Source organism: Peromyscus leucopus, chromosome 2 (genome assembly GCF_004664715.2).
Source record: "Peromyscus leucopus breed LL Stock chromosome 2, UCI_PerLeu_2.1, whole genome shotgun sequence".
In the NCBI taxonomy this organism is placed as follows: Eukaryota; Metazoa; Chordata; class Mammalia; order Rodentia; family Cricetidae; genus Peromyscus; species Peromyscus leucopus.
Window position 1 is genome coordinate 51,913,953 of NC_051064.1, and position 144,179 is coordinate 52,058,131.

The 144,179-nt window shown below is 42.8% G+C and overlaps 4 protein-coding genes and 1 pseudogene across 5 annotated transcripts; 2 read left to right on the plus strand and 3 right to left on the minus strand.

The window, feature by feature from the left end:
* Window positions 1–2,108: 2,108 nt before the first annotated feature.
* Window positions 2,109–50,208, minus strand: Ddx58 (DExD/H-box helicase 58). Of its 2 annotated transcripts, none has more exons than XM_028884064.2 (18): window positions 49,821–50,208; window positions 39,399–39,533; window positions 33,681–33,862; window positions 32,647–32,794; window positions 31,450–31,572; window positions 29,725–29,832; window positions 29,194–29,347; window positions 28,094–28,352; window positions 26,028–26,190; window positions 24,563–24,667; window positions 21,240–21,397; window positions 20,170–20,305; window positions 17,697–17,845; window positions 14,516–14,606; window positions 12,526–12,696; window positions 11,243–11,394; window positions 5,376–5,519; window positions 2,109–3,182 (listed from the first exon to the last, which is right to left on the minus strand). In XM_028884064.2, the coding sequence occupies exons 1-18, from the start codon at window positions 49,924–49,926 to the stop codon at window positions 2,886–2,888; spliced, it is 2,781 nt and encodes a 926-aa protein (XP_028739897.1). In that variant the 5' UTR covers window positions 49,927–50,208; the 3' UTR covers window positions 2,109–2,885. The 2 variants fall into 2 exon arrangements, with proteins under 2 accessions (XP_028739897.1, XP_037058393.1); XM_037202498.1 differs by lacking the exon at window positions 49,821–50,208 and adding an exon at window positions 39,606–40,404.
* An 18,652-nt stretch (window positions 50,209–68,860) lies between these two features.
* Topors (TOP1 binding arginine/serine rich protein, E3 ubiquitin ligase) lies at window positions 68,861–82,763 on the minus strand. The gene is made up of 3 exons (XM_028884063.2): window positions 82,601–82,763; window positions 81,215–81,412; window positions 68,861–72,391 (listed from the first exon to the last, which is right to left on the minus strand). The coding sequence occupies exons 1-3, from the start codon at window positions 82,601–82,603 to the stop codon at window positions 69,440–69,442; spliced, it is 3,153 nt and encodes a 1,050-aa protein (XP_028739896.1). The 5' UTR covers window positions 82,604–82,763; the 3' UTR covers window positions 68,861–69,439.
* Window positions 82,270–83,161, plus strand: Smim27 (small integral membrane protein 27). Its single transcript, XM_028884067.2, has 2 exons — window positions 82,270–82,646; window positions 82,949–83,161. Exons 1-2 carry the CDS (start codon window positions 82,602–82,604, stop codon window positions 83,069–83,071), a joined length of 168 nt encoding a protein of 55 aa, XP_028739900.1. The 5' UTR covers window positions 82,270–82,601; the 3' UTR covers window positions 83,072–83,161.
* Window positions 83,162–83,401: 240 nt separating this feature from the next.
* Window positions 83,402–94,118, minus strand: Ndufb6 (NADH:ubiquinone oxidoreductase subunit B6). The gene is made up of 4 exons (XM_028884066.2): window positions 93,816–94,118; window positions 91,618–91,710; window positions 86,084–86,128; window positions 83,402–83,580 (listed from the first exon to the last, which is right to left on the minus strand). Exons 1-4 carry the CDS (start codon window positions 93,993–93,995, stop codon window positions 83,512–83,514), a joined length of 387 nt encoding a protein of 128 aa, XP_028739899.1. The 5' UTR covers window positions 93,996–94,118; the 3' UTR covers window positions 83,402–83,511.
* A 2,094-nt stretch (window positions 94,119–96,212) lies between these two features.
* Window positions 96,213–98,121, plus strand: LOC114703288 (annotated as a pseudogene).
* The last annotated feature ends 46,058 nt before the right edge of the window (window positions 98,122–144,179 follow it).

Here is a 144,179-nt window from a genome sequence, read left to right on the forward strand (position 1 = left end):
CCCACCTACATATCTATTCCTGTGTTTTTACAGGATGCTGATTAACAATATCCAGTGAAGTGTTTCAGGAACCGCTGGTTTAGATGGGTGTGAATGTGACAGAGGCAATACTATGACCCCTGTGTGCTGTCAACACCAAGAAAAGCATAAAAGCCTCCCTGGCCATGCAGGGCATCCCTCAGGACCTCAACACCATTCCACAAGACTTGGTTACAGAACTGCCATCTGTTTGGCTTGTTGTTTGAACTTTAGTTACCACTGAGTCTGTTCTAAGTACAGGAGTCTGGACTTTAGCAACCTTATTGCATAATGAGGTCTTTGCAGACTCCATTTCAGGATGGAAAGGCTGCAACAGCAGTATTGACCACAAAACAGCAAGGTCTGTGATTGTAGAACAAGTTGTAGCTGAACTTCAGAAAAGACACATGCTGGCAACCTGCCAGGACTCTGTCGGGGTCTGGTCATGTGCTCATGGGATAGTCCAGATGCAGCCTTCCATTAGGAAGTCCAAAGACCAGCATTCTGGCGTTTCTCAAAACCTACCTGTTCTATTCATTCAGTACGTATTAACCCAGGGTTTGTTCCATTCCAGGGGATGCCTGGCAGTGGCTTAACTCCATGTACCACTCAAATTCTCCTGTTTCAGCTCTAGTCTGCTTTTCCCCATGGGCAGAGAAAGGGCGATTCCACTTCAACTAAATTATCATTGTCAGGGGCTGGAGAGGTAGCTCGGGAGTTAGGAGCCCTGGCTGCTCTTCCAGAGGTCCTAAGTTCAATTCTTAGCACCCACATGGAGCACACAACCATCTATAACTATAGTCCAAGGGATCCAGTGCCCTCTTCTAGTGTGCATATGTACGTGCACACAAAATACCCATATACATAAAATATAGAAGTGATTTTTAATTAAATCATTGTAATGTTTAAAGGGGTCTTATCTGAATAATTTCCAGTAGATATCTTATACATGCTATCGTTTTTTTTAAACTGTAGCAGCAAAGAAAGTTATCACATATTAAAAGTGATGAATGAAAGTCAGCTCTCAGAAAATTCACTTAATCTTTTTTATTTTATTGCATCTTATTAAGAATTTTACTAATAACTATTATCAATAACTACTACATATTATCTTTTTTCATATATTCAATTAAAAGCGTAATCCCTACAGTTTGCTTTCTTCCAAAAAGAAGTTCTGTTGCTGGTTAATTCTCTGGACATAAGAACAAGTGGGAAGTAGGGTGTTATCCCATAGCATTGTTGACCTCCAGGGTTGATTTGGGTGGCCCACTGTGCACTGGGTAGTCTTGGGATAGTCTTCAGATAGAAATGTCATGTGAAAAGAGTTATGTGGTCATGTGACCTCTGCAGTTTTGTTTGGGCCATTGATGGCACTAATAAATTACAAATAACTTCTGGGAGATGTTTAAATCACTGTACTGACTCCAAAGCAGTACAGATCCTACTCTGAACTGAACACAGAGTGCTTTGGTATGTTGGTGGTAACATCACTCGGGCACTTGTCTCTTAAGCTGAAGAACCCCATGAAAGTTCTCTGAAGTATTTGGGTTTTGTTTTGTTTTTGTTTTTGTTTTTGTTTTTGTTTTTGTTTTGTGTGTGTGTGTGTGTGTGTGTGTGTGTGTGTGTGTGTGTTTTCGAGACAGGGTTTCTCTGTGTAGCTTTGTGCCTTTCCTGGATCTCGCTCTGTAGACCAGGCTGGCCTGGAACTCACAAAGATCCACCTGCCTCTGCCTCCTGAGTGCTGGGATTAAAGGCATGCGCCACCACTGCCCGGCCTCTGAAGTATTTGTAACCCTCAGCAAGAAAGACAGGAATGCCATTTGAAGATATAATATTTAAGAAGAAAGGGCAAGCCTTTCCTCACAGCACTTGAGGGGCAGAGTCAGGCAGATCCTGAGGTCAAGGCCAGCCTGGTCTACAGAGAGAGTTCTAGGAACCTTATCTTTAAAAGCAAAAAAAAAAAAAAAAAAAAAAAAAAAAAAAAAAAAGCCATATTAACTGGAAATGTTAAACATTAGCCTTTATTGAAAATAGCTAGAACCGGGTATGGTTGCATAAGCCTTTAATCCCAGCACTAGGGAGATAAGGGGAATCTGTGAATTCAAGGCTACATATCTAGTTCCTGGTCTACAGAGAGACCCTGTCTGGAGGGGGAGAGGGAGGGGGCAACCATGGCTTGAGATGTCTAGTCAAGGAGGGGAAATGGTCCAAGTGAAAAGAACATAGTGCAGAGTAAGATGTATAGTAAATGAGCAGAAAGAAATGCCTTCTCAGCCAGCATAGCTGTCTGCCACAGCGTTTGACATTTTAAGGGTATAGGTCACTCTAATCACCTGCGCTTGTGTCAGCAAAGACCAACAGAAAAAGACTAGAAGATTCAGAAACCAAGAGAACCCAAAGGGGAGTGTGACCGCCAAAAGCAGGAAAGGAGTCCAATGTAAGAACCAGAAATGCCCGTTGGATTTGGCAGTCAGCCCGGTGACCTTAAAAAGAACAAATTCAGTAGCTTGTTAAGGGCAAAGCATCTTGTGGCAGGTTGAGAAAAGGGGAGTAAGGAAAACCTTCCAGCACTTTATCCATCCTGATGCACTGAGTGGCTGTGTGTTCTCTTGGCCGGCAGTTCTGAAAAGTATAAAAGGGAAACTTTTCAACCCTCCCCCTCGCCAAGTGCTGAGTTATTGCTAAACAAATGCTACTCAGTGCTGCAGTTCATGCACATGCGCGTTGTGTGGATGAGAACTGCTCGGAACAAGACAGGTCAGGTGATCCGGTCTTCGACACAAGCTTGTGTAAGAAAGAGATGGTTCATTGCTTCTGCACTCGGGGAGCCGTGGCTCCCTGGACTGAACGACTCGGGAGCCGTGAGGTCATATGGACATTTCTGCAGGATCAAACTGTTTTCTGTCAAAATGGAAGTCCTTCCACTTGGAGTGCCGGTTCTGGGCCCCACTTGCAATATCTTCCACCACAAAACTTTCAATTTTTATGACTGGAATCTCAAACGTCTTGTATCTCACGTGGATCCCCCAGTCATGGCGGCAGTTCTGAATGGCACAGAATATTTTTGCTTTCTTCTCGAAACTATCGTAGGCCTTTGGTTTCGGGTGTGGCTTAGACACAAAGCGTTCCTTAAAAGCTTCTCCAAGCACGGTGTAATGGGATTGCTGAGAGGAAGAGATGGAACGTAAAAGAATGTTAGAAGCGGTCCGAAGCGACTTAAAAACTACTCAGCAGTCAAGGAGGAAGAGGGAGTGGTATCACCTTTATTTTACAGGTGGCAAAAGAAGGGACTAGAGACAGGCTCCTGCAGGCCAGAGGAGGATCCATTTACTGGGCTTTAAGCACGGTGGGAGGAGGTGTAAGTGAGGTGGTAATGAGCACCCCAGAAGAGGGAGAAACCCAGCTCTCTAACTCAGAAACAAAGGGGTAGTTGTTGAACACATGCAAAATGCACGTTACCAGAGGCCAGAAAGGCACAGACCCAAGCACGGGGATGACCACCCACGGTTCAGTGTGGGTGAAGAGGCTCAGGAGCTGGACTGTCCCCAGGCCTACCTATAGTTGACGAAGAGTGTACCTACAGAAACAAGTGTGGGCCCAGCATCCAGTTCTCCAGGGAAATTGTCTAAAGGGGCCACTGTGAACAAGAAGCCTTTGAAATCAGAACTGAAAGTACCTTTTACATCTAAAGAATCAGATTCAGAAAATGGATGTCACTGGTAGTATGCTTCTTGTTCAAATGGTCCCATATAACCCATCCCTAGCTAGTCCAGCCATTCACCACCCTCCATTGGTAGCAAGAATTACAACAGCATTCGTCTCTGGAGGTTTTACCGACCTTTAATTAAAAGCTTTAAGGGGGCCAGACATGGTGGCACACACCTTTAAGTCCCAGCACTTGGGAGGCAGAGACAAATGGATCGCTGTGAGTTCAAGGCCAGTCTGGTCTACAGAGTGAGTTCCAGAAAGGCCAGGGCAACACAGGAAAAACCCTGTCTTGAAAAACAGGCAAAAAGGAGGGAAAGAAAAAAAAAAAGGTTCTCTGTCCAAAAAAGAATTTTAGAAAACACAATAGGAAGAAAGAATGTCTTCATCAGAATATGACATTTTTAGATACTTAACCTTTGGTCTCTGTCTTTCTTGACAAAGATGGACCACCCTCCATTGGTGGTCATGACAAAGGTGTTGCTGTGTATGTTGTTTGCAGCCATAAGGAAAGCATCTTTATAATTGTGTGTTCAGATTACTTCCCACTGTACCATTAGTTTGCTGGCGGGTTTCACTGTACCATGTGTGCTTCAAAACTACAACCTCAACGTTTCCTTGGTATAGTTGTTGACACACAGTAAAGGTGCAAAAATGGCTGGGGAGATTCTTGACTGCCTTAAACCAAGTCCCAAGGCCCACATTTATATTCATCCACACATTTGATAAAACTAAGAAATCAACACCAGTATGCTTCTTTCAATTACAGATTTTTATGACTAATCCTTTATTTGTCCCAGGAGCTAATCAAAGATACAACACTGCATCTAGCATAACCTTCATTTCCTTTCTTTTTTTTTTGGAGGGGTGGGGGTGATGGGGCTCGGTTGGTTTTTTGAGACAGGGTTTCTCTGTGTTGCTCTGGCTGTCCTGGAACTCACTTTGTAGATCAGGCTGGCCTCGAACTCACAAAGATCCACTTGCCTCTGCCTCCCGAGTACTGGGATTAAAGGCGTGCACCACCAAGGCCCGGCATAGCATTCATTTTCTACAGCTGCATAAAAGAACTTTTGGAAAAAGTGGTGGTGTGTGCCTGTAGTCCCAGCACTGGGGAGGCCGAGACACAGAAGCTTCACAAGTTAAAGCCAGCCTGTCTACGTAGTGAGACTATCTTTCAAAAGAACTTTATTTTTTATCTAATTGACACACAATTGTTTGTATTTGTGGTGTGCTGTGTGATAATCTAAGCAAAGAACGATGATCTCATCAGAGTAATTAGCATTCCCTTCTGCCTGAACAGTTTCCATCTCTTCATGCTAGGAAGCTTTGAATTTCCCTCGTCTAATTTGTTATAAGAGTTGTAGTGAATTGGAAACAAAGCAGTACTTGTGGAACCCTAACCCTTATTCATCCTGACTATTTGGGGCCGCTGTAATCAGACCTCCCTGTACTCCCCGGCCTCTACCTCCACTGTTCTAGTTTGTGCTTCTGTAACATCAGCTTTCCTGGCTCCCACACAGAAGCAAGACTTTATTTCTCACTACAAGGACCATGGCCAACAGTGACAACAGAAGCACTAGCGTCCTTCTACAAACATTGCTCCAGGAGATGATAAGCTTGGACTGGCACTAAAGACGGCCAGGGCTGCTCACCTCCACCACTCGGATGTCAGCTGTGTAGCATGCAAAGGTCTTGCACTTCCCACACAGCAGTTTCTTATTTTCTTTATCGGGGACAGGTGGTGGCTTGTGTTGACTATCTCTGATGAATTTTTCATCCAACTGTATATGGCGAACCTACATTCCAAAAGAAAAGTCTCTTGAGTGACCACAACTAGCACACGAAGATAAATGCACATGGTTGACCACAACACACACACCCACATACACACACTCACTCGAATATAATTTCCAATGCGCATACAGTGCCTAGTTGTATTGTTTTGTTTGTGAAAGTCAGTCTCATAATTCCTTTGCTTCTCTTAACTCTTTAGTAGTCAGTGTTTAACTACATCTTCCATTAATCTTTCAGTTACTTTCACAGACAAGCCTGTCAAACAGTCACATGAACCATGCTTTCTACTCTAGTGGTTTGCAAAACTTTAGAAAACCTTCACAAATAGACCTATCGTGTGGATGCTTCAGGCATAAGCCAAAGGAATGGATCAAGAGGAGAAATAGCCCTCTACCTGAAACCTATCCTCGAGCCCAAAAACATACTGCTGAATTCCAGTACGGTGTAATGCCTGCATGGTGCAGCTGTATTCTAACTCAGAATACAGACTCTGGCGTACAGAAAGAACTGGGCATAATAAGAAAGCAAGTGAAAGATTATCAAGAGTGAGGAAAGGGCAGAGCAGCCAGAAACACTGGGGTCCCGGAATAATGTGGTAGGTCCCCTGGATTTTCTGTTCATCTGATATGCGCAGACTTGAGGTTGAAGCAGCTGAGATCAGACATGCCAGAGGTAGAAACAAAGTCCCAAGAAAAGCCTGTCATCCCTCAGCAAAGGACCGGAAAAGAGCAGCCTTGCAGACAAAATCTTCAGAGCCTACTGTTGAGACAATATAACTGCTTTGCTCCCTGGGTAGAGAGGGCACTGTGGCCCAACCCCTCCCCACTGTGCCAGCACCAATGGGGAACTAAGATTTCTACTTTACAAAGATACAATTAAGCCCCAGTTATCAGGATGGAGCCAGGGTCTTCAGCCTGTTGACAGGACTCATAAACCCCACTCTCCCACCCCACTTACCCACAGTCGAGTAAGACCCTGAGGAGACAATTCCCCGCCTCCTCCCCTTGCTCCTCTCAGAGGCTGGACATCTGCTTCCACAGATGGTGACAAAGCAGTGGCCCTACCTCCAAACCAGAGCTGAGCCAGAAGCCAGCTAACACAGAAGACTACAAAGGTTCAGAGTGAAAATGTCTTAAGTTTCAAACGCCCCTTTTTATATCATAGTAAGATTTGTGTGGTAAGGAATGTCACAGCCAGGATGAAATGCTTCAGTGAACAATCACAGACATTTGATTATGGAAAAATATACAGGTTCGTTACAACCCAAACTTAAAGGTCAACAGAAGGGCTGGACTAGAGGGGACCAAGGAGCAATTTTGAACTAAAAACTGAAATAAATGTTGGAGAGATGGCTCAGCAGTTAAAAACAAGCACTGGCTGCTCTTCCAGAGGCCCTGGGTCAGTTCCCAGCATCCACCTAGCAACTGACAACTCTATAACTTCAGTTCCAGGAGATCTGACACCCTTTTCTGGCTTCCTTAAGCACCAGGGAATGAGTACTTGGTGCACAGGCTTAAATGCTGTAAACACATGCATACACACACACACACACACACACACACACTATATATATATATATATATATATATATATATATATATATATGTATATATATATATGTATATAATGTATTTCTAAAACTAGAACAAACAAAATTACCCCAATCAAACAACACAAAGAAAATAAACTAAACAACAACAACAACAAAAAAAACAGACTCTTTGGGACATACAACTACTAAAGAAATTTTTTACATTTAACACTTAATGCCATTAGAGTCCAGAAATGAAGTAGCAGGATTTGGAAAGCCAGATATCATGGCTGAACAATTCTGAAATGTGACGAGCAATAAGATCATAGATGCACAAAGCCAAATGAGCCCCAAACAGGATAAAGTAAAGACATTCACTCCAAGGTGCATATAATAAACTTCTGGAAACACAAAATCTCAGAATAAAATAAAAACAAAAACAAACAAACAAAAAAACCAAACAAACAAAAAACCACCACTCTCTCTCCAAAGGAAAGTCTGCCAGCAGGCAGTCCTTAGAAGCCACACAAGCCAGAAGGAAGTGGCATAGTTATTTCTCAAATGCTAAAAGAATTATCACTCTTGTCCATCAAACCTGCCTCCCACAAATGAAGGGCTTTCTCAGAAGAAGGAAAACCAAGACTTTACCACCATCACACTTACAATGAATATAGATTAAAAAATAACCAGCGCATGACATTCCCAGCCTCCAGTCTTCATGCTGTCACACCTGAGATTTTCTTATTTCCTCACTGTGTAGCCCTGGCTGGTCTGGATCTTGCTATGTAGACCAGGCTGGCCTCAAACTCAGAGATCTTCCTGCCTCTGAAGTTCTGGGATTTAAGGTATTTCCTACCATACCCAACCTCTTAGGTTTTTTTTTTTTTTTTGTTTTGGTTTTTTTTTGTTTTTTAAGTTTTGTAAATAAAATGGAGAGAGAAGTGTGACTGGGTGTGGTGTCACAAAGCATCTGGATCTGGAAGTGGGAAGATCAAAAGTTCAAAGTCATCCTTGGCTACATAGTGAGTTTAAAGCTACCTGGGCTAAGTGGTGCCTCTATGGGGGGGCGGGGGGAGAATGGAATGTCTTGGGGTTTCTGTTGCTGTGAAGAGACACTGTGCCCACAGCAACTCTTCTAAAGGACAACATAGAAGTGGGATGGCTCACTTACAGTTTCAGAGGTTCAGTCCATCATCATCATCATGTGGGGAGCATGGTGACATGCAGGCAGACATGGTGCTGGAGAGGGAGCTTAGAGTCCTACATCTTGCAGGCAACAGGAAGTTGACTAAGACACTGGGTGGTATCCTGGGCATAGGAAACCTCAAAACCTGCCTTCATAGTAACACACTTCCTTCAACAAGGCTATACCTACTTCAACTAGGCTACACCTCCTAATAGTGCCACTCCCTATGAGCTTATGGGGGCCAGTTACATTCAAACTACCACATTGGGGTTATGTTCCTGTCTTCAAAAAAAGTTTTCACTATTGTGAAAGAGTTATATGACATGTACTTATTCTTTGCTATAAATTAACTTTGGATAAATTTCTAGAAAAAAATTTAGGGTTACATGATTTACACTTCCTTTATAGGCAATTTTTTGTTTTGTTTTTTGAAATACGGTTTCTCTGTGTAACAGCCCTAGCTGTCCTGGAACTCCCTTTGTAGACCAGGCTGGCCTCGAACACACAGAAATCTGCCTGCCTCTACCTTCCAAGTGCTGGGATTAAGGGCATGCGCCACCACACCTGGCTCACTTTATGAGCAATTTTAATATTAACTTCCTTTTTGTTGTTTTATTTTCTTGAGACCAGGTCTCTGTAGATAGCCCTGGCTGGCCTGGAACTCACTATGTAGACCAGGCTGGCTTTGAACTCAGAGATCTCTCTGCCTCCCAAATGCTGAGATTTAAAAGTGTGCACCACCATGCCCAGATTTTTAACTTCATTTTTTTAAGATACAGATGAAGGTGAATGGAGAGATGGTTCCGTGGTTAAGAGCACTAACTGTTCTTCCCAGGTTTGATTCCCGGCACTTATATCGAAGCTCATAACTCTATACCAGGCGATCTGACACACTATTCTGACCTCTGAGAGCACCAGGCATGACCAGAGTTCACAGACATGCACGTAGGCAAAACACCCATGCATATGAAAAATAAAATGAAAGATTAAAAGGTTCAGATCTACTCACTTTCTCAGTTAGGCTAGAGCTTGGGGGAACATGACAGGAAAGATAAACATGAACCTTCCCTTAGACATCCCATGTCTCTCACTCACTTATATGTAATGGCTTTTTTCATGTACTGCTGGTAATTGCTCCAAATTCTAATGAGTTAAATGTGTTACTACTAGAGTTAAGACTTTAAGGCAGACAGCAGCAACTAGTAGAGATGTCGCCAACCCAATCCCACACCTGTGGTTGAAAAGAAACGGCTGCACACACAGGAGGAATCGGTTTCTTCCTTCTGTATTTTGGGTTCCAAGGATCAAACTCAGGCCACCAAGCTTGGTGGCAAGCACCCTTATCCACTGAGTGTGATGGCTAAAGTTGTATTTTAAGTTTAAATGACTGTGCTTAAGAGAACAGTAAAACAGAAACGCCTCTCACCTGTGAGCCCCACCTGCCTAAGGACAGATAATGTCCTGGAATGCTGGGGGCTGTTGTTCATGTTAGATAACAAGGCACATGTTTTCACTTCCATAAACAAGCTTGGTTGCCCCAAATGCACAGGATGTGCTTGATCACACATAGTATGTAGGCAGGAAGTATATCAGGATGTATGCTTGCCCCTGACTGGACAAAGACAAGAAGTACGAAGCCTTATGGGTTTTGCCTGTATAAATTAGTGACTAATTTGCAGCCATTGTCTGGAAATCCTGGGTATGGACCTGGCCACTGTCCATCGTCCTGGCCAGTATTTAATAAAGCTTGCATCAAATGTGGCTCCAAATTGTGGTAGTGGTCTGCTGTGGATATCATTCTATATAAATAAAACACTGATGGCCAGTGACCAGACAGAAAGTATAGGTGGGACAAGGAGAGAGGAGAATTGGGGAAACAGAAAGAAGGGGAGAGAGACACTGCAGCCACTGCCAGGACAAGCAGCATGTAAAGACACTGGTAAGCCACCAGCCACGTGGCAAGGTATAGATTTATAAAAATGGGTTAATTTAAGATATAAGAACAGTTAGCAAAAAGCCTGCCATGGCCATACAGTTTATAAGTAATATAAGTGTCTGAGTGATTATTTTATATGTGGATTGTGAAGTCTGGAGAAAAACCCTCCAACAACAGTGGTCTTATTCTCACCTGGTGGGATTAACAGGAACCATCCTCTACCCCTCCTCCCACCCTCACAGGTAAGAAAGCAAACCCTGGCAGCAGCTGTGGGTGTCCACATCATCCTGGAAGTCCTTCATTCAAAAGTAACATTCATGACCTATCTTGTCCCCAAGAGGAAGGGAACACAGGCTTCTTCATTTAAATTTCAGATTACACTAATATGGCCATTAAAACTAGAATGGCCCAATAATCTTCACCATCATGAGTTACCTGAACTACCACCATGTCCTGATGCTTCCTTCCATCATGGACATGAGTTCTGGGCTTCCCCTGGACTGTACATGTTAAGCTGCTACACGGTAACCAGAGAATTCCCCAGGGTACAACGCGCTAATGATGGTAGACCACACAACACACACCCTCCTAGTGAACTGTGCTTAAGCCAGTTTTCAAGTTCAAACCCAGCTCCAGAACCCTCACTAAATATCACAAAGGGTTCCCACCCCAAGAACCGTAATCTTTTTTCTTCTTTTATGGCATTTTCACACAGATGTCTCATGCCCCCTCCCCACACTGCGTTCCCCCTCCCCTCTGGCTGGTCCCGCCCCCATGTGTCCTCCCTTTCAAGTCACATGAATCCCATCACTTGAGAAGTAGAGACAGGAGGATGTGAAGTTCAAGGTCACCCTCAGCTCCACAGCAAGTTCAAGTTCAAAGCCAGCCTAAACTACTTGGAATCCTCTTAAAAAAAAAAAAAAACCCAGACCCAGACCCAGACCCAGACCCAGATACACACACACACACACACACACACACACACACACACACACACACACTCAGCACAACCATGCTCATTTGTTATTTCTGGTCAGATTCCAAAAGAATAGCACAGAAAAAAAAGACTTACCATCTTTTCAAATTTCGTTTCATCCCATGTCTGAAGTCTTGAGATGGACTCGTTCATTATTCTCTCCTTGAACATGTTCACCTTTTCTTTTTCTATCACGTCAGCATTGCTGGTCAGGAGGAAGCACTTGCTGTCTCTTGCCCTCCCTCTGCCTGTCAGAAAACGTTTTATTTGTACTTTGAATGTAAAACACTGATGTTATGTGAAAATAGATACAAAAAAAATGTGAGAAGTATTCCTAGAGTTTGACTTTGATTCACGGCATCCTGCTTTCTGGAGAAGCTGGCCTGAAGAGTGGGCTCCAATGCAGGTTCCAGCCTGCATGGTAAACATACAGAGAAACCAGGATCCACCTGCAGCTCGTTTCCTTGGGCTCTCCAGTGATGCGATGTGATTCCACAGCCATCGTGTCAGAAACACTGACTTACAGATGAGCTAGCCTGAGCCCTCGGTCATGGCTCCATGAGCCCTCGGTCATGGCACCATGAGCCCTCGGTCATGGCTCCATGAGCCCTCGGTCATGGCTCCATGAGCCCTCCCTCAGTCATGGCTCCATGAGCCCTCAGTCATGGCTCCATGAGCACTCCCACCTGAACCCTCATGCAATGGGGAGAGAGGGTTTCTCTCCCACACTCTCACCCTGGAGGGTGGGTGAGAACTTGTCAGTGCCATTACAGAGACAGGTATAACGAGGGTCATGGGCATTTGAACTAGAGATTATTCTGGGAGAACTAGGTTACGTGCAATGGAGACAGAAAAGGACATAAAATACAAAGGGGCAGTATGTGAGACATTCAACAGGCTGTAAGCAGAGTCTGGTTGGCTGGACTGGCTAGTAAGCAGAGGAGGAGAATGAAAAGCAAATGGGAATAATGAGCGGCACACACAGCCATGATTCAGGATGGGGAAAATGGGGTTGGGGGGGCTGTTCCTGGGGAAACAAGGGAAGGGAGGGAGGACTCTGGAACACAGGAGCTACTCACCACAACCATGAAAGGTCTACTCGCTGACGGGCAAAGCCTTGGCTTAGTGGATATTATATTTTCGTAAATATGCCAGTGAACGCTGGGCATTAAGCGGCGCCATTGTGAAGAGACACAACGGAGTATTACGGGTAAAACTATACCCACCCAATTCTGACCAGGTAAGTCAGCTTTTAGACTAACAGCACCAGAGTCGAGTGTGCCATCAGTCACATATCACAGCTCAGTAAAGAAGGAAGGCCAAACGCCACAAGCCAGACAAAACGGGAGCCAGGTGGGAATGGCATCAGCGGCCCTCACCTCTGGTTTGGATCATTTTGATGACATTGCCCACATACTCATACAGGATGACCAGATTGCACTGAGCAATGTCAATGCCTTCATCAGCGACCGAGGTAGCAATCAGAATGTTGTTGTCTCCGCTGGCTCTGAATGCTTCCAGCGCACACTTCTGGGCTGGGAGTGTCATCCCTGTGTGGGATAAAGAGGTAGTACAACTCACTCGTGAAAGAATTATGCTCTTGGAAAACCAACTACTAATTAGGAACGATTTAAAAGTGAAAAGTCATTTTTACCTTGAAAAACAAACAAACAAAAAAAAGCACACAGTATATCAGAGTTCACCTAATTACTATTTTTCCATTTGGCAGATGAAGAAAGTAAGGCATAGAAGTTATAACGTGTTTCACAGCCTAGGAACTAAAAATGCTACTGATAAGGGAATCTGAAAATGTTCAGACAGCAAACAACCTGAAGCTTTTCTTTTTTTTTTTTTTAATTCACATTTTTTTCTGGGTTAGCTATGAAACAAGAAGGAACTATTCAGGAAACAAAAATTGTCACCATCATCTTGGCCTATTTATTCATTCACCTAACGCTCAGTCAGCAATTATGGACTATAGTTGGTCAGGTAAGAATATGATGGCTAAAGATGACATTTTTATCTACAAGAATGATAAGTAGGAAGCCATGGCAGAGGAAGTGGGGTGAGAACCACAAAATGGAAATGTTGGGGGAGGTCAGCGCAGGTGTGAGGACAAGGATAGCTACTGGGTACAAGTGGGGTGCTGAGAAAGGTCTCGATACATGATGGAAAGATGGATGGAAGCATCGATGGATGGACAGATGAATGTATCAATAGAAGGAAGGGAGGGAGGGAGAAAGGAAGACTGGCAGGATCCACACATGCATGGATGAACAGATAAGAAAACAGTGTCTATTTGTACGTCAGTTACAAAGTTTGAAAATCAAGTTGGATTTCATGTTGGAGAGATGGCGAAGAACTTTGAGATCCAGTCCAATTAAGATAGTATTAGACTTGAAACCATACTTTCAAAACTCGAGTCCACTCTACGTTTATGAGATCTGGAAATTCCATGTGGGAAAAGTAGCAGAACAATGAGTGAGGACCCGGAGGACAGGGGTGGAGGCAGGAAGAACAGGGTAATGACATGTCATACAGCGGAGATATTCTGGGAGCTGGGCCAAAGCTGTGATGAGGACGAGCAACACAGGATTCTTCCAGGTAATGATGACCTCCCACCCTGTGACCACACTAGCTAGAGTTCAGGGTTGCCTGGACCGTTTTTAAACTATAAACTATGCAGTAGACAGAACAAAATCTACCCTGCAAAGAATAACAATATAATAGGTGCAGAATATTTTCATTTCCAGAATTTGAAGAGAGGCATGAGCTAAGAGTGCTGAAAAGCAACTCTGGTTTTGTCTGTAGGACACAAAAGGAGGCAATTTCCCTTAGGGAACCAAACTAGTGTGGCTTCTGGCATTTGGGACGTGTGCTGGCCTTCTGAGGCACTGACTGGGTCAGGCAGAGAGACAGCTGCGGCCATTTGTGTGAAGGGAGCCTGCAGACATGGTTAAGATCCCTAATCAGTTGAGTTACATGAGAAGTGAGTTCATCTAAGGGGGCCTGACCTAGTCTCATGACCTTTTTAAGAGGGTGTGGGCCTTCCCTGAGCTCAGAGACTTAAACAATTCATGTGTCGGGGCTTCCAAGCTGTTCTTGGCTCCTCCTCCTCCAGACTAACTGCCCTGCCTGCAGGTTTCAGGTTTGCATTGCCAGCCTCACTGTGTGTTCATTTTCAGGAAATCGATGAGTGCTGCGCTGAGTACAGATATAAATACACATCCATACCATATACATATGTGTAATCTCCTAGCCACTTCATCTCTCTGACTAAACTCTGACTGATACAAGCACAAAATAATGGAACATGGTATATGTTTTATATACATAGTATGCTACATCTAATTCACTGTACACAAATACCTGTGGCCTGGTTGGTTTTGCCTCGTCCAGTCAATATGCCAGGCTTTAGAAAGCCGAGTCCAGGATTTTCTTCAATCCACTTCTTTAAAGCCTTGAAGGGAGAAGCAATGACCAGTTGGACACTACTTGTAAGCATTAAACCTTGCATTAATTCAGCATAGAATATATTTACAAAAAGAACATAAAACCGAAGATACAGATAGATTTCAGACTGACAAACCCCAGATTCCAAACAACAACGAATTCCAGTGGTCTAGAACTCTGTGGTTCATTGTGGCTTAATTTGTGAGATGTTTTAAGCCACAGAAAGGCGAAGTTTAGCACAACGGGTACACGGAATAAGCGGATTTAGCAAGACTTTGAGATGCAAGGTCAGTATGTGTAATCAGTCGCATGGTTACATATCAGCAACAGACAACTGCAGTTTGAAACTCTGTGTGTTTTGTGTGGGTGCACATGGCTGACCATGTTGGGGTGGGCTGAGCATGTGTGTGTGTACATGCATGTGGAGGCCTGGGGTCCTCAGGTGTCATTACTTAGGAGCCCCCCTATCCCTCCCCACCCCCACTTAGTTTTTTGAGACCGAGTAACTCCTTGGGGATTGCCCAGCAGGCTGATGTAGCTGGTCAGCAAGCCCCAGGGTTCTGCTTCTCTCTGCCTCCACAGTGCTGGGCTTACAAGTGTACACTGCCATGCTCAGGTTTTTGTATAGGTGTTGGGGACTGAAAATCCAGGTCCGGACGCCTGCACTTCAAATACTTTACTGAATATCTCCCCCGCCCACAATGTGAAATATTTTAAAGTAAATATTTAAAAATGGCATCACTAAAACTAACACCTAAGTACGAATCTAGCAAAATATACGCACGACCTCTATACTAAAAATGACAAAACACTAATCAAACACAGCAAAGGGGCTGGAGAGATGGCTCAGCGGTTAAGAGCACTGGCTGCTCTTCCAGAGAACCTGGGTTCAGTTCCAAGCACCTACATGGCCTCTCACAACTGTCTGTGACTCCAGTTCCAGAGAATCTCATGCCCCTTTCTGACCTCTGTGGGCACTGCATGCAAAATACAGATACACATGCAGGAAAAACACCCACATACATAAAAAAACAGCAAAGAACACAAGACAGGTAACCTTCAGTGACTTCTACCTCCTATGAAAAGACTCTGCAGCTTCTTTCTGAAATGCACAATAAGGCAGATATAGCGGGACTTGTAAAAGTGACAGTGTCCACTGGGCCCTCTTCCTTTCAGTCTCCTGTACGTCACTCACCTTAGGCAGAGCCAGCTGCCATGTTGAGGCACATCTTTGCAAGCCTGCCAACAAACCTGCAACAGGAGCTGAGAGGTTGACCCTGAGTCCTGAGCTAACTGCGGCCTCCTGAGACCTGGAGCCATAAGCACCCAGTCGTTCCCAGATCCTGGCCCACGGATGTCATATGATAATACATGTTGGTAATTTTCTGGCTCTAGCTTTGTAAGTAATGGACTCTTCAGCAAAAATAATACAGAAACTCTATATAAATGGAGATATACTATGGCTCTTGGCTTGAAGACTCAATATTAATGTCTTTCTTCCTTTATCTATCCACAGATTCAATGCAACTTCAAAAAAGACCTGGGGGATATTTTTCATAGATGTGGAAAATCTGATTCCAAAATATACACAGTAGACAATGGAATGCAGATTTAAAAACTTAGGGGAAAAAAAAAGCTAAAGTATTCACATTGCCCCTTTTCAAGCTTATTAGAAAGCTACAGCACTCAAAACTATGGGACAGATTCAAGAATTGATGTTTAAATCATGGCAACAGATGTATAAATCAATAACAAATAGAAATTAGGGGTTGGGGATTTAGCTCAGTGGTACAGCACTTGCCTAGCAAGCTCAAGGCCCTAGGTTCAGTCCTCAGCTCTCGGGGGGGGGGGGGGGGGAAGGAAATAGAAATTAATCCATCCAAATATAGTCAAGAGATTGTTTTAAGTTACAAAAGTAATTCAGGTGGGGCGGTGGTGGCGCACGCCTTTAATCCCAGCACTCGGGAGGCAGAGCCAGGCGGATCTCTGTGAGTTCGAGGCCAGCCTGGGCTACCAAGTGAGTTCCAGGAAAGGCGCAAAGCTACACAGAGAAACCCTGTCTTGAAAAACCAAAAAAAAAAAAAAAAAAAAAAGTAATTCAGTAAAGGATTGTCTTGTCAACAGACAATAAGATATAAATCCCAAGGAGGAGGAGGAATGGGACATTCAACCCTACCTCATACTATATATAAAAATACAAAAATTCTAGACGGAAACAGAGAAAATTTTTGTGACCTTAAACATCAGCCAAAGCCAGAAAAAAAAAAAAACTTGAAATATTCAGTGTGCAGAGACACTGTTAAGATAGCTAAGCTGGGCAGTGGCACACCTTTAATCCCAGTACTCTGGAGGCAGAGGCAGGCAAATATCTGAGTTCAAGGCCAATCTGGTCTACAGAGCAAGTTCCAGCACAGCCAGAGCTACACAGAGAAACCCTGTCTCAAACCATGCCCCACTACCACCATAAAAAAAAAAAAAAAGGTAACTAAAAAGCAGGCTGTAGGCCAGCAGAAAACACTTCAAATCCCTTGTCTCAACAGAGGACTTTTTTGGTCATCCTACAAAAGACTCTTGAAAACTTAACAATAAGATGGTAACCTATTTTTTTTCCAGAACTGGGGATTAAACTCACAGATGCTAGGGGAGTGCTCAACCACTGAGCTATAGCTCCAGCCCAAAAGCTCAACTTTGGCATTGGTTTTAAAATCTGAATACATAAACTTTTTAAAGATGATCGCAAAACAAACGACTAAGCATATGAGGTGTCCAAGCATATTAGTTACTAATCAATGTAAATCAAAACCTACAGGATGGCTAGAAATGACAATTTTAACAGGAAACTCTTAAAAAGGATGAAGTGCTAAGACTTAGAACATGAGGAAATAAAACAGTGAGGTATTAGTGTAAGGATAAACAATCAGGACAGGCCCACACATGCCTGGATACTTGATTACAGGGCAGCGAAGAATGGGCAACCTTTTCAGTAAAGTAGAGCCAATCTGTTGTGTGTGTGCATGGACGGACGGACGGACGGACGAACACGGACACACACACACACACACACACACACACACACACACACACACACACGGCTTACATCCACAAGTGCTCTGGTTTTCACGAAGAGAATGGTTTTGGTCTCGGGCTTTAAGTGGTACTCTTCTTGTAAGATCAAGTAGAGGTCTCTGAGTTTAGGGTTCTCGTTGCTGGGATCTGTGGAAACCTTTTCTAGGTCCTCCAGCTTTTCTGCAAATGGAGAACAGTTTGCAAAAGGGTAATGAATGTTAAAGCTTTAGAACTGTGGCCTTCTATTTCAAACAGTTAACCTCTCCATTGTTTGCCAAAAATCTGAGAAGTAAACACTAATTTCAAATGGTGTACCCCTTTAGAAAGCAGTTTAGCATTATAAAGCTCACACATTCTTTGGCACAGTAATCTACAGCTAGGAATTTGACTCAAAAGTTCTATTTAGAAAACTATGCAGAAGATTCCGAGGACAGTCACTGAGATTGTTGAGACTATGAAAGAAATACAGAAAACAACCCAAACACTAAGTAACTGAGAAGCTGCTCCACAGATCTTAGGCTACCCGGCTGGTGGAAATACAATGGAAATACAACATTGCTGTTAAAATTAAAGAGGTATGTACCTGCTGATATGGAAAGCTCTAAAAGATACATATTTTCTGTTTATTTGTTTTGTTTTGTTTGTTTAATTTTTCGACACAGGGTTTCTCGGTGTATCACTGGCTGTCCTGGAACTTGCTCTGTAGACCAGGCTGGCCTCGAACTCATCCCTGCCTCTGCCTCCTGAGTGCTGGGATTAAAGGTGGGCTTTCAAAAAGATACTTTAAGTTAAAAACTGAAACACAGGATATCTTATCTTTAAAAAAACAGTGTGGTGTGCTAGAGCCAGATCAAACCAGATTACGGTGGTCAACTGTGAAGTTCTTGAGAATTGTGGTGTCTGGTTTGAAATATCACCTTAAAGATTCAATTCTCTATCCTTGCAGCTCGGTGACTTATATAAAAACAAATATAACAAATAGCCATGCTCTCATTAACTTCCTAATTCATTTCCTCACACTTTACTATGAGTTATGCTCTTGAGTTGTTGTGCATGCATGTATGTACACATCTAGAGTATATGTATGGTAGAAATGTTAGCATGTGTTCAACTGTACACAAGTTCAATGAAATATTGGTGGTTGGAAATTGATCATCGTAGAAGTACTTATACATGGAAATAAAGATAACACTGGCTTCATCCTTTGTTGGCAGTCTAAGCTTTGTAAAATGCTAAGTAAATAATGCAGATTAAATTTAGCTATTATTTATGAATCGTGTACAAATGCAGAAATGCCCTCCCTGTGTTTGAAAACTAATATCTAGTTCAGATAAAAGTTGCTCACTTTGCTGAGAAATCAGCGAGGTGCCAACATGTCTCTGTTGTTTCATTTGGTTCTCACGCCTGGCATTAACAGAAAATAGATCTGACAGCCATATCAGAACTACATTTACTTTGGTAATTGCAATCTCCAGTTGGCTGTGAATACAATAATCCTGCAGAGAACACCAAAAGCATTCTGCAGGCAACAAATGGCTAAAAGTAATATATATTAAACAGTTCCATGTTTATTATTTGTGAGTTGCTTACTACGTTATCCCCCATATCAGTAAAATTGATAATAAACATATGCAATTTGTCTATACATTTTCTCCCAGATAACTAACTGTATGTTTATCAACACAGCACATCACTGGCTACACATATGTATAGTAAATAATTTAGTATAGACAAAAAAGTTATTAGTAGTGATTGCTTCTAGGAAAAGTAATTTGAAAGGAGAAAAAAAACATGTTCCATTTACTATTTCCAATGTTTGGAGTCTAATGTAAAGGCAGTAGGGGTATAGTTCTCATTATTAGAAGTACATATAAGCCAGGCAGTAGTGGCACATGTCTTTAATCCCAGCATTTTGGAGGCAGAGGCAGGCAGATCTCTGTGAGTTTGAGGCCAGCCTGGTCTACAGAGAGAGTTCCTGGACAGCCTGGGCTACACATCATTTGAAACCCTGTCTCAAAAAACAAACCAACAAAAAAAGAAGCATATATAAAACATAGTCTTCTTAACATCATTAGAACACATGTTGGTGTTATTAAACCTTTTTAAATTGCCAAGTTGAACAGAATGCTACTACTTATTAACTGTGGGAAGCAGCTTTTCCAAATCCCACTGTTTTCCCTTTTCCCAAATAAAAAGTGGAAAAACCACGGATGTGTCTGTAAGAATTAGATTTTTCTGAAGCCAAACCCTCCTGTGTTTTTTTTTTTGTTTGTTTGGATGGTTGGTTGGTTGGTTGGTTGGCTGGCTTTAAGGCTTTTGCTTTTTGTTTGTAGTGTTAGGGGTTCCAGCCATGCTAAATCACAGCCCCCATAATGTGTCACCTTAAACCCAGCACAACAGCACCAGCAAATGAAGAGACACTAAGTGTGATGTGCACGCTGCTGATTGAGCCACCAGACTCCAGAGACTCCCGACCTTGGAAGTCATCCTGGAGTCACCCTCACCTTCAAACCTCCGAGTAAGATCTTGCTCAGTCTCATCAAATGCTGCTTCTCGGACATCGTGGAAGAAGGCTTTGAGGTAATTAAGGGCATCCTTCATCTGTGCATCCTCACTGATGATGAGAGCATCGTTGTATTTCTGTTTGAAATGAAAGGTGAGTCTCAGTACCTTTCCAAGTCCCCCTGCTCCCCACACTGACGTTCAACCGGTTGTACTTAGTACATAACTGGTTTCAGGAAAATCTTTCTCATATTGCACTGCTGAGGTTTTAGAGGTAAATGGCCCTTGGTGGGTCTATGATAAAAACCTCTGAACCAAAATCCAGTTTCCTTTTTTGTTTTAGTTAACTAGAAATATTAATCAAGTAGATTCACTTTGTATTGTAAAATTATGCCTTGGGAGAGAAGGAGAAGCAGTGTATCATAAGAAACAACAACAAAAGCAAGTCAGCAAGTTTGACATCACCTTGCGTCATAGTGCTGACATTCTTCTTAAATTCCAGAGTCATAATAAAATGTACATGGCCCTTTCAGAATGATGGCCCTTACCACCTATGCTGAGAGTCCGGTAAGCATTAAGATTCCATGAACACATGCTATGGAACAAGTCTTTAAATATGTTCCATAGCATGGCAACAGAGGTGGCGGCTGTTCCTACGATTCCTTTCTTCTGTGTTAACCAGAGCGCCCAGGGTTCTAAGTCTGTGGCTCTAACAAAGTAAGGCCACACACGCGCGTCAGGATGTGGCGACAGGAGCCACTTCTTGAACTCAGAGATGGGGTTACCAATCACAGATCTAGAGCAGTGGTGTTTCGTCATCACCCAGCTTTCTCCACCCACATCCATAAGGCAGAGCTGGAGGCTTGACATGGACCTCGAGCCTCTCTCTGTTCCAGTCTTGTAGCCTGGCTGTTAATTTCAGAGAACAAATGAGGTTGGTGATGACTTTCTGGAAAGTTCCTAATTAAGCTCTTGGCTAGGGTCAGAAGCTAATGGTCTCTCAGCTGCCACAGTGCAGACCCCAGGAGCTGCAGTGACCAAAGCATGCCATTCAAAGCAGCGATCGATCTACCCGCAGATGTGATGTGTACAGAAAGAGCGCTCTGCAGATCCTGCTCTCCTCCTCTTTGTCCGGCATCTGGAAGACCATGCACGCTTTGTGCACTGCAACAATCCACTGTTCGTACTTCTGGGTGCCAAATTCTCTGTTTTGAATTTGAAAAAACTTCCCTAGAGGGCAAAACAAATCAATAAACAAACAAACAAATGAACAAGTGGTCTGCAAGCATTGGTTCTAACATGACTCGTCTTCTAATTTTCTTTCTTATTCATTATAAGTGATATTTATCCTGAAGTGGCCTGAGTTTTCAGCTGTGTGTATGCACACGCACGCACACATGTGTGTGTAAGTAAAGTGATTACTTACTAAATGACCCAAAATCAAAGTGCTTTTCATTCATAATTGCATTTATTTTTTTTTCTAATTTCGTGAGGTCAATATTTCATTTTACAAAGAGGAAACAGATTCGGAAAGAGCTGAGTAAGGAGGGCTGGAGAGATGACTCAGCAGTTAGACTCTGGTTAAGGACCCACGTTCAGCTCCCAGCACTCATGTTGGGTGGCTTCCAACCACCTGTAAATCCAGTTCCAGGGGGATTCGATGCCCTTTTCTAACCCCTAGGAGCAACAGCATTCATCCGCCACAGTCACATGATTTTTTTTAAATAAATCTTTTATGGGCTGGAGAGATGGCTCAGAGGTTAAGAGCACTGGCTACTCTTCCACAGGTCCTGAGTTCAATTCCCAGCAACAACATGGTGGCTCACAACCATCTATAATGAGATCTGGTGCCCTCTTCTGGCCTGCAGGGATACATTCAGGCAGAACACCATACACATAATAATAAATAAATCTAAAAAAAAAAAAAAAAAGCCTGGCGGTGGTGGCACATGCCTTTAATCCCAGCACTCGGAGGCAGAGGCAGGCAGATCTCTGTGAGTTCGAGGCCAGCCTGGTCTCCAAAGTGAGTTCCAGGAAAGGCTCAAAGCTACACAGGGAAACTCTGTCTCGAAAAACAAAACGACAAAAAAAAAAAAAAAAAAAAATCCTTTATAAAAGGAATACTAAATAATTTACTCGTATTCTGTGGGTGTGGCAAGAACTCAAACCCGGTAGCTATGTGATGTCTAAGCCCTACAGGTCTAAGGGGCTGACAGCCAAGGTAATTCAGAAATTAAACAAACAAAAAACACAATGTTGCCCTTAAAAACAAAGACACCATTGGAATAGTAAGTCTCAAAAGCTTCAGAGACAGGTATATAAAACTGGGAGCACCAGTGTCCAACACAGCCTGTTCTGCTTTGCTATGAGGTTGGGACACCTGATCTCAGGGCAGCACTCACAGCACCAACCACATCTGGGTGCACACCTGGAGCTAAGCCCATCTGCTTGGTTCAGACTCATAGGGTCCATAGTGATCCAGACTGGGGGTGGGGGGCAGCATGGGGAGAGGTGAAAAGACGAAGTGGAAACAGCCACAGTGGCTTGGTCTGTTAGTTTAGTTTCCTGGGCTTCTTGAGACAAGCACAGGACAGTGAAATTCAAAGACAAGAAATGCACTTATGCATTAAATGTCTCCCCTCACCCATTCATTTTCAATAATAGAGCAGAGGACTGATACCCAACAAGTAACAGTGGCAGGCTTCTTCCCTGCTTCCACCCCACAGACAGGGTCTCAGTATGTAGCCCAGGCTGGCCCTCAGACTCACAACCTTGTAGACTCAGTCTCCAAGCTGCAGGGGTTACAGGTGCCACCACACCCAGCTCAAAATGAGATGTTTTCCCAGTTCCAGAAGAAATGAGGTGGCTGTCGATAGTTACTCAATGTGAGGACTGGGAAAATATTCCATGCTATTAGGAAATGAGTTATTGACAGGATTTAGACTGGAGGAAGTGTAGATGTTAGCTACAGTGAGAGGAATAATTCAGTAAAAGTCTGTTCATTCATTCATCATCACTTTAGTCAGATCATGTCATTCTGTTTCTGGGTGACCCATGTACCTCTAACTGGTCTCTTTACCGCCTGTCTTTTTTTTTTTTTTTTTCTCCATCAAGTTCCTACCAAGTAGCTACAGAGAGTTTCTAAAACAGTAGAAGAAATAGCATGCTACCCCATGCTACTACTTCAGGGTCTTCAGTGGATTCGTTACCTAAATTACTCCTCCCCCAATGCTGTCCTTAGATACTGTTTGTCTCCCGGATGCTCATATGGCAAAAGGCTGGTCCCCAGCATGATGAGGTGGTGACACTTTCAAGAGCTGAGGACAGTGAGAGGGTGTTAGGTAACTGAGGGCATTGCTCCTGGAAGGGATTAATGCAGATCTAATGGAGGCCCAGTGTTGATGCACATCTTGGGAGGAGGAGACAGCAAGTTCCCAGTTCAAGGCAGCTGGGCGGTGGTGGCACACGCCTTTAATCCCAGCACTCGGGAGGCAGAGCCAGGCGGATCTCTGTGAGTTTGAGGCCAGCCTGGGCTACCAAGTGAGCTCCAGGAAAGGCGCAAAGCTACCAGAGAAACCCTGTCTTGAAAAACCAAAAAAAAAAAAAAAAAAAAAAAAAAAAAAAAAAAAAAAAAAAACAACCAGTTCAAGGCTAGCCTGCACTGTATACAAAGATTCTGTCTCAAAAGAAAAAAGAAGGAGGTAATTTAGAAGATGATTTAAAGACAGTATTTTTCAGGTATTTATGTCCAGATGGATCTGCTTTCAATTTAAAAAGAAAATAAAGCAAAAGAGAATTTAAAAATTCTTATAAGGTGCCTAAATAACCAAGAATGGAGAAATTCAACATATGAGGCAGGTATGATGGTTCATGTTAGCAACTCCAAGACTCAGAAGGCTGAAGCAAGAGGACTCTGCAAGTTCAAAGCCAGCCCAGTCATATAGCAAGTTTCAGACCAACCAGGGATACAGAAAAAGACCTTGTCTCACAAACAACTAGAGAAATGGGAGCCAAAGAGACAGCTTGGGTTCAGTTCCCAACAGACGTGGCAGCCACACGGTCTGTAACTCCAGTTCTGGGGCATCTGACGCACTCTTCACACATGTGGTACACATACATACGTGCAGACAAAAACACCTATACACAGAAAATAAAAATAAATCTTTTTGAAAGGACTAGAGAAAAGAAAGGAGGTGAAAAAAGGGATGAGGAGATAAAGAAGATATAGAGAAAGGAGGAGAAATGCGTGTGAATAAATGAGAACAAGTCAGTCCACATCTGGATATAATCTCACCATTGAACTGAAAAGACACTAATGGGCAATAAATGACTCTTGCCAAGTGGAAGGGACACAGAAAATGGGATTTAGCTCGTCATGAGTTAGCACAGACTTACCAAGTTCCTCGGAGACATTCTTTGCCAGTTTCTCTGTCTCCTTCATCAGCTGAGATATGATGGACTTGAAGGTGTTGACAGTCCGTGATTCCACTTTCCTGAAAACTAGGATCGAATGAACATGAGTAGTTTGAAGGATGCACAGGTCAAACGCTGCCATTTCCAAATCCTCCTCTGCCCTCGTCACATCCTCTGGAAAGCCACAGGCTCCAAGCTCACTAGTAAGCGGCCCAAATCACAGCACATACTCAAAAGCATTGAAACAGCTTCACGTTGCTTCCTGTGCCGAGTCTAATGTCCCTCCTGGCCTAGGTGTAATCCAGCCTCTCAGTCTAGGTTTCCTGGTGCCTCTGCGCTGACAAGTCTGGTAGCGCTCTGGTTTCTGCAAACACCAACTCCAGGCCTGTTTCTCTGCTTTCCTATATTCCTTCTCCGCACCATCTAGCCCCTGAAGAGTGTTCCCACTGATCTTACTATTCACGTGCTATGTTCTGGCAATAGAGAGTTGACAAGAACTACCAGATGCTACACAGAAGGCTGATTCTTGGAGGAAAGAAAGGTGTGTTCCTAAACTCGCCCGTCGGAGTCCTGCTATGCTGGTGCATGCAAGACATCACGGAGCAAGGGAAGGAAAGTCAGTCTCTCTGGGGAGGCTGCTGTAAAATAAGCATGAGAAGGAGAAAGGCAGGAACAGGAGCGGCCAAGCACAAAGCCCAGCTGGGATGCAGGCACAGAATAGCACAGGGAGGGTTTGCAGAGTCAGGGAATGCCACGCAGTCTTTACAAGACTTGGAAGTAGAAGAAGCTCAAAGGGCTCAAATTGCAGAGAAGTCCACAGGTGTTGCTAAAGGGGTGTGTTGGGCCCATCTTCACACTCTCCATGAGGGACTCTCAGAAATGAACAGGGCCGGGCCCTCCCATTCCACTCAATGCATTCTGCCACTGACTCAAAATCAGTGCTCAGGCCAAGACGAAGCCAAGTGTAACTTCTCTACCTCCGGGCTTGCATGGCTAGTTAATCATTAATAACCATCTGCTAGTGAACCTCATTTTTAAAACCTGTTCCGGTCATTTGATGAGAGCTATTATGATTCAGATCATTCCAACCAGATCCATTACAATCATCAGATTCTTACAGAAACAAGATGACCCCATAGTACCTGCCTAGGGCATGGAGCCCAGAGGTCTGACCCAGCCACTGGCTATCAGCTCTCTTGCTGGTGCTTGCCAAGGGCTTTAGAGATAAAGAGCAAGGATGTTTGTCCCTTTTAGGTTACTTTTGAGGCTCATGCATCACTCGGGAGAAGAGGTCGATTAGGGAGAAAGATAGGATGCACATGTGACTATTTCTGAAGTTTGGAGTTAAAATGCTTTTACCAAACAAAGGCCTCAGAGTTCATCCATCTGAAGGAGGAGGAGCAGAGAGTCACAAGTTCACAAGGGGTGTGTTGCTGAGCCCACTTACTTTTCTGGGGCTTATAAACAACCTGCTCGAGTTCTTCCACGTTGTCCCTGACCGTGGCGATCACGGACACATCCAGGGCGGCGCAGAGTTTGCAGATGTGCAGAATGGCTTCCTCTACGGTTTTGGCGTCTCCAACACCAACTGAGGCAGTCAGCCCGATGACCTGTAAGGAGCATCCCCGACACTGGTTCTCGGACGTTCTCCAGGATGTTGTGAGCAGAAGGGCCCCCCCAAATAAATCTCATCATCCAGACACTAGCCAGAGTAAGAACGGAGAGGAAACCTTTTCCAGGCAGGGCTAGTCTTTCTTTACCTGTGTCTCCTACTAAGGAGGAAAACATCAGATGGGAACGAAAAGGAATAACGTGTCCATTCCAGTCACATCCATGTCCCGTTCATTTCTGCGTGCTTTGACAAGCACCTCAACAGTCAGTGGAGGGGAAATGGCCATTTAAAAACGAGAGCTGTGTAGATTCAGTGAGATAACTTCCTTCAGTAATAACCCGACAACTATGGAATGATTAACTCACCAGTGAGAAATCTGTTTACCATCAACATTACTTGAGAAGATCAAGCTGTGGGTACCACACTAAATGTCCTTTAACCTGTACTTCTGAAATGGGTAATTATTGGAGCTAGAGAATTGCATACAATTCATGGTTTACAGCCTCATTTGGGGCCCTGGTATAATCCCATCATTCTTCATTGTATCCATCTCTGTTCTCATCTACTGTTTCAAATCGTCTTCATCCTCTCCAACTCCCTCTCCCATTTCTATATTGATGGTTTTCAGCACAGCGCCTGCCTCTCCTCAGATTGAGAGAAAGAGGGATTTCTACCCATGATTCCCTTCCTTCCTGTCCCATCTAAGAATGACCCTCTGAAGTGATTCTTCTCATATGATATTGGACGGGTTGCTGCTCATTTCCTGTGCTAAGCCATAGACTTGCCCACTGACGCTCTACCCTCCAGATGTCTCCAGGAGCATCTGTCATAACTAACAGCTTTACTGGTTGTCCCCCATTCTCATCCTGCCAAATCTGCTGCTGCTGCTCCTTACCTCACTCTACACTCAAGTGATACCGTAGATTTCAGGATTCTGGAGCATGCCAGAATCTTTCATAGCTCTGTGCCTCTGGACACACCGCATCCTCTTAATGAAAATCATAAAGTCATCTGCCTGGAAAACCCCTGTTAGTTCCTCTCTTCTCGGTTACGTCTTGCCTTACTTTTACTTACATTTCAACTACACCATTTACCTATCTCTAAAGCAAACCTAATGATAAGCTGTGACATAACTATTATGTACCCGCTCCCTGTGCAAACTTAACTGTATGAGAGCCAATGTTATATCTTCTATATCAGTGTCCCCATGGCCTAAAACAGTGCCCAAGGTACATGGAAGCCCATGACTCATACAGTTGGCCCTCAACATCCAGATGTTATAGACATCTGTGAATTCACACAACCATGGATCAAAAATATTTTGTTGCCGGGCGGTGGTGGCACACGCCTTTAATCCCAGCACTCAGGAGGCAGAGCCAGGCGGATCTCTGTGAGTTCGAGGCCAGCCTGGTCTCCAAAGCGAGTTCCAGGAAAGGCACAAAGCTACACAGAGAAACCCTGTCTCGAAAAACAAAAAAAACAAAAACAAAAAAAAAAAAATTTGTTAACCTCATAAGTGCTAAAATGTATAAATTTCCCACCTTCATTCCCTAAGCAATATAGTATAAGAACTACTTATATAAAATTTACATTATACTGTACAATATTAGTAATCTAGAGCTGATACAAAGAATGTAAGAGGAAAGTGTGTAGATTGTATATAAATGCAATGTCATCTCATACAAGAGACTTAAGCAGCCTAGATTTTGGTTCCTGTGAAGGGTATCTACCCTGGATACCAAGGACAACTGTCTGTCAAATGAATGAACCAAAACTAACCAATGAGTTGTAACTGATGAACCTAGAAGCAGAGGAAGGTAATCTCAAATGTGGCTACAAGAGTAACTAGATGGAATTCTGGATGATTGTGGCTCCTCTGAGACATCATCTGACTGAAATACCTGAGGCAGCGGGTCTGGCGACTCTCCAAGTTTGTGATCTAGGTATCTGAACATGATCTGATTGTACGGGTGGTGTTTGCTGGTGTTGTGGCATTCATCAAATATCATCAAGGTGAAGACGGACAGTGAGGGGATGGTCCCATTGTTGAGATTGTTCACGAGAATCTGGGGTGTCAGGATGATGATGTCATTGTTTTCAATAATGGGCTGCACTGAGACATTATCAGTCGTTGCCCCAGAAATGCCTGCTACGTTGTACCTGGGAAATGTCAGAAATCTCTTATTACCAACTGCAGTGTGAACAAGGAAACAAAGGTGAAACATTAGATCAGCGCAACAATGAATGAAGTCCCCCTAAGCCAAAAGAATGCAACCAGGGAGTAATTTAAGCTTACACTCAAACCTGACACGAAGCCAGAGATCAGGATATGCAATCTGGTGAATTGACCACGGTATACTTATTCATTTGAGTCATTAGGAGATGAATAATTCTTAAAAGAGTAATGTCAAATGAAGTAAAAAATCGTTAAGAATGACTGGTGTTTCATCTTCAACCACCAAGTCCTTCACTCTGTCAGAGCAATCCCTGAAGGCTTAGCTCTTCTGGTGGAGCTAAAGGAAAAAGGTTATTCCACAAAGGAGTTACCTCTAAAAGCTAAGTCTATGGTTATTTTCTTTGAATCACACAGAACAGGGGCTGGAGAGATGGCTCAGTAGTTAAGAGTACTGGCCGTTCTTCCAGAGGACCAGGGTTCAGTTCCCAGCACCCAAGTGGCAGCTCATAACTGTCTGTAACTCCAGTTCCAGGGTATCCAACACTCCCATACAGACATACATGCAGGCAAAATACCAATGCACTTAAAATAAAATATATACATTATTAAAAAAAAACACATACACAGAACAACCAGGCATGTCAGTGTACACTGTAATCCCAGTATTTAGAGGGTAAAAGCAAGAAGATCGTATCTTCTAGGCCAACCTCAGCGACATAGTGAGTTGGAAGACAGCTCTGGTTATATATATAACAAAATATATTCATGGCATGAAGCTAGAATTTAAAAAAAGAAAAAGGCAGTTGGACTGATTGTAATACATACCCAAGTCTTTCAAAATAGCGTGAGAACACAGTTGCCTGCTGTTCGTAGACAGGAATTTGATTAGCAAAGAAGACCACTTTCCCTTTCTGTCCACGTGGGAATCTTTTAAGATGATGCTCACATATAAGAAGTGACACGAAGGTTTTCCCACAACCTTTCAATAGAAATGGATAACCAACGTTAGATGCTTCTCTAGAATGTACTTATTTTTGGCTTCCCTATCATCGTTGGGACACAAATAAACTAATCGGTCATCTGCACTGACATGACAGTTTAAACGATGGCTAAAAACCATCAAACTATGTCCTAGGTAACGTGCACTCAAATAGTGAGACCCGAAAGCAAACAAAGAGGGCATTTCTCTTCCCTTGTCCATGCCCCCTAACAAGATACACTGAGACTACTGAGAGGACAGCTTTCCCAATAGCAAACACAACAAGAAAAACCTTGAACTTCTTCACTATATCACGGCACTCAAAGACAGAAGAAAAAGCAAAGAGAAAATGACGTAAGTTACTGTAATTGACTCACCAGTAGGAGCACATATTATTGTATTTTTCCCTTTCTCAGCAGGCAGAGCAAGCTCCAGTTGGTAATTTCTTGGTTTCAATGGGCTGTTCAAATTATTAGAAGACGCTTCTAGAATATAGAGGGAACAAGGCCAGTGCTCTAACCACCGTTCAGTGGACATGAGTTCTGACTCTAGCAACAAGGGCCCGTTTTGGAGGTTTGGAATCTGGCCTCTTATCAACTGTCCCACTTCCCCCATTGATTTGGAACACACAGTTGTCTCTCAGTGATAAAGAATCATCAACAAGGAGACAGGAAAGGCCAAAGTGAATTCTTTCTAAATCATGGAAACTTGATTAAGAAAAAAGGGAAGCAAGACTGGTCTAATTCAGAGCAAAGCAACTCAGAACAGAGAAGCAACAGACCCCCAAAGCCAGCTGAGAAGAACGGTACTGCCGCCATCAGGTTCTCCAAGCAACTTTAGCAAGGAGAAGCCATGCTGTGCACTTCTCAGGATCCCAGATGGATCAGCACAATGGGAGGTTTAATGATCTGAGGCCTCATCTCAATAACAGGTCAGCATACAAAATGTCAGGAGACAGAAAAGACAGAAATCACCTCGTGTGTCCAACCTTCCCACTGTAAAGAAAGAGACTTTCGAGAAAGTTGAGAAAATCAGCTTTGCTTAAAAGACATGTATGGATCACTGTGCTTCTGAAACATTTAAAGCAACCCACACTGTGTCACCCTGGAATGACAGAAACTTTGTGCCATTCAATTGCTGACATAATTTGTAAGGTATCTTTTTTTTTTAATGTTCTAAAAAATTACATTGTTCTTTTAACACTATTCATTACTCATCTTATTTCCTTCTTAGTACATTTTGTTATAAATATATTAAGGCACATCTTACAACCTTCTGTTCTCTTTATGATGAAAACGTATTTCAAGGAGCACTGGAGGCCTTATCCAGCCATAGGTAACTTCACAGCACCATGTGTATGAGAACCAGTTGACTGAGTCCTCCACACAGAGGCTGGCAAACAGGCACATAGCCTGCTCACCCACATGTATGGCAGCCCTGGGATTCTGGAAGGAGACTGAACAAGTGGCTCAGAAACAGAAGCATTCTTTTAGAGCACAAGGCTGCTTTGGGTGTCACAGACACTGAAGTTCTGTGAACATTACATCAGAGGAAGACATGGACATACATTCTCAGTGGTAGCAGGCAGATAAAAGCAGCAGAGGCCACAAAAGATGGGAACAGTAATTCTAATTATGAAGCCCTATGGCCACACAAATTCTCTTTCCTTTCCTAATCATCCTTTTAAAAAGATTTTCAAAAGGCATCACAGTGCTGGAGAAAGACCATTATGGAAAAGAACAAATGATGCCTGGTACCTGAAGGTGGGCAGGGATTCTGAGGACAAATGATGCCTGGTACCTGAGGGTGGGCAGGGATTCTGAGGACAAATTATACCCGGTACCTGAGGGTAGGCAGGGCTTCTTAGGATAAATGATGCCTGGTACCTGAGGGTAGGCAGGGATTCTCAGGATAAATGATGCCTGGTACCTGAGGGTGGGCAGGGATTCTGAGGATAAACGACACCCAGTACCTGAGGGTAGGCAGGAATTTCTGAGGACAAATGATGCCTGGTACCTGAAGGTGGGCAGGGATTCTGAGGACAAATGACACCTGGTACCTGAGGGTAGGCAGGGATTCTGAGGACAAATGATACCCGGTACCTGAGGGTAGGCAGGGATTCTGACTGAGAATCTGGCACTCTGGCTCTTCCTGTATGAAAATCTGTATGCTGGACATCTCTGTTCCATCATCTTCAGCAGCTTTACTTTCAACCCTTTTGAAACCTTTGTGAGATAACAAAAAACAAAAAACCAAAGCTTAGACTCTCAATGTCATCTGACTGTGGTTTGGGTTGCGGAAGCCCCAAAAGTCATAACATTGAACATCTAAATTTCCACCGAGCTCTTACAGCCATGCCTTTCCCTTCCTTAACATTTCATTTATTTTTAAAATTCTTTTATTAATTAATGTATTGTATATGTCACTCATGACACAGAGTGTGTGGAGGGCAGAGGACAGCTTTGGGAATTGGTTCTCTCTATCATGTAAGTCCTAGAGGCTGAACTCAGGTCTTCAGACTCAGTGACAGCAGCCTTTACCTGCTAAACCATCTCAAGGGCCACCTTGCATTTCTTAAAGCAACTGGAAGAATCATTTTGAGTTGGAAGCTCAATTTGGTGTTTGAATGCCAGTGTCCCTTAGTACCGTGTGATTCAAAGTGTGGGACATGCCGCTGATGAGCAGTGAGTCCCCCCACCTTCTCAGTAGCTCAGGTGGATAACATTTGCAAGAGATTCATTCCTAGGGACACGAAAGAGACACTCATGGCTTTCATCTACAGCCATTTATGTTCTAAAGAAACACAGGTGAAAACTAAAACTAGAAACTTGGGTCTTTATCAAACTCAGATTTAAAGCAAGCATGAGTTTCCAGAAGCCAAATAAGATAGGCTTAGTCACAGCAAATTCTGCATTCACTCCTGCTCTGTCAGTCCCAGATGGCTTCCAGGCAAGAGAACCAATAAATATCCATTGTTCTCAATATTCAGCCTCTACTCTGGTAGGGAGGTAAGTCTTGTGATTTGAACCTTTAGGTCTGGAATTCTCAAGCTATTTCTCTGACAACTTCAGTTTGGGCTGGAACCCCTTATTTTTCCTTTCCCAGACTCTTTGGGCTGTTCAGGCTCATTCCTTCCCAGAACTCAGCTTCCCGATGCTTGTTCCCTAGGGATGTAGTCATGGGTATCTGAACGGAATAGTGTGTCTTATGAAAAGTAAATTCTGGTAGGATGTGGCAAAGTCCTGGGGCGAATGGTGAGGGGCACAGCATGGTCCAGGGCTCTTTCTGAAGCAGCCCACCTTCATCAACAATCCACAGTTCACTGAACTTGTTGTCTTCTTTCTCCAAAGCAAGTTTCAGAACCTTGGGCCAGTTCTCCTTATCCGATCTGAGAAGACACTCGACCATCTTCTCCGCACCTGCCATCATCCCTTTGGTGAAGCAGATCTGAGCGAGACAAATGCAGCACGTGAATCAGTTAGCTCAGCTTTCTCTGAAGAGATGTCTACTCAAGTAGCATTTGATGGAAATCACTGTGAAGTACAGTTCAGTGGGTCTTAGTTAGCATCATTTTTTATCCCACCCAGTATTAGCTTTTAAGACAGCCTTTCCTTCACCTTTGTCCTTTATAGGTGATATCAATATGTCAAGCCAAATGTTCTCATCTTCTGAATCCTTACATTCGTTGTCATCAGCAATCCCAGGGCAAAAAGCTGACCCATATGATAACCATTCACACTAAGGATACATCAGCATATAGAGCTATTTGAAAGACCCTAACAGCACAGCAGCAAATTCTTTAGAGTAGGCATTTCTAATGATAACTAAAATGTTCTTTGTATGTACTATTATGCATGAAGCTGACATGAGCACTTTACATGTATCACCTCATTTACTCCTACCAGCATGTTAATAAGGAACATTTTTCTTACTTTAGACAGGAAAAAACAGATGCTTAGAGAAGCTAAATGAATTGTCCAGGATCACATCACTAGTTAAGTGATTGAGAGGAGATTATAATAAATGTATCTATGTCCAAGAGTCTAGTGTTTTTTTCTTTTCATTTGGTGTACTATTCAATGTGATTTGCACGTGCACAGAACACTATTGAGAGAAAAAGTAACAGGACAACCTGAGCTGAAAATGGGTTAAACTTCAAATAGTCTAGCATAAAAATTACCCCATTCACGTTAGAATTCTTTTCTAGTCATTACGTCTTCTAGATGAGGGCTTTTATGGGTTTCAGTTATCCTTTGAGGGCCTAAAACAACACTGAAAACAGAAGCCGTTTCCAAGAATCGCAGCATTTTTCTCTAATTTTGTGTTAATTTACCTGTCGGATTTCTTCACATTCCTGATTAATTAAGCATTCAGACAATTCAGAAAGGATATCTGTTGGGTTGATTCTGGCCTTAAATTCTGGTTGTAAACGTCGTAAAAGTAATCTATGTTCCTCTAACTTTTCAATTTTTTGGAAATCCCAACTTTCAATGGCTTCATAAAGTCCACAGTAACCTGAAAAGAAAGAAAAAAAAGGGATTTCTTAAATGAGTCCAACATAAAATGCTTTATCATCAAAACCGTAGGAATTCTGTTTGAATCGATGGTAAGAGAACTCAAAACCATCTGCAAATGGCCTCAGTTAGGGCTGACAGGTCGAAGGCTTGGTCCCTCGTTGTCTTTAGAGGTAACTGCACCATGTCCGCGCTGGCTTCGTTACAGTTGGCACATTGAGTTCATACAGAAGGAGTGAGTGAGAACTGTGGCCTCACTGGAAGACATAAGTCTTAGAGACGCGCTTTGGCTCCTCACCATTGTTCTTTGCTGCCTGTCCACCCGGAAGTGCGACTTTGGTTCACCACGTGCTCTCCTCCGTGGTGCCCTGCCTCACCCCACATGGGTGTGAAGCTATAGATCCACATGGCTCTGTGTTTTCTGCCTTTTATTTCCTCAAGCATTTGGTCACAGTAGTGAAAGTCAACTAATACAGCTATTCGTGATTTTCCAAAAAGGAAATGATATTCATTTTTGGCACCCAACAGTTCAGGCCTTCCAAAGTTCATTATCTTTCAGGGTAAAGTCCTAAGGACAGATATTAAGCCTTGTATTTGATCTTAGTATAAAATCTTCAAAATGCCCCCATGTACTTTAACAATAACACACAATTTACTCTTTAAAAATATTTATTTATTTATTTGTTTGTTTGTTTGTTTGCTTAATGTGTGTCTCTGTGTACCATGAGTGTGTCTGATGCCTGCGGAGGGCCGAAGAGGATGCCAGATCCCTGGATCTGGAGTTATAAATGTTGTTGAGTCATCATGTGAGTGCTGGGAACAAAACCTGGGTCCTCTGCAGGAGCAGCAAGTGCTCTTGGCCACAGAGCCATATTTTGGCCCCTAATTTACTTTTAAATTAGTCAAACTCATCATGTTGATCTTCTCAGTAGGAAGCAGTGAGGAAGACAAGAGGAAATATGACTCTTACTTCCTGCCCTTGAAGAGCTTTCCTTCCACGCCATTTCAAGAAAAAAAAATGAAGTCAATGGGCAAATAAAGGAGGAAAAATGACTTCCAACTAAAATAACCCAAGAATGTCTCACTCTAAGGCTCTTGGACAGAATCCCCAAGCTTGCCTGCCTTTAAGACCCACATTTAATTCAATCAGTAGCCTAGGAAGACAATGGTTTTATTCCTATACACCCAAGAAACTAACACAATCCAAATATCTCCTGGACCTGGGAGATGGCTCAGTGGATAATGAGCTCAACATACAAGCCTGAGGCCCCGAGTTCCTATCCCCAGTTCTCACGTCAAAAGCCAGTCTAGACAAAGCGGCAAACTCCAGGTTCAGTGAGAGACCCAGTCTCAAATCATAAGGTGAAAAGGTCCCGAGGAAGACACTTAATGCCAACCTCCAGCCTACACAAAAGTGCCCTCACACATGTGTACACACACACACAAATTAGTGAAACTGATTCTCAAGGTTCATCCACGTGGTAGCATAAGTGAGCATCCCTTCCCTTTGTAAAATTAAAAAGGATTCTACTGTATGTGTGTACTGAAGGTTTTCTCCTTAAACTGTATTTATTTTTTAACTGTTTATTTATTTATTCTGTGGTGCTGAGATGCGTTTAAGTGTCAGGCCTCACCACGGGCTAGGGGAATGCTACACCCTAAACAACACTACATTTGTGATAAAGAATATTAGCGCTGCTTGTATCTCAGCTGTGGCAGAAAACACTGCTATGAACATGACTGCAGAATTCTCTCTTCAAAGCTTTGCTTTAATTCTTTGGGAAACATGCCAGGTATGGACTTTCTGGATAATGCAATGACTTTTTTTTTTTTTTTTGAGGAAACTCTACACTATTTTCCACATCAGTGATACCATTTTACAGCCTACTAATAGTGCACACAACTTATAATTTCTTCACATCCTCATGAGTACTTTGATTTTTTTTTTTTTGACATGAGTCATGGGTGTGCAGTTATATCAGTCACTGGAGATTTCACTTCCATTCCACTGAGGGTGAGTGACTCTGAGCATCTTTTCACACATTTGATGGCCAGCTGTATGTCTGGAGAAATGTCAAATACTTTCTTTTTAATTCATATTATGACAGGAGGAGGCGGCACTGGAGTGGAGGTCAGAAGACAATCTGCAGGAGTTAATTCTCTCTCTCTCCACCTTGTTTTGAGGCGGGGTCTCTCCTTTTGTTTCTGCTAGCTGGCCCATGGGCTTTTGGGCAACTCTTCTGTCTCTACCCCAATCTCACCATAAGAAGGTTTGGAATGCAGATGCACACTGCTGAATCCGGCTGCTTCTCACGGGTTCTGGGAACCCAGTTCCGGTCATCAGGCTGTGCAGCAAAACCTTTCATGGGCTGAGCCCTCTTCCCAGCCCACGTGAGCAGCCGATCCACTCTATTTTTTAACCAGGTTTCCTCTGTTGAGTTCTAGGAGTCCCTTATATTACATATTATAGTACATATCCTATGTATTATAGATACTAATCCCTCATCAAATGTATGATTCATAAACATTTTCTCCAGTTCTACAGATTGATCTTCCACTCTGGCCGTTGTGACCTTTGGTGTACAAAGATTTTTAGATTTTATGCAGCCCCATTTGTCCACTTTTGTTCTGCTTAGCTGTGTGCTTGGCATCATATCTGCAAACAGAGATGCTTCGCCTCTTATGTTCCAATACAGATGTTTCAAAATTCCCTTTCTTGCCTAAATGCAAAAGTTTTTCTAATAAATCTCCTGTAATTGTTACAGTAAAAGTTCGATGTGCTGTTTTTGCTTAAGAAACAAAGACTTAAATATAATACTCAGATTAGTTAGAGCCTCCAAAAGGAAAACAATGGATTCTTTGGGGAGGGCTAGGTAAGAGATGAACAAAATAAGCAAAAGATTAGTTTACTTGTCTGTTTATCCCCTTCTGTGCCGTTTAAATTGTCAGATAAGGGCTGGGGAGATGGCTCAGCAATTAAGGTTCATAATGTTCTTGGAGAGGACCTGGGATCAGGTTCCAGCACCCTGTCCGAGCCTCACAACTACCAGTAACTCCAGATGCAAGGGAATAGTTGGCCTCTGTAGACAATGCACCCACAAGCACATGCCCACTCACAAATACACATACACAGAATATTTAAGAGTAAACAGGGACGATAAGCATGCATCACTAACGTGGGAAATAGATAATATGTTACAATGATGGTCTGTCTGTAGGGCAGGAAAAAGAAGCAATAATCAACTACTAATCCCGGAAATAGCAGGAAACCAAGTTTTATTTTATAATAAATGGCATTTAAGGACTTTTACCTAGTTAAAACAAAAGCATTACTTTTCATAAAACGGTTGCCATCATCACACGGACAATGTAAGGCTTCCCGGGGCACACCAGCACCTGAGAAGGGCAGTGTGTTTACTTTAGCATTCCCATGTTAATTCAATATACCCGAATTATAACATGGTGGTTATATTTCTTGCATTTGTGAGGCCAACTCAGACTGGCCTGGAACTCACAGGGATTTGCCACGCCTCTGCCTTCACCAGTGCTGGGACTAAAGGTGTGTGCCACCACAGCCAGCTGACACATTTTCCTTGTCTGTTACATCATTCCCCTACAATGACAATAACTGTAGTCCATCATGGCTTTCTTTTCTTTGGTGTTTCTTATATACACTGTGCCTGATTTTCATATATGTCTTCTTGTTCACTGCTTCTAAGACTGAAGAAAAGTACCCTTTGCCTTCTTTCAAGCTGAGCAACAGAGGGGCAAGGAACGTGACTGAAACCCCCTGTAGTAAAGGACTGGCTGCATGCTAAAGTGTGATGCTTGACTTCCAACTGCTCACATCATGTAGCATCTCAGACAGAACCTGCGTCAGCAGACCCGGGTCCTAACTGCCCCTGGCGTTTCTGCTAATTAGCTGTGTGACCCTTGGCAAAGCATCTCCCCAGGCCTAAGTTTTCTCATGTACAGAAAAAGAGGAAGTTAGACATTTCTACGATGTCATTCGTCTCCAGATAAGACTGACTCCATATGCTAGCAACATCAGAGACCAAAGAACACACAACACAATTGTAATCCGATGTGAGCCAACTAGTCCATTTAAGGATTAGAATATTCCAGGCTGGGTGTGGTGGCGCACACCTTGAATCTCAGCACTTGCAGAAGAGAAGCAGGCAGATCTCTATGAGTTCAAGGACAGCCTGGTCTACACACCAAGTTCCAGGCAGCCAGAGCTACACCGAGAGACACTGTCTCATAAAAACAAAAAACATACAAAAAAACAAAAATAGAACACTCTAGTACTGGGTACACCTTCTGTTTCTCACCCCTCTGTCTCTTCACCAGAAATAACAATATACTATGTTTAACTTACCAACTCCTTTGGTTTTTGTCTGAAAAGCCACAAGGCATTTGTTTGCTCCCATAACAATACATATTTAGTTTGGCTGAGGTGGAACTTTATAGCTATTATAGCTTATGACACTTAAAATTTAAGGGCTGGAGAGATGGCTCAGCGGTTAAGAGCACTGGCTGCTCTTCCAGAGGTCCTGAGTTCAATTCCCAGCAACCACATGGTGGCTCTCAAACACCTGTAATGAGATCTGGTGCCCTCTTCTGGCCTGCGGGGACATATGTAGGCTGAACACTGTATACATAATAAACAAATGCCAGGCGGTGGTGGCACACACCTTTAATCCCAGCACTCAGGAAGCAGAGCCAGGCGGAACTCTGAGTTTGAGGCCAGCCTCGACTACAGAGGGAGTTCCAGGAAAGGCGCAAAACCACATAGAGAAACCCTGTCTCGAAAAAAAATAATAATACTGCATGCCTACAATTTAGCTGGATTGTCATTTATTGTGGGGGCCCACAGACACCCCAGCTTGTGGCTTGTTTTCATCTTGACTCAAGGTCAGAGAGTCCAAGCTTGTTCTCCCCTGCAAGGCTGCATAATAGGATGCTTTGCCATAAGGTGTGGTTACCAGAGTATTAAGGAGGTGTTTACACTTGATTGTACTTTGTACCTTGAACCGTGATGACCTTGAAGGGGGGGGTCTTTTTACCACCACCACCCTTGCTTTGGGTATATATATAAAGGCTGTGAGCCTAGAGTCAGTCCTCCTGAAGCTATCCTGTGTCTTTTTCTTCATCTACATCTATATTTCATAGTTATCATTTCCCAACTCCACACTCAATTCAACAGGTCGAGCAGGACTGACAGTTTACATTCACACAGCTTCACTGCAGTATAATGGGCCACTGTGTAAACACCATAAAACTTATTTACTCATTCTCCTGTTGAAAGACATTGGCATTCTAGTAATACTGTCACCTCTCCCACAGTTACAATAATTCCTTTGGATATTTCTGGTAGACAACTCTATCATCTGCTTGCAAATAGTCTTTACATTTCCTTGAACAAGGAGGCGTGAACCACATACAGATGCCTCAAGATGAATCCCTTTTCCCTTTTCAGCATTCTGACTAACTCAGCCGAGTAAAGCACTCTGCGTTGCCAGTAAGAAGGAACCAACCTGCATGGTACAGGGCATCCAAGAAGGCCCGGAACCAGCCATCGCTCTTCAGCTGCAGCAGGTACTGGAGGAACAGCGAGGCAGCCTCCATCGGGCCCTTGTTGTTTTTCTCAGCCTGGATGTACTGGACCTCATCTGCAAACAGAGGCGAGGACCAGTGAGCAGCCGGCAGACCCACTCACCGCCGGAAGAGAAAACAGAGCAGACCTTCCCACATGGGCTGGAAGTCATAACGTGTCACACGACAGAAGCAGCTTCGGGAGGCAGCAGACTCCGCTCACTCATCGGCACACACTTCCCATCCTCTGCACAAGTGTGTGCAGAGTTCCGAGAGTGCACTCTGCGAAAGGAATGTCTTCAAGACTTTTGAAAAAATATAAACAATAATAAGTTCCCCACAGGAAGCAGAAGTCACAGTGGAGGGTGTTACATGGGAGGAGAAAGGCTTCCTCTCATTCAAAACTGAAGCACAGACTGGACTGAGGGTGGCGTGGGAACGAACACCCTATGGCGTCAGTGACGTGTATAGCTGACGCAGTGAGCGGTTTGTGATCTCTTGTCCCGGGTTTTTGCTAAAAGAGTAAGAAATACAGCAGAAAAGTGGAAGGAGAGGGAGCTAAAGAAACCAGTGAGAGCAGGTGGCAGGAAACAGGAGCAACAGCTAATTTCAAAATGGTTGTGCATTTTGAATACACACGCTAACTCTACCCAGGAAGTAACCAGACACCATTCTACTGTGGCCTCACATACCCAATTTTTTCCATAGCAGATGGAAATTCCAAAGGAGGGAGCCAGTTGCCAGTGCGGTTTTCAGTGCATTCTTAGAGACTAGGAAGCCGGCCTGCAGCACTCAAGGAAGGGGTCAGGAAAGAGCAAGGAGCGGAAGTCTCCTACCTTAGCTCTCATTTAAGGGTCTCTATCAACAGTAAAGTTACTTAACAGTCACATTTTCTCTATTCAAGTGAAAAACGTGATGGATTCTAGAGTTTGGACTCCGTCCCAACTATTGAATTACAATAAAAAGAAACCCTTCATCCACTTAGCGATCACTCCACTCCCTCTCCCCTTTGCGGTAGACAGTCACTAACCAACTTCACAGATTCTATTCTGCAGGACTTTCAGGCCTGGTGAGGCAAGTGCTCTAGCGCTGCGCTCCAGCCCCGGCTCCCTCCCATCTGGGCGTTCATGTGAATGGTTCCACGCAGCACATGGTCTTTGCAACTGGCATCTTTCCTTTAACATGTTTTAAGGTCCGTTCATCTTGTACATGCTATCATTCTTTCCTTTACTAAAAAGCTATACAAAAAGAACGCAACAAGCCAAATGAAATTCCATTGCATGGACGTTTCACATCGCGCTTGTCCATCCAGCAGTCGACAGGCATCTGGGGCTGTTTCTACATTTTGACTATTATGAATAGAAATGCAAGGAGTGTTTCTCTTAGTCACTGGTTTTTGGGGTGAAGAGACATGATGACCCCATGGCAACTCTTATCAAAGAACACATTTAATTGGGGGTAAGCATCAGGGGGTAAGTCTATTGTCATCATGGGAGAGAGCACGAAATCATGCATCGTGCTGGAGCTACATCCTGATCTGCAGGCAGAGAGAGAGACCCTGGGATTGGCTGGGCTTTTGAAACCTCAAAGCCCGCCTGCCCCTCCCCCAGTGACACACTTCCTCCAACAAGGTCACAGCAACTCCAACAAGGCCACACTTCCTAATTCTTCTAATACTTTCAAATAGTTCTTCCTCCCACTCTGATGACTAAGCACTCACTACAGGAGCCTGTGGGGGTCAACCCCGTTCAAACCACCACAGTGCTCGCATACAATGTTTGTGCTAATGCACTTCTCTTAGGTACACATAGAGATGTGAGACTGCAGGCCACGCAGCAACCTCACTCTTAACATTGTACAGAACTGATAAACCATTTTCCAAAGAGGCTGCACAATTTTGCAATTCCACTAGCAATCTGAGACGCCTGTGACTGTCTTTTTCCTTGAGCCATCTGTACGAGCTTCCTGTGGCTGCAGTGACACTTTGACACAAACCACATAGCTTAAGGCGATAGGAACATTTTTTTTTCACAGCGCTAAGCGCATGCATCTGCAATCAGGGTGTTAGTGAGGCCATGTTTCCATCAAGGACTAGAGGAAAGCGCTTCCTTGCCTCTTCCAGCTGGGGCAGCCATCGAGATTCCTCACGTGTGACCTCTTGCACTCCAGTCTCTGCCTATCTCCACACTGGCATCTCCTTATCTGGCTTGTAGCTCTCACTACACACCCGCCTCTGTCTTCACAAGGCATTTTCTTGATCTTTATGCCCACACATGGCTGTCATCTTATAGGGATATCGGCTCCACGGTATACCACCTTACTCCAATATCACCTCATTTTAGCCAGTTACCTCTGTAAAGACCCCATCTATCTCCAAATAAGATCATGTTCTGAGTTACTGGGAATGAGTACCCCAACATAATTCAACTCATAGCAGCAACCCATCTGGTCACTTAGCCCAGCTTGCCTGGGTCCACAACCCTACCTCTTTGAGTCCATCTGTCCTGCTACTAACATCTGTCCTGTCACTTACAGCTGTGCTCTGATCTTCCCCTGACCTGTGACATGATCTTCCCTTAGACCCACCATCACTGATAAACCACAAAGACCAGATTTATCCCTGCCGCAGCAGGGGCCGTCCAGGCCCAACTGCCTTGTCATATCCTGGGCAGTTTATGCTTTGTACTTTGTATGGCTCATCCTGCTGCTCACCATATCCAATATGGCTGCTTGCAAGTCAGTGATAATTTCATCAAAGTCACCAGGATTTCAAAGCAGAGAAAACACCATCTTTTGGAAAAAGCAACAGTTCCCACTGTGTTTACTGTTTGGGGGCCCCCGTGAGCTTCCCAAAGTAGAGGCTTTTAAAATTCCTCTCTGTGCTTCCCTATACTCTTTGAAGCCTCTGACTAGGACACTTTACATTGTACACAGTATTTGTGTACTTATCTTCTCCTCCCTAACACTGTGACATGGACATGTTTTATTCATCTTTACATTCTACTAAACACAGTGCCTGGTTTATCCATGTGTCCAGAAGGTGTTACTAAGAAATGGATACTGAGAATACTACCCATCCAGTTCTCCTCTACGGTAAGGGTCAGCATGTCACTCCAAAGTGATACTGAAAAAAATCCTATAGCCCACACCCAGGCCTCCTTTGAAACAGCCTGGGAAGCCTGGGGATCAGCAACGCCCTCCACTCACTACACAGAAAAGCATGTTAAGTTTTCCTAAAGAAATATGACTTCAATAGTTCTCTCACAAGATGTAGCCGGTGCCCATCATCATAAATGCAATTTGAAAAGAAGGTTATAATGAAAGGGAAGGGCAAGGAGAGTGTATGAGTAAATTCCCACTGTCCTCTAATAAGGCAAAAATATAAGTCAAAAATCTTATACCCAGTCCTAGTACTTATTAGTGTTCCAGGTCCCTCAATGCATCCTTACTGATAGGATATAGTTGTTATGAAATTAAGGTCAACCAATAGAATCCAGAGCTCCTAAAGGAGCCAGGGCAAAGAAGAGAGGGCAAGGGAAAGAACAGAGAACGTTACTAATCTAACAGAAAATTGAGGAAGAGGACTAAGCAAAATATTTATGACTAATATGATAAAATAAAGAATATGATCAAGCAAGATACAAGCAACTTCTTTTAAAAAAAAAACCACCTCAGGGCCACACATAGCCTAGATAAGAGCTTTGCCACTGAGCTATACTCCCAGCCTCATATAATCAACTTTATTACAACCTTCTGGATGGAGGCTGATAGGTGAAAGGAAAAGTATCGGCTCAGGACCCCCAAGACCAAGTTCTCAGCACAAAGGACATTTATTTGCCCCAGAGGGACAGAGGGCAGGGATAAGAGACAAAACAGGAGACAGAGGACCAGGGAGAAGGGGAAGGAACAAGGGAGAGGAGAAGGGATATTTGCCTCGGAGGACAAAGGACTGCCTCTGGATAGAGAGGAGACAGATGTGGCCCACAGGAAAATAGTTCATAATGGTAAAAGGAGAAACCTCATGTTAAGACAAGGTATTTAATTTTAATTGGGCGTGTTAATTAGGTGAGCCAAAATGGGGCTTCTGATTGCTGGACTTCAGTACTTTCGTAGCTGGACCTCGGTAGTCAGTCTCAGGAGGAGGAAATGGCCAAATAAGGAAATAGAACTTGGTGGCTACCTTCAGGAATGTAATCTAAAGGGTTTCTTTGGTTGGTTGGTTGTTTTGAGACAGGGTTTCTCTGTGTAGCCCTGGCTGTCCTGGAACTCACTCTGTAGACCAGGCTGGCCTGGAACTCACAGAGATCAACCTGCCTCTGCCTCCCAAGTGCTGGGATTAAAAGCGTGCGCCGCCACCTCCTGGCAATCTAAAGGTTTTTAAGAAGCCAGAGGGAATGACAGAGAAGAACAAGGTCTGTCAGAGCCATGGGCACCACACTTGAGCTGGCCAGAGTCCCTTCAATAGGTGGAGATGAAAAAACCTCCAATGTATCTCTAATAACTAGAGATTAAAAAAACTACACAGTCTTCCACTTACTCAAGTTTTTTGGTTTGGTTTTGTTGTTTACTTGTTTTTGTTTTGTTTTATTTTGTTTTTTCAAGACAGGGTTTCTCTGTGTAGCCCTGGCTGTCCTGGAACTCACTCTTTTAGACCAGGCTGGTCTGCCTCTGCCTCCCAAGTGCTGGGATTAAAGGCGTGTGCCACCACTGCCAGACCAACCTCAAGTCTTTTTATCATGGCTGTAGTGTAACTATGAACTAACTTGGGGAGATCTAACACATGCATAGACCTGCATCCTAACCCAGCCTTTATCACAATGCATGAATACATATTTGCCATTACAACCTGAAGTTTGCTGAACCCTAATAATCTTTGCAAAGCGGAGACAAAACCAATTCAAATTCAATTGTTTTTAATGATTTCTTGTTTTTTTTTTTCATCATATTTTTAAAGACTTCTGCATATATGTAGTGTCTGTGTGTGGGTATGTGCATGTGAAGAGGGTGCTGGATCCCCTGGAACTGGAGTTACAGGCAGCCTGATTTGGGTCTTGGGAACTGAAGTCCAGTCCTCTGCAAGAGCAGGACGTTCTCCCTACTGCTGAGCCAATGCCCCAGGCCCTTAGCGTCCTATGTTTTAAGCTAAATCTCCCCTTCGCATCCCACACCCTCTCTTTGAAAGGGTTGTTGACTCAGTTTTTGAACTCAATTTGTAAGAATCCTTTGTGTCTTAGGAAAAGGTTGCATTTCTAACTGTTTGTTCTGGAATATGAAAACATTATGCACCTTTTGGCAGTAAGACTGAAGGAACTCTATTAGCTTCAGGACTTAGAGGGACATTTTTGTTTCCTTTATTTTAGCTGATTTGCTTTCTTTGGGATTTTCTGGCTATTACTGTTTCTGGGTGCTACTGTCTTTTGTTTGCATTGCTTTGTTTTAATAGAATCAATTTCACTAATTCCTTAGGCTTATTCTTTTGAATTACCAATTAATACACTTAAGCTATAATTTTCCCTCTGTTTGGAGGCTTAGCTGATATCTTAAATGTGTAATATGTGAGTTAATTGGTAGCTTTACTTTTAAAGTGGCTAGCAATGTTTTGATTTTCTTTTGGTTAAGAGTTATTTAAATGTACTATTTTGTTACTACTCTTTATTTCTTTATTTGCTTCTTTGAGTGTGTGCATGTGAATGTGTGTGTGTGTGTGTGTGTGTGTGTACGCATGTGCACGCATGTGCTGCATATGTATGGCATGGCAGATGTGCAAAGAGCTGGGCCAGAGAACAGCTTGCAGGAGTTGGTTCTCTCTTTCCACCATGTGGGTGTCCTTGGGATCAAACTCAGCTCCAGGTTTGGCAGGAAGTACCTTTACCTATGAGGCCATCTCATGGTTCCAAAGTAAGATGTTTTGAAATTATGCAAGTAATTAAAAGTCCTATGATTAATTCTGGGGACATAGAATACTTGCCACTAATTTGGTAACATGGACATTTAGTCTCAAAATCCTCAAACATTATTACTCCCATCATACAGACATAAAAACTGAAACAGACTTAAAACATTTTCCTGGGGTCCTGAGCCGACAAATTAAAGAATAAATTTATATAAGCTGTGCTTAGAACATTTGCTAAAGATTTATGTCGTATAGTATCTGAGAAAGCTTACAGATTGGAGGAGGTTGACATACTCCCATTTTATAGGGTACAAATGTGTGTATGTGGCTTCTCAGTCATTCTTACTACATGAAACGATACCTATATCTTTATTAACATTAATGAAGTAATTTAACAATTTGATAAGATGCTTGATAATATCCCAGTTTTTTGAGTTTTAAGACATCCTGTCACATTTAATACCCAACAAAGCTGCATTGTGGTGCCGGGTGGTGGTGGCACACACCTTTAATCCCAGCACTAGGGAGGCAGAGGCAGGTAAATCTCTGAGTTAGAGGCCAGCCTAGTCTACAGAGCTAATTCCAGAACAACCAGGGCTACCCAAAGAAATCCTGTCTCAAAAAAAAAAAAAAAAGGAAAGAAAAAAAAAAAGCTGCATTGTGAATTAGCTATCCTTTGAGATCTTAAGCGTTGTGTCTGTGCCATATGTTTTAGTATTAAAATTGGGTCTCTAGCTTTCTCATCTAATTGTTTAATATGTCTCTGTCTCTGTCTCATTTTTATTTTTTAAATCCTAGATGGGTGTGTTAGTAATTGTTCTATTGCTGTGAAAAGACACCATGACCAAGACAACTCTTATGAAAGAAAGCATTTAATTGGGGGCTGGCCTACAGTTTCAGAGGTTAGTTCATTATCATCATGCAGAGAGCATGGCGGCACAAATGGTATTGGAGCAGTTGCTACATCCTGCTCAGCAAGCTGAGAGAAAGAGACGACACAGGGCCTGGCTTCTCAAGTCCCTCCCCAGTGACACACCTCCTCCAACAAGGCCACACCTCCTCATCCTTCTAATCCTTTCAAGTAGTGCTACTTCCTGCTGACTAATCATTCTTATGGGGTCATTCTTATTCAGACCACCACAGACCCTAATTCTGCCTATGGACTCATCTTGGCACCTTTAAAGACATTTTTGGCTAAAACCCAAAACTAACATAAGCCTTCCCTCCATCATCTTGTTTTATACTTTCATTTTCTGTTTCCTGGTTAGTTTAAGTTACTAAGCATGTTTTTATCCCTTTCTAGAAAATGAGACCAGAGCCTGGCTGTGGTGGCACACGGCTTTAATCCCAGCACTCGGGAGGCAAAACCAGGCAGATCTCTCTGAGTTCAGGGCCAGTCTGGTCTACAGAGCAAGATCCAGGACAGACACCAAAACTACACAGAGAAACCCTGTCTCAAAAAAAACAGAAAAAAAAAATTAATCAAGAGGATATAAACAAACAGATCTATAACAAGAAATCAGGCAGAAACAGTTAAAAAAAAAAGTATCCCAACAAAGAAAAGCCTAGAATTAGACAGATTCACTGTAGAATTCTACCAAACCTTTAAAGAAAAGCTAAAATCAGTATTCCTCAGCATATTCCATAAACTAGAAGGGGAGGACACCAGCAAACACCTTCTACAAAGCTAGCATTACTCTGATGGTGAAATTAGACGAGCGCATAGAAGAAGGAAGGAAATCAGCTTATGAAGTTCAGTACATCCACTCATCCATTGACGGACTTTTGGGCTGCTTGTGTTTCCCAGTCCTGGTGAGTTATTGGGGTCTCCCCATGTTGCCTCCACCCCCACAAACACTATTAAATTCTCTTGCTTCTCCCTGCTATTTTCTCTACTTCAAAAAAGTCGCCATGGCCATGGTCAGCCTGCATCTTTGCATCTCTGCTCTGGACTCTTCCAGACACTTCTGCTTGCTCCCTCATGTCTATAATAAAAACCTCCCCCCTAGCCACAGAGCTAGTGTCTCAGGGGTTCTTTACTGTGACCCCACTTACATGAATAAATGCAGTGACAAACAGGTGTGTGTAAGTGACAAACAGGTCTGTGCTAGGCTGAAATCTGAGCTCTTTGGGACTATGTCCAAGAGCAGCACACAGCTGTGTCATACGGCAGTTCTATTTTCAGGTTTGATTGTTCGCTTGCTTTAAGAAACCACCATAGTGATTTCTTCAGTAGTAAGTTTATTTTCTCAACGGCAGCGAAAAGGGTTCCTTTTCCTCCATATTCTTGTCAGCATTTGTTGTTACCTGTTTCCTTGATAGATAGCCAATCTGATGGCGTGCATTGTCCCTCTGCTAATGACAGCCTTGGCTATTTGGAGTCTTTTGTGCTTCTTTATGATTTTTTGTTTTGTTTTGTTTTTGTTTTTGTTTTGCATGAACAATGGCAAACCTACAAACATTATTCTAAATAGTGGGAACTGAGAGCATTTCCTCTAAAATCTGGAATGAGACAAGGGTCCCTGTTCCTTCTACCATTATTCAATATAGCGCTTGAAGTCGCAGCTAGAACAATACTACAAGAGACATAAATAAAATTTGTGTAACTAGGAGAGGAAGAAGTCAAATTATCTCCATTTGCAGACAACATAATCCTAGAAAGACCCCAATGACTCCACCAGGAAACTCCTAGCCCTCATAAAAACGTTCAGCGGAGTGGCAGGATATGCAATAAACATACAGAAACCAGTAGCTTGCTTACATACCAATAACAACCTTGCCAAGGAAGAAACCGGGAAGGGAGGGGGTCCTATTCACAATGACTTCAAACAAACAGCAAACTCTAACCAAAGAAGTGAAGGACCACTGCAGTGCAAACTTTCAAGACACCGAAGAAAGAAATTCATGAAAGCAGTAGAAGATGGAAAGATCTCCCAAGATGGATAGAATTAATACTAGGCAAATTTCAACATAATCCACATCACAAAAAAAAAAAAAAAAAAAAAAAAAAAATCTCACCGGGCCGTGGTGGCGCACGACTTTAATCCCAGCACTCGGGAGGCAGAGGCAGGCAGATCTCTGTGAGTTCGAGGCCAGCCTGGTCTCCAAAGCAAGTTCCAGGAAAGGCGCAAAGCTACACAGAGAAACCCTGTCTCGAAAAAAACCAAAAAAAAAAAAAAAAAAAAAAAAAAATCTCAATCTTCACATCATCTTCACAAAACTAGGGGGGATAAAAACCCTAAAATTCATGAAACTAAAACAGACATCCTGAGATGGAAGGAAGATATCTTAGACTGGGGAAGGGAGAGAGTGATGGAATGCATGTTCTAAGAAAGCAGAACACAGGGCCATTGGGGGAGGGGTGGAAACCATCCAGAGAGGGACAGGTTAGACAGGGATTTGAAAGCAACAGAAGAGAGGAATAAATGACAACAATAGCAGGAATGCACAGAAAATACCATAATGAACCTCGTTCCTCTGTATGCAAATGTAAATGACTAAGAAGATTAAAAGACAAGAAGTCACACCACCATGTACGCTAAGAGATGTCTTGGGTGGGTTTCCTGTCTTCATGGTTCAAGCTACTCCAGTCATTGGGGTGTCTTTTTCTACTTCTCTCTAGCAGAACTGGGGGTGGGGACCCCGCGGTGGTCTTTTCCGGCTCACTGCACAACCTGTTTAGGCTGTAGAGCAAAGCTCCGGAATGCACCTGCAGTCTGCACCACCCGTCCACCACCAGGAAAGACAAACAGGCACTTGGAAAACAAAAAGTAACCGCCAAATGTCCTTTGTCGCCCGGACTCCCTTCGCACACCACCTCCCATCACCCTTCGGAGGAAGTCTCTGTTGGCTCACGTGGAAGCACCCAGTACAACCTACATAGCGTCTCAATCAAGGCTCAAAAGGTAGATGTGAACAACTGTACAAAAACCCTAGACGCACGGAGTCTGGGGAACTCCTCCACGGGTTGCCCGTCAGCAACATCCTTTGACAGCATTTGGTGTCCGACAGTGCTGTGTTTCATGAGGGCCTCACCTCCACCTCTGCCCCAAAGCTTTGCTCTGTAGAGCAATCAACAGGGGGCCACATTCTTATTTCTCAATCTCTCATGCCAGGACGACGGGAATTACAGAGCAGTCTAGAAAAAGAAACAGACGATTTCCCCAGTTTTGAAAGTTAAAAAAAAACAAAAGCATCTTTACACAAGTTACTCTACATTTTGCACACTTTGCAGGAACTCTGTCCCTGCCCACCAAACCCAAATGCCCTCCAGTCTTCCAGTCTAATATGCCCTGGGGGTCTGCCACAAACCCAGTGTTCCTAGGTTACCAAATTAACCCAAAAAAAGGAGGATAAAAAGGGGAGGAACGGGACCCCAACTGGTTTCGGCCTGAGTGGTTTTTGTTTTGTTTTGTTTTGTTTTTTAACACCAACGTGGAGAGCCTGAGAGCCTGCCTTGGGGACTACTCACCCTCCTGGAGCCAGGGACCCATGTAGCTGAGGATGTAGGTGGGGTCCAGAGTCTTCCTGACATAGTCTCTGAATGCTTGCAGATTCTGCCGCTGTTCAGCTGTCATTCTGTGGCTCCCCGCGAGCGATGAGCGCCCTGGCTCCCCAACAGCCGCCCAGGATGAGCACCGTGGGGACTTTCCAAGAAGGAAACCCGAGGGAAAAGCGGCCAGGACCGGCGACTGGAAATCGAAACTGTCTCGCGGCGCGGGAAGGGGCGGGGATCCAGTTTCGATTCTGATCCAGAGAGCCGCCGCCGCCAGTAGGGACCCAGAGGCACCTTGGAAACCGCCTTGAAGTTCGAGCCTTGCTTTTGGAGTGGTGCGGTTTATAAAGTGCCACAGGTGAAGTGTACAGTTCAATGAATTTCGAAAAATGGAGACACAGGTTACCTCTTCCGCCAGATCAGCCGGGTCCTGCAGGAACCTCTGTTATAACTTTTTTAGGAAATCTCCTCTTTTCCAAAGTGGCTATACCAGTTTGCATCCCCACTCATAGAATTAAAGAACTAAAGTTGACCAACATTCGCTGGGTACGGATTGTCTTGTCTTTATCTTCTTTCTTTTTCTTTCTTTCTAACTTTGGAGCAAACTCGTAATTATTGTAGTTTTATTTTCCCATATAATTAATGATTCTGAACACATCTACATGTGTTTAGCTACCATACATAGTTTTTGTTTGTTTGTTTGTTTTGTGAAACTGCTATCTTTTACTTGTGTGTGTACTGGACACAATCTATTCCAAATATCATCTTCCTGTTTGCTGCTGACCACTTCAATTTTCTTTTCTTTTCTTTTTTTTTGGGGGGGGGGCTTGTTCACTTTGCTTTATTTTTTTAATTAATTTTATTTTATTTTACAATACCATTCAGTTCTACATAACAGCCACAGATTCCCTTGTTCTCCCCCTTCCTGCCCCCTCCTCTTTCCCCCAGCCCACCCCCATTCCCACCTCCTCCAGATCAAGTCCTCCCCCAGGACTGAGATCAACCTGGTAGACTCACTCCAGGGAGGTCCAGTCCCCTCCTCCTAGATTGAGCCAAGCGTCCCTGTATAAGTCCCAGGTTTCAAACAGCCAACTCATGCAATGAGCCCAGGACCCGGTCCCACTGCCTAGATGCCTCCCAAACAGATCAAGCCAATCAACTGTCTCACCTATTCAGATGGCCTGATCCAGTTGGGGGTCCCTCAGCCTTTGGTTCATAGTTCATGTGTTTCCATTCGTTTGGCTATTTGTCCCTGTGCTTTATCCAACCTTGGTTTCAACAATTCTCGCACTTCAATTTTCTTAAAGGTGTTTTTTGACAAGCATTAAATTTATATTAATAAAATATAACTTATCAGAGACCCCCAATCCATTTATCAATTTTTGTTTCCTCTAATAAATATTTACCTCTCCCCAGGTATCTTACTTAGGATTTCCATTGCTATGATGAAACACCATGATCAAAAAACAGGGCTGGAGAGATGGCTCAGAGGTTAAGAGCACTGGTTGCTCTTCCAGAGGTCCTGAGTTCAATCCCCAGCAACCACAAGGTAGCTCACAACCATCTATAATGAGATCTGGTGCCCTCTTCTGGCATGTAGACAGAACACTGTATGTGAAATAAATAAATAGATAGATAGATAGATAAATAAATAAATAATTTTTTAAAAAATATGAACACCTGGTTTTTGACAAAGGAGCCAAAAGTATACAATGGAACAAAGAAAGTATCTTCAACAAATGGTGCTGGCATAACTGGATGTCAATATGTAAAAGATTATAAATAGATCCATATCTGTCACCATGCACAAAACTCAAGTCCAAGTGGATCAAAGACCTAAACATAAATCCAGTTACACTAAACTTAATAGAAAAGAAAATAGGAAGCACTCTTGAACGCATTGGCACCGCAGACTATTTCCTAAATAAAACACCAACAGCACAGACCCTGAGCACAACCATTAATAAATGGGACCTCTCGAAACTGAGAAGCTTTTGCAGGGCAAAAGACACAGTCAATAAGACAAAAAGACAGCCAACAGATTGGGAAAAGATCTTCACCAACCCCACATCTGACAGAGGATTGATCTCCACAATATATAAAGAACTCAAGAAACTAGACATCAAAGTACTGAACAGTCCAATTAAAAAATGGGCTAAAGAGCTAAACAGAGAATTCACAAAACAAGAACTACAAATGGCTGAAAGACATTTAAAGAAATGCTTAACATCCTTAATCATCAGAGAAATGCAAATCAAAACGACTCTGAGATACCACCTTACACCTGTTAGAATGGCTACGATCAAAAACACCAATGATAACCAATGTTGGAGAGGATGTGAAGCAAAGGGAACACTCCTCCACTGTTGGTGGGAATGTAAACTTGTACAACCACTGTGGAAATCAGTATGGAGGTTTCTCAGAAAATTAGGAATCGAACTACCTCAAGACCCAGCCATCCCACTCTTGGGCATATACCCAAGGAATGCTGATTCATACCATAAAGATACATGCTCAGCTATGTTCATAGCAGCACTATTTGTAATAGCCAGAACCTGGAAACAACCTAGATGCCCATCAACGGAAGAATGGATGAAAAAAATGTGGTACATATACACAATGGAGTACTACTCAGCAGAGAAAAACAATGAAAGCATGAAATTTGCAGGCAAATGGATGGAACTAGAAAAAATCATCCTGAGTGAGGTAACCCAAACCCAGAAAGACAGTTATGGTATGTACTCACTCATAGGTGGATTCTAGATATAAAATAAAGAACAATCAGACCACAACCCATTAAAAAAAAAAAAAAAAGCAAGTTGGGGAGAAAAGGGCACTTCCAAATCGCTGTTCATCGTCCAAAGAAGTCAGGATGGGAACTCACACAGGGCAGAAACCTGGAGGCAGGAGCTGATGCCATGGAGGGCTGCTGCTTACTGGCTTGCTCAAACCCATGTTTGTTTGTTTGTTTGTTTTGTTTAGCCTTTTGTTTTTCAAGGCAGGGTCTCTTCTGTTCAACCCTGACTGTCCTGGAACAGGCTCTGTAAATGAGGATGGTCTGGATCACAGAGATCTGACACTGCCTTCTGAATGCTGGGACTAAAGGGCTCTCGGCCACAAAACCTGGCTTTTTTTTTTTTTTTTAATAGAACCTGTTTTTTTTTGGGGGGGGGGGTTGTTTTTGCTTTTGTTTTTTTCTTTCTTTTTTTTTTTAATAGAACCCAGGGCCACCAGCTCAGGGAGGGCACCACCCACAATGGACTAGACCTTCACACATCAATCACTAATCAAGAAAATGACCTACAAGCCTGCTTACAGACCAATCTTATGCAAGCATTTTCTTTCTTTTTTTGTTTTGTTTTGCTTTTCAAGCAGGGTTTCTCTGTGTAGCTTTGGAACTTGCCCTGGATCTCACTCTGTAGACCAGGCTGGTCTTGAACTCTCAGAGATCCGCCTGCCTCCAGAGTGCTGGGATTAAAGGCGTGCGCCATGACTGCCTGGCGTTTTTCTTTATTTTATTTTATTTTTTTGGTTTTTCAATACAGGGTTTCTCTGTGTAGCCTTGGCTGTCCTGGAACTCACTCTGTAGACCAGGCTGGCCTCAAACTCAAAGAAATCTACTTGCCTCTGCCTCCTGGGTGCTGGGATTAAAGGCGTGCGCCAACCACAGCACTGCTGAGGCATTTTCTTAACTGAGGTTCCCTCCTCTCAAATGACTTTTGCTTGTGTCAAGTTAACATAAAACTATCCAGCAAAGCAGCTCCGGAAGTTACTCCATATTTCCTTTAGAGTCACTAGACTTTTAGCTTTTCTCTTAGTTCTATGGCTGTATCAAATTAATTCTGTGCTGCAACACAGAAGACTAAACTTTTTCCAGACTTCTAACTGTACTCTCGCCATATGTTGAAAACCTATCCTTTCTCCACTGAATAACCTTGGGACATTTGTCAGGACCCCCCCCCAAAAAAAAAAAAAATATATCAGGCTGTTAAAACCACAGCAGGCAGATGTCTATGGATTTCAGGGAAGCCAGGGCTAGATAGTGGAGACCCTGTCTAAAAACTAAAGAAATAAGAAAAACTTGAGTTCATGTGTGTAGAGCCATTTCTGACTCTTTCATCAGGTTCTATTTCCTGATGTTTATAACTATTTACCACTTTCTCTGGGTAACTGTAGATTTCAGGTGAGTCTTGAAATCAGGTATTATTGAGTCATCCAAACTTGTTGCTCATTATAAAGAGTGCATTGGATATTCCAGGTCTTTTATATTTCCATAGGCAATGCAAATCAACAGGCCAATTGAAAAACAAAAACAAATAACTGCCTATTGGATTTATATATCAGGACTGCACTGAGCCTACAGATGAAATCAGAGAATTGAGAGTCTTCTACTCCACAAACATGGTATTTATTTAATTTATTTAGTTCTCTAATTTTTTTGTTTGGTTTTGTTTCGTTTTTTTTTTTTTTTTTTTTCAAGACAGGGTTTCTCTGTGTAACTTTGGCTATTCTGGAACTCAATCTGTAGACCAGGCTGGCCTCTAACTCAGAGGTGTGCCTGCCTCTGCCTCCCGAGTGCTGAGATTAAAGGTGTGTGCCACCATCGCCTGGTGACTCTATGACTTTTATTAATTTCTATTCCTTACAGCTTTCCCAGTCTTTATGCATTTTTGTTGTTGTTGTTGTTTTTCCTTTTCTTCCTGTATGCCAACCTGAGGCTCTAACAGAAGACTGAGTGGAAAAGCGATGAGAACTGACAAACTTTATCACTAGTCTTGGTTGGAAATGATCAGAGATGTGGGTATAGTTTGCTTTCTGTTGCTGTGATAGAACGCTGACCAAACATGTTCGTTTGGCTTTCTATTTTCAAGTCCATCATCAGGGGAAGTCAAGGCAGGAACTAGAGGCTTTAGAATCCTGGAGGCTGGAATTGAAGCAGAAACCATGGAGGAATGCAGTTTTCTGGCTTGCTTGCTCTGGCTTGCTCAGAATACCTTTCTTGCAGCCCAGGGTAACCTGCCTAGGGATAATGGTGCTTTACATATGATAGGCACGTCTATGTCAATCAGCAATCAAGAAAGTGCAGTACGGACAGGCGTACAGACCAGACTGATGGAGGTCATTCTCAGTTGAGGTTACCTCATCTTAAAGTCCAGGTTTCTGTCAAGTTGACAAACTATGACAGATGCTTCCTGTCAGATTAATGACATTTTCTTTTATTTCTGGTTTTTAAGAGTTTTTTTTTCCTTCTTTAGCATGAATGGGTATTGAATTTTTTTAAACTGTCTTTTCCCCCATCTATTGAGCTGATCATATTTTAACATTCTAAATTTTATTGACTTTATTTTGTTTTGAGACAGGGTCCTCTGTAGCCTCAGATGGCCTGGAACTCACTCTGTAGCCTAGGATGACCTTGGAACTGTGCCTCCTGCTTCTGCTCCTAGGATGCTGGCTGGGGTCACAGGTCTGTGCCAACATGCTTGTCTCATTGACTGACTTGTGAAAGTTAAACAGGCCTGGTCCCTGGTATAAGTCTCCTTTGGGGATGACGTATCATCTTTTCTATATACTTCTGCATTCAGTTTGCTATATTTTCATACAATTGGTTGTTTTTTTTTTTATTTGTCTATGTTCATTAAGGATATTGTTCTGCAATTTTCTTGTAAGGCTTTTTGTGCTAGGATCCTAAGAGTCTGTGCAACATTTCTCCCCTTAAATATTAACAGAATTTACCAAAAAGACCATTTGGGCTGGAAGTCATATTTGTCATATTTGTTTGGATTCAATTTATTACATATTCAGATTTTTTTTTTCAAACTTCATCTTGAATCGGTTTTGGTAAATTGCGATTTTTTTCTCAAATGCTAAAATAATTCAGCGAGAATCTACTAGCCTGGAGCAACTCGAAGGCCCAGAAAAGGGACCTTAGAAACAGAAAAGGAGACTAGCTCAGGCAATCACAGGGAGCCAACTGGGTGTTCTTGAACTGCTCACAGGAAAGCCCAGGTAAGACAATTGCCCAGACTTCAACCAATCAAATAACTTTGCTTCCCTTGTGGATTCAACTACAAACAAAACAAAAGCACTCTCCACCAACTCCCTCCAGCCGAACTCTAAGCTGCTTCGAGACTGTAGGTGCTCAAATAAACAACTTAAAAATGTGGCATGTCCTAAGTATCTTCCAACACAACACATCTGACCACGTCTTCCAAATGCTAAAGTATTGGCCTAAGCTGTTCATGTCATTCTTTAATTCTTTTAAAAGCCCTTAAAAAAAATTCATCCCTGCTAGGCATTGTCAATTCACCCTGGAGGCCTTCTGCCCCCACTCCAGTGCACACCGAGGCCTTCTGCCCCCGCTCCAGTGCACACCGAGGCCTTCTGCCCCCACTCCAGTGCACACCGAGGCCTTCTGCCCCCACTCCAGTGCACACCGAGGCCTTCTGCCCCCACTCCAGTGCACACCGAGGCCTTCTGCCCCCACTCCAGTGCACACCGAGCCTTCTGCCCCCACTCCAGTGCACACCGAGGCCTTCTGCCCCCACTCCAGTGCACACCGAGGCCTTCTGCCCCCACTCCAGTGCACACCGAGGCCTTCTGCCCCCACTCCAGTGCACACCGAGGCCTTCTGCCCCCACTCCAGTGCACACCGAGCCTTCTGCCCCACTCCAGTGCACACCGAGGCCTTCTGCCCCACTCCGGTGCACACCGAGCCTTCTGCCCCCACTCCAGTGCCAGCCATGCACCTCCGAGGCCCTGTTTTCATCCTTCTGCTTCTCCAGTCTGTTGTCAAGGGTTGCTGAACTTTTCATTTCCTTTCAAACATTTTATTTACGGTTATAGGATTCCAAATGGGTCCCTCCATCCCCTGTTTCATTTCCCACGTCTCAGCTTGAAACTTCTGCTTATTCACTGTAACCATTTTTTTTTTTTTGAGTTTACAAATATATTTCTAATAATATATATATATTTTTTTTTCGAGACAGGGTTTCTCTGCGTAGCTTTGGCCTTTCCTGGAGCTCACTTGGTAGCCCAGGTTGGCCTCGAACTCACAGAGATCCGCCTGGCTCTGCCTCCCGAGTGCTAGGATTAAAGGCGTGCGCCACCACCGCCCGGCTATTTCTAATAATATTTTTAAACTCCAAGCCAGGCTTGGTGGGGCAGGCCTGTAATTTGGCCTACCTGGGAGGCTGAAGCCAGAAAATATTAAGACCAGTCTGAATAATTTAGTTACTTCTGTCTCAAAATTAAAAGTGAGAAGAGGGATAAGGATGTGACTCTGTGGTAGAGCATTTGCCTAGCATGTACGGTGAAGGGCCCCAGATGTCTCTGAGTCTAGCACATACCTATTTTTTTTTTTTTTTTGTTTTACAGATACCCCTAGACAATGGTCAGCCAATAAGGGTCCTGGACTCTGGAAATCCCCTCACCCCAACCTCTGCTACGATAAAAACTCTGCCCCACCTGAGCTCAGGGCTCTCTGCTCTCACTGATGCGTTGGACAGACAGAGGGACCAAGTTCCGGAGCTTGAAATAAAGGCTCTTTGCTTTTACATATGGGATTTTGTCTCTGTGGTGGTCTTTTGGGGGTCCCCGAACTCTGGGCATAACAGTACAAGGCTCTGAGTTCAACTGATCCCCAGTACTGGAAAACTAAATCTTGGTTTGCAAATTCCATCACTGAGTTACTGTGGTCCTCCGCCCCACCCCCCCAACCCGCTCTTGACTCTGTGCCCCCTCACATGTTTAATAATTTTTAATTTTATGCTGGGCACTGTGGATAAATTATCGAATCTCTAGATTCTGTTACCTTAATCTGGGGAATGTCACCTTTTGTTCTAACACACTAAATGATTAGCACTTCATTTTGAACTCCCAGAAGCCTCATTTACTCATGCGACAGCCCTGTTCTGGTTTTGCTCTTAATGTGAGTTTAACCCTTAGTCTGGATCATGCCCTTCACGGGAGGGCCTGAATGTTCCCCAGCCCTTTCAGACCCAGCAGGACTCAACCTCTAGAATGTCTTCTCTCTGAGGGCAGCTCAGATACCTGTGAGGCTCTTTCACCCCTCCAGCTTTTACATAGACCCTTGATATTTTCCCTGTACACAGGCATCTCAGAGACAGACAAAATCTAGACTGAATCTTTCGTGTACAATCTTGGGGCTCTTCCTCCTCCTTTTTTTTTTTTTTTTTTTTTTTGAGACAGGCTTCTAGCCCTGGCTGTCCTACAACTCACTGTGTAGACTAGGATGGCCTCGGACTCAGAGATCTGCCTGCCTTTGCCTCCCAAGTGCTGAGATTAAAGCCATGTGCCACCACCACCTGGCAAGGGCCTCCTTTCTTTCTGAGATTTCTCCCTCAGAATCCAGTCACCCTGGAAGCTCCATGGTCCATCTTATAAAACAATAATTACGGCTTTCTCCTTAGATTCCAGACTGAGGAAGACTCTCATAGAAAAGCCAAATGAACTATTCTTTTTTTTATTATTATTATATATACAGCATGTTTGCCTGCAGTCCAGAAGAGGATGCCAGATCTCATTACAGATGGTTGTGAGCCACCATTTGGTTGCTGGGAATTGAACTCAGGACCTCTGGAAGAGCAGTCAGTGCTCTTAACCGCTGAGCCATCTCTCCAGCCCCCAAATGAACTATTCTTATACAGTGCAGTTCCCATCTTTCAAAGGTTCAGTTCTGTCCAATTTCTTTGGTTTTTTTCCCCCAATGCCTTTATGTAGCTGTTCTTTATGTTTTGTACACGTTTAGTTTATGTGTGTTATGCAAACTCCTATGCTACTAAGTTTTTGTGAGCTCACAAAAAGACTAGCCTTGAGCTAATGACTCTCCTGATCAGCCTCCTGAGTTCTGGGATTACAGGTTTATGTTACCACTCTGGTTTAGGGGTGGGAATTTTTGTCTTAAGTGCTTGAGACAGGGTGTGTCTATGCAGTCCAGATTAGTTGAGAACGTCTGATGTAGTTCAAACTGGTTTTTAACTCCTGGTCTTCCTGTTTCTACTTCATGAGTGTTGAGATCGAAAAGTATGCCACTAGATTAGGCCCCGGGTATAGGCTTTTAACCAAGAAAAACAGTTAAAACCAAGAATTGCTTTTCAGGGGTAAAGGTGGGGGCTGGAGCGATAGCTCAGTGGTTAAGGGCACTGGCTGCTCTTCCAGAGGACCTGGGTTCAATGCCCAGCACCCACATGACAGCTCACAGCTGTCTGTAACTCCTGTTCCAGGGGATCTGATTACTGCATACAGACATACTTGCAGGCAAAACACTGATTTATATAAAGTAAAAATAAAATGTATTTTTTTTTTTAAAAAAAAAGGTAACGGTGTAACTGAACATGGTGCCACACATCTTTACCTCTCGAACTTGGGAGGCAGAAGCAGGGAGATCTGAGTCTACAGAGTCTACATAGTGAGTTCTAGATCAGCCAGGCTACACAAGTCAGACCCTGTCTCGAAAGAAAAGGGGTAACGATATGCCTTGTTGTATGCTTCCAGTGGGAAACCCTGTATCCTTGAATGGCGATGGATTTATTAAGCTACAGTTGTACTCTGATTCCTAGGTAAAATGTAACCAAAGCCAGGGAAGAGGTGCCCCGGGATGGTAAGAAGAAACATTGAAATCTCATACCCTTTCTTTGCCTGGGCATTATTACTCAGATACCAACTTTTCAGCCTCAGCAAATCTCATCACTTCATTTACCAACTACTCGTAAATTCTGTATTGTCTCAGCCTCATCCTGTGTTCATTGATCTGTGTAATTGCACAAGTTTCTTCAAATACTACATCACTTCCCTTACCGCCACCTAGTATTTCTCGCAGTGTTTCACCCTTTGGACTCAAACCACAGGCTGCCTTATTTAGCATTTCCTGTGGCAACATACTGCTTATTGTATTTTAACACAGAGGGTCATTTTAACCCTTTCTTGTATCCCCTCCCATTTTAAGGTGAGGGGTACTTTTTTTTTTTTTGTCTGTGTGGTGTGCATGTGTTCACTCATGATCTGCACTGGTGTCATTTTCTACACTTTTTAAAGTGAATTTTTATGTGTATGAAAGGTTGCCTGTGTGCACTTATGCACACAACACACACGCCTGGCGTATGAGGCCAGAGAAAGCCTGGGGTCCCCCGGACCTGGAGTTATAGCTGGTTATGCACTGCCATGCGGGTGCTGGGAACTGAACTAGGGTCCTCAGCAAGAACAGAAGCGCTCTCAAACTGCAAGCCATTTCCAGAGCCTCTCTTCCCTTTCTTGGAGACAGGGTCTAAGTAGCCCAGGCTGGCCCACACCTTGCTATGTAGACCAGTCTGGCCTTGAACTCAAGACATTTGCGAGCCTTTGCCTCCTTAGTGCTTGATGCCTCCATGGTTTGTTGTTGTTTCCTGAGAGGATCTCTAACTGACCCTGAAGTCTCCATTTAATCTAGACTGGTCAGTCCAGATCTGCCAGTGCCCATTCCATCCAGTGCTCAGACTACAAGTACACATTACCACATCTGGCTTTTTTTTTTTTTTTAAGACATGGGTGCTAGGGATCTGAATTCATGTTATCATATTTGTTGTGCAGCTCTTTCCTGTCCCAAGCCATCTCCTCAGCCCTGAGGGCCATATCTTAATACTACTACATTAACTCCTGTCATCTAATTTCGAAGTGAGTGAATTTACCTACCTGACAGGTAAGGCTTTGCACTATGCAATAACATTAAGAATAAACACCAAGGCCTTATGTGAGAAACTAGGATTTTTACAGTGTTTCACGAGCTGAGGGAATGGATGGGGGCTCAATGGTGAAAATGAATAGTGTGCTAAAGGGAGACGAGAAAGAGAAGCCAAGCTTCGGATTTGAAACAATCTTACACACCAAGAAAGAAGTCTGAATATTCTGTCCAAGTGAGGGGCACAAACTGCAAGGTTGCTCGTTAACTAAGGTGGTCATTATGAACAGCATTCAGAAAACAAAACTATCTCCAGAGCTCCAGAAGTAATGGATGAAAGCAGTGGGCCCCAAAAGTTCCTTACAGAAACATCTGACTTTAAAAGAAGATAAATGATAAGACTGGGGTGTTCTTTTTACACCAGAGAGTACTAAACAGAAGACAGAAGGCCGACTGCCAATGTCCTCACTGGATGACTCAGGCAAAACCTGAGTATGGAAACAAGGAAGGAAGAAGAACTGAGTAAAAACCTGTGGGGGCTGTACTAACAGACCAAGCGAAAACACCTGCTTACTACATGCCACCTAATAAACTAAGGAGAATGATTTTATAATCACCATAGGAATAACCGACTCAGAAGAGAAGCACAGGTAGATTCAGGCAAGCTTACTAGGAAGAGGATGCTTCCAGGATTTCAAAGCATCTTCCTACAAATTAATGAAAAAAAGGAAAAGTACTGAGTAAAGAATAGGGGGGAAAAAGACAACCTAAGCAATGATCAAAATGAGGTGTAGCTGGACAAACCTCAGATACAACCACCAACAAATAGGCCATCTAGTAATTCTAGCCAAGTCTACAATCTGAACCAAGTGACAACCAAGACATTTAGGGTCAGTCTGTAAAACACATACTTCAGAAGTGCCAAAGTGGTGACAGACATGTGCTAGTCAACTGTTCCAGTCTGAGACTGAAAAATAAACAGATACTTTCTGGACTGGATCTGCTGGAAGTGGAAGAGCTAGGTAAGACATCTTGAGGGCACTTGTAAATCACACATTGTGCACCAATGTCAATTTCCCTAATGATCACATCACGGTAACATAAGCCCATTCTTTAGAAAAATAGGAATATTAGGATAAAGGGACATTCATGTATGTAACTTACAAGCCATTCTGAGAAATACTGCATACACTATTTACAAGGCAGTAAAGTTATGGAATTGGCCTCGATGCTCATTAGCAGATGAATGGATTATAATGTGTGTGTGTGTGTGTATATATATATATATATAGAGAGAGAGAGAGAGAGAGTATTGGTTGGTCATAAAGAATGAGATCATATCCTCAGTAAAACACATGGAATTGGCAAATGATATTACATGAAATAAACTAGACTCACAAATGTTGTAGTATGTTCTCATATGTGGAATCTAGATCAAAAAACATCAAAGTAGATGACTATTTGGAAAAAAAGGACCAGTGGAAGAGGGGAGAGAGTAGTGTGGGTATTGGAATAAATGCGACCAAAGTACATCATATATATGGATTCCAGTATCATAGTAAAATCTATCATTTTATACACCATCATATTGTATACCAATAAAAAATTTCAAAAGTAGAAAAAAAGCAAATACATGTGCATATGCAGAGAAGTATCTAAAGATGGAAACAATCGTGATAATACATTTGCAGATTTCTAGTAAAGAGTCCTACAACCCTTCTGGAAATAATTTGGCAATATGAATCGAAAAGCATAATGCTTAACTCCTTTTATCCTCAACTGGGAACCAATACGGATATAACACATTGAAGTAAAAACTAAAGAGAGATGATGCAGTGGCATGCGCTTGTAGTCCAATACTTATGAGACGGACAGGATGGCTCGAGCTGAGGAATTAAGAGACTAACCTCAGCAACAGTTGGACCCTGGTGCACAACTGGGAAAAGCTGCATGTATAAAAGTATTTGTACCCTAACTGTAATGGAAAGGGAATCAAAATGCTCAGCTGTAAAGGCCACTGAGCTACAATACACGATTTATACTCAATGCACTGCAACAAAAGATAGTTAACCAGAAAATTCAATGTTAATTAGGATTGCACTCTAGTGAAAACTGCAAAAATCCACTTAAGAAGCTACAGTACAAATACATACACTGTCACAGTGACAGGATTTCATGGTTAATTTGCCGACTTCTTGCAATAAAATCCTGTCATGAAAACTGTAAAAAACAATCCTGCATATAGTTTTAAGCACTCATGTGCTTCAGCATAACAATATAGTAGTACACACAGCCATCCTGCGCCTTCGGACTGATGAGGCACTTTATAACTAATTACCAACAACTGCTTGAGCCTACCGGTATTCAAAAACCAGTCACTACCAGGTGAAAATGGGGGTTACAAACACACTCAACACAAAATTCAGCTAGAATGCTGTCCTCGAATGAAGACAGACGCCATGTATGAAGTTTTGGCGGTGCAAGGAGCAGTACGGGGATTGTGGGTGCTCGAGTACAACGAGGTCAGATGAAGGTGGGAGACAGATTCGGAGCCTAGCCTTCGATTTCTAAGCCATTTGTCACACTGGATTTTTACTTTATTATTATTATGGCCTGTCTAAAACATCATAATGGGAAACTACTGAAGTATTTTTTAATTTTTTTTTAAGATTTATTTATATATGTGAGCCACCATGTGGTTGCTGGGAATTGAACTCAGGTCCTGGAAGAGCAGCACTCTTAACTGCTGAGCCATTTCTCCAGCCCACTACTGAAGTATTTTAAGTAGGGAAATGGAATAAAAGTTTTAGATTTTTCTTTTTTCCCCAAGACAGGGTTTTCTACGTGTAGCTTTGGAGCTTTTCCTGGAACTCACTCTGTAGCCCAGACTGGCCTCAAATTCACAGAATCCACCTGCCTCTGCCTCCCCCAGTGCTGGGATTAAAGGTGTGCACTACCACCGCCCGGCATATTTTAGATTCTTTCGCATGATGTCCTAAGAATGGAGGAGTAGAGGCAGGGTACAGAGCAGAAATGCTGACTGGCTAGACCTGAGGGTACAAACACAATGAAAATCTTAGAAGAGATCTGGTGACTAATGAAGAGGACTCAAGAAAATAAAAGCCTTGGGCACTTAGGCTTGCAAACATAACTACCCTATAACCCCTAATGAAATAGAAGCAGTAATTAAAAGTCTGCCAAAAAAACAAAAACAGCCAAATAGTTTCTGTCCCAATTCCCACCAGACTTTCAAAGAAGAGTTAATGCCAATTCCACAAAATAGAAACAGAAGGAACATTGTCCAGTTCATTTTATGAGGCCTGGTACCCAAATCACTTTAAGACCCGACAAAAAGAGAATTACAGATCAATTTCCCTTGGAAACATAGATGTAAAAATCTCAGTAAAATACTTGTGCAAACTAAAGCCAAGAACACATCCAAGATCATCCACCATGATCAAGTAGGCTTCATCCCAGTGATGCGGGGATAGTTCAACTTACATAAAACTACAAATGTAATCTACCGTATAAAAAAGAAAGGCAAAAACCATAGGATCATCTCAGATGCAGAAAACGCCTTTGACAAAATCCAACACCCCTTCATGAGAAAAGTCCTGAAGAGATTAGGGATACAAGGGAACATACCTAAACATTATAAAGGCAATTTGCAGCAAGCCAATAGCCAACATCAAATTAAATGGAGAGAAACTCAAAGCAATTCCACTAAAATCAGGAATAAGACAAGGCTGTCCATTCTCTCCACAACTATAGTACCTGAATTTTTTTTTTTTTCTTTTTTTAAACAGGGTTTCTCTGTGTTGCTTTGGAGCCTGTCCTGGAACTCGCTCTGTATACCAGGCTGGCCTTGAACTCAGAGATCCGCCTGCCTCTGCCTCTCAAATCTTGGGATTAAAGGCGTGCACCACCACCCCCCCCCCCCCCCCCCCCCCCCCCCACCACCACCGCCAGGCTAGTACCTGAATTTTTTTGTTTGTTTTGTTTTTGTTTTTCGAGACAGGGTTTCTCTATGTAGCTTTGCACCTTTCCTGGAACTCACTCTGTAGCCAAGGCTAGCTGGCTGAATTCTTAATTAGAGCAAAAAGACAACTGAAGGAGATCAAGGGGATACAAATTGGAATGGAAGAAGTCAAAGTATTGTTATTTGCAGATGATATAGTATACATGAGTGATCCCCCAAAAATCTACCAGGGAACTCCTACAACAGATAAACATTTTCAGTGAAGTAACTGGATACACAATTAACTCACGAAAAACAGTAGCCTCCTTTATACAAATGACAAGTGGCTGGATTAAAATCAGGGAACCAACACCTTTCACAAAAGCCACAAATAATATATCTTGAGGTAACTCTAATGAAGCAATTGAAGACTTCTATGATAAAAACTTTGAGATACTGAAGAAAGAAATGAAAGATATCTGAACATGGAAAGATCTCCCAGGCTCATGGATCAGTAGGGTTTAATATAGTAAAAATGGCCACTCTACCAAAAGCAATCTATCGAGTCAATGCAATCCCCACCAATTTCAAACACGATTCTTCACAGACCTTAAAAGGACAATTTTCAGCTTTGTATGAAACACAAACACACACACACACACACACACACACAAAAAAAAAAAAAAAAAAAAAAAAAAAACAGGACAGCTAAAACAATCCTGAATAATAAAAACTGCTGGGGGGTCTCACTATCCCTGATGTCAAAGTGTACTACAGAGCTATAGTAATAAAAACAGCATGATATTGGCACAAAACCAGACACATTGATCAGTGGAATCAAATAGAAGACCTAGACATAAATATACAGATCTATGGAAACATGCTTTTTATAAAGAAGCCAGAAACACACAATCAAAAAAAGAAATCTTCAACAAATGGTGCTGGTCAAACTAGATGTCTGCATTTGAATACACATAGATCCATATTTATCACCCTGCACAAAACTCAAGTCCACACGGATCAAAGACCTCAACATAAAACCAGATATACTGAACCTGACAGAAGAGAAAGTGGGAATAACCTTGAACTCACTGGCACAGGAAACAACTTCCTGAACAGAACACCAATTGTGCAGGCACTAAGATCATCAATCAATAAATGAGACCTCATGAAACTGAAAAGTTTCTCCAAGGCAAAGGACAGCATCATTCTGACAAAGCACCAGCCTACAGAATGTAAAAAGTTCTTACTAACTACACATCCAACAGAGGGCTAGTATACAAAATACATAAAGAACAAAAATAACAAGGTATTGCCGGGCGGTGGTGGCACACGCCTTTAATCCCAGCACTCGGGAGGCAGAGGCAGGCGGATCTCTGTGAGTTCGAGGCCAGGCTGGGCTACCAAGTGAGTCCCAGGAAAGGCGCAAAGCTACACAGAGAAACCCTGTCTCGAAAAAACCAAAAAAAAAAAAAAAAAGTTATCAAGAAAACAACCCAATTAAAAAATGGGGTACAGATCTAAACAGAATTCTCAAAGAGGAAACTCAAATGGCTGAGAAACATTTAAATGTTCAATATCCTTAGTCATGAAAAAAATGCAAATTGAAATGACTTTGAAATTTCATCTTTCATCCATCAGAATAGCTTCAGATCAATAAAACAAGTGACCGCTCATGCTGGTGAGGAATGTGGACTAAAGGGAAGACACATCCATTGCTGATAGGAGTGCAAACTTGTAGTCACTGTGGAAATCAGTAAGGCAGTTACTCAGGAAGATGGGAATTTATTGACCTCAAGATCCACTATCACTCTTGGGCATGTACCTAATGGACACTTCTTCCTACTACAGAGACACTTGCTCAACCGTGTTCATTGCTGCTTTAGTCATAATAGCCAGAAATTGGAAACCTAGATGCCTCTCAACAGAAGAATGGATAAAGAAATGTACATTTACACAATGGATTGTTATTCAGCCATTAAAAAAAAAATCATGAAATTTGCAGATAAATGGTTGAACCTAGAAGAGTTATCCTGAGTGAGGTAACCTATACCCAGAAGAACAAGTAGTTTGCATTTGTTTATATATGGATATTTGCTGCTAAGCCAACAACAATCAAGATACAACTGACAGAACTGGAGGTTAGGTAAAGTATGGGACTAGGGAGGACAGACAGGTCTTATCAGGAAGGGGACTAAGTTATGGATGGATGGATGGATGGGAGAGGGGCTGGAATGGGAGGACCAAGTGGGGAGGAGCAGGGGAGAGGAAGATGAGGTAGGGAATATGGGGAGACAGCTAAAATTAAGGGGCATTTTAGGGGTAGTTCAGAAACCTAATATAGTGTAAGTTTCCTAAAATATATACATATATGAAGGTGATATAAATGAAATCGCCAAATAGGAGACAGAACCCCAACTGGCCATCTCTTGTCACCAAATGAAGTTTCTAATACCAGAACTAGGTTACATAAACCTGAGTTGTTGGCCAAAGGGAATCCACGATCCAAGCTGTTGCCAAGACAATAGGTTGCTCTTGACAAACTGATGGTGAAGACTCATGGAAGACAATACCCACACAACTCACTCAATATGGAGAAGTCAAGCTGACACCTACAGATTTCACCCCTATGTTCTAACATTTTTGGTACAGGAAGGTATTCTACATGCTACCAAAAGGGAAATGTAAACACCAATCCAGCTACAACCCTCTGACAATGGTGTCCTGAGAGATGCTAGTGCAATGGTGGTACAGAGCCTGTGGGAGTGGCCAACCAATACCTGATTTGACTCAAACGACCACTCCATGAGATGGAACCCATACCTGACACTCCTTGGGTGACCAAGAACCTGAGACTAGATAGCTTAGGGACTAGAGTAAAACTAATACTGGTCTTTAAGAAGGGGGAAAAATAGTAGCTAATAACCTTGTTCTATACTCATAGATCAGTTCCTTGAGCTTCCTCCTACAACAGATGGGAGCAGAGACCCACAGCCAGAATATTACGCAGAGACCTTGGACACTGAACCCTATACAGGATGTCTCCATCAAATCCCTCAGCCCAGGTAACCCTGCAGAAGAGGAAAGAGTCTAAGAATCAGAGGGGATAGAGGACACCCAAACAAGACCCTCTAAATCAACATGATCAAACACGTATGAACTCAGAGGCTGAGGTGGCATGCACAGGGCCTGCACCAGGTTCTTTGTGTATATATTATGGCTTCCAGTGTTAGTGTTTTTATGGGATTCCTGAGTGTGCAACCAAGCAAGCGTTTATTGTGCTTCCTCTTGGGCTCTTCTTCTCTGTTTTGTCCAATTCTGATGTTTTGTTTTATATTTTATTATCCCTTAGAAACCTGTTTGTTTTCTAATGAAACATAAAGGGAGTGGCTTCAGATGGGAAGGAACTGGAGGAAGGGAAAGCAACCCCCACCCAAAAAGCCCACAAAGCTTCTTACAACTGCAAAGTCCATTCCTCCATCCCTCTAAGTCTTTCTACTATTTCCCACTGTGTGAATTTCAAACTGTCGACATCAACTTTAGAGTCCTACAATTTAAAAACATTTCCTACTGCCTTTTAAGCAAATTTAGAGGATGACTTTTACCAAGTTGTTTCTACACTTTCAGCAACCCTGCCTCTAACATGCTAGGCCCTACTCCTGCTTTGGAACACTGCACATGCTCTTCCTTTCCAATACTACTGCTGTCAACTTAGTTTCTGGATTCCAACTATTACCTCCACCTCACCTCAGATCGGGTCTCCATTATGTATTCTTCATATCTATCTTCATATAATTATATATACATAATATACATATACACAGCAAGATACAATTATATGCATACAAATATATAAAAAATTGTATCTTCTCTCTATATAAAATTTTATCTTCTCTCCAGACAACTTATTATAGTGTTATGTTTACATAACTGTTTTAGCTAAACAATCTGTAAAATCCACGAGGCCTTGCTCTCCCACTAAAACCAAGTACAGAGTAGCCAACCAGCAAGCCCTCCAATTTCCACTGAAGACTTAACAGGGGAAAACAAGGCAAACTGAAGCCTAAATCTGGATCAAGTTCAAGCTCTGCTGTAATGAAAATCCTTTCATTGGGATAGATATAGAGCCCTATTATTTTCTCTAAAGATTAAAAATTAAGGGCCGCTATGTGTGAAAAGTTGCCAAAGAAAAGTTTGGCTAGGGTTTGTGTTTGTAGTAAGCCAGATGCTCCAAAGCCATTTTCCTCAAGAAAATAAGATACTCAATGTCAGTTAAAGACCTGATCCAACCACTGAAACTGGGACCTGTAAATGATCACCTGATTTTTAGATTTTGGCCCTAGCAAAACTTTAAGGAAAGCAATGTTGCACAGGAAAATGTCTGAATTCTTTTACAGTGTACTATTTTATTGTCTTTTCTTGAATACACATTTGTATTACTGCCAGTCCAGATAAGCAAGTATATAAACAAAATACTAAACTCTTCTCTCGGCAGAAGTCAAGATAACCTGTGCAGATTAAAATGACTTATTTCAGCCTAAGAAATGGTTTTGAATCATACAAATTTTTTATGAAAAATAACTGTCCAAAAGCATTCTCCCAGCTTGTAACACATTTTCAGAATAACTCTTGAAAAAAAATTCAAAAATACTACCATAAAAATATGTCAATACCATATGGCTTTATGAAATAACTTCTAAATTTTTTTATTTTTATTTAAAAAGGTTCCCAAGTTTTAAATAAACTGCTAGCAACATTTTCTTCACTTAAAAGTGCATATATCTGGGGATGGGACATACATAACTTTTTGAACAAACAATGAATTTTACAAATTAACACACACACACACACTTAAAATATTTTCAGAGGTAAAATTTTTTCAATAAAAGTCATCGAGATTGCAGTAGATGACTTTCCCCCTTTTTTCTATAGCCTCTGAATGAAGAATGAGATGCTTTGGCAGCTTTAAGACATGTCACAGTCTCCACCAAAAGACACTGACAATAATGAGGTCCGTGGAGATGACAATGGTCTTGATGGCTCAGTCTGAATAGATACATTACTGGACTGGCTGTCCAAATCTGAGGCAAAGGTGCTTTCTTCTCTTACATCAAGAGTTTGTTCAACTGAGTCTGCCGGTGGTACACTATTATCCACAGTTGGGCTGGTAGTCAAGTCATCAGTAAGTGCAGTAACATCACATTCCTTGTCCAAGACACCAGGCTCATCTTCTATGGTGACAACATCTTTAGTTTCAAATGCTTCCGAGGAAGGAGTCAAAAGCTCATTGTGCATAGGCTGTGGAAGATTACTAGTGCTACATTCCACACCCGCCTTTACTTCCGAGTCCTTGTCACTATCACTGTCGATGGTTATAACGACCGGGGAACGTGAAGTGTTATCTCCATGGTGTTTCTTGTGCTTCTTCTTATGTTTCTTCTTTTTCTTTTTATGGTGTTTAGTTGTGTCAGTAGTTTTTCCTTCATAAACTATCTCTACACTTAGGCTCCGCGTCCTTCTTTTCCTCTTCTTGTGTTTTGTCTCTCTGTCTGATGATCGGCTATCTGAAAAGCTATCGCTCTCATTTTTGTAATTTCCATCCGGTTTTGATGATTTTTGGTAATGACTGTCCTTCACTTTGGAAGCACAATCACGAGATGGTTGAGCCACTTCATTAGTACCTTCCAAATGCCGGGTTTTGTACTTCCGTTTCCCTCCAGGCTTTTCGTTTCGCCCCCGGTCAGGCCCAGTTGATGTAGTCCGTGACCTATTACTAGACAGGCTTCTTGATCTGTGCCTCTCATAGTAGTAGTATTTCCTTTCACTGTGATTCTTTTTCCGAGCATTTGTTCTTTCAGAAAAAGACTGAATTCGGAATTCTGGACTTGAAGATTGTCTAGAATAATGGGCTCTCGAAAGAGTCCTCTTCCTGTATGATGATTCATAACCATCCCTGTCCTTGTTTCTGCTATAATAAGTGTATTCCCACTTATATTTGCTTCCATAATTATTTCTTAAATAATAGCGATCTCGATTTCTGCTTCGTGATCTTCTTTTGCCATGATCACTGCTCCGAGATCTCGATCTGCTGGTGCTTCCACTACTCACTGACAGTGTCTGGCTTTTCCTTGACCAGCTGCTGTCTCTAGTTCTTGATCTCTTTTTGTCCCTCCTTGCTCTAGGTCTGCTACTACTCTCCCTACTTCTGGATCGTTTATTCTTTCTTTTCTTCCCATGATGCTTCCTATGATTCCTCTGATCATGCCCACTTCTACTCTGGGAACGTGAATCTGAACTTCTCGATCTTCCCCTCTTCCTGTGTCGATGGTTATATGGGGAATATCCTCTGTCTCCTCTTGTAGGAGAACTGTCTCTGGGAGTTGACAATGATGTAGATCGTTTCTCTTCTTTCTTTGATTTTATTGTTGTATCAGCATCACAATGGCTTTGACTCACTTGCTCATCCTTTCCAAGAACAGAACATGGAGATGAACACCGACTAGCATCACTATCACCAGAACTGTAAGACTGCTCTTGTTCTTGTGTCTTCACTGTTTCCACTTTCTCATAAGAGCCCAACTCCTCGGAATCAGAAGACAGTTCAACAAGTTCTGGGGTCCTTTCAGCGAGTGGCTTAACAAACCCAACAATGACACAATTATCTGATGATGAATCACTGTCATTATTTAGGTCGTCATTGGCCTGTACTCCCTGTATCTGAGAGGTGGCTCCTGTGGGAACAAGTTCTTCATCTGAACTGTCCGAAGAAGAATTTAAAAGGGAAGACATACCAACATGCACTTGCTCTGAACTTGAGTAAGATGGCCCGGGAGTTTCATCATCCCATGGTGCCTGCCTAACAGTGGATGCATTCATATCTAGCTCTTGAGTCTCAGCCTCATCTGGTGATATTGTTATGACTGAAGAATCAGAATGGCTGCCTTCTTCAGATGAAGGAGGGCAATCATAATTAGCATGCTGATCAAAAGCTGCCATGTTGAAGGGAGATCGAGCAAAACTGATAAATTCATGTATAAAATGCTCAGTTCGATTAAGCAAAAATGGTCTTAAGTCAGACACAAACGCCTGACTCTCCAAATCATAGCGAGTAACGTTACTCATAATGATGTGCTGGACAATATTGACTAAAGATCCATGGGCTCCAAAGAGAACCGTAAGCTCACGTTTTAACCAAGGAACTAATCTGTGAAGGCAAGCTGGATTTCTACGGAAGAACTCAGCTGAAATATCCCTGTAGCGGCCACCATCTTCAATGCTTCTAACTCGAACACCAGCACGATAAAGAGTTCGTCTAAAATTAATAATATCTTGTTCCTGAATTTTCCGCAAAGATCTTTCATCTGCAGTAGTTGGCCCCCTTAATGTCATTTGCCTCATAAATTGAGGCATTTCAACATCTCTAGGTCTTGCTGAAACACTTAACCCTTCAAACAGTACTCCACTGTCTGGTGGGGTAGTTGTTCTTCTATTTATGGTACTACTACTAGGTGAATAAAGAGAAGCATTCCGGTCTCTTGTCATAGTTGTCCGTTCTCTTGTCATAGTTGTCCGGTAGCGGAATCTTCGAACCTCAGGAGCAGGAAAAGAATCATTATATGAAGGCCTTAGGACATATTCCTTGAAGTCATCTTCAGCCCTCACAGAATGGAAAATAGAATCAAAGGGCTGTTTACACAGTGGACATTCAGCTTTGTTTTTTGACCACTCTTGCACACAGCGAAAACAGAACTTATGCAGGCAGCGATCTAAGTAAGACACATTATCAAATCTGTCCAAGCATATAGGACACTTAGAATCAGGAGATGCATCAGCCGGTACTGTCTGCTGTAATTTGCTAGTACCAGCTTTTGGTGAAAAGTTGTCCATTCTAAATTCTTTAGCAGCTGAAGCCATTATCTGTGAAAGGGAAAGAAATGTATCAGTAACTCAGTAAAAGGATAACTGAACAAAAAAAAAGACTTTGTTCATACTTAGGCAAAAATGGTTTAACATAAAAAGGCAGTACATGATAAGAGCATTAAGGACATAGCAATTAAATCACATGCTCCAAGATCAGTTTTCCTAGGATAAAATCCTCTTCTGTCCTCTCAAGTGCTACTATCTTACTTTCATTTCACCTGTAGGTCAGTCATTAGGAAAACTATCAAGTACACAATAAGCTCTTAGGTAAGTATTTGAAACAGAGAAGCACAAAAGCCAAAGTACCTATGTTCCCTATTCAGACTTAATAAGTTACATTTACAGTGATTGTTATTTTTGATGCTATGACCATTATATTTCTTCCTAGACCCTCTTATAAAATAAAAAAAGAAAACCTCTTGTCCTCAAATGTTATTTTCATGTGTGGTTTTACACACACACCTCTAATACCATGGTCAAATTATTTATAGCCTAACTATAATATAGGCCTCTAACATCATAACTATTTACTAACAGTCTTAACTACTGGGTGTTTATGTTTCTAAAATAGTCTTTGAAATAATTTATGTATACTCATGTATTTTAATGATACAGTACACCAATTTTTCTGAAAGAGCTTTTGTAAAATACATATGAGCAAGTTCACCTGCTTAGGCCAATGCACTAGTTTTCAGTGAAAGCTTCACTAACAAATGGTCTTTCAGTATAAAAGCACTAGAAGGTAGCATGTGGCTCCAACAGCTAAGTAAATGTCAGCTGTGGTATCAAGAGGACAGCCAGCCAGTAGCAGTACTTTACCACTACAACCACATTATTATGTTCACTGATCATTTCTAAGTATTTCTTTTCTTTTGGAGACAGGGTTTCCCTGTGTAGACCTGACTGTCCTGGAACTCACTCTGTAGACAGACTGGCCTTAAACTCACTGAGATCCGCCTGCCTCTGCCTCCTAAGTGCTGGGATAAAAGGCGTGTACCACCACACCCAGCATTTCTAAGAACCCATCATAGCTTCTTTTGTTGTTGGTTTGGTTTGGCTTAGAGTGGGTCTTACTATGTAGCCCATACTGGTCTCCAAAACATAAGATAATGCTCCTACTTCTGCTTCCTGAGTTCTATGATTAAGTGCAGGCCACTGGACCTAACCCTCCTTTTTTGCTGAATCAAAAAGTGAAACCATATTCTATGTTTGATGTCTCCTTTCTTACAGTCTGCATCCTCATCATGAGAATGTTAATGATCACTTTTCTTTACACATCATATCAGCTTACAAAAGAGTTTGATGGAGCTGAAATCAAATATTCATTATATTTCAGCTCTCTCATCTATAAATCCTTTCTTATACTACATTTAATTTTAATTTTTTTTCTCCGTTTTTCAAGACAGGGTTTCTCTGTATAGCTTTGGCGCCTTTCCTGGACTCTGTAGACCAGGCTGGCCTCGAATTCACAGAGATCTGCCTGCCTCTGCCTACCTGAGGTGCTGGGATTAAAGGTGTGCTCCACCACCTCCCGGCTCTTATACTATATTTTATACTAACCCTCTTGTACATAAGATTTTATTCTTTAAATTTCTCTGGGTCTATTACTCATCTTCCTCACTTCATAGGAAATTCCATCACTCAAATGCTAAGTTGGCTGAATGATAGAACTATAACTTCCTAAATAATCAACTTATTGGTCTAAGGGGGAAAAAACACTTAACCATACTTTCCAAATTAAACATTCTCACTTCAGATATTTTGACTTTCTCAGAACCATACCTTAAGAGAAAAGTCAACTAATGCAAACAAATGTTTCTTTAATGGTACAGATATTCCCAGTCCTCTCTTCAGAACTTTTCACTGGTCTTGGAAAGTGGAAAATTACAAATACATAATACTAATTGTTTTTGCTCTGTTAATTATTTATGTGGTTTTGGGGAATGGAATCCAGGGTCTCAAAAATGCCAGGCAAATAAATACTCTACCAATAAGTTATATCCCCGGCACTTTTGAATGGATTCAAACTCTCAACAGTATCACATAAATGTCTCAGTATTTCCCTCTATGCAGAAAAAAAGTTTAAGCCATTAAAAATAGAGAAAAGAAAAAAAAAAAAAACTTGTAGGATCAAAAAGCCAGCCTGTGCTCAGAGCAAACAAATGGCAAAGAGGAAGGAGGTGCAAGGCTGAGACAACCAGGCTCCAACTCAAACTAGCAGCTCCCAAACCAGAGGAACCTGCAGCGCCCACTTCACTTGGCCCCTCAACACAATGGACTAGTGTTAAGAAAAGTGATCAGCAGAATTCAAGATATAACACATTTTACCGTAATGTTTCTTTGGAAGACAGAATCTTAGTGTTTACTAAACATTTCTAATTCACATGAAAATGTACAATTCAGACCTGGGAATGTATGGAGCTCAATGGTGGGCCTGTCTGGTATAGGTAAGGCAGTCCTGGATTCTATTCCCAGTACCACAAAAGAAAAAGGAAAAGAAATCACAACCCAGGATCAATTAATTAAGAGATACTGTAGCACGAATTGTTAGAAGGTCTTATTAATAAAATCAAACCTGGAGCCAGGTATTGGGGTGAAAGCTGAAAGATCAGAGAGACAGAACAGGCCACAGCTAACCTCACCTCGCCAATTCCTCAGCCGATTCTGTTTCCTCAAACTGGAAGCCTCTGAGTACTCATCTGGAATGAATCTCAGCTGAACTGCTGCTCAAAAGCCTAAGAGCTTAACCAGACTCTAATTCCTGGTCCTCATGCCTTATATACCTTTCTGCTTCCTGCCATCACTTCCTGGCTGTTGCTAGGATTAAAGGTGTGTGTGCCACCATTTTCTGTGGAACCCTGACCACAACTTTGAAATCTTCAAAAAGATGATGGGACCCCACAAAGATGATTCCACATGGACTATGGAAAAGCCATTAAGCTGATTAACACCACAGAAAGATTGGCTTTGAACTACAAACTGCTCAGGACAATTTCAAGATGGCTAGTTGAGATGATTCAGATTTACAGACAACTCAAGCAAAGACTTGAGACAAGCCCTACATTTTCCCATTATGCAGAGACCGGACAACAAACAATACAGCTACCTCTCTCAGGACTTGACAATTAACCCAAAATCTTTCTTTTCAGGATTTCTTAAAGATGTCTTCATCCCCAGAAAGCAGAAAGTGGTTTTAAGAAAATGACGCCCATATTTCCAAGAGGTGGGGTGGGTGTTTTTTGGTCATTCAATGGATAATTGTTACTGTTTACTGATGGTTGGTTACAAGCTGTTAATTGTTAATGGCAAAAAAAAAAAAAAAAAAAAAAGCTAAACAAAGGAGATTAGATACAGGGTTCTTTAAAAAAAGATATAGAAAAGGGTCAATCATTGAATCTACTCTGAAAAAAGGGAAGATATAGAAATGATAAGGTAAAAAGGTAGATTTTTGGATCTACTCAAAAGAGAATATGGATATGATAAAATAAAAAGGAAGATTATTGCATCTACTTTTAAAAAGGAACTACTTGTTCTAAATAGGATAAGTAAAATGAACTTTTTTTGTCTGAATTTGTCAAATGTTAGTGGACCGGACATTGTTAATGTAATTCTTGACTATATATATTGTATATACTTATTAGATATAATTTTTCTTGTATTAGTTATAAGCTTTTTAAATTTTAGACATAAAAGGGGAAATGTGGTGATATTGTGTTCACCAATATATTGTGCACCATAATAAACTTTTCTGGGGTCAGAGAACAGAACAGCCACTAGACTGACTGAGGCCAGAAAATGGTGGTACACACACCTTTAATCCTAGCATTCTGGAGGCAGAGATTCATCCTGATCTCTGTGAGTTCAAAGCCACACTGGAAACAGCCAGTCATATTGACACATGCCTTTAATCTCAGGAAGTGATGACAGGAAGAAGGGTATAAGGTGGGAAAACCAGGAACCAGAGTCTGTTAAGCTTTTAGGCTTTTGAGCAGCAGTTCAGCTGAGGAATTGGCGAGGTGAGGAAGCTGTGGCCTGTTCTGTCTCTCTGATCTTTCAGCATTCACCCCAATACCTGGCTCTGGGTTTGTTTTTATTAATAAGACCTTTTAAGATTTGTGGTACATACAGGATACTATAGACTTCAGACATCAATGAAGTATAGTCTTTGAAAAAGTGAAACCTAAGTCTTTCCTAATTGAGAAATATTACTTTGACAGCCTAAGATTGTCAAAATAACAATTAGATTTTTCTTGTATTTCCATACACTATATTTAGCTACACAATACAGTGCTAGTTAGAAACATAAAATAACAATGTAATAATAATAATACAATCAAGAGATTGCCTGTTCAAAAATCATCACTAAATACTAAATTTGTCTGTTAAACTACAAATGAAGTAGAATAATCGTTTGACTTAGCAATTCATTTCTCAGTACTCACTCAAAAGAAACTACAAAATAAGCCAGGCGGTGGTGGCACATGCCTTTAATCCCAGCATTTGGGAGGCAGAGGCAGGCGGATCTCTGTGAGTTCGAGGCCAGCCTGTTCTACGAAGCAAGTTCTAGGAAAGGCGCAAAGCTACACAAGAGAAACCCTGTCCCCTGTCTCGAAAAACAGAAACTACAAAATAAACACCAACAAAACTCTCAAGTCCCAAATTAGTTATTGATAGCTCAAACGTGGCAACTGAAATGCCCGTCAACTGATGGATTAACGTTTGTTACTACTATCAAATGATCAAAGCCACCCAGGCTGGGCAAGTCAGTGACTCAAGGGGTGACCTTGAAGTTTTTGCTAATGCTTCTTCCCCCAACCTTGATCAGAGCCATTGTTTTGTAATGCAATAAGAGACTTATTACTGGTCATCAAAGCACCAAGAATAAATAATTCTGAGTGTTCCAACAACGCACAGGAGCTGTGGTCACCTGCACTAGTTCAAGTCAGTGAAAAATTACAGCAGAGGACGACCCAGGCTGAGTTGTCATACCAACAATGGCAACTCACAATCATGTATAACTCCAGTTCCAGACAATCAAACATTGTGTCTGTGTGCACAAATGTGTTGGCTACTGGTAGGCTACCCATGACCCAGTATATCCATACAGCCATATCAGCATATAGGCAGCACTAACTGGACCCAGTGGCTTATATAAAAAAAGATGTGTACACACACATACACACACACACACACAAAAAAAAAATCACTCAGCAATAAAAAGTAATAAAGTACGGACTGCTACAACATAACATTCTAATAAATGAAAAACAAAACACAAAAGACCAAATACTATATGGTACCATTCAAACAAATGACCAAAATTGTCCAATCTATAGAGGGAATGATGACTTGAGCTGGTAATGAGATTCCTTTCTGGGAAGATGAAAATGTTCCATTAGACCTGGGTGATGACTACACACCTTGGTAAATACAGACTGAGATGGGGGCCATTTGCAAAGTGGTCCTTATTTAGGTGGGAAATATGGAACCATTTATATTTTGTATTCTGGGTTCTAGAAGAAGCCTTCTAACTGCTGCAGGCCGCAGGAATATATCATAAGAACTCAGCTGGTTATGGCAAAGTCACTACCTGGAGGGATCAGGGAATTCCTCCAGAGGAAGCCAAATTCCAAGAATTTTTTGTTGTTACTTGGCTTGTTATATATATATATATTATCAGCTGTATTCTGTTATGAAAATCATGTGTGCCTTCATAGTTTTTCCAACTGACTTTTCCCTAAGAAGGGCTAACAGTGTGGACTGATCACTCTCTGGACATACACATTCTAGGTATTTGGAGAATAGCCTCAGGAAAGGCTTTCTCTGGAATCAGATTATCTCCCTTAGCCACTTTCAAAGACTACAGGAAACACCACCCAGGTGGGCGCCCAACTTCCAAGGACTAACAATGATAACAGCCCACCTGCAGTCTCCTGACTTAAATTCCACAAGGAGACACCACCCAGGGGGGTGTCCAACTTCTGAGGACTAACAATGATAACAGCCCACAGGCAAGTCTCCTGACTTATGGTAAATTCCACAAGGAGACACTGCCTAGGAGAGGTGGACATTAAGTAATAGCTTTACACAATTTAGCTCGGACCCTCCCTTTATATACCGGGACTTCCAGGGCACAAAGGGGAGAAAAGAGAATGGAAGAACTAGATGAGTAAGAACTTGAGAGGAATGAACTGAGATGGGGAAGACCTAGATTGAAGGGCTAAAAGAGAGGACTAGAGGAACGAGATGGAAGGTGAGGAAGAGCCAGATGAGAGAGGAGGAGACGGGAGAGGAGCTGATAGGGGTTAGAACTAGATAGATGAGAACCTAGAAGGGACAGATGAAGGAATTAAGATAGAACCTAGAGGGGACAGTAGATAAATATAGAAAAATCAGGCAAGAAAGGAGCTAGACATGAGAGCAGAATAGAAGCTGTGCAGAGAGAGAACTATCACAGAATTATAAAGTGTATGAACTAAGGAGTTTCGTGTACTTAGATTCATTTCTTTTTATCAAAGATTAATTATCAGCTGGTTGTAGACCAGGGACCCTGGGAGGGGACTATCGAGGGGCTGGACCCCCTTAGTCTCTGATACCTGGCGCCTGGACCTACAAATTATTTCTTCCAGAGCAGATTTAACCAGCTCTGCTCCTCCTTTCTAAACAGCCAAATCCAAAACAAAGTCTATTACTTTAGGATGCACTGAACTTTTCCTTTCTTAAATCTTCTAATCTGCAGATTTTAACAAAGATTAAAAACTCTTTATACCATAATTGAGGGGAAATTTCAGACCACAGGGTCAAACGTATCCAGGGAAAATAGGTGGATATAAAGAATCACAACTGCAGCCGGGCGGTGGTGGCGCACGCCTTTAATCCCAGCACTCGGGAGGCAGAGCCAGGTGGATCTCTGTGAGTTCGAGGCCAGCCTGGGCTACCAAGTGAGCTCCAGGAAAGGCGCAAAGCTACGCAGAGAAACCCTGTCTCGAAAAACAAAAAACAACAAAAAAAAAGAATCACAACTGCAATCTAATGAAAGTTAGACTGGGAGTTTGGAAAACTGCATGAATTTCAGGGTTTTCTCCCTCCCCCCACTAAAGTCAAGACTTCCTATCAAAGTTATCTTCTATAGCATTCCTTAAATTACCACTGGACAGAGAATTTAACCATCCGACTGTACTTTAGTGATGTTCTCTCTAACACAGCATCAGTCAACACTGAGAACTGGCACTTTTAGGGTGGTGGGGGGTAGGGAAGAACCAGGTCTTACTATGTAGCCCAGGCTGGCTTGCAACTCAGATCTGCCTGCCTCTGCCCCAAGTGCTAGGTAGGATTAAAAGCGTGTGACACCACATCTGGTTAGAATCACCATTTCTTAGTTTGATTTCCGCAAAGACCAAGCCAGGGCAAAGTTATTTCTCAAATATTCTCAATTCTAAAATGGAATACCAGTAGTCATTTGAAAGAGGACAAAAAACAGCTTGTGTGAAGGGATGTAATTCATGTAAAGAAGCACTTAGAACAGTGTTTGATCAACAATAAGAATTCAACAGTTGCCTAAGTTATGGAAAAGTTTGATTTTGGTAGTAATCATCACCAACAACTGATAGGTTTCCAAAAATAGTCAATAGTAATTAAATAATAACAATGGTATACTTAATGTATCTAAGCAAAGTGGTTAACAACGTTCACAGGTAGATAAACCGGAGCAATGACTGTTAAAAGCAATCTGGGTTCTACTTGTAAATCTTGAGTAGTTTAATCAATTCTAAAAGTTATAGGACATAAATGACCAAATTTAATTTCTGCTTTTGAGGAGTGGTTTCTCTATGTAGCCCCGGCAGTCCTGGAACTCAGTCTATAGGCTACACTGCCCTTGAACTCAGGGATCAGCCTGCCTCTGCTTGGGCTAGAATTTCGAGTATCAGTAACGAAAAGAATTTATTGGAACCAAGTACTCTGGAACACCCTGCAATCCCAGCACACTGGGAGATGAAGGCGATAGAATCAGAAGATCAAGGTCACCCTCTGCTACATAAGGAACTCCAGACTGGTCACAAGAGTCCCTGTCCAAAAGTGGGGACACGCGCAGGGGTGGGGTTGTTTGCCTGGGAACAATTCCCTACGAAAGGCACTCACTCCAGACAGGCATGCTCGAGTGCGGCTGACTCCAGAGCTCTTCACTTTGCTTTCACGTACTAAAAATCCAAACCCTCAAATCCTCCTACCTACTAGTAGCTTAAATCTTAGGCACCCATTTCTCCGTATTTTTTTTTTCCTTCTTAATCTAGAAACTTACCCACCAAAATTGCTTCCCAGTTTCCTTCTTAAGTCTCTATGCTCACCTACCTCTTCACTGTCCCTCTCCAGTCTACAAATCAGAACCAGCAGCCCAGAAGCAAAGCTTCACTAACTAGATGTGTGATAAGTCACAAAGCACATAAACCCTAACCACATGTGTAACACTGGCTTCCTTAGCCTGAGAACAGCTGGCACAGGACGGAAAGACAGCCACACCACGTACCTTATATAACCACGATCAACTAAAATGCTACTCCCATTTCACAGACAGGGTCGGGGGGTGCTGGGGACCTGCCAAGGTCACACTTCCTAGACGTGGCGGCTGCTCTGCCCCGGGACACCCAGCTCTTTCCAGTCGTCAGTCAGGCTCGCGCCCCTCGGGCGGAGCTGCGACACTCCCCCCTCCTCCGCCCACCGCCAGCGATCCACAGGTGCCCGGATCTCGTCGGGAGGCCCAGGCCGTAGCAGCCTTGTCCCCGGACCCGCCAACCCCGCGCCCATTGTTCCCACCCGACTCACCTCGGAGGACGCGGCCGCGGGCCCGGCCGGGCCGCTGGAGGCCAGCTCCCGTCGGCCCAGCAAGCTCGGCCGGTGGCGGCAGGATCCGCGAAGGCGTACCCGGCGGCTTCGGCGCCTCCCTTCCTCCGCAGGCGCCACAGGGGGCGCCTCCCCCTCCTCGCGAGACAGCGGAGACCCCGCCGGCGGCGGCTGCGACCCCTGTGACGTAGAACGCTCATCAGCAAAGGCAGTTTGGGGGCGGAGGGAGGGCGAGACAGCCCGGCCCCCCGTGCAGCCGAGCCGCCCCCTCCCCCACGCCCGCCCGCGCTCTGGGCGCATGCGCCGCGGGCAGGAGCCCGCAAGGGGCGGGGCCTGGCGCCCAGATGCCAGACCCTGCCCTGCCCCCCACGGCGGGGGGCGCCTGTCTTCGGGATTTAAGGCGCAAACTCAGCAATCATCGCCAAATATGCGGGGGGGGGAAAAAAAGAAAAACCCCGAAACCTCGCGAACTTGGACAAGTTGCTAGAATCCTCTCCAGTCCAAGAACTGGACTGAGCTCCCACGGTGCCCCCGTCCCCGTGTCTTTTTCAGCTGGGATGAACCCCAGGCGTCGAGCACTCCCCCAGCCCCAACGTTTCCTCCTCCCCGCGGCCTGCTTTCCCCTTCCCACTCGTAGGAATCTAGACCCCCAAGTGGATCAGACACGTCTGCGCCCGAGGCCGCGCAGTCCAGGCTCTGCCAGCCAGGCCTCCACTGTGAGCACCGCCAGCATCCCAGCTCGCCTGCCAAAGTGCCTTTCTCGGGGCTTGGTATTTCACACTCGCCGAGGCCCCAGACTCGACAAACGTCCAGCCAGCACTTGTTGAGTGGCAGGTCCACCATGCTGGTAACATATTTAAAAATATTTCCAGCCATAAGCGACCGTATTCTTACTAGCCGTTCTTGATGTATGGCCGGATTAACAGTTTCCAACGATTCCTCAGTTACACAAAGGAGCGGATAAGACATTGTTCATGCCCAACAAACATAGGAACGTCTATCCGCATTTTGTAAAAACGGAGGCGGGTGCAGGGCGGCAACTTTAATCCTTCCAGCGTGCTATTTTCAAATAAACTTACATGCACTCGATGGCATACTATTTTGCGCTAATACCGCACTGCGACTGGAGGGAAAAAAGTTGAGAAATGCCTATGTAAGCTCAAAAAAAAGCGCGATTTTAAAATTTTCTCTTGTATTTCCACCGCTGCCTGAAAGGCGGGCTAGGCCCGGATCACGTGACGCGCTCCAACTCCGGGCGGAAGCGCGCCTGGAACGGCTCGCCGAAAGATGGCTGCTGCAGCAGCGGGGTGGACGGCGCCCGGGAGCGGGCTCTAGGGCCCGCGCCACCCCGTCCCCGGTGCTCCTTACCATGAGGCCAGTGAGTCGCCGCACCCTGGACTGGATTTACTCCGTGGTAGGTAGCGGGGGCGGTGGAACGCCACAGCGCCGCATCCCAGGGCCCGCAAGCCGAGAGCCGACTGTTGGCTTGCGGCTCGGAACTCCAAAACCCATTCCTAAATTGAGCGTTTACGCCCTGCCCTCAGCTCCGCCCCTTCCTGGAGGACACGCTCTTCCGCCGCTGACGTCAGGGCTGCCCGGCCTGGGGGCCTGCGGGCTGTGCTTCCGTGTCCCACCTGTAGCTGGCTGGCAACCCGGCCTGAGCAGGGAGAGTAGCCAGCACACTGATCTTTTTTTGCCTTTCCTCCCCTCTTTCAGTTGCTACTTGTGATCGTCTTGCTCTCCTGGGGATTCGTCATCTATGCATCGACTGTAGCTGCGCGACGACAGCTACAGAAGGAGTTTCCAGACAAATTCTTGGAAATGAATGAACTTTGGTAATTCAGCAAACACAGTTCTTTCCCTCAAAGAGCACCTATGTAGACTTAAAAGTAAAATTCACAATACAAAATTGCGTATGGTCTTTTGTGATAAGCGTTAACATGCTAATTTTTTAAATCAGGTCATAGATTTTCATTCTAGTCCTTCAAACACTTCACATCCTCTTGCCAAGCCAGTATTTTAAAAAAAAAATCTATCACGTGACTAAAACATTTTGCATCCTGTTTATCAAAACAGACAGGAAAAAAGTAGCTGATGGAACTGTTTCATATTTGTCTTTTTACTGTTAGTCTCAAATTGGACGATTTTTGGAAAGAAATATAACAACACTCCAAGAAAAAGCTTTATTGGTTACTTTTCCAGGGGACAGATTCAGTAAATACAGCACTACAGGAAGAGGCTGTAGCTGTTACACAAGTCTTTCAGTTTTTAAGTGCTCTTTAATGATGCTGATCAGGAAAATCTTTCATTGGTGGAATTACTTCTCCAGTCTCCAGAATTACATCACCCTAGGAAAGACAAGTAAATGTTTAATTAAAATTTATTTTCATTAAATGTACATTTTATTGTAAAATATTTCAACATTTGTTTAGCACAATAAATGACTATAAACATATAAACATTTTGTTAACTCAAAATTAAGCCAGGCATGGTGGTGCACACCTTTGATCCCAGCACTCTAGAGGCAGAGGCAGGTGGATCTCTGTAAGTTTGAAGCCAGCCTGGTCTATATAGCAAGTCCCAGAATGGACAAGACTACATAGAAATACTATCTCCAAAAAAAAAAAAAAAAACCAAAAAACTTCAAAATTATTTTCCATTTCCATCTTACTTAAAACATTTCAATTTGGATGCTATATTTTCATCTGCACTAATATATATATATATATGTATGTATGTGTATATATATATATATATACACACACACACATATAAAAATCTTTATATATATAAAGATTAATCAAATTATTACAGGAGGAAAGATTAATCAAATTATTGCAGGAGGACTTAAAAATTAAAGAGTTATAGACATATAAAGTACATATTTAGACTGTCTAAATTTGAAGTATGGATACACCTGTGAGACCATCACCACAATCAACTCGATCAGATTTAGTATTTTATTCCTTCCATCTACTCTCTCAATCTCCACCTCCAGTTTTCAGGAAAGTATTAAGTCTGGATAGGTGGTCACTCTGCTCTAGTCCATGTTCAGACGCTACATGGAAAAGCTATTACGCTCTGGCATTCATTTTAATAAGGACGGAGACAGGACAGACTGGGAGGACAGCCTGACCCATACTAGTCACATCAGGAAGGAGAAAACATGTTTTGTTAAGCCAGAGACTTGCAACACTGTCACAGCTTGTTCTATTCTAAATTAGATGGCCATTCTGCAGCTTGTCAAAAGGGAAGATTCTGGAAGTGGTCAACAACATGGAAACAGGAAAGGAACACTGTGCTACAAAACCAGTGATATGGTCTTCTGTACAGAGCCTGGTCTTATCCTTTGTACATAAATGGCAAAATAAACACATAATTAGATAAGTAACCAGGCAAGCAAAGAATAAATAAATATTATTTAGCCAACCAACCAGCAAGTTAATATCCTATTTTGAGACTATGTGGGGTCTGACACACATCAATTACAAGTAAGTAAATAACAGAAGTTTCCTGTTATTTCCTAAAGCAGAATTCTAAAATGGACAGTTAACTAATTTTGATGGTTTGCCCCAAAAGTCCCGTTATAGCTGATAACAGACTATTGTAACATGTGGTGATATTTTATTTGTGCTGAAATGTAATATTTTATTTGTATGTTAATAAAGTTTGCCTGGAGATCAGAGGAAATAGCAAGCTATTAACACAAAAGTCAGGCAGTGATAGCACACGCCCTTAATCCGATCACTTGGCAGGCAGGATCTGTGTGTTCAAGGTCACACTAGGGAACACAGCCAAGCATGGTGACATAGGCCTTTAATCCCAATACCAACCATAGAGAACTGGAGGTCTGTACAGACAGGCAGTGAAGTGAGGTAGCTGGGCTAAGAGCTAATGAGAGGGCAGAAAAGCAAGGCAATAAAGGCGCAGGTTAGACAGGAAGTAGCTCGCATTTTGGAAGCTACAGAGCTGGTGAGGTAAGGTGGTTGGTGGTTCTCACTATTTCCCTGATCTCTAAGGCTTTCATCCCTATATTTGGCTCCATGTTCTTTAAGACTGCTTAGAAATTTGTCTACAGTAACATATGCTACCTAATGGAAGTTTTTGAATTTACAGTTATAGTGGTTCACTCATTATTTGTAGAGATAGACAACATGTTTTAGTATACTAAACAACAGCCTCATAAACAACCAATAAAAATACCAGTTGATTATATATAATATATATTGTTTATATGAAGACTTAAAAATTAAAAGCAACATAGACATAATAAAGTATATTTAAACTGTATACTATAATTTTGAAGTATGGATATACCTGTAAGACCATCACCACAATCAAGATAATAAAATATTTATCATTACAAGATTTAGTATTTTATTCCAAAGTGCTAAATTTTTGTTTTTGAGATAGGAACTCACTATGGAGCCCTGGCTGTTCTGAAAGGTACTATGTAGACCAAGCTGGCTTCAAACTCAGAGATCCTCCTGCCACAGGGGAGGGGTGCTGGGATTAAAGGTAGACACCAACACACTCAGCTTAATTTAAATTGAATTGACAAAAACTATCTCTTCAGGCTTATGCTATAGCCCTTTACCCATGAAAAACTGAGGGTTCCTTCTGCTCTAGGGCAGTCAAGGTCAAAAAACAAGGCTGAGATATATGGTGTCCACTCCTCATTTTCAAATTCAGTTGCTACTTCATACTATCCTCCTTTTCCCCTACAATAATACACAAATACACTTCAGCTGACAGTAAGAAAGGATCATTTTATGCTAATGAGCTTGGCAATCACTTGTAGAATGGGAGGGGGAAATGTACAAGCGGAAAAACTGGAGTTTTGAGACTTACTGGGAATATTCTGGGCTTCGAGTCAACGATGGCATATGGTGTTTTCTGCAATAAAAGTAACTCTGTGTAAATTACAGTGTTAGACTTTCTTCGGAAAATATGTTAGATCTTATCCCAAATTTTCCCAGAACTCTGGGCCCATATAACTGTTAATTCAACATCTCTACTTATGTCAATAGGCATCTCGAAGTTAACCACACCCACAATTTAATTTCCCCTAGCCCCAAACTGCTGCTCCTCTTGTTCCCTATCTTAGCTAACGCACCTGTATGCCCTCAGTGCTAAAAGCCAGAAGCCCTAACTCCTCGGCAGATCCTGCCGGAACCACCTTGATAATTATACCTTGCATCCAACTCATCTCCCCAGGTAACAGAACCTTCCTTGCCCACGCCGCTTGATGTTTTCGCCAGAACTGCTCCAACAGCACCTACTAGCTACCCTGCTTCTACTCATGCCCCCAACAACACAGGGATCACATTTTAACTCAAAATCTCATAATCCATAAAGAAAAAGATGGAGTCCTTGCTGTGATTTCACCCTAGCTAACTTGACTTTCTACCACTCTGCCCCCACTGTACTGCTGGGGTGCACCATGTCACGTGGATCGTTTGAAGAAGGCAGGCACTCCAAGATGAAAGCACTCCAATTTTAAGGCCTATGTGGCAGCAGGAAGGCCCAGTCTCTTCTGATGGACTGAACCACAAACAGCCATACAAAAGTGTATTTATTGATTGTTACTCAAAGTATTTCCTCATACCAAGGTCCCTAATCTTAATTTGCATGTCTTACTGAAGGACAGCATCACATGTCCCCATGACTCCAGTCCTTTATTATGTATTGTTTGAAATATGCAATAACAAGATTATTATTATTACCCAAGACGCACACCTGAAGCGTCTAGTGACCAAAGTCACGAATACCTGCAATGCCCCTTCAGCAAAACAATTTTACAGGTCAAAGGAAACAATCACTGTTTTCCACAAGGATTCTTCAAGGTCAAAGTGCTTCTGAAAAACCGTTGTCCATTCTAGTATCTACCCCAGATATAGTGACTCTGCTACATTCCTACAACACTGTACCCTAGTCACAATGGCTTCCTTGCTATTAGTCAAATCAATAAAGCCTGCTGTGTCCCAGGGCTTTTGTGCTCACTCAACCTTCACCTGAAGTGCACTCCTCCTGGTATCTGCTTGTCCCTCACCTCATTCCAGTTAGGTACCTTTAGTATCACTTCTGCAGAAAGGCCCAATTAAAACAGCAGCTCTGTCATTCTCTACTCCTTTACCCTGCTAATTTCTCTTCCAGAGAATTGATCACCTCCTATAATCATATGTGCCTTTTACTCATGTGCTGATTGCCAGTCTCCAAGACTAGAATAAGCATGTCATGAGGCAGGGCACAATCTGCTGTGTATACTGTTATACCCCTATTTACAGTGCTTTGCATAAGAGCTGCTTAATATATAAATGTAGAACAAATAAACTCATAAAGCATGTATGTCTGTCTGCACAAGATACCATACCAAAATATTTAAAAGATCATTGGCATGATATAAGACAAGGGGACCAGGACTGTGAGAGAAGCTTAGACTATGTTACAAGGGAAATAAAATGTCTTTATTATATGTACTGTGGCCAGGGCCAGGGAGGTGACTCTGGGTAAAGGACCAGGCCTGGCAACCTCAGCTGCATCTCTAGAACCCACATCAAGATAAAAGGAGAAAACCAACTCACAAAATTGTCCTTTGATCTCCCAAGCATATTATGGGACAGCTGTACTCCCACCCACACAATAACAATACATATTTAAAATTTTTATTCTAAAAAGAACTGTGGCCAAAGTCAAGAAGATACTAAATGTCTTCAGAGATGTAGAATTCAGTTACTGAAACGAATGTTACTATAACGAAGCTGTAGAATTTCCATAAACAAACCAAGAGAAAGAGTAAAAGGTAAGTGGCCCCAGACCCCACAGAACAAGAAATGTTGAAATATGTCCACTAGTGGCTAAGAAAGCATGAATCCCTCAGAGAAGTAACCATATTAATGTCTCTTTTTGTCAACCCAATACTGTAGCTTATTAAATATGCTTCTGCTAGAGGAGAAATGTCTTTGCAATCCTAAGACAACTTGGCCACAGAAATGATGAAAGAAACTACACTCTGTATAAAGTGATAAATGCCAAGTTTTAAAAGTTGGGATAGGACTGGAGAGGTGGCTTAGATGTTAAGAGTACATACTGCTGATCCAGAGGACCAGAGTTCAGTTCCCAGCACCCACAATGCTTGGCTCACAGTTGCCTATAACTCCAGTTCCAAAAAAATCGACTCCTCTGGCTTCTATGGGCATCTATACTCATGTGTACATACCACACAGAGATACGACACACACAGACACACAACATGGGCACACGCGCAAGCACACATAAATGGAAAATAAATCTTTAAAAATATAAGTAAGGGTGGGTTGGAAAGGGAAATGGATCTGGGAAGAGCTGGGAAAGAGGTGAGCATAATCAAAACACATTGTAGTTGTATAGAACTCTCAAAGAACTAATAAAAAATAGGTAACTAAAAAAGAAAAGTTGGGATGATCCATATTCTATTGATCAGCAGATTAGGTTCAGGATTGTCTAACAGATTAGGTTCAGGATGAAAATGAAAATGTATAACAGACACACTTCTGATTTGAAGTTGAAAAAAATTGCTTCTTAGAGGCACCAATATACCATATAAACACCTAAAATTAAGATTGAACAAATCAAATTTATAGATAGGTTTAAAGCGCTTAAGAGAAAGTGATTACAATTGTTAAGTGGGATTGTCTTAAGAGTTCAAATTCAATTAGTTCCGAGGTGGTAAGGACAGAATAAGCTTTATCAGAGGTATGGCAGTTTAATTATAAGATAAAAGTACACTTTAAAATGTAAAACTAACAAACTAAATTCCCAGACGAGACTCTGACCACTTCCGTACAGCAGCCACTCTCGGATGTTCACACCTTCCCTGCCAGAAGGCAGTGTTCTTCTCCAGAGATCACCACGCTAAAACAGTGATGAAGTGAGATGGACAGTGACATGAAGAGGCCCAGGGAGCTGCTCGTGAACACGGTTTTCAAGCCCATCAGTACAGAAATGTAAACCATTCTGACCCTTAATAAATTATTAGTACATTTTATTGTTGCAGAAGGGTTTTCAGCTGATTTCTGAGATGAAAAAAAAAAATCCAATTCAAGGGAGCTGGAGAGATGGCTCAGCGGTTAAGAGCACTGATTGCTCTCTCAGAGGTCCTGAGTTCAATTCCCAACAACCACATGGTGGCTCACAACCATTTGTAATGAGACCTGGTGCCCTCTTCTGGCCTGCAGGGATACATGCAGACAGAACACAGTATACATAATAAATAAATCTTTAAAAAAAAAAAAATTCAAATCCCTACTATCCCCTACTAACCTTACTGCTGACCCAGCAGACGAGCCATAACATGGGTCCTTCAGGAACCATTACGGGCAGGGAATCATGTAATTTCAAATCAGTTTGCTTTTTCCCAACTTCGTCTAACGAGTACCAAATTGCAACAGCCTCCAGCTGCTCTGCCTGGTGTAGAACTTTGACTCCTTCGAGCTGCGGTCAATGTTTTGTTTTATTTTTGTTTGTTTTGTTTTACATTCCCTCACAATCATCACGCCATTCTCCCATTTAACAGTGGAGAGTTCGGTTGGGTGTGGAAGCTCATGGATGTCATCAGGTGAGAGTGAGGAGATCCAGGGTTCAAGGCCAGCTTGCAGTATATGAGACTTACTTTCAATACACACACAATGAAGAGTTCCCACTGCTCGTTATACATAAAGCTCCCCTTCTCCCTAGATTTTGAAACTTTCCCCTAAATTGGTCTCAGCTTATTGGGTCAATAGAGAGCCATCTCCTCAGTCTGGAGGACTTCTGGCCGTGCTCATCACTGACTTTCTGTCTTTCCTTCTAACTAGCATAACTTGTTCCCTCACACTCTCCCTTGAATGTTATCTGCCCTCTAACATAATACATATTCCTGGATGTCAGATACTTACTTTTATATATTCTTTCTAGAACAATAAAAAGGACACACTAGGTATTCCATTCTTGTTGCTCGAAAGACATAACGTGGGCCAAGGAGATGGATGGCTCACAGGGCAAAGGCTTGCTGCTGAGCCCAACAATCTGAGTCCGTCCCTGGAGACTACATGGTGGAGTGGAGAACCACGTCCTTCCAGCTGTCTTGACATTCTTTAACCTCCATGGACTAACACCTTTGAAGGTAACAAGCCAATAATCTTGCTCCACTGGACAAGTTGGACTTGTTTCAGGATTCCTCATGACTGCATGCAGATGATGAACGCTGGGCAGGAACATCAGAGCTGAGGCTGCTTTCTTCTTGCTGCTCTGTCAAGCAGCCGCTTCAGCTGTCTCAGACAGAGATGCTGCCTGCCGGAGTGTAACTTAGGGACAGCGCTGTTCCCAGGCCTTCTTAGTGGACAGACTTAGTGAACATGCATACAAGCCCCCGCCCACACTCATGGTTATTTCTCTATCTACCTATGAATAGATAGTAATAACTGAATTCATACCAACACTTCCAATTCTAATCCATTCCCCCAGGAGTTCTCCCTTTTCATGGAAACAACCCCTTTCCACCAGTGTACTTACTTGACCCAGCTCCTCAGTATAACAAATCTGTTGCCATCACCACCCCCTCCCATGTTTAGCCTCCTCACCATAGTTGATGTCTTGGTCCACTTCAGGTTCCTTACTCTTTCTTCTCACATTCCAATATCCTACACCAGGCTGCTGTCACTAAGGCTCCCCAAATAGGCATGCTCAGACGACTCTTAACAACTTTCACTGAACACAAGAATGCCTTCTTTACACTATTTGAGTTCCAACAGCCTACACGAGGAAGTCACTGCTGTTCCTTCTTCCAGGACACCCCAGAAACTGTATGTCCTCCTATTGCCCAGAGTCCAGTGTTATGTACCAACCCTACTGTGCCATCCCTTATCTTTAAAATATGGCAAGTGGCTCTGGACAACCCAGGTAAGATCTTTCCATGAAAAAGTTAATATTTTTGGTCACCCTAGATTCTAAAGAAAGAAAATTATGAAAAATCAGACTTTTAAAAACAAGGGAGAATGAAAGGATGAGGAGACCTCTTTTGAATGATATGACATACCTAAGCTGTGCTAAAAAGGCAGCAGAAATCATTTTCCCGCCTCCTGCTCAGGACTCTAGGTTTAGACACTCTGATCAATTAAACACTACTTCAAGTTATGCATTCAAGTTATAAACTACTTGTATATACCAGTAATTTTTTGAATTTCAAGTTTGAAACTAGTTGTATCTAAGACTACTTAAGTTCAATTAATCTGTTACCCAAAAGAATTCAAAGAACTTCAAAATGAACTTAAAGTGGTGTATTATTTCCTCAGTACAGCATAGCCAGGGAAATTATTGGACAATATTAAAGATAAATTCTAAAAAGCACACATTTAACAAATACTTACAGCTACGTGATATTTGACGTAATAGTGAATAATCCAGAGAGGTATAAGCACATGAGAAACAGCGAAGAGACTGGACCGGTATGTCTTAAAGACCTGCAGAGGGGAAACACAATACGCAAAATAAACAAATACCCTCTTTTTAAATTGTTTATATTTATTCATTTTATGTGTATTAGTGTTTTGTTTGCATGTATGTATGTGTGCCACGAGTGTGCCTGCTGCCATTGGAGGTCAGAGGGAAGAAGGCCTCGGATCCCCTGGAACTAGATGTGGGTCCTGGGGACCAAAACCGGTCCTTGGCAAGAGCCAAGTGGTCTTGAGTGCGAGTCATCTCTGCATCTTCACCCACCCCTCATTTTTATTTTCATTAATGTATTTTGAGACAGGGTCCCACTCTTTAGCCCAGGCTGACCCACTGTGTAGCCTGGCCTGGCTTTGAACATGAAGCAATCCTCCTTAATCAACCTCTGCAGTATTACCAACACGTGCCACTTACTACACCGAGCATGAGATAGCTCATTTTCAATGTGTGTGGAACAAAAAGGAAAAAAAAAAATCCCACTGCCAACAGAGAAACAGTGTGATGGTTACTTTACAAACTTCTCAATGGAACATATCTCCTGACAGATTGGGGCTAACCTACCTACTCCAATATTTTCACTAACTCTGGGACTCCCTGTAGGACAGCCAGAGCCAGAGCAAACAAGGGTTAGGATGAGTAGCATTCTGCAAGACTGCTAGACAGGGTTTAGGATTCTGTAAGATATAAGGCATTCATGTTCAAGAAAAAAGCAAGATTTCGTATTAACATTCAGGTGTTCTAAACTCACTGACAGCTGTTCTGACATACCATTTTAAAAGGGAAAGTCAAAATACAAAAAAAGGGGGGGGGGACGGACACTTTTCTATGGCATCTAATTTGACTAAAACACACCCTTTAAGAAGAAAGACAACCTAGAATCTATGTATTATACCAGATGATTATAGAAGACAAAAAATCATTGAAAGTAAGGTAAGACAAAATTCAACAAATGCTTACTTCCTTAAATCACCAGCTAAGTTATCAACTTGCCACCAGTGACTGCCAAAATCAACAGGCAATGTCAGATACACAAGAAGGGAGAGGCAGCTTGAATTACGGTTGAATTTTACCACCTTAAGTATGTAGTACCCTTTTACACTAATCTCTGTTGCGTTACACTTTGTAGCACAGTAAGATAGTAATTACATGTGGATTTCAATATGAATTCCTTCATGTGACCAGGAGCAAATCCTTCAAAAAAAAATTTTTATGTTTCTCTTTCCTCACATTTAAAATAAGAATTAGGAACTGTTTTTACCATTTAGGAATAAAGAAATGAAGTAATGCATACAAAAACCTCAGCAGAATACTAGGTTCGAAGATAGCAAGAGCCCACTGTTACTTTATTATTATAATTATTATTGGAAGAAATTGAAAGCAATTCCCACATAGTAGGCATTATTATTATTATTATTATTATTATTATTAGAAGTAATTGAAAGCAATTCCCACATAGTAGTCATTACTCATCACGGATATGACATAACAGACTGCAAGAAAATATCCGGAACCCTTAAAATAAAAAATAGCCCTAGAATGGATGATTTGTCTGCTTGGCAAAGTCGAGGAATGCAACTTAAAAGTAAACAAACCGTGCTCAAAGTACATACTGAGGCACAGAAAGGGAGCTTTAGCGTGTGGCAAAGCATCCCAAATAGAGCCCTGTCTTCTGTTGCGATCCCCGAGGCTGTGCTATACCAGCTGGCCCTCTGGCAGCTGAGTGCTGTGTTCGCTGGTCTTTATCACCTCGACCTTACGCATCGCCTACGTGTTCTCAAACACTAAAATCGCACTCTAGTGAATTCTGGCCTGTTACTCTGAGGGAAAGTATCTACAATCGAAAGAACTACATGTGCTGAAAACCTAAGGTCGGACTTCTCAGTACACCCGACAGCCAAACAGGATCATCCTCCCGAAACCAAGCCGCTCCGGGACTCCAGATCCCTGGCCTGGACTCTCGTGATGTGACAGTCTCCGCTAAACCTGAGACCCCAGGCTGACTGTCCCTGGGGGCCCTCCGGGGCACGAACAGGGTCGGGACCGAGAGGAGCGGGGCGTGGGGTGGCCGGGCTGCGAGCCGGCGTGGGAACTGGGACCTGCGTGGCTCATCACTCACCACGTTCTTCCACGGGGCCCCGTCCCGCAGGAAGTTATTCCAGAATTGCTCCAGGGGCCACGGCTTGCGCGGTGGCAACACGGGCTCCCGGGGGCTCAGCTCCTGGTCCTTCAGCCACCGCCTCCTCAGCTCCCGCAGCTGCTGCAGCCGCAGCTTCTCATCCGGCGTGTACCCCGTCATGTCGCCGGCAAGCCTGCCAAAGAGACACGGTGCGCGTCCGAACCCGGGGCCGGTCACTTACGCGCGCGGCCGCGCCTCAGAGCGACCTTGAAGACGCCTGGGAGCGGCGCGGTGTGATGACGTCACACCCAAACAGTGCCTCTGGGCGCCCGCGGACTCCTTCGCGGAAGTCGGAATCTGCGCACGCGCAAAACCCTCTCCTCCCGCCCTGGTTTTAAGATCCCGGATTAAAAGCAAGCTCTGGAAGGTCCCTTAGTTATGGACTACTGGGGCCGGGGAGGAGTGGGGGGAAGAGAAAGTGTGAGAGGTCCTGGGGCTGGAGTTCAGAGAAGGAACTTGGAGGGGAGGGGGCCGGAAGGACGAGGACGTGAGTTCACTGAACCTCGGCCCCGCCCCCTTGAGTCCCTCTCTTGACCTACAGATAATTGCATCCCGATCCCGTCAAGGGACCTGAGCGGCTGTGTCGGTTTCTTCCCGCGTCTGTACTGCAGAAATAAAGAACACTTTATTTGGGAGGATTACACAGGCCCGTCTACTCTTTGATCCAGTCGTCCCCCTTAGAAGCTATCCCAAAGGTATGGTGGTAAAAATTGGCAGAGGTACGCGCGAATATTCATCACGACACAATTTGTAAAACCTTAGCGATCACCTCCTGGATTCCTCAACAGAGGATTAGTGGGAAAGCGTATGGTACTGTAAAGCACTGGAATGCTACACCCGTCGTATAGATAAGCTTTCTATTCACAACTGTGGAGTGACCCCACAATCTATTGTTAAGGAAGAGACAGAGAGAGAGCTACACTCAGTAGAAAGAAGAGTATATGGTATGCTGTCTTTTATTCAAAAGAGAGATGAGCAGTGATTATATATATATATATATATATATATATATATATATATATATATATATTCCCTGAAGTTTTAAAATTAATATAAATGAAAACGAATTTTTTTTTCGAGACAGAGTTTCTCTGTGTAGTTTTGCACTTTTCCTAGAACTCATTCTGTAGTCCAGGCTGGCCTTGAACTCACAGAGACCCACCTGCCTCTGCCTCCCGAGTGCTGGGATTAAAGGCGTGTGCCACCACCGTCCAGCGATGAAAACGAATTTTGTTCGTTGTTGGAGGCCGGGTCTGGTGTAATATAGGCTGGCTTTGAACTTGCTATTGAAGGGAGACTGGGCTTGAACTCCTAATTCTTCTGTCTTCACTACTCATGAGCAGGGATACACCAGTATGCTCAACTTAAAAACAACTGCTTTTGGTGGAAGAGCTGGCCCTGAGGTCATAAGAGCAGGAGAGCTGGCCCTGCTTCTCATCAGCTACAGCACTTGGGAGAGTGGCCCCTACACCTCACCTGGGCAACACAGTAGAGCTGGTGGGATCTGGAGGCATGATGTGAAAGACACAAAGAATAAATTTTTAAAAATTGATTAAAAAGGTTTGAAAACAGCAATATTCTATAGGGAGGATTAGGCTAGAGACCGTAGTAGAAGCTGGCAAGTTGTAGAGATGACTCAGTGGTTAGGAACACATGCTGCTCTTTCAGAAGACCGGAGTTTGTTTACATCGTGAGGCCTCTGGAAGCAGCTCTCTGGAAGACAAGACTATGATCTGCAAGGCTCTCCCCAGCACAGACACCACTAGCACAAATTAGAAGTTTCTAAGACTAGTAGGCAACCGGCAGGTTCCCCAGATCAAAGATAGAAACATTTCAACATCAGTAAATATGAACTGAGGAATTTTAAAATGTAAAATACATCACACCCAGGAAGTCAAAATATTTTGGATGGTTTGTGACTTTTAGGAATCAACTCATTACTTTGAAATCTGATTTTTTTTAAAAATCGGACTTTTTTTACCTAGTTTTTCTGTACAGATTGCTTCTTACAGTAACCAAGAGCTTACAGGGGACACTTTCTTCAAAGAAGTCCTTTAATACCGAACACGGGAAGATCTGGCAGGCCATTCTACAGCCCTTCATTAATGAACCGGTGCAGGGATTGCCTCTGTAGCTGTGGGCTGCTCGGCGAGGGCTGCGCCCTCTTGTGGACAGCTGTCTTGTTGCCTCTAAAATAGCCTTGCCAAAGTCTGGAGCTGAGGCCTCAGTCCAGGGAGGGCCTGGGGTGGAGGAGGTACAGTCCATGAGTTTGCTATCAGTGTGTGATGGGTCATTTGGGCTCACTGTATTCCTCCCTTTTCAATTTTTTATTTACACTTGAAATTCCCATAAATTTTTTTTTTTAAAAATCTGTGCATTGAAGCACTGAGCCTTTATTTAAGGTATTATTAATCTTCGGGCCCTTCATGTAAAACTTTTCTTATCTACAGACTTCAACTGTATTTGGTAAAGATGGATCTTTTCATCTCATATTTTGCATTGCATTTTTCTCATTGGATCCTACCAGATCCTACCACTGATTCTATATGCTTGGTGTCCAGGGAACTTGCTCTCAACAGTTGGCTCTATGTGTATTCCTGAGAGTTTTCCCCTATTCTGTATATGCATGCCTCACTTTCCTTTCCAGAACGTGAGACATGGTTAATGTTCCAAGTGTTGTTTTCTCATATATACCTAACTGCCCCTATTGAGTCAGAAAAGTTTCCAGGATTAGAAGTTGTAATTAGTAATTCAAGATAAATTTGAGAAGCATTAGCTCCCTGCTGATCTAAAGGGAAACTATTGTAGAAAGAACAGAATTTCCAGGGGAGATTGCAGCTGTTGCATTCATGACTGACAAAGTAAAACTAAAAACCACCCAAAGAATCAATACTATGGGTGAAAAATACAATGAGAGAGAAAAGAGCCTGCAAGTTGCACCAATTTTGCAAATTCCTATGCGGCCCCATGGTTCCATGGGTGGCTTGCCCCAGGAAACCCGTTAGACAGATAGTTATATGCCAAGCCGAAACTAAGCTGCATGGCTCCAGACACCTAACCAAGCTAGGAAGGACTATATAGAGGCATTTGACAATTCAAATAATGTTTCCTTTATTAGTAAAATTAAATACATCTAGTAATTTCTTGATTTGAGGACCATCACCCTGACTTTCTGTGGAAACCATTCCACTCTCACACTTAGTAATAGTCTGTGTGCGTGAGTTGGAGGTGGTGAGCCTGCGACTTTGGCCTTCCTGGATGACTGCTCAGATGCAGCATCCCCAGTCAGGAACTGAGTTCAGCACTTGGTTTCTGGGAGCCACTGTGATCCCGACACTGTCACTGAGAGCCCGCCTCAGTAAGAACCTTGACAAGATTGGTGTGTCCCTTGGATGATGTTATCAAGCTGAATAGAGAGGAAGACAAGAAGCAAAATTTTCCAAGACGATATAGCAGACTCCAGCAAAGTGGTGCTCTGCAATTCAGGGTGAGAGTACAGTGGGGAACCGAGCAGAATTCTGGTTTGGTAAAACTAGTTAGTGTGAGCCCTCGAGGAAGAGTATTGCCTGGAAAGAGACGTCCTTATAGAGTTATCACCTTGCAGCTAAGGAAGCAACTAGAATTCAAAAGGGAATCAGTCCTATGAATCGTCCACCTCTAAGTGACAAGAATATAGAACGCTATATTCCAGCACTAAAAAGGAAGGCAAGCCTTCTGAGACCAAATGAAGTAGAAAGGAAACCAGTTCTCAAGAGACATAACCAGTTAAACAGAAAAAAATAATACTACAGCTAATTTTACCAGGAATGGACATAAATTAAGTCCTCAGAAAGATACTCATCCGGCTACTTTTCTTTTCTGAAGAGGCCTGAAGGTTCAGGCCCAGTTGAACACAGGACAGCTGCTAGATGGTAGCAAGGAGAACTCATCAATGGGTACTTCCACCACAGTGGAGGAATATTGCTGTATCCATTGGCAATCCTGGAGCAGTACAGTGTCCAGTAACTCAGGAACCACGATTCTCTCTGCGGCTGTACCCTCATTCTTGACAAAAAGAGAGCAGTCTGATGTGAAGAAAGTTCCTAGAGGCGTTCCTCTAGAGTTTGACATAAATAGTGTGGGAAAACAGGCTTTGGAAGAACAATTTGGAATTCTGAAAGAGCAAAGAGCCACCCGCACGTTCAACAGAGGAGGAAGCCGCTTTGTAACTGGGATAGTCCACGTCATAGGAACGCCTAAGCGATGACTGAAAAGTTGCTGCAGGCCGCAGGAATATATCATAAGAACTCAGCTGGTTATGGCAAAGTCACTACCTGGAGGGATCAGGGAATTCCTCCAGAGGAAGCCAAATCCCAAGGAGTTTTTGGTGTTACTTGGCTTGTTATATATCAGCTGTATCCTGTTATGAAAATCATGTGTGCCTTCATAGTTTTTCCAATTGACTTTTCCCTAAGAAGGACTACAGTGTGGACTGATCACCCTCTGGACATACACGGTCCAGGTATTTGGAGAATAGCCTCAGGAAAGGCTTTTTCTGGAATCAGATTATCTCCCTTAGCCACTTTCAAAGACTACAGGAAACACCACCCAGGTGGGCGCCCAACTTCCCAGGACTAACAATGATAACAGCCCACCTGCAGTCTCCTGACTTAAATTCCACAAGGAGACACCTCCCAGGGAGGCGTCCAACTTCTGAGGACTAACAATGATAACAGCCCACATGCAAGTCTCCTGACTTAAATTCCACAAGAAGACATCACCCAGGGGGGCACCCAACTTCCGAGGACTAACAATGAAAACAGCCCACATGCAAGTCTCCTGACTTACGGTAAATTCCACAAATAGACACTGCCTAGGAGAGGTGGACATTAAGTAATAGCTTTACACAATTTAGCTCAGACCCTCCGTTTATATACCAGGACTTCCAGGGCACAAAGGGAGAAGAGAAAAGAGAATGGAAGAACTAGATGGGTAAGAACTTGAGAGGAATGAACTGAGATGGGGAAGACCTAGATTGAAGGGCTAGAGATACGAGATGGAAGATGAAGAAGAGCCAGATGGGGAAGAACAAGATGAGAAAGAGCCAGATGAGAGAGGAGACGGGAGAGGAGCTGACAGGGGAAAGAACTGGATAGATGAGAACCTAGAAGGGACAGAACTAAGATAGAACCTAGAGGGAACAGTAGATAAATAGAGAAATCAGGCAAGAAAGGAAGTAGACATGAGAGCAGAATAGAAGCTGTGCAGAGAGAGAACTATCACAGAATAATAAAGTGTATGAACTAAGGAGTTTTGTGTACATAGATTCATTTCTTTTTATCAAAGATTAATTATCAGCTGGTTGTAGATTCTTCCCGGACCCTGAGAAGGGACCATCAAGGGGCTGGACCCCCCTAGTCCCCGATAAAAAGTTGAATCGCTTTAAGGGTTTATCAGAGAAGTTCAAGAAACATTCCTTCAGAACAGTCACAAGCCTAAATAACTTCATTTTTGAAGGATTTTTTAATGTATAAATAATGTCCTGAAAGAATAACAGGGAATATACCTACCTGTTCTTACAGATTTCATGGTCTGCCCATGAACGAGAGCATGACTTCTTTGATTCTTCATAAAGCCAGAGGAAGACAGAAAGACAGAAATGGATTATTTGTATGAGTGTGTTGTTTAGGATCTCATCACTTTTGTCCAGTTTTTAGACATTGCCATGGTAAATCTTAAAGTTCAGAAATAAGAGTACACCCTGTACTTGGTCTCTGCCACTTACCCATTAACATGCTTCGGTAAGAAGTACAGTTGACTTTTTGTAATTAGAGGCTTTTTTTTTTTTTTTTTAAGTATAGGAGAATTTCAGTTTTGGCTTTCAAGATTTATGGAAATATTTTGAACTCGGTTCATTTTTCAGTCATTGTTAAGGTTAACCACCCCACCCCACCCTCACCCCCAGTTCTAAGCATGCAATACTGAACTTTTATTAAGAATGTGGCTCTCGGGATTAGTCTCAGATCACAGCGTGTCAGGGCTGAAATGCTTATGTTACCAAGTCAGCTGGTAGGGCCTTGGAGGAGACGCCCGATGCAAACCCTGATAGTTTGTGTTTAGTAAATGAAGGAGACACGAAAGGCAGGAGCAAATGAAGGACTGGAAAGGGTTAAAAATAAAAGCCTGGGTTATAGTTATACTCTTTGGATTTAGTGTCGTCTTGAGTCTAGTGTTCATAAAGTCTTTTACAAATGATGCTCAGAAGAATTACAATTTTTAAAATAAATTGAGTCCTTGGGTATTTTGACAGTACACTCACTAGACATAAAGCCCTATGTTTCATATTTAAAAAGTTTTTTTTTTTTTTAAAAAAAAAAGCTTTTAGGCTTGATAAGTTCAATAACTTACAACTCCCCAAACAAAAATCCACTTGTATATGTCACAAAGAGAAAATGTAAAATTATACTGAAGTTCTACTTAACTGTACACGTTCACTCTGTTTCTCGTATCACTCAGAGTTCGGGCATTATAGGGCGGAAGGGCTTTTCCCTTACTCTGGAGATCTGCTGTGCCAAGACAGTGCTGACAGTCCTCAGGGACGACAGTAAAATGCCAAAATGCAGCGACATATTCCAGCCATCAAGTGTGGCCATTTGGTTTTGCTATGATTTCAAATCTCCAAGTGGATGTTTAAGTATCTCTACTTAAACTTCCTGTAAAGTTTGACTTCTGTAAAATGAGACCAAGCACTGTACTTCCTGGCCACCTTCCTTGTATCCTAGAGACCATTGTCTCTGACACTCTTTAAGTTTCTTGCTGGCTTATACCAGTCATGGGAAAATCTGCAACAATTTTTGTGCTTACATCAGAGATATAAATCTGATCAGTGTGTGTTATTTGCCAGTACTTCTACTTAATAAGGGATTTTTGGAAACCAATCACAGAATTGAAAATAAATCTAGCTTTTCCTTAGCCGTGATACTTTTCACTGAGGCCAATGACTCATGAAACATTTTTGTCAATATGAATATTTATATTTGGTTCAGGAACAAAACATTTTAGAGTGGTTTGTTGGTAGCTTATATTAAAGCAAAGTTTGAAAAAACAATTGAGGATAAGCACTATCTTTGGAACAATTTGTGAAAATATGATATAAAAATCCTTGTTTCCTGTTGTTTTAAGTACAGAAGTATGTTGACACTAAGTACATTGAAAAACATGGTGTCTTTGGTATAATAAATGTTTGCTCTTCAGGCATCTGTAATTTAATTTTCTTTCAAAGTAAATTTTGCCTTTAATATAACTAAGTTAAAACTCTTAGGTGCTAACATATTGTATATTAACAAAACAATATGTTTTTTGGATGAAAATTTTCTTTATTGGAATGTGGTTATAGTCATTCTTGTTCAGTTCTTGAAGGCTTTAAAAATTTTTAAACAGGGTGCAACTTAAAATTTCCTTTGCACCAAGATGCATGCAAAACATTGATGCAGTGTACCACAAAATGAAAGTTTGTATTTAATGAGGAGGTGCTTTACACTGTACTTTTTGGTATTTGTGGGGGGGGTTACGTTAGATTTATTCTGAAGTTGTTCATTTTTGACAAATAAAATGTAACGGGTTTCACATGAGTAATTCTGAGCTACAAAGACTGAGTTGTGGTCTTCAGATTGCTCTGTGTTACAAAGCATATCTATGATTTCTGGGATCTGCAGTAACTGATCAGCTGAATCTACACTCTTGGTATTCCTCCAACTGCCTTTGGACCATTCCATGCTGGGTAACAGGAGGAGCCTGAGGGGAACTGAAGATAATCAAATTGTTTACAGCACACAGCATGAGATTAGCAGAGCCTTTACGCCACTTCTCACACTGACAAATAATAAGTAAATTGTCAATAATAATAATAAATGAAATCAGTGTTTTCAATCAAATATAATTCTTCTGCTACAGGATACTACCCACCATGTCCCATTTCTTCCCATGAACTCAGGCTGTAAAAAAAGAAAGCAGAAAAAGAGATAATCCCTTAAAACAGACTCAAACTCAGATGGGCTGTAGGAGTGAGGTAACTGCCAGACCTTCCCACCAGACAGTGCTCCCATTTGCTGCAATGTGGTTGATATATTGTGCACCCCAGTAAACTTATCTGGGGGTCAGAGAACAGAACAGCCACTATATTAAACATAGGTTTAGGCAGTGGTAGCACACACTTTTAATCCTAGCATTCCAGAAGAAGAGATCCATCTGGATCTCTGTGAGTTCAAAGCCACACTGGAAACAGACAGGCATGGTGACACACGCCTTTAATTCCAGGAAGTGATGGCAGGAAGCAGAAAGGTACATAAGGCATAAGGACCAGGAACTAGAGCCTCTTTTAAGCTTTTAGCAGCAGTTCAGCTGAGATCCATTCAGATGAGATTCAGAGGCTTCCAGTCTGAGGAGACAAGATCAGCTGAGGAATTGGCAAGGAGAGGAAGCTGTGGCTTGTTCTGTTTCTCCGATCTTTCAGCGTTCACCCAATACCTGGCTCCGAGGTTTTTTTTTTTTTTTTTTTTATTAATAAGACCCTTTAAGATTCGTGCAACCCACAACTCCAGAGGCTAGCTAACAGGGAAAGACCCTAGAAGGGACACATGGATGACCCTGTGAAGGAGAAGTGGATGAGATCTACATGAGTGGACTGGGTGTGGGGGATGGTGGCAGAGGGCAAGGAGTGGGGGATGAGAACATAGGGAATGGGAGGGTCAAGCTGGAACAGGGACAGAGTGGGAGGGCAGGGAGGGAGATACCGTGATAGATGAGGACATCATGGGACTAGGAAGAGGCAGGGTGCTGGGGAGGCTCTCAGGAATCCACAAGGTTGACCCCAACTTGGTCTGCTGGCAGTGGTCCAGAGGGTGCCTGGACTGGTCTATTCTAGTGACCAGCCTAGCAAATAACCTAGCTGTCATCATAGAGCCTTTGTCCAGTGACTGATGGAGGCAGATACAGAGATCTACGGCCAGGCACCAGGCTAAGCTCCAGGAATCCAATTGATGAGAGAGAGGAGAGATACTGCAGGCAAGGGATGTCGAGATCATGATGGGAGGACGTGTAGAGATGACCGGCCACATATCTGCTCTGCTAAATAACGAATCAGTTAAAATAAATGTCATTATTCATAAGGAAAAATGTTAGCAGCCCTCAGGGACTCAACTGATATTCTAGCAGGTGAGATATCAATGTAGTGGAAGATTGCCCAAAGACGTTTTCCTAGGACTCAGCCCAAATCATTGTTTTTGTTGGATCAAAACATATCCATACTTAGGGCAGAGGAAATAGCTCAATGTAGAAAAGACTAGAGTTAGACCCCACACAGCACTCACACAGATGTCTGTCTACCATGGTGGCCCACCTGTAATCTCAGATTTGGGAGGTAGAGGCAGGGGTTCCCAGAAGCAAGCTGGCTGCCAAGACTAGCAGAATTGGTACGCTCTGGGCTCAAGTGAGAGACCCTGCTTATTGAAATCCAAGATGGAAAGTGGTCAGGGAAGATGCCTGATGTCAAACTCTGGACTCCATATTCATTCATGCACACATGCACATAGACACTTGAACATTCATTTACATACACACCACACACACACACACACACACACACACACACACACACACACACACTTGAATTTATTAGTCTTGTGGGTTTGTTTGTAATTATCTTTAAAACAATTTCATTTTTATAGTTGAAACAAACTATACACACAGTTTGGCTTTGTAAGTAAAGGTGCAATGAAAACAATTTTACACAGGGAATATGCAAGAGTTTGTCTTTCTTCTTCTACAGTTGGAAAACACTGTTATCTCCTTATACAGGGGTTTCCCCTTTACTATAGAGTAGTTAGTGACCAGCAGGGAATGAACTAAGGACAAATGGAGTGGATATACAAACATAAGCAGACCTGCCCAGCCTTTGGGAGCTAGAGTGACAAATAATACTATAAGGTTATCTAGCACTTGGGAGGTGGAAGCTGGAGGATCAAGACTCCAAGGCTGGCCTCAGCTACATAGTAAATTCAAAGCCAACCCAGGCTATACATGAGCCCCTATTTAAAGTGATGTTTGAAGACAATGCATAAGAAGAGAATCAAGCTAGTTAACATATAAATTACTCATTTTATTTTTTATAGGGAGATTAGAAATGTGCTTTTTAAGGAATTTTCCAATATAGAAGATATTGTCATTAACTGTAACCACCATTATGTGCAATAGCTCTCTCCGATGTATTCCTCCCTATAGGTGGAAGCTTCTGTGTCCCACCCCGTCCTGCAACCACTTCCAAATAGTCACTCAGAGGCTTATATTAATTATAAATGCTTGGCTGGGTAGCTCAGGTTTATTACTAACTAGCTCTTACACTTAAATTAACCCATAATTCTTATCTATGTTTAGCCACATGGCTTGGTATTTTTTTTCTCAATACAGCATTCTCATCTTGCTTCCTCTGGGTCTGGCTGGCGACTCCTGACTCTGCCCTTCCTCTTCCCAGCATTCTTAGTTTGGTCGTCCTGCCTATACTTATATTATCAGTTTTATCATTTTTGTGTTATCACTAAAAAAGTTGATTAATATGAGTGCTAAGATACAAGTTTTCAAGCAGCCAAACTTAATTTATCCAATAACCTTACAGGAACTGCCAAATGATAGATATCCCCAAGACTGTGTAAGAGCTGAATGGACTCCTGTGCAAATGTTAGATTTGAGTAGATTCAAGGAAGTGATAGTCTCATGTGGCATGCATTCATCTTTTGTGAAGCAGATGTTAAACTCATGGTCAACTTCTAGTAGAATTATCCCTCAAGACTGGAGACTTGGTTATAGCAGTCTTGGAGCCTGGTCATCAATTAACAGTGGAGGGCCTGGTAGAAAGATGAGGCTAAGACTATTGAACAACAAAGTAGGACTAGAGGTATGAGAATCTCCCAAGACCAACTTCTTGGTGAGGGAAAGTATGCTAAAGGCAGTCTCTACATGATGACTACACCCTGGCTTTATGCCACACAGCAGCTTTGAATGCTTGGGACAGAACTGAAGAAGTAGGAAAGAAACCTGAGTCGTTTACTAGAGTTATACAGGGCCCAAAAGAAAACTTCATTAATTTCTTACAAAGATTGACTTCAGCAGTAAATAGAATAATACCAAATTCAGAAGCTAGACAAATAATAATTAAACTCTGGCTTTTGGAAATGCTCATGCATAGTGGAAAAGGGTAATTAGGCCATTAAAGACAAGATCAGCACTCTTAGAGGAATGGATCTGAGGTACAATCAATATTGAATCTCATAACCATTAAGATGCTTAGATAGGAGAGGTGATTTCCGGAGATTTGAAAAATTGAAATGTCAAGTATTTCAATTGTGGTAAACAAGGTCACCTAAAAAGGGACTGTAAACAGGGCATTCCTAGAAACAATATTTTTTTTCTAAGCATAATCCAAACAGAATGCCCCTCCCTTCTGGATTATGCAGAAAGCTGGCAAAGGCAGACATTGGACTAATGAATGTAGATCAACAAGGGACAGTCAAGGTAACCCTTTGCCATCATGAAACATTTTAAAGGGGCCTCCTGCAGGCCCCCATGTCAAATTTTGTAGATAGTTATTTACTATCACCATGGAGGAATTCCTTCCCAGAGCAATTAAAGAAAGACCTAATGTCTATTGTAAAAAGCCATACTGCTCTGGATGGTAGAACAGCTTTAGGAAATAAAACAAAAATTTCAAGAGAAACCATAAATCAAAATCAATAAAGATTAGATTTGAACAAGATAGACCTCTTAATTAGAAGAGATGATAGTTCATCAAACAGCATGACCATCCAATCTAAACTAACTTTAAAACTAACAAAAGTTTTTCATTTGATCAGATATAACTTGCCATGAGGGAACCTCTCCAAAATTAGGGTTAGGGAAAGGTTTTGTTTTTGTCTTTCCAGGAGAATGAAGGCATCCAACTAAGGAATCTGAAAACCACTGGACAAATGAGACATCTGAAGAAAAAGACAAATCATCCAGAGAAAATGTCCCAAGAAAAAGAGTAAATTGGCTTATTGGTATATCACATTTTCAACATGCTAAAATTTCATAAGTCTTCCCAAATGTTTGTTTCTGCTGTTCTCTGCAGACATGTAATGTAAATGGTCTTTTTGTAGTCCCAGTTCAGTTGAAAATTAAAGCTGGCTTTGGAGTTGGAGTGTGGCTCTCTCCTTTCTCTAAACCTAAGCATGCTTGTTAAAGTAAAATCCAAAAATCTCTGTCTCATGTCAGAAGAGCCACCTGATATGGGACAGAAGAAAAACCAAATTAAGGCATTATTATATTGCCACTAACTTCATAATCCTTTGGTTTTATTTTGACTCTTTAATTTTTTTCTTAAGGTGTGAATAATATCTCAAAATTTATAAGATTGAGATATATATATATGTATATTTTGAACTTTTTGTCATGGATATTAATGGCCATATAGAGTACTAATTCTAGAAAAAGGCTTCATCTACCTTCCTGTGCATGATTTCAGGTTTGAGTTTCTATCAGGTAACTAGGAATTAAGGTTTTGTACTCTGGATGTACATAACAAATATTGATCCTGTAACCTCTTTGAGATCTGCTGCATATGGCATTTAAAATGTTTAATTTTCCTGCAGTGAACCATGACCATGTCTAACAGGAACCTTGGAAGTTTCCAAAAAGATGATGGGCCCCCATAATTATAATTCCTCCTGCACTATGATAATGTCACTAAGCTGACAAACACCACCTAAAGATTGGCTTGAGACTACAAACTACTCAGGACAATTTCGAGGTGGCTAGCAGATGATCCAGCCTCACACACTACTCTAGCTAGAACTTGAAACAAGCCCTGTACTTTCCCATTACACAGAGACTAGACCACAAATGATACAGCTACCTCTCCAGGACTTAACAACTAATCCCAAATTTTTTTTTCAGGGTCCCCTAAAGAATGCCATCACCCCCAGACAGCAGGAAGTAATTTTAAGAACACAATGCCCACATTTCCAAGAGGTGGGGTGGGTGGTTTTTGGTTGTTCAATGGATTATGGATATTTGTCATTGTTTAGGGTGGTTGGTTACAAGTTGTTTTGGGTAATAGTTTTAAAAAAAAAAGCTGAACAAAGGCTATTAGATTTAGGGTTCTTGTTTTGAAAAAATAAAAAATAAAAAATGGGGATATAGAAATGATAGGATAAAAGGTAGATTATTGAATCTACTCTCAAAAGAAAAAAGGGGGATATATATATATATATGATATTATGAAAGAGTAGATTATATAATCTACTTTTAAAAAGCAACTACATGTTTTAAATATTTTACATTGATATGCATCTTTGTATAGTGATACAAAGTTGAGATTATTTTTATTAGAACATACTGTACATACATTTCTAATCTTGTTCAAGGTATTAGACCTATACATCTCATTTAACAATGTAATGCAAATTGCTAGTCCTTGAAAGTTATTATCACAAACTATTTAGAATAATAAAGAAATGCAGGTTAGTAGTTAGTCACCTATTAGAATTAAACTTGTAGTCATGTTAAGTATGTTTTCAAGGTCAAACATAAATTTTAGGTAGACAGGTGGTCTTCAAATTCTCCAGACATGTACATAATATGACATTTAAGATGTTTTAATAACATAGATTCTTTTTTTTTATGACAATGAGTCATGTCTGCTCCTGGCAGCACCAATCTACTTCAAAGAAGATGATGGGCATCAAAGAAACTCTATACAGAGTTTACTTTCTTTGTGGCAAATGTTAGCCACTGGGCAAGAAAATGCCTTTGCCTTGACTGCCGACAGAGTGCTGCCCAAATGGGACAAGCAGGACACAAAAGAAAGAACTGCCAAACTTTGCCAAGACAAGGTAGGAATGCCCTTCAGAAAACTCTGCTTCACAGATAAGTCTGTCAGATATGCTAGGCCTGTAGGCTGATGATGGATGCCCCAACTTTGCAAAGGGACCTTGGGTGACTGTTCAGGCAGTCAGCTGTTTCTGTCATTTCTCACATTTTTTTGGAAATCGCTTGCTTGTACTTCCTGCTTACTCAGGTAATATATTTCCTCCTTGGGTCTCTGATGGAGTTCAAGACTTTATAGTGATAATTATAGTTTTCCTTGTTATCAGATTCAGAAAAGAAATTCACTAAAGAGGTGTAAAGTGTATAGGGTTGAGAGATATTAAATGATAGTTTTGGTAATGCAAATACAATAGAAAGGTTTAACCTTCTAGACTCACCAAGATAGAATAGATATGGAGTATTTTCTCTGAATTTGTCAAATGTTTATGGACTAGGCATTGTTGATATGTTTATTGCCTGTATATATTATATATATTGTACTTACTGTATATAGATTTTCTTATATTAGTTATAGTCTTTTTATTTTAGACAAAAAAAGGAAATGTGGTGATATTTTGTTTGTGCTCTAACAAATAAAGGTTGCCTGGAGATCATAGTGGGAAGCTAGTCACTAGTTAACCATAGAGGCCAGGCACAGTGGTGGCACACACCTTTAATCCCAGCACTTGGGTGGAGGAAGTAGGAAAATCAATTCAAGGCCATCCTAGGCTAAACAAGATCGATCCAGTCTAAAAGAGAAACAGAGCCAGGTGGTCAAGGCTCACACCTTTAATCCCAGGGGGAGGGGCTTGACTATGCCTCAACTGAATGTGCCAGGCTCTGCTAACTCCCCATGGGAGACCTTGCCTTGGAGAAGGTGGGAATGGGATGTGGGTTGGGAGGGAAGGCTGGGAGGAGGGAGGAGAGGGGGAATCTGTAGTTGGTATGTAAAATGAATAAAATTTTTTTTAATAATAAAAATAAAAGAAGCCGGGCGGTGGTGGCGCACGCCTTTAATCCCAGCACTCGGGAGGCAGAGCCAGGCGGATCTCTGTGAGTTCGAGGCCAGCCTGGGCTACCAAGTGAGCTCCAGGAAAGGCGCAAAGCTACGCAGAGAAACCCTGTCTCGAAAAACCAAAAGAAAAAAAAAATAATAATAAAAATAAAAGAAGCCGGGCGGTGGTGGCACACGCCTTTAATCCCAGCACTCGGGAGGCAGAGGCAGGCGGATCTCTGTGAGTTCGAGGCCAGCCTGATCTCCAAAGTGAGTTCCAGGAAAGGCACAAAGCTACACAGAGAAACCCTGTCTCAAAAAACAAAAACAAAAACAAAAACAAAAAAAAAAGGAAAAAGAAAAAAAAAGAAAAGAAATTGCAGTTATCTCTTCCACACAGTGGTTTCGTTTTTCTTTGGATGTAAACACAGGAGTGGGGTTGCTGGATCATATCATTCTATTTTATTATTTATTTATTTTTATTACTATTCACTTTTTGAGACAGGGTCTTTCCATGTAGCCCTGGCTTTCCTGGAACTCACTGTGTAGACCAGGCTGTTCTGGAACTCACAGAGATCCTCCTGCCTCTGCCTCCTCCCGAGCACTGGGATTAAAGGCGTTCACCTCCATGCTTCACTCTATTTTATTTTTAACTTTTGATTTTTTAACTTTTTTGAGCAACAGCCTAGTCTTCTTAAATAAAATTTTGTTACATTTCATCATGATATACCTTAGGAAACACCAAGAGCAAAATATTTAAGTCCACTGTTTCCTCAAATCTTCCAGAAGGATGACTGAGTTCTTTCTTCCTATACACACACTCTCTCCCTACTAACCCCCCCCTCCTTCCCGTTTCTCTTCCATCATTCTTCTCCTTCTTAGGTAATTTGAGGGCGGTGGGTCGGGGAAGCAAACGAAGCAGAACCTGAACCACCCCAATTGACTGATGTAAACTCACATAATAACTGATGTATTTTACCTTTATTTTCTTTATTGATATGTGACTTAGCATCTCAAAATCACGGCAAGCACTTACAATCCCAGAACTCGGGGGGCTGAGGTCGGAGTATTCTGAATTCCAGACTGGAGTATGCCCTTCATGAGTCTTTGCTGCGCCTGGGTCAGCCCATCTCCTCATGCCTTTCAGAGGAAGTCAGCTTCTCATTGACCTGTGTCCCTCACTGCTATAGAACCAGAGACAGAGGCTCTCTTCATCTCATCTCATCTCATCTCATCTCATCTCATCTCATCTCATCTCATCTCATCTCATCTCATCTCATCTCATCTCATCTCATCTCATCATCTTATGGTGTGTCTGCACGTAAACTTGTGCGCTGTGTATGTGCAATGCTTACAAAGACCAGCAGAGGGCGCCAGATACCGTGGCATTACTGACGATTATGAGCCGCCATGTGGGTGCTGGAACTCAAACCTGGGTCCTGCGGAACAGCCAGTGCTCTTATCTGCTGAGCCACCTCTCCAAGCCCTGTGATTCTTTTTTTTTTTTTTTTTTTTTTTTTTTTTTCCGAGACAGGGTTTCTCTGTGTAGCTTTGCGCCTTTCCTGGAACTCACTTGGTAGCCTAGGCTGGCCTCGAACTCACAAAGATCTGCCTGCCTCTGCCTCCCGAGTGCTGGGATTAAAGGCGTGCGCTACCAACGCCCGGCCGTTTTTGACTGGCCTCCTTACGCACAGGCTTTACTCTGAGGAGCAACATAGTAATGGTGGGCTCACCTGGTTTATTGCATTCATGGATTAAACGCCTCAATATAAAACAAACAAAAACAAACCAAACAAAAAACAAAATCCCATGTCCAGTTGAACATTCTCTGATCTCTGATTTGTGTATCTTAAGCTGAATGTTCTAACCATGATCCAACTATCTCCCACCGTGCTTCTCCATGCACGCTTGAGTCTTACCGCATGTGACTGTGGAATTGTCCTTGCTGCTGGCTAACTAATCATTTCCATTAACTGAATTCTTTCTGAGGTCTTGTGCCATCAGGTCGTTCATCTACTCACTCATTAATCGCTTTACTTAGTGTTTTAAAGATGATAGATCTTGAACTGTGCTGAGAATGGGTCTATGAGCAGGACACAAGGAGTCTAAGCGTCTCATAAAGAAAGATAGACAACGAAGGCATGGACAGATGAATGCATGGAACAGCTGTGGTGGGCGGGGCCTCTTTTGGTTCGGTTTTGTCATTTGTTTTCAAGACAGAATTTTTGCTATAGAATCCAGGCCGGCCTGGGACTTGTGAGTCTCCCAACTCGGTCTTCCAAGTCCTGGGATTACCGCCAGGCCAAATTCCGCCCCCCCCCCCCCCCCCCCCCCCCCCCCCCCCCCCGCCGTGTGTGCGTGCATGCGTTTTCCTCAAGATTGAACTTAGAGTCTCAAGCGTCCTGTGTACGGTGGGTAAGTACGCTATCACTGAATTTTATCTTCAGTGTGCTTTTTTACTTTTATTTTGAGACAAGCTCTCACTAAGATTTCCAGGCTGGCCTGAAGTCACTCTATAGCTAGCTAGATGTTGAACCTATGCTCCCCTGCCTCAGTCCTCCCATGTAGCTAGGACTCAAAGCCTGTTTTTTTTTTTTTTTTTTTTTTTTTTTTTTTTTTTTTTTTAAGGTCTAGATCCAGCCCATTTACTTTTTATTGATCTACTTTTCATCCATCATCCATGCGTCTATCACATATTATTCCATCACTTTCCAGGGAGCAGACATTGTCCTTACTCTTCCAATGCAGTTAAATGACTCACAGTCCATCCCCTTCAAGAACACAGAGTTTAGGTGGGAGCCAAGTAAGGATTTGCAGGAGCAGGAGATACAGAGCCAATACTGTGGCGGCACTCGGAGTGGGGGTGAGTGCCCACAGGAGAGGGATTCATAGCAGCTAAGGCAATCTAGAGCTAGAAGACTCTAGAGCAGCAGTTCTCAACCTGTGGGTCATGACCCCCTTGGCAAACCTCTACTCCAAAAAATATCTACATTAAGATTCGTAACAGTAGCAAAATTGCAGCTTTGAAGCAGCAGCGGAAATAATTTGATGGCTGGGGATCCCACCACAGGAGCTGTGCTAGAGGGCCGCCGCGGCGCTGGGAAGGTTGGGAAGTGCTGCTCTAGAGGGTGAGGTCCTTTCGCTATCAGTCGGACGAGAAGAAAGGGCACTCAAGAACCCAGTAGGCACTTCCCGTAATCTCTGAACGTTTCTATGTAGGAGCAGGGCGTTCAGTCATATCTCCTCCCATCCTGAGTGTGCTTTCGGGCCCAGCTGAAGATAGCCGCTAACTGAGCAGTGTTTGCCCAAGTCCAGCTTGTCTGTGCGCTTGACTGATCTGGAGTGCTGACTTAGCTGGAAATTCGGTTCTCAGCGATGGTTTCCAGAGCTCCTGCTCTGCTACCTCCATCCTGGATAGACTGTGCAGTTCTGTTCCCTCCTCTCCGCTATCCTGCCTCCATCCTGGATAGACCGTTCAGTTCTGTTCCCTCCTCTCCGCTATCCTGCCTCCATCCTGGATAGACCGTTCAGTTCTGTTCCCTCCTCTCCGCTATCCTGCCTCCATCCTGGATAGACTGTTCAGTTCTGTTCCCTCCTCTTTGCACAGCTTACCCCGCAAAACCAATGGCCGTCCAGTTGAACCGCTCATTCACTTCCGCCTGTGGCTAGGCTTGCCTGCCTTTCTTCCTTCCTTCCTTCAAAAAACAGCTTCATGCCCGTTCTCCCTCTGCAGACTCTGAGCTCTGCAGCCCACTAGTTTCTCCTCTCTTTGCTCATCGAAAGGCTCCCTCAGGGGTTGAATGTGTGCTGAGGGGGCCCCCACAAATAGTTCAGATGAGAACTTTCTACTAAGGTCGCACATTGTGCACTCTGACTATTATGGAAATAAACACACGTCATATGTTGCCGGGCATCTTGGAATGGAGGTTATTAAGACTTTTAGTTAGTGTGGAAGAAGGTTTGACAGCCTGCGGTGTGGCGGCATCAGGAAAGACACTACGGAGGCCGACAGGCCCCATTCCTAAACGCCCCGCCTCTGCTTTCCAGCTGGGCTGCCGGCGTTTTCAGTGTCTATCAACCGCGCGCTTACTCTGAAACCTGCACAAGTGAGCCCGAAAGCCCGGGCATCTTTCTGAAGGAGAAGAATGCTCTCTCACCCCATCCTCTCTCTCTTTCCTTCCATTTTCTTCTCTTCTATAGTCATCAGTGCAACTAACTAACAAAGCCCAGATCTTTAGCTTGCAGTCACTGAATGAGCTGTGTCCACGCCACAGTTCACTGAAGGTCGTGGAGTTAGAATAGGAGGGTAGGCTGCAGACAGACATTGATTCTCCCATGGTCTGACTGGATAAGGACAGCTATCAGGTGACTTGGGAGAAGCAAAGAAATTATGGAGGATATTTTAGAAGTCAGATTCTACCCATATTCCACCTGTGAAATTCAACCCCGGACCCCTGCCCAATTGCAGGAGAATCTGGCAAAAGGAATTTAGCTTTTTTTTTTTTTTTTTCCCAGTGAGAACACAAAATGAATTCAGAGAACAAACTCTCTCTATCACTGGCTGTTCTCTCACACCATCCCATGGACACACACTTGGACACTTTCTGTGTTTGGTGAGCTGTATACACTCAATTGCGTTTATAACAAGCATCTGTATCCTGGGTCCCTTCCCATTCTGAGAAAATGGCATCTTATTTTATACGTAAATGTCTTAGTTCTGCAATGGGATTTCATGGCTGGGGGTAAGGGGGGACAGTGTGAAAGGAGACAGGCAAAAAGACAGTCTCCCATGAACTTGAAATCAGCAAAGGACTTTCAGAAAGTTGATTGAGTATATATCTACATTCAAATAAGTCAATGCAGGAATTGGAACTGGAATCCATTTATTAATAGTCTGAACAACATCAGGAATGGTTCATTTGCTACCTCCCACCCCAGCCCAGCACTAGGGATCCAAACCAAAGCCTTGAACACACTATACACCTGAAGTCCCACTGAGTTACATCTCCAACCTCCCCATCCTTTTTTTTTTTTTTTTGAGACAGAGTCTTGCTATGTAGTCTAGGCTCTCCTTGAACTCATGCCAATCCTCTTGCCTTAGCCTCCGAGCGCTGGGATCACACCCATGTGCTATCACACCCAGCTAACCATGTCTTCCAAGACTCAAGGACAGGGTTTTACAATGCTGCCCTGTGTTTATAGCTGGTGGACTCCACTAGGTGGCGCTGTTTAAAAGCGTCAAAAAGCCCTAGGCGAGGGGAGACTTTGATGGACTGCAAACTTCCTGCCTTTTCGAGAATTTAGGGCACTTCGTTACCAGTTGTAGCCGGTTTTCCTAAAATGCCATTGATGTGGTAAATTTAATCTTTTAGCATAACATGGAAAATGTTTTGGTAAAATAATTCAGCCCAAAGTTTTCTTAAAAGAGAGTAGTATTTCATTTTGAACAAATCATTTAAAATGAAAACCCTGTCCTGAAATGACAGCCTGTCTCCCAAAGTGCAGCATCAGCAGCAGGCAGGGACCCAGAAGGCAGACCAAGCTGTAAATTTCCCTTGCTCAAAGTGGATTTTAAAGCCAACACAGATTCTACTCCCTGTTTTTTTCTGAGCTCTATTTTGAGACACACAGTTTGAAATTCCTAAGGTAATCTGCTAAGTTATATGGGTTCTGTCAACTCCAAATGAGTCCAAAACACCCAATTAAAATACTCCCTATAACTAAAATATAATTACAATAAAAGCTTCAAGCCCAGAACTTAATAAGTGTTACCTCATTTGGCACCAGAAGGCAAATCCCCAACTGCTGATCAGACAGAAGAGGGCACACTCTCTCTCCTATCTGCGCATCCATTCACACAGGTGTCCTGTGTCCCAGGTGTGGGTTCAGAAAGTGAAAAGGGGAGTTTGGACTGGGAAGACGGCTCAGCGGATGATGCCCTTACCATTCCAGCCCGAGGGTCAGAGTCTGGGTCTTTAGAACCCAAGGAAAAAGCCAGGCAGGCATGATGCCTGTGGGCAATCCTAACACTCTGACGTCAGAGACAGGTCATCCCTGCAGCAAGCTGGCTAGCTAAGACTAGTCAGCTCACATACAAGCACACATACACACAATATGTGCACACAGATGCAAAAGGAGGGCTCATCTGGTAACAGGTGGAGAGAGTTGAGGAACTGGGGAACGGTCCCTGACCCTCCACCCTTCCTCCCTCTCTCCAACCCGTGGCCTGCTCCGTGGGGGCCAGGGATGGAGCTCCTGTCATTTCCAAATCTCACCATCCCACAGGCAGGTTGGATCGTGACGTTGGTTTGCTCCCAGCAGCCAAGGAGTTCAAAACAAGAGTATCTACTCCGGCCATCTCCCAGGATTCCTCATAAGCCTAACAGGAGCCCATATCCTACATTCAATATCACTCAACAGTTCTAATCACATCAACAACTGTAAAGTGAGAAATCTGAACATTGCGTTCTGGCTAGAATAACCTCCATTAAATGACCTTGTAAATGTAAATGACCTTGGAAAGCTTATTGAAAACACTTGTCATTCTTGTTCTTCCAAAACGATGGAAAATAACTCATTTCTTACTCACTAAAACCCAAGTCCAGAAAGAGGTATATAATTCTCTGTGTTTTTGTCTGTATGGGGAGTTAGAGTTCAGAGTCATCAGGGTTGACTAGGCTGATGGGTAAAAAATTCCACCACTGGCCATAATGAAGTAACAGGGATTAGATTTAGCTTTCCCCTTAAATAACTAGAAAACCAGGCACAAGGCAAGGAGCAATGGTCTAAAGACATTGGCGGTGTGGGTCCATGACACAGGACAGAAGTGAGGTGAGGTCACAGTTATCTCAGTTCTGTGCTGGAGGAAGTTTCTAGACTGAGCCACAGGAAGAGAAACTCCAAACCAAGCAAAATAGAGTCATCAGCCTGAAGAGACTGTGACTGAGATTCGAGGAGACGATGACAGTTCGAGATTTGAGCTTTCGTTTCCAGAGGCTGTAGGGCATGGCGGGGTGAGGAGCCACACAGACTAAGGCAGTGGAGGTGTGTGGCGGCAGCTGTTCACACGGTGGTGACCGGGGGGCAGAGAAAGCAGGTGAGGGCACAACCTTCGAAAGTCCTCCTTCAGGGGCTTACTTCCACCAGCTGGACCTGAGTCCAGAGGACCCACAGACACAACCGGAATCAAAGTTCAAATATGAATCATATGACTCATTTTCTGTCCTTGTTGCTCAGAAAAAAAGCAACGTTAGTTCATTCAAATGAAAAAAGGAACGATTATCTTTTACAAAAAAAAAAAATACCTCTATGAACTGAAAACGCTGTTAGAGTCCAATATAAAATAACAATAAACAGACTGACTGACCTTCAGATTTCACCCAGCTCTAAGAGTCTGTTGTTCTTCCGGAAGTTCTAGAATTATCCAGAATGTTGTCTTACTTCTATCCAAATAAGTTATTTCCATTTATTAAAACTATTGTAAATATTGTATTAGCATTGGTATGTCAGGCAAGCCTTGTCAATACCCCTGATATAAACATGTAAGGGGCAGCAACGATGCTGATTGTGCAGCTAGTTCCTCCTGAAGGACACATTTCCTCCTGGACATAAGGAGGGAGGCTCAGGGAATTCACATAAAAGATACAAACTCTCGGAGAAAGTTCCATACCAGGAGGCAGGAGGTTACATAAGCGGAAGCAGCTGCTGGGGGAACTGGAAATCATAGATGGAGCCGCCTGCAAATTGTGCGGGAACTGGAGTGATGCAGCTTTCTTGGGCAGACCCCACGCTGAGAGGAGCTTCCCGAGGATGGTTAAACTGCCCGAGTCGACCGTCTTCCTGTAAGCCAGCCAAATAAACTCACTGTCTCCCCGAGCTACAGTTAGGCGGGGTCCTGGTCAGTCTGTCGCTGTTTTGTCAAGTTGACACAAGCCAGAGTTACCTGAGAGGAGGAATCCGATTGATTCCCCGAGGACAACTCTGTCCGGGAACTTCTTGCTTGTTTGATTGGTTGATTGAAGATTGCCGTGGGAGGGCCCAGTTGACTGTGGGTGGTGCTGAGCGTGCCACGGAGCATGAGCCAGTAAGCAGAGTTCCTTCACAGCTCCTGGCTGCCAGGTTTCTTCTGCCTTGCGGTCCGGCCCTGACTTCCTTTGATGGTGGACTGTGGTGTGGAAGTTTAAGCCAGATGAATACTTTCCCTCTAAGTTGCTTTTGGTCCCGCTGTCTTATTACAGCAATAGAAACCTAACTAAGACAGAAATTGGACAGGACAGGAGTGAGGTGTTGCTGTGACAGATCTGACCATGGTTTGGGGGGGACTGTGGAAGGACTGTGGAACGTTGAGTTGGAAAAGCCATTGAGTGTCCAGAGCTTACTGGGCTGTTGTGAGACCTTGGAAGTAATGCAGAAGATGGAGACCTGCCATGTGAAGTTTCAGACGAATGTGTGAAAGTCCCTTCAAAAGACTTTATCGGGGATATTAAGTGATATTTTTAATTAACACTCTGTGGTTCTGGTCAGCTGGGGCTGAAGAATCAACTGTGATTAAAAAGAGACCAGAGTCGTTAGAGTGAAACCTTTACTGGGATAATTAACACGGTTAGATGGAGCCAAGAAATGAGCTATGACTAAGAAGAGACTAGCGTCACCAGGGTGAAATCTTCTGAAAGCATTTCCTCGGGGTCAGCACACAGAGGCTCTGGTCCAGAGCAGTCCAAGGCTGCATCTCATAACGGCAGCTGAACTTGGTCATGTGTAAGAGTCACCCAAAGGGGTACTGGTTTGGAAGGCATGAATGGAGTCATGGAGAGCAGCTGAGGCATGTCACTGGCTGGCAGTGCTGGTGTCCCTGAAGAGAGGCACAGGATGCCAGTAGCATGGGACAACCACCAAGGATAGGAGCAGCTGTGAAGTGAAGCTGGCCTGATCCTAACAGACACGCCATGTATGCTGTTTTTCTCAGTAAGCAAAGTTGTGAGGTAGGTTTATGAGGGGCATCAACTAGGTGTAAGTGGGACGTGCTAAGAGCATAAGGTTACACATCATTTTAACCCTAAGTAAGCCCAGCCTAGTTACTGTCCTTAATAGCCAATGATTGGGGTGTCTTTGGTGCTCATGGAGAAATGGCCTGAACTAACATGCAGTATTCTGTGAACCCTGCCATGGAGCAATCTGTGTACACTGTAAATATGCATTGCTCTCATTGTTAATAAAAAGCCGATTGGCTGATGGCTAGGCAGGATTTTTGGGGCGGAGAGAATGCCGAGAAGAAGGGCAGTGCGGTGAGCTCCTCGGCCATCGAGGAAGAACAACCACCACTCGAGGATTCTTCTCAGATCACACTTTATTGGAGCGCCTCTTGGTTAAGGGAGAGCGGGAGGTGAGGGGCCCCAGGACTAAACTACAGCTGCTTATAAAGGAAATCAGGCAAACGTGCCGTACTGTGATTGGGTCCCGCCAGAATGCTAGCACGGGGAGCCACGGGATAGGCTGAGGACATAAGGTCGATTACCATACCCGTGCATGCACAGGTCACAGGACACGTAGTCCTAGGAGCATAACCATATATGGAGTTGTTTACAACTAGGCTACCAGGAAGCCAGCGCCATCTTTGAATGGCGGCTCCCTACAGGGCAGAATCAGAGGAGTCACCAGCCCAGATGGAAAGGAAGCAGGACATGCAGGAGAGGTAAAAGCCACGAAGCCTCGGGGCAGCATGTAGATTAATAGAAATATGTTAATTTAAGTTGTAAGAGCTAGTTAGTAACAAGCCTGAGCTATAGACAAATCATTTATAATTAATAATAACTCTTGAGTAGTTATTTGGGAAGCAGCTGGTAAACAGAGCTGACTGTGGTCCTGATGAAAAACTCTGCCTACAGAACCCTGAACCACTCAGTGAGGCTGGTGGATGCACTGTATGTTAGTGTTGTGCTCAAACTGGCACAGAGACACCAGGTGGTTTGTTTACTAGGGAGCGCAGACATTTCTATAAGCAGGCCATGCAATGTATCACGACAACAATAGAGTTTGCAAACTTATCTTTAAACACGCAGAGGTCAGCCTAGAAAGACAAGAACTTGGAGGCAAAATGAAGCAGCGAGGAGGCTGGGACAGAAATCTAGTCGCGTGAGGGAAGGCCCACTTCAACATAGTAGGAGGGGCTATATTGTGAGGAATGTCAGAAGTAGCTTTGGCAAGATGTGGCAAGATGGTCTGAGTGTGCCGATGACAGACATGTCAAGAGGAGAATTGAGACTCACAGCGGGCTGCTTGTAAGGGACTCCATCCAATAATAAGTATCATTGGTGAACAGGTTGAGAGAATCACAGCAGAATGGCTACATCTCACAGAGGAGGCACCCCTGAAAGGCTGCCAGAAATCCCCTCTGTGGTCTAAGGAGTTTCATTTTACATCTGATAATATTTTTCTTGGATAATAAATTCCAGGAGGGGAAAACAATAGTGTTGGGTCACAGAATGTGTAACCAGATAGGTGATGGAGTCGTTAACTGAAACAGAGACTAGGGAGCGGTTTCACGCAAGCCTGTAAAACACCATGCACTTCGTAGAAGTCAGGGGTGGGGGTGTTGGGGTGGGGTGGTGGGAGGCTGTTGCCTAAGGGAGAAAGGTGGAGTAATGAAGATTCCAGGAGCAGGCAAAAGAGGAAAGTTCCCAGGAGCACTGCTAGCTGTATAGTAGAATGTCTAGACAAACCGAACAGGATCTCTCTTGGGAGGGTTGGAACCATGGTGCTGGTAGGAAGACAAAGCTTCTTTGCCAATATCTTTGGTTAGAGACCTTGAATCAGTCAACAAAGCAGACAGGAATCACATTCGGCTTGGTGGAGGATGGGAGCAGCCGGGCGGGGAAGATTTTGGAAAATACAATCTGATTCTGTCTTCTTCACTCTTGTCCCTACCTTTCTGCTACCAAGCAAAGAACTGTTGGAAATTCTACAGGCTGAGAGATTCATAGCCACCTAGACTGTAAAGACTGTCGAAATAAACTGTTTGGCAGAGGGCAAAGCCATGGAAATCCACACAGGAGCCAGGATTTATCTGCTCGGAGCCCTCCACCTCTGCCCATAGCGTTCTGCTGCATCATAGGGTGTCATAGTCCTCACTGCCCCACCTGATCTGTGTGTCCTGGAAGGTCAGGGCGGGAAGTCACAGTGTACAAGCAGAAGAAAGAGTGAACACCACATTCTACCATTTCACCTTCAAAAATCTCCTTGACGGCACTCCATCCAGGGCTTCTCCCAGGAACACCTTAACTCCACATCATTTCTCTTCTTGATTCTTAACCAGCAAATGCCTACTTACAAATTGTCCTTACCCTCCCCTATGAAAGATTTATTATTCTATTTGATATGTGTGAGCTTTGGCCTGCGTGTCTGTCTGTGCACTGTGGGTGTACCTGTGGTCAGAGGAGGTTGGAAGAATGCATCAGATCACCTAACTGCAATTACAGATGGTTGTGAGCCACTGAGTAGATTCTGGGAGCCAAACCTGGGTTCTCTGTAAAAGTAACGAATGCTCTAAACATTAAGCCAACTCTCCAGCCCTTTTCTTCCCCTTCATGTGCAAATAATTTAGCTACTTCCCTAAATCCAACTCAAACTTACAAACCCTAATTCCTCACGCAGCCCCACAAAATAAGAAGCTCAGCAGGTAAGAAAGAGACCCTCCTAAGGAAGCAATTATGGTTGTAGGTATGAAAGCTTTGTGGCTACTTCATATATAAATATGCAAACATCCCTAAATAAAATAGTATTAGTCATTTTACCTCAAGGAGCCCCTAATCTAGATGAAAAAACAACAACAACAACAACAAAAAAAAAAAACAGAAACAGAAAGATTAAACATAACCTTACACTGTTACAAACTGAGGGTCGTTGAGATGGCTTGCCCTGAAAACCTGGCTGCCTGAGTTTGAACCTTGGAACCCACATAGAGGTAGAAGAATAAGACAGATCCCCAGAGCTGTCCTCCCATCTCCACTCAAACTGCATGGCATGTGCGCCTGCTCGCACACATCTTGCACACAGTGTGTGCACACATCATGCACACAGCAACAGCAATGAATCACAGAACTAAAGCCTAGTTCTAATGCCACGTCTGTGGCCCTTGACACAATGCTGTGTATTTTAAAGAACAATTTGCTCGGAAATATTTAGCTTTGAGCCATACATCCTTCAACCTGACAAACCACAGTGGCAGAAGCAGCTAAAATGAGCTTGAGTTGAACAGAACAAACCACATCGCCCAGGGCTGCTATCAAGGGATGAGGACACGGAGGACTGCATGCTCCAGCACTCAGGACACAGCAGGGTCTGTACACAGTACTTATGTGATTATTCGCTTTTATTCTGCCCTTGGGGAGAATTGTTTTTCTCTTGCTCTGGACCCCAGGCTGGCCTTGAATGTGTGGCCTTCTTGTCCCAGCCTCCTGAGTGCTGGGATTATAGGCATGTGCCATCCCTCCAGGCAGGGATTATTATTGCCGTAATTGTTATTGATGATGCTGTGGGGCTTAGGAAACTGAAAACTTTGAAGTTTGTTCCTAGTATTGTTTTCTTCTTACCCCCTTCAATGTTTCCATGTCTCCTGCCTCTTCATCCTGCCCAAACTGGTGGGGGGCCTTTTTGAATTCGAAAATCTAATTGTTGACAATATCTGGAAAAAGTTGCTAGAAATAATAGATGCTTTTTAACTACCTTGACTATCTAGATTTTTGTCAAAAATGTGTGTATGTTGGGGGGGCATCTTTCTCCTTTTCTTTCTCTCTCCCTCTCCCAGCTTCCTCTTGTGTCTCCTATTTATTTTCTTGTGTTCAGAAAGGTCTGTCTCTGGCCTTCCAGTTTGCATGATAGCTCAGCATTGTCCATCATCTGGTCCTGCTCCCCTCCCACCAAAGTGCAGAGGTGTGCTCACCATGCTTTGTGGAAAACAAGGGGCCCCGCCCCATTTTTATACTTGTAGGTGGTTAGCATTTTCTGCAAGGACGCCACAGAAAAATCTTTATCCCTCAAGTTAAATACCTTAATCAATGCCTATTGTTTAATGCAAAAAAAGAAAAGTCTCGACTAAATAATCTGTTCTTTCAAGAACAGATTTTGTTTTTCACTTCAGAAAAATGTTTCTTCACTGTATTTCCAAGAAGTTTAATTTTCTATTGAGTACTACTTCAGGAACCGTAACTCTGTTTTGTGTCATCATGGTCTGAACCCCTTCTTTGGCCTCAGTTTTAATTTTTAAACTCTCTGCTGTCTGTCTCCAGCAGTGTTTAGGTGTTCTGTTTAAGATTTATTTGTTGACTGGTAATGCTTCTGATTTGATTGCGCTTGCTTCTTCTCGGCAGTTTGTATTTACGCTTTTGTTTTATTGACATCTTGTTTTCATTACTCTTTCCTTTAGCACAAGGCGATCTGGGGGAGTCATCTTCTGTCTCTTGGTTTGTGTTCTTCTGTTTTCTTCCCAGGCTTGGCCCCACCCCCTCCTTGGTTGACATATTTATTTTCACTTTGTTTAACTCAAACTTGGGCAGTGCTGTTTAAACTTCTGCTTTCTGAGTTCTTCTTGAACATTCTCCCTAGAAATCACCACCCTACAGGAAACCTCAGGGCTAGACAGCATCTTCCTTTCTGTAGCCGGAGGACAGGAGGTTGGGAAGGAGGAAGCTCTTCCAGAGGTACCAGCAGTGTTTGTGAGGGTCCTCACTGCCCTCTCCAGACTCCTTTTCAGAGGCTAACCTTCCCAGGGCAGGCTTTAGTTGGACTCCCAGCTGGGCCAGCGCCCTGGAGAACGGCTCATCAGGGACTCACAGCGGCTTCCCCACCTCTTGGCTCCCAAGATCATCTCTCCATATCCAGTAAAGTGAGGAGGAGTGGAGGAGTGTTGTGGACTGTCTCTCCTCAGGTCTTTTTGGGAAGCCGGTGTGGTCAGCAGGTTAAGAATCACTTTTCAAACGCCAGTGCTCTCTGATCTGACTTCCTTCACCTCAGACCTTAAGGACAATGGAGTCCTGAACAGTGAACTCTGAGAACTGCTGATTTTTCAAGCAGGTGGTCATGGGCTGCTCGTAGGGGGGAAAAATAAAACAAAGCACAAAAGCTGAGGGTCAAATAAAATGAAGTGAAGACTGGGATAAACCAACACCCTCATTTCATTCTGACTTTAAATACTGAGTTGGTGGAGGACAGGGAGATAGTTGGAGTGAGGCCCCGAGGTCTGTCCTCAGAACTCACATAAAAGCAAGACCCCATGGCAAGCATCCATAGTCCCAGCTCTCCTGTGGGGAGATCAGAGGTGGAGGCAGGAGAAACTGCCAGGAGCTCACAGGCCAGCTAACTTGAAGTACATTTTGCAGTAGGAGCATGCAAAGAGACTCAAGGAGGTGGGAAGAGAGAATCCACTCCTGAAAGTTGTCCTCTGACCTCCATGCCATGCCACACCCCCCACAATAAATAAATAGATAAATAAATAAATAGATAAATAAATAAATGAAAGTTTTAAAAATTGAAGTGGCTTCTCATATGGTATTTATTTAAATCATAAATTTGTTTCCATGAGATTCCAAAAAAGCCATGCCACATGAGATTTATCTTCCCAACACTAAAGAGCACTAAAGGTTAAAATTTTCATATATCAAACGGACTTTAAAAAACAACTCCCAAGTCATCTGCACTGTCACACAATCTCACACTGTTATCAGTGGTACTGAAATGGGTTTGAGGCACTGCATCCTCTCCCCAGATGCCTCCTTTTCCAACAGCTGGGACATCTCTGACCTCACTTTCCTCTGCGTTTATCTCATGGTGTGCAACTAATTCTTTCATCACCTTCCGAGGTTTGTTCTCTGTGTGTTGACTTCAAAAAGACTTGAAGTGTTTTCGGCTTGTGCTTAGCCACGTTTTAAGAAGCATCCCAGGAGACGGAGTTGGTGCTGTGTGCAGGGATTTAGCCGCACTGTTCACACCAAGATCAGCACAAGAGTGGATAAACCCCTGGGTGCGGGTTTAATTTTGTTGCCAGGAAAAGAAAAACCCAACTAATGTTCAGAGTCCATCAGGCTTAGCTCTTCATTATGCCTCTGCGAAGAGCAACGGGCAGAAAACAGCCCATCCTGGAGCCTGGCCTCTCTTGGATCGATCGCAGCTGCCTGCCAGGCTCAGGAGGCTGGGTCCCTGGAGCCAGCATCGCGCTGCTCAGTATCGCTGGGCCCCAGGTTCTGGAGGGCTGCTTATTTTTGCTTTTCAGCGTTTGGCAAGTATGCATCGACATTAGCTTAATTCTCCCTGTGCTCCCTGGGTGAGTCAAAACGATTGCTCCACACGTCACCCCACCCCACATGTTACCCCGCCCCACATGTCACCCTAACCCAGTGAGCGCAATAGGAAGAGTAGTTTATTCATCTTACAGTGTAACAACTCCTAGTCACACTGCTTGGAGAAGCTGTGGTTATCAGCCATTACCATGAAATGCCTGTATGTATCACAAGGAATAGTTAGGTCTGGTTATAGGGTGGGTAACTGTGACGAGGCAACTGGGCCCTGGGCGCAGGAACTGAAACTCAGGCCCCTCCTCTACCTGCATAGCGGGGCAAGGAACTCGGCCTCATTAACCCTCGACTCTGTATTTGAAAACGCAGGGAACATGAAACCCATTGAGAGGATTCTGAAACCTGATATACAGAGAGTTCTTAGCCCTGTGCAAAGGTTCTCAATGGTGGGGAGGCGAAAATGATCTTCACCTGTTATGTAAGCCCAGTGGGCAAAGTTCACTTTACATATATCAAATTTGGACCGAGTCACTTACCAGTGAATAGGATTACAATGAAGCACTTTTGCCACTAGATGCCAGGTGCCTTTTATTATATGTACACACACACACAGAGAGAGAGAGAGAGAGAGAGAGAGAGAGAGAGAGAGAGAGAGATTTTGTAATTTATTTATTTACTTGTGGTGCTAAGATTGAACCCAGGGCCTTTCACTTGCTATAATATAATACTATTTATATATAATATTATAATATATATATATATATATATATATATGTATAGTGTGTGTGTGTGTGTGTGTGTGTGTGTGTGTGTGAGAGAGAGAGAGAGAGAGAGAGAGAGAGAGAGAGAGAGAGAGAGAGAGAGGCTGTAGTTCCAGAGTAGCTTGGAACTCACTATGTTGTAGATGAAATTCTAAACCGTCTTAGTAAATAAGAAACACAGAGCCAAATACAGAGTTAAAGCCTAGGAGATCAGAGCACTAGCGAAGCCCAAGACTCCCTTTAGCTTACCAGTCGCTGCCATCTCTTCCCCTGAGAGAGAGAGACCTTTTCCTGTGTGGCCCGTCTTTTTATTGCTTTCTGTTCTACCTTCTCATTGGCTCTAAACCCAACCACATGATTGCCTCGTCACTGCCTGTCTATACAGACCTCCAGGTCTCTGTGGTTGGTACTGGGATTAAAGGTTAGGGTCACCGCTTGGTTGTGTCCTTGACTATGCAGAGAAAACGCATTTTATCCATTTTCCCACAAAGCCATCCTGTATGCTGGCAATTTCACATTTTGGCTGTTGTAACAAACCACCTCAAAATAACTCTGTGTTAAACAAGATACTTATTTCTCATAGTAAAGTCTAGTTAAGCAACTCAGGGTTGATATGCCAACCCTGCAATAAAATATAGAAGCTGAGGCCTCCTGGTCTGGATGCCCTGCCCACCTAGTGAATGCCCTGCCCACCTAGTGAACTGTGCCTCTGTGTGAAGATGGCTGCTCTAGTTTTCACCAGCAGTTCCAGTTTCCTGTCAGTAACAATGTGGATTGAGGTAAAAAAGTTGTCTCATGTACACACCCGACTCTCATGCACAATCTGACTCTCATGCACACACCTGACTTAAACACATGCACTGTGTTAAATTGTGTGTGTGTATGTATGTATGTATGTATGTATGTATGTATGTATGTGTATGTGTATGTATTACAAAAGTTGTATCGTTCCAGAGTTTAATACACAATTGGAAGCTGTATGTGGATTCTCAACTTTTACAGAGAATAATTCATGTGTTTCTTGAAATGTGGCTTAGGATAACAGCTTTCCCCTTAAGGATATACAAAGGTGGTATGGGATCTGCTGAGATCTGTGTAATATAAAAAGCGAGTGGTTAAAAACATCAGACAACAGTAGTGAAGTCGAGTCCTTACTGGTATGCCACTCTCTTGTTGCTGCGACCAAATACCCAAGAAGCAACTTAAGGGGGAAAGGTGTGCTTTGGCTTAAGGTTTAAGAAACAGCCCATCGTGGTTGGGAAGGTAGGGCAGTAGTGGAGTCAGATGATGGCATGAAAACCCTCAAGGCCTTTTGCCAGTGAACTACTTCTCCAAGGAGGCTCTTCCTCAAGGCCTGCCCTCAGCTTGGGACAAAACATGAGTCTGTGGAAGATGATTTTTGTTTAAACCACAACTAAGAATGTGAAGGCCGGGTGGTGGTGGTGGTGGTGGTGGTGGCGCACACCTTTAATCCCAGCACTCAGGAGGCAGAGCCAGGCAGATCTCTGTGAGTTCAAGGCCAACCTGGTCTACAGAGCTAGATCCAGGAAAGGCACCAAAACTACACAGAGAAACCCTGTCTCGAAAAACAAACAAACAAAAAAACCCCAAAACAAACAAAAAACTCAAACAAACAAACAAAAATAATGTGAAATAATGTAGTCACTTTGTAAAATAAATAAGTAGCACTTTCTTAAAATGTTAATGTTACTATAGAACCATAGGAGTCTTCTTACCTGCACAGGGGAAATGAAACATGTTTTAATAAAGGCTCATATGTGAATGTTTATAGAAACATTGTAATATTTCCCAAGTAGAAACAATCCCAATATTCATTAACTGGTGAATTGATCAAGTATAGTATATTTATACAATTGGATACTATTCCAGCAATATAAAGGAATAAAGCACTAATATATGCTTCAAGTGAATGCCTTTCTCAAAAACATTGGTGAGGGAGAGACTCAAATGACCACATGTCATATGGAACTTTAGACTTCCATTTATATGAAATATTCATCATAGGCAAATAGACATTGTAGATAGGGAATTGAAATAAGGAGTTATTTAGATTGGGCACAAGGTCTCTTTTTGGGGTGACAGAAATGTTCTAAATTTGGGACTGCTAAGATGATTCATGGGGCAAACACACTAGCTTGAAAGCCTGAGGACCTGAGTTCAATCCCTGGAACCCAAATAAAGCTGAAAAGAGAGAATTCCAGGAAATTATCCTCTGACCTCCACATGAGCACCATGGCGTGTGTGTCCACACAAATCATACATATATAATAATAAATACAAATTTTAAAGTATTTTATGATTTTTTCCCCCAACAGGCAATTTATTTTGTTCTATTCATTCACAGTTAATACAGAAAATACTTGGAAACATTTCCATATAATGTTTGACACAGAAATCATCAAATAGAAGTATACAATGTTGACAGGAGGCAGTACATTTATAATTTATAACCCCAAATGTATTTATAAATTAGAAATGGAAAGATCTACAAATGAAATTATGAAGGTTCACCAAAGTCATTTAATCTGTCAGTTTCTAATTCATTTTTATGTCTTAATAATATTCTATTGTATGAATAAGCCACATTTTATTTCTCTCCAGTATTTGATAGCTATTTGAGTTGTTTTAACTTTTTTACTATTAGCAACACACTGCTGTAAACCTTCATGTACATGTTTCATAGGTGCACATTTTCAGTAGTTTGAGGATATATTCCTAAGGGTAGAATTGTTGAGTAACAGAGTAACAACGTTTTGCATTTTGACCAACCACCAAACTGTTTTGCCAAAGTGGCACACCATTTTACAATCTCACCAAATCCTTGTTTTTAAGGCTCTGATTTTTGTACAAAAGCATTCAATCATTCTGTCAAACCAAACCAGGAAAAGTAAGCTATAGTTCAGAGCTGTTCTATTCCATTTACTATGCAAAGCCATTCTTGGCGTTTGCAACTCTCAGCCCTTTTGAGTATTCTTGCAGTGTTCACCTTTTCCTCCACCACTTTTTTTTTCTTTTATGATTTTTTTATGTGCATGAGTCATTTGTCTGCATGAATGTACATGTACCACATGTGTGCCTGGCACCTGTTGGAAGTCAGAAAAGAGGGTCAGATCCCCTGAAGCTGGAGTTATGAGTGGTTGTGAGCCACCACATGAGTGCTGAAAAACAAACCCAGGTCCTCTGCAAGAGCAACAAGTGCTCTTAACCACTCAGCCTCTCTAGCCCTAATAAATAATTCTTAAAATGTTCTAAGATTTGTCTGTGCTTGTGGTTGTAAAACTGTAAATGACTTTTTTTGGTTTCATGTCAGGGATTAGATGGACTAAAGAACACTTAAGTTCCCATGACTTCAAATATTTAACATACATTCCATCAATATTTATTCTATTAAAGTTCAGGATACATCCAATCTCAGAGCATGACCACATGTTGATAATTTCACTTAAAAGGTGTATTTGTTTTCTGATAAGCATACTGAAGCCTCTTGGCTGCATCATTTAGTGAATCTTGCTCCTGGCATCATCTCAACTGTCCCTTCATTCCATACAATGAATGGGATAAAGTCCCCGGATGTCCCATTGTGTTTTCTAGACAGAGCTATCTCTGAGTCCAACTGTGATTCCCATTTGCCTTGCAACTTGAGATTATCGGGAATTTGAGGACCTACCATGATTAGTTGCCATGGAAACTAAGCGGGCGACAAGAACCATGGCCCTCGATGCTCCATGATGGGAAGAGGTGAGCCAGGAGGAGTACAGCAGCCCAGAGAGGGACGCGGGAAACCAAGAGGACAGCTAGCCATGCTGGGCCCTGCGTGGAGGACTGATGTGATCACAAAGGGGGTCTGCAGGGGAGTGAGCAGATGACACACACCACACACACACATGACACACATACACATACACACACACACACACACACACACACACACACACACACACACATGCAAGGCCTCTTCCCAAGGCCCCTGAGGTTCAATCCCCTACAGCTTTCATAAGACCAAGTCACACGGTAAAAACTGATTCACTTATTTATTCCTCATATATAGACCAACAGATACTTTTTTGAGCCTTCTTGTTGCCAGGGGTAGGGATGCTTCAAGGGCAATCTAACATGACTTGTTGCCTTGAGGCTCATTCTAGACAAGACTCATCTCAGAATGAAGTGTTAAGACTCATCTCAGTATTGAGGTTTCTTTCTTCATTTCTTTTTAGATTTATTTTATGTGTATGGATGTTTTCCCTGCATTCTGTATGTGCTTGGTGCCCGAGGAGGTCAGAAGAGGCATCAGGTCCCCTGGAACTGGTGTTACAGATGTTTGTTTGCCTTCATGTGGGTGCTGGGAACCGAACCTGGGTCATTTGCAAGAGCAGCAGGTGCTCTCAACTGCTGAGCTATCTCTCCAGCTCTCCTCTTCCTACATAATATTTCTATTTTAAAGAGCTTATATCCTCTTGAATATTATGAAAAACTGAGAAAAAGTTTATAAGTTTTACTTCTTGTATCTATAAAAAGCCTTTCTAGAAAGTACTGTCTTCCCATGTGTCTTGATTAACTTGCTTTCCCATGTTAATATTCATTACAAAGTTCTTTCCAAGGTCAGGTATACATAGCTATGAAGCACTTCACACCTAATGTGAAAAACATTTCAGTTAGTGTAACTGATTTAGGATGAGCTATCCCATCTGAATACCAATAGCAAAAATTTAAACGGAATTTCCTTTGGAAGCCTCTCAGCCAAGATAGCTTTGTGGGTAAACTACTTTTTTAAAAAAACATAATTTATTTGTATTTTGTGTACATTGATGTTTGCCTACATATATGTCTGTGTGAGAGTGTCAGATCACCTGGAACAGAAATTACAGACAGTTGTGAGCCACCATGTGGGTACTGGGAATTGAACCCGGGTCCTCTGGAAGATCAGCCAATGCTCTTAACTGCTGAACCATCTCTCCAGCCCCGGGTAAACTACTTTTAACCATTCAAAACTCACATGAGTGTTATTCTTTGCAAACTGCTTCAAAGTTAAAGCTAATAACCATGCCTGTGGTGGTTTACATGAGACGTATCCCCCAGAGGCACACACACTGAATACGTGTCCTGAGTTTGTGGTGCTGTTTGCGGAGGTTATGGAACCTTTAGGAGGTGCAGCCTTGCTGAGGAAGTACTTCAGCGGGGGCGAGCTCTGTTATAGCTTCATCCTTCTTGCTCTTGAGCTATGTCGCTGCCTTAGTTACGGTTCTGTTGCTGTGAAGGGACACCATGACTAATGCAACTGTTAGAAAGAGAAGCATTTAACTGGGGCCTTGCTTACAGTTTTAGAGGGTTATTCTAGGATCAGCATGGCAGGAAGCAGACAGGCATGGCACTGGAGCAGTAGATGAGAGCTTGACATTCCTGATTCACACGCAGCAGGCAGAGAGACACTGGACCTGGGGTGGAATTTTGAAACCGCAGAACCCTCCCACCCCTACACCCTCCCGACCCCCCGCACCCGAGACACACCTTCTCCAATTAGGCCACACTCCATAATCCTTCCCAAACAGTTCTACTACCTGAGGAACAAGCATTCAAACATACGAGTCTATGGGGACCGTTTTCATACAAACCACCACAGTCCTCAACACAATATATTTGCTAAAAATGTCCAATTTAGAATCATGGCATTTACACTATGCTTATTCTAAGTTTACCCTCTAGGAGGACTAGCAGCTTTTCTTTTAAGCTCTTGGGGCCCAAAGAGGCCACATAGAGAAGCTCTGGGACTCTGTGGAGAAGTATTAGGCCAACCGTGTGCATTCTTCTACCTATCCCCATCAAGACACCAAGCTGGTGCAAGGGCACTGTGGATCCTCCAGGCCACCCCATGCACCAATTGTATACCATCCTGACATCACACAGAGAAGAGTCATCTAGCTGAATCCTGCCCAAATACTTTACCCATGAAATGGGTATGATGAGGGCTATTAAAATGGTACTGTTTTATTTGTGATTGTTACATAGCAATGCATAAGTAAAATCCAAAGACAAACGAATTTGCAACTCACTTAAGAAAGAAAATATCTTAATGTCTGAATAATATTCTGCTGTGTGAATATACCGTATTTTCATTATCCATTCATCAATTGATGGGCATTTAGACTAAACAGTAATGGACATTGGAGCAGGTTTCTCTATAGTAGGATGTAGAGTTTGTTGGATATATGCTTCAGAGTGATAGAGCTGGATCATGTGGTAGATCTATTTTTAGTTTTTTGACAAACCTCCACATTAATTTCCATATGCACTCACTCCCACTAGCAGTAAATAATTTTTTTACACCCACACCAGCATTTATCATCATTTGTTTTCTGATCTTAGCTATTCTGACTTGGGTAAAAAAAAAAAAAGCCCTAAAGTAATTTCAATTTGCATTTTTCTGGTAGCTAAAGATGTTGAAAATGTGAAAAATGTCTTTTGGCCATTTGTATTTCACCTTTTGAGAATTCTCTAGTTAGTTCTATGCTCCATGCTCCATTTTTAAATAGGCTTAACCCTCTGTCAGATAAATAGTGAGCACATATTTATATAAGGGAATATTATCCAGGCATTCAGAAAAATGAAATTATGAAATTTACGGGTAATTGTATGGAGCTGTAAACGGTCATTCTGAGTGAGGTGATCCAGACCCAGAAAGACAAATGTCACATGACTTCTCTTATTATTAGATGTTTAACTCATCGGATACATATATTTCATTTGGAATACCCATAGAGGTCAGGAAATTACTAAGGGCCCATGGGGAATGGCTTTTAAGGGACAGAAGACAGAACTCAGTGATAGGCTGAAAAGAAATGATGGAAGAGGGAGGGTTAAACTGGAGTGAGGAGGGCAGAGTAGAAGAGGGAATATATAGAGGGATAAACAACACTAACGACCTTTCTAAAAAGCTGTATCGAAACATCCCTACTACATACTGTTGCAAACGCTCCCCCCACCATGCACACCAAGTTAAAACTGTAATTGAGTGGCAATGCTCTTACTAGATACCACAGGCAAACAAATTAAAAGCTCAGTGCCGGGAATGCTTCTTCTTTTAAAGTCCAGTGATGTCTCATAGACGCTCAAACATTACAGGCTATTGCCAATGCTCTTGGTTACCCATAATTTGATTATAAGATCCTGCAGTTGAGGACACTACATACTTTAGTCACAGAACATGTATTTATCTATCTGGTAATGATCCGGTAGCTTCCTCCTTACGGCTAGCTTTCATAGTGCTGGAAGGTGATGTGCACACTGTCTTATGAGAAAAAAGGCATCAATATTACTCAAATGTGAACCCTGCAAGCTACAACAACCAGTGGCGAGACATTCCCATGGGTGCATTAGTGGCACAAACATCATGGGAGTAGCCAAACACTTCCTGGTTGGATTCATAAATTCCACGAGATGAAACCCATGCTTGGTACCATAACTGGGGCCAGGAACTTGTGGCTAGATAAGTCATGGACCCTAGAGAAGAGCCAACCACTATTATTCTGCTAAATGGACATAATATTTGCCAAAGAAAACTGTAAGAGCCATGCCATATTGCCTGCCTGAGTTAAGTTTTTGTTGTCCAGTATTGAGCCACTAACCAGAAACTTTTGACATACCTGGACAAGTCCTGAGTTATTAGAAAATAACTTAATATTTCCTTATCTTTCTGCTACAATGACCACTAGTAACAATGTTTTGTGGTTAGGTTGCTTGGTTGGGTTGCTTGGCAACTCAACAGTCCCCTGATCTTTTCCCAAAGAAAGTTTCCTGGTCTGCTTACTATAAAACCCACCTGAGAAAAATAAAATTTTGCAGTTTGATCAGAATACTGTCTTGCTGTCAATTCTTTGTGTCTCTTGTCCTTTTCATTCTCCATTCCCCCTTCTAGGGTCTCTGCTGAAGATCCTGCTGGCCCGGACAATATTAGTTTGAGTCCTAATGATTTATTATACTCATAGATTCACGCAGATCTCAAACCTCATCAGAGAAAGTTCTACTTGCAGTGATTAACACAGATGCTCACAACTGTTCAAGGTACACAGAATAAGAGACTGTGGAGTGGTCACTTCTAAATGGGACATCTATGTCACACACACACACCCAAAGCTCAGGGATAATTGTAGAGGAGAGTGGAAAGAATGTAAGAGCCGGAGGCAATGGATGGCTACGAGGAAACAGTGTCTTCCGGGCATAGCAGGGCAGCTACACATATGAACACACAGCGGTTGTGACTGTGCAAGTCCAAACCAGACCAAATTCCACCCCAGTGCAGGAGGAGGGTGGGGGAGGGTGTAAGCACAAATTTCCACCCCAGTGCAGGAGCTACTGGCAGTTGATAATTGCTGGGAGAGGAAGAGACAGTTTTCTTTGAGATTATAGGCCCTGGTAAGTCATCTACGATCCAGTGGAGGGCCCCACACCCAAGAATATGTGGGCAGCATAAATTGGACTTGATGGATTAAGAAAGAAGAGAGGACAAAAGGTGGGAATATAGAGAACAGAGAGTGGATCTGAGAGGAGCTGGGGAGGAAATAATATGACGAAATTCGCAGGTGTAATAAACTTTAGTAAAAAGGAGAAAAATTAAAATAACAAAAGAAAGCATTGGATATAATTTATATATTACATATGTGATATAGATGTAAATATCCAGTCTTGTTAGCTCAGCAGCAGGAAACTGTCATTCTTATAGTTGAGAGCCATGCTGTACGACCTCCCTGGAAGGCAAGTTGGCAATATGCATTCAAATATAAAATGTGCAGACTCGTGACCCAGAAATTTCACTGCTGGGTGTTCCTCCTTAGGAGACTCCAAGAAGGGCACAGTGGTCTATGTGTGAAGATGTTTCCCTTCGTGTCTCTAAAACAGAGAGACTGTCGATCTGAATGCTCACTGCGGGACTGGTGATGCAGCTGTGCGGTGCCACTACAGCTGCTGGAGGAGATGCCCGGACAAGGTGGTCACTGTGACAGCCTGACCACGGAGTTCACCACCCTCTTGCTTCCCCAGGACTCTCTCTCTTTCTGTGTTTCTCTTCCTCTCCTCATGTTCTCCTTTCTTAAAGGAATAAAGATAGGCTATTTAAATTTTTTTAAAACCCACAAAGATACAGTATTCAAAAGGAGCACTCCAGCCTATCTGGAGTTCCATTTTTGGGTCTGAGTGACAAGGGCTCCCGTTTGTCTGGCTTGTCCTCTCTGTATGTTTGCTTTTTCCTCTTGGGACCACACAGGAGCGGTGATTTGGTAGCAGCTAGAAGTCACACGGTCAGGACCCAGTGTCCTAGACAGTTGCCTCTCAGGTTGTAAATATCTGTCTACACTCAAAGAGCTAGCTCTGTTTATGACCATAGATGGAAATAACATCTGTGGTTAAACTTGGTACTCAGAGCAATTCTACACTGCTTAGGCAATCCTGGAATTAACATTAATTAATGTGAGTATTAACCAGCAGTTGACTCTGCATTATGCTGTTAACCTAATGTCTTCTCTGCCCTACCTCTGGCTCCTTGGTTTGTTTTCTCTTAGGGTACCAGTTCATGGGTGTCTCTTACCTCTGTGTCTCATGGGCTTGTTTCTTTGTGTTATTCACTAAATGGTACCAAGTAAGGAGACACAGCCAAGCCATGTCCAGACCAGAAGTCTCTAGACTTCCAAGTGTGTCGAGATCTTCTCCAAATCTTTCTTCCTACCCATGAGCACGTAGCCATGGTAACAGGTGAATATTGGTGATAGCAATAAGATGTACAAGGAGGAAAACTCTTTTAATGCAAAGGTGGCACTGTGTCTTGTTTATTTGAATCAATTATTCACTACATTATTAAATGAGCTTCTTCTCAAGTTGCCTTCAAAGTGGGGTGGCAACACCTGTTTTTAAAATAGCTGGATTATTAAGAATGGGAAGGGAAAGCAACTCTCCTAGATGATGCTAGAATCTTGGAAGCTAGGTGGGTGGGAGACAACATGGAGGATTCTAACATAAACAAGGGAATTTTTCAGTGTTTTGATTTTTAAGTCTAGTTGTTTTCTTCATAAACTAGAAATATCTCATTTTTCCCCCTAAGAATATGTAGCTATTGCCAACGTTTTAAAAAAACAGGGGATTTAAAGCCTCTCCCCATTCCTTTACGATCCCTTGGTCCCAGAGAGATCAGCACTGTCACAGTCACTGCCTGTAAGTACCGCCCTCCAGGTCTTAAAGGCGTATGTCTCCAATACTGGCTGTATCCCTGAACACACAGAAATCTACCTAGCTCTGCTAACCACCACGCTCTTGCTATGGCTCTAATAGCTCTGACCCCAGGGCAACTTTATTTATTAACATAAAATTAAAATCACATTTCAGTACAAATAAAATATCACCATAGTTTTAAAAAAACAGGGAATTTAAAGCCTCTCCCCGTTCCTTTACCATCCCTTGGTCCCAGAGAGATCAGCACCGTCACAGGTGTGCCATGGACACCTGCTGATATTTTGTGCCATACACAGTGTAAGCACACACATCTGTGGTGTGCATCTGTGTGTTTATGTGTACACGCATACATAAGTGTTTCTTTCATCTTACAACACAAATAAGTCTGTAGCAGTAGGAACAGATCTTGTTGCACAGAATAGACCGATAAATGTGACTGGTGTGACAGTGACATGTGCCTTGTCTCTCACCACAGAGACCACACCAGAGCTCCTGATGACCCAGGGGTATTGGAGAAGGAAAGGGAAAGGAAGAACTCCCTTCTCCCTCTTAAGGACACCTTCAGTTATCCCCGATCAGCCAACACTTAGGGGTTGTGTTCTCAACATCTCCTTATCCCTGACTCCAAATCCGCGCCCCGCCCCCTTCACATCTCTCAGTGCCTGGGGCTTGAGCTGGTCTGAGGGGATGAAGGTCCACCACTGAGAGGACATGAGCTATGCTAACCCAGGGGCTCATGGCATGTGTTTCCATGCATTCCATGCTGCCGTTACTGAACACAGGCCCATTCCTGCTGCTTTAGTTGCTCTGTATTCTAAAAGAAATTAGGAAACAGTGCTTGATAAGAGGAAATGGACTTATCTACAATCTGGCCCAAGAGGAGAGGGAAGAGTTCTTAGTTTTCCTTCATCTTTCCTGTTGCAGTACGACAGTTTCACAGAGAAGGTGAAAGCAAAGCCAGAAGATAGGCTGTCGGAACTGAGACTTTTCCTGGGAGTCAAGTCTCCTATGGTGATAGTTTATTTGTGCTGAAATGGGATTTTATTTGTATGTTAATAAATAAACTTGCCTGGGGGAGGGGTCAGAGCTAATAGCAAGCCACTTAGCAGAAGTCTGGCAGTGGTAGCACATGCCCTTAATCCAATCACATGACAGGCAGAGTCTCTGTGTGTTCAAGGACGCAGCCAGCACGGAGACACATACCTTTAATCTCAATACCAACCATAGAGACCTGGAGGTCTGTATAGACAGGCAATGATGAAGAAGTCATGTGGTTGGGTTTACAACCAATGAGAAGGCAGAACAGAAAGTCAATAAAAAGACAGACACACGGGAAGTAGGTCTCTTTTCCCAGGGGAAGGACGGCAGCAACTGGTAAGCTAAGGGCTATTTGCTACTGCTCTGACCTCTTGGGCTTTTAACTCTGCATTTGGCTCTGTGTGTCTTATTTAATAAGACTGTTCAGAATTACATCTACAGTCCCCCCTCCGGCATCAGGGCTTTACTGCATTCCCTCCTCCAGCCTGAGATTCTGGAACAGCTATAATTATTTAGGGTCTACTTTTCAAGGGTCCCTATTGCACTGTACTGTTCTCTGAACTCTGTATATCAGTTTCAAAATAATTAAGCTAAAATTAGGAAAAGATCTAGGGGGCCATTGAACATGAGTATCTGAGCTCTGTTTGAAGCCAGGTGATCAACAGCAATAAAAGAGACACATAGGGTGCCCATCAAAGAGCTACCCCTCAGGGGTGGGGTTGATCCAAGGCGGCCAGGAAGAGATTGACAGAATGATTCCAGCAATCATAGTCGGGGAATTTCAAGGGATTTTTTTTTCTTTTTTTGATGAAGAAAAATACAGAAAGGACATCAACAGACCTTACAAAACAAATGAAAGGAAACATTTATTAATCCAAAGACTGCTGTCCATGTAATAGCTACCTGCCACATATCATCTCCACTTCCCACTGAACATCAAGACCAGGGAGGTACAAATAACTGAAGGTCTTAACAGTTCCTCAACATGTCTAAAAGACAGAGAACTAGAAGCAAAACTTCTAGAAGGTGTCCCTGTGGATTACAGAGGTCACGAGCCCGTTCACACAGTCACTACAGAGTGACACCAGCAAGCTGCCACCCTGACTTTATGGTCATAACACCGTGGAAGCTGCATCAGGAGTTGAGTATATGAGCAGCAGCATATTCTGGGATGGCTCCACCACAGGACACAGGTGATGGGACTTGGAACTGGGACTCACGTATCTATCGAAAACTCTTAAGTCAAGCTGGCAGTGGTGGCGCACACCTTTAATTCCAGCACTTAAACCTGCAGAGGCAGGTTTATCTCTGAGTTTGAGGCCAGCCTGGTCTACAGAGTGAGTTCCAGGACAGTCATGGCTAAACAGAGAAAACCTGTCTCGAAAAAAGAAAAACAAACAACAAAAAAAGAAAGAAAAGAGAAAAGAAAACTCTAAGTCAATAGCCGTGCATCCTAAGCCTTCTCCCTTATTTCCAATTTTTTTCTGGTTTCCTTGTTTCTCGGTCTGTTGCACTTTACAATTATATTGGGAATTACTTCCTCGTTTCCTTATGTTCTTAGAAAACTAATTATGTGTGTTAAAAACAAAAGACATAGGAATCTTTGTATTTAAACCATGTGCTGGCAATGGGTAACCATGGATGTGCTCTTTAGGCAAAGATGTTACCTAGTTTTCTATACGTGTGTACATATATACCTACATATATCAAGTGGAGTTCCAGGAGAATTCTTTCTGGGGTAGTTATTTTAAGCTCTCCTATTTGTTACTTTCTCCCCCCAGTTTTTGGTTGTTTGGAAACATGGTCTCATGTAGCCCTCAAGCCTTGAACTCCTGATCCAGTCCCACCTCCAGATACTGGGGCTGCAGGTGTGTGTCACCACGCCTGTCTAATGTCATGACTTTTCTTCACGGCGAAATCCTACTGTAGAAGTCTAAACTGTCCATTGCATAACTGAGACACCTCAAAAATCCCATTTCAAAGTGTAAATATGGTCAATCAGAGTGGTATCCCTTCACTAGCAAACAAAAGTTATTCTTTATATTATATGTGATCTATATTCATATGCAGGTTGAATGTACATTTATAAGTCATATTTCATTTCTATGCTTAAGAATAATTGATTTAAAAAATTATCTTATTTAATCTGAAGTTGTTAAAAAACACATAGTAGCTTCTTAATTGTTATCTTAGATCCTTCAGGGTTATTCAGGGGAGTCACCTGAGCATACATCTGCCTTAGTGGTGATTGGGAGTTTGTGCCCCAGGAGTAAATACTTTGGAATGGTAAATTAATATATATGTACAGCAAGCAATTTCTATTTTAAATCGACAAGCAAGAACTGGAATCTCACTTAATGCCTCATAAGTTCTGTTGCTTATTAAAGATTATTAAAAACCACCAATGACAGTAATAATGAAATATGAGCTGTGCCAAGATTTAACATGCAGAAAAGATTTGTCTTAGCTATTGGACATGGCGTATCCAGAAAGATAAAACCCAAGCATATTATTGGGACGTGTGCTGCTGTCTCTTAAGGAGGCATTCTTTTCTTGCAACATGATAAAGATTAGATTATTAAATTAATAGCAACTGACAGCCACTGAGAAGTTTTTAGAATCAACGCCTTCTTTCATTGTTTAGGACAGTGGCTTTCTTTTGGAAGTGCGGGGCTCTGGGTAGATAAGGAATTGATTCTGAACAGCAAACCACTGAAAACATTTTAAGAGAATAGAAAAGACAAGATCTCAGAGAGAAAGCCCAAACTCCCAAAATAATTAAAAAGATCAAACGTGATGTATTCAAAACAAGCGTCTTCAAGTTGCAGTCACAGAAGGAGCTCATGCTCTGGAAAGTTAAGTCCTCTGCCAGGCAGAGAAATCCTGAGGATGGAGCGACAGAATTCCTTTTTTCACTTCAACAAAGTAAATCTCTACACACCTCAAAATTACAAAAAGAAAATTAAAATGGGGCCTTGCTATGTCGCTCAGTCTGAGATTATAGGCATGTGTCACAAAGTCTGGCCTCCAATTCAAATTTCAATGATTCATTGATCAACAATGAAATGCTCATTCCCGTTTGGGGGATGGGTAGTGCGCCTGTTTCCTTTTTCTATGCTGCTGTTTTTACAGAGCACTGAGGTTTCCGTAGGATAATGACCAAGTATTGGTTGTCAGGTTGTTGTGTGATGTGGAATCACGCAGGTCCTCTAGCTCTTCTGAATTCTGTCATTCCCCACTGTAAACCCCTCAAACCACGTGAGTGTCCAGGTCCCTCCCCTGAGAGCCTCGACCTGCCAGGTTCCACCCACAGAGTACTCTAACTGCCCTAATGGCTGGACCCTGTCCCCACCCTACAGAGTAAAAAACCCAAGCTCTGGATTTGAAATCCTACCAATCCCCACCTTGGAAAGTGTCACCCTAAAAAGTTCCACCCACCTGCCCAAGAAACTCTATATAAGCCCTGCCTTCTGCTCAGTTCTCTGCTATTTCTCGCCTGAGCAGAGGCAGCCACCCTCCTGGTTTTTTCCCTCTATAGCCAGAGCTCAAAAGTTCCCTATCTCTAAGCATTTTTTTGTTCTCAGATTACTGGATTCAGTTTTTACAGGGATTTAGGTGTCTTTTAGTTATGAGTGGCCCATAGCACCCCAGATGGGAGAAGGGGTCATTGGTAAACTTTATTATAGCATTAATCACAGCTGTCCATCAGGCACAATAAAAATACAGAGGGTGCACATCCCATTCTCTCAACCCCTAGGTATAGACACGGTAGAAGAAGTGGTCCAAAGCTCCTCAAAAGTTCTTGTATCCCTAATATCATACCTTTTAGATGATATTGATTCCACCTCCCTGTCATACCATCTATTTTAGACCATACTTCTGTGTATCAGCTATTGAATAATGCTTTGCCTGACCACCTTAGAGAATATTGGCTGTGTGTCCCTCCCGGGTCAAACTCATGACAACCATTTGTGGCCTCCTCCATTGTCTTATTAGATTGTCACCTTGCCTCGTGTCAATTGCTCTGAGCCAAATATCACTACCACCCCTTACCTCTCCCATATCTCTCTCTTCGGTATCACAGACTGCTTTAACTGCTCAGAAACACATTTTGTAGGCATCCTGGATTCCACAGATTGTAATGATACCATCCATCACCCTTAGTACTACCACCCAGCCCTATTCCCAAACATTCACAATGCTTCAGTTCTTTGCAGCACTCAAGTTTATCGATGCTTACCGGCTGAGTGGTCTGGGACTTGTGCCCTGGGGTTTCTTTTACCAAATCTAGGAGTGGTACCCAGTGAAGACCCCTTGCTGATTCCCACACAGGGTTTACAGCCACAAAGCATGAGAAGCAAGCAGTTCAGGTCACACCCTCTCTAGCAGTCCTAGGTATAACCGCTGGTGTCACCAAGTGGCGTGGTGGGACTGACTACTTCCCTAGCTATTTACCACTGGGTTTCCACTCAGTTCATCCAGGACTTCTAATAGGTGGCTCAGACTATCCTTATGCTCCAGGGCCAAAGAGACTCGGTGGCCACCATAAGTGCTACAGGATCGGTGAGGATTAGATTCACTAACGGCAGAGAGAGGCAGGCTTTGCCTCTTCCTCAGGGAGGAATGTTGCTTCTATGTCAAGGTCTGACAACTCCAGATGCATCTCTGAAAATGTAGAAACAGCTCCATGCCTCTGGCCAGTGGCTCATTGACAGTCCAATATGGAATTGGATACCACCCTTCTTAGCTCTCTTCTCCTCCTTTTCTTAGTCCTACTAGTCACACTCCGCCTTATAAACTTCTTGTCTAGATTTCTTCAACAACAGATTCAAATGACTTCTAACCAGACTTTTAATCATTTGCTATTACAGGATTACTGGCCCCTCACTGCAGAGCCAGAGGCCAGCGACTCCTGATCACACCCTGATGGTGAAGGTCAGTTCACCCCAAGGACTGCGATGTTTCAGTTCAACAGGAAGTAGTCTAATGATAACATCGCCCCCTTTCCATAACCTCATTGTTTATCAATAATAAACAAAAGAGAGGAGATGTAAGCCCCTGGAGTCACATAAGTGTCTAGGCGCCTCCCCAAGGACTTCCATCTGCCAGGTTCCACCCACAAGAACACTCTAACTGCCCTAATGACTGGACCCTGCCCCCACCCTATAAAGTAAAAAGCCCAAGCTCTGGACTGGAAATCCCACCAATCCCCACCCTGGAAAGTTCCACCCCCCTCTCCAAGAGGTCTGCCTTCTGCTCGGTTCTCTGCTGTTTCTCACCTGAGCAGAGGCAGCTACCCTCCTGATTTTTCCCTCCCAATAAACCTCTTGTGTGAGGTTCGTTGTGCAGTGTGACTTTGTGGTATTCCTTGGCTCCCAACTGCCAAGATACCTTTCCATCCAAACTGTAATGCTTGCACCCACTGCTCATGGGAATTAATCAAATCCATTAGGTATACAGGGGCAAAAAAGATGGCTGCAATCACCTTTCCAGGATTTCTGTACAGACAGACATATGCACATACACACAACTTTAAAGGAAATGCTTTTGAATACGTAAGTGTGTAGAACTGTTTTTAATACAGAAAATATCAAAGTTCTAATTCTTCTAAGGACTTCAGCCTTAAGCCTTTAGCACCTCACCTTAGAACTAAATTTAACATCTTAATTCAATTTTTAATTTTAATGAAAAATTTTAATTTAAAAACTAAATTGCGTTTATTTTATTTTGTGAATGTGTGTGTGCGCGCGCACGTGCATGCTCTCATGCATGGCAAAGGTGTGGGAGTCAGAGGTCAAGGCAGGAGTTAGGTCTCTCCCTCCACTGTGTGTGTCTCAGGGATCGAACTCCAGCTTGGCAGCAAGTGCCTTTGCCAGCTGAGCTGTCACATTGGCCCTAAACTTAATGTATTTAAAAAAGGCTGTCACAGAAGTTCTCAGAGGCCCCCAGAACAAGACAGACTATTGCTATTGATCTCGGTTGGCCACCAGAAGGTAATAGTAAGACTATTGCTGAAGACACCATATGCATTGGACACACAGAACTTGATAGTAAGACTCTATTGCTGAAGACACCATACACTTTGGACACCCAGAACTTGGAGAAATCAAGCTGGTACTTACCTAGAAGCTTCCTATCTTCTGACTGGCTTTCAAGGTACCAGAAAGTGTCACGTTAGTTGCCGATGATGGGATGGAAGCCACCAAGAGCCTTATCAAGCTGTAAGGGTGCAACAGTGGCTGGAATGTTATGGGGTAAACAACTACTCTCTGGTTGGATTTAAGGATCACTCCACAGAAGGGAATTCATGCCTAGCCCTGCAAATCTGGCCAAGAACCTGTGGCTGGGGAGCTCATAGATCCCAGGGGGTAAGCCTACTGCTATTGTTTTGCTAAATAATTATAATATCAAACTGCTCTCTAAATTCATATATATGTCTCTATGCCCATAGATGAGTGCAACTCTCAGTCCTCATCAGTGTCTTTGTACAGTAGATGGCTGCTCATACAGACCTACAACCCCCAAAGAATAATTGTCTATGGAGTATTCCAACACAAATGGGAAGTTTGTGTAACACTTACTCCCTCAAAGGTTCAAGGCATATCTTGGAAGAAGTGGTGGGAAGACTGTAAGAGCCGGAGGTTTGGAGGACCAAAGCAAAAGAGTGTCTTCTGGATATGACAGAACAGTTACACTCCTGATCTCACAGAAGCTGTGGTGTCTGCATATGATCTGCCCATGATTAAGCCAGTCAACACAGCATGGATGGGGAGGGGTATACAAGGCCCTGTCCCTAGATGAGAAGCTGTTGGCATTTGATGGCTGCTGGGGAGAGAGAAGCAATTTTCTTTAGAGGTGTTATCTCTCGTAGGTTGACCATGCTTCAGGGGGTGGCCCCACACCCATACATATATGGGCAGCCCTAGTTGGACTCAGTGAGTTTTTTAAAAACAAACAACAACAAGAAATAGAAGGAGGAGGAGGCCATGAAGTTGGAAGAGGATTATGACGGGGGATTCTGGAGAAGTTGGGGAAGAGTGGAGAGGATACAATCAAAGTACATTGTATACATGCATGAAATTCTCAAAGAATAAACTTTAAAATGAAAGAAAGAGCCCCAGTTGGCACACAAAGCAAGTGGGTGGATGGATGTTGAGCTCTGGGCTCGTAGGAGGAAAGTCATCACCAGGGCAAGATCCTGCCCACACTGCAAGTTCCCTCTCCTGCTGCTCCGGGTGGCATGAAACACTGTGCTCATCAGTGGGGCTACTGAGCCTGCCGGCAAAGGCCTTCCTGGGAAGAAGACGTCAACTATCCACCACTGTCACATGCAGACTGAGAACCAAACCACAAGGGACGGCAGAAATCACAGGAAGCCATATGATGCAGTCATATGAGGAAACAATGAAACAAACTGAGGCAATAAATGGGAAGTTATTGGGGCTGCCTGCCCTTTGCTGACTGCAGCCTGTCATTAGCTTGCTCTCAAGGGTTCTGGAATGTTCTCACAGCAATTCAGAGACAACTGAAATGTCAGAGTAGTTCTGAAAGGGTCACCATGAGCTCTTTAAAAAATGATTCTTCCAAGAAAATATTATTGAGAATGGTTCTACTGTGTGTCTGTAAATGGTTTGTTTATCCATTTGTCAACTGACAAACAGCTCCTCTTTTTTTTATTATAAAGTTAACATAAATCTATGTAAATTGGTTGCTGTATGGACATGTCTCCAAATATTGGCTATGGTTTGGATGCAGTCTGCCTCCCATGGGTTCGTGTGATTGAGGTTTGCCGCTCAGTGAGATGATGGTGAGAGATGGCCCACAGACCTTAAAGGTGGGACCTGGTTAGAGGTGATTAAATCACCAAAGGTGCTGCCTCAGAGAGTAACCCTGACATTCTTAGGGGACTCCAGCTCAATTCTTTCAAACAAGTTATAAAACAACTAGACTGACCCCTACTTAGTTTCTGGCTTCCTCTGTCACTCTGACTCCCCTCTCCTGTGTGTTCTAAACATGAAATCATCTACCATGACAGCATCTGCCATGAAGGATATTGAGGCACCCAGCAGAGTCAAGGCCAGCACCAGCATGGCGTTGTCTGGAGTTCAGCTTCCCAAAC

What these genes read in the sequence shown, in the direction of transcription:
- Ddx58 (XM_028884064.2), bottom strand. Translation starts at nt 49,926, where the DNA reads ATGACAGCTGAACAGCGGCAGAATCTGCAAGCATTCAGAGACTATGTC. An exon ending in GGATGCCCTGTACCATGCAG is followed by an intron (nt 33,863 to 39,398) that starts GTTGGTTCCTTC and finishes CTTTCTTTTCAG; the next exon opens with GTTACTGTGGACTTTATGAA. An exon ending in AATAATATGTGCTCCTACTG is followed by an intron (nt 29,348 to 29,724) that starts GTGAGTCAATTA and finishes TTCTATTGAAAG; the next exon opens with GTTGTGGGAAAACCTTCGTG.
- Smim27 (XM_028884067.2), top strand. Translation starts at nt 82,602, where the DNA reads ATGAGGCCAGTGAGTCGCCGCACCCTGGACTGGATTTACTCCGTG. An exon ending in TGGACTGGATTTACTCCGTG is followed by an intron (nt 82,647 to 82,948) that starts GTAGGTAGCGGG and finishes CCCCTCTTTCAG; the next exon opens with TTGCTACTTGTGATCGTCTT.
- Topors (XM_028884063.2), bottom strand. An exon ending in CCGCGGCCGCGTCCTCCGAG is followed by an intron (nt 72,392 to 81,214) that starts GTGAGTCGGGTG and finishes TCCCTTTCACAG; the next exon opens with ATAATGGCTTCAGCTGCTAA.
- Ndufb6 (XM_028884066.2), bottom strand. Translation starts at nt 93,995, where the DNA reads ATGACGGGGTACACGCCGGATGAGAAGCTGCGGCTGCAGCAGCTGCGG. An exon ending in GGGCCCCGTGGAAGAACGTG is followed by an intron (nt 91,711 to 93,815) that starts GTGAGTGATGAG and finishes TCCCCTCTGCAG; the next exon opens with GTCTTTAAGACATACCGGTC. An exon ending in CGAAGCCCAGAATATTCCCA is followed by an intron (nt 83,581 to 86,083) that starts GTAAGTCTCAAA and finishes TGTCTTTCCTAG; the next exon opens with GGTGATGTAATTCTGGAGAC.